The sequence below is a fragment of the Zosterops lateralis genome, assembly GCF_965231275.1.
Source record: "Zosterops lateralis genome assembly, chromosome: 2".
Lineage (NCBI taxonomy): Eukaryota > Metazoa > Chordata > Aves > Passeriformes > Zosteropidae > Zosterops > Zosterops lateralis.
The window spans coordinates 92,263,477-92,386,481 of NC_139763.1; the positions used below are offsets into that span (position 1 = coordinate 92,263,477).

At 46.0% G+C, this 123,005-nt stretch overlaps 4 protein-coding genes across 4 annotated transcripts; 1 reads left to right on the forward strand and 3 right to left on the reverse strand.

Annotated features, from left to right (window-relative positions):
* Positions 1-10,943: 10,943 nt before the first annotated feature.
* On the reverse strand, positions 10,944-53,784 carry VANGL1 (VANGL planar cell polarity protein 1). The gene is made up of 8 exons (XM_083855143.1): positions 53,633-53,784; positions 45,602-45,893; positions 43,732-43,858; positions 39,522-40,129; positions 20,211-20,344; positions 16,771-16,903; positions 14,569-14,803; positions 10,944-13,343 (listed from the first exon to the last, which is right to left on the reverse strand). The coding sequence occupies exons 2-8, from the start codon at positions 45,682-45,684 to the stop codon at positions 13,083-13,085; spliced, it is 1,581 nt and encodes a 526-aa protein (XP_083711269.1). The 5' UTR covers positions 45,685-45,893; positions 53,633-53,784; the 3' UTR covers positions 10,944-13,082.
* Positions 53,785-56,827: 3,043 nt separating this feature from the next.
* CHD1L (chromodomain helicase DNA binding protein 1 like) lies at positions 56,828-83,116 on the reverse strand. The gene is made up of 23 exons (XM_083854291.1): positions 83,050-83,116; positions 81,357-81,469; positions 80,462-80,568; positions 79,099-79,213; positions 78,720-78,751; positions 76,557-76,638; positions 75,149-75,311; positions 74,618-74,773; positions 73,414-73,506; positions 72,878-72,974; positions 71,578-71,651; positions 70,376-70,486; positions 68,686-68,800; positions 68,101-68,254; positions 66,851-67,016; positions 65,389-65,534; positions 64,859-65,022; positions 64,062-64,270; positions 63,014-63,112; positions 62,207-62,277; positions 61,817-61,931; positions 61,468-61,576; positions 56,828-60,764 (listed from the first exon to the last, which is right to left on the reverse strand). The coding sequence occupies exons 2-23, from the start codon at positions 81,378-81,380 to the stop codon at positions 60,686-60,688; spliced, it is 2,481 nt and encodes an 826-aa protein (XP_083710417.1). The 5' UTR covers positions 81,381-81,469; positions 83,050-83,116; the 3' UTR covers positions 56,828-60,685.
* A 232-nt stretch (positions 83,117-83,348) lies between these two features.
* On the forward strand, positions 83,349-98,906 carry LOC310906209 (uncharacterized protein; the record flags this gene model as incomplete). The annotated part of the gene is made up of 20 exons (XM_083855269.1): positions 83,349-83,504; positions 83,602-83,658; positions 85,023-85,060; positions 86,313-86,453; positions 87,372-87,434; positions 88,601-88,721; positions 89,116-89,208; positions 90,217-90,377; positions 91,410-91,495; positions 91,711-91,794; positions 92,620-92,682; positions 92,812-92,889; positions 92,983-93,071; positions 93,771-93,807; positions 95,016-95,164; positions 95,373-95,435; positions 95,748-95,823; positions 96,199-96,283; positions 96,431-96,518; positions 96,922-98,906. The coding sequence occupies 20 exons, from the start codon at positions 83,349-83,351 to the stop codon at positions 97,030-97,032; spliced, it is 1,839 nt and encodes a 612-aa protein (XP_083711395.1). The 3' UTR covers positions 97,033-98,906.
* Positions 98,907-98,999: 93 nt separating this feature from the next.
* On the reverse strand, positions 99,000-117,534 carry TMEM39A (transmembrane protein 39A). Its single transcript, XM_083883363.1, has 9 exons — positions 117,520-117,534; positions 107,165-107,358; positions 105,427-105,649; positions 104,022-104,105; positions 102,469-102,611; positions 101,670-102,012; positions 100,669-100,856; positions 100,051-100,171; positions 99,000-99,547 (listed from the first exon to the last, which is right to left on the reverse strand). Exons 2-9 carry the CDS (start codon positions 107,275-107,277, stop codon positions 99,314-99,316), a joined length of 1,449 nt encoding a protein of 482 aa, XP_083739489.1. The 5' UTR covers positions 107,278-107,358; positions 117,520-117,534; the 3' UTR covers positions 99,000-99,313.
* Positions 117,535-123,005: the final 5,471 nt, after the last annotated feature.

Below are 123,005 nucleotides of genomic sequence, written 5' to 3' on the forward strand. Positions count from 1 at the left end.
AAAAGAACTAGCTCATCTTTACCCTTGGGCTATTCCCAGGAGGAAAACACAGACAGTTTCACCCTGCATAAGGTAAAGCCTGCACGGGCCATGGGCCTCCTCATCAGCCACTCCAAACATGAAGAATAATGAAAAGTTCCTCTATTGCCTTTCCTAACTGGCACAAGCTCCAGACATGCCTGAGTGCTTTCTGTGTGCCCCTCTCCCACTGTGGACGTCCCTCTGCTCTGAAGTGCCCCACTCTAGATGGTCTGAGAGGCACAGAGTGCCCCAGAGGAGCAGGCAGACCCTGCAAACAGCACCAGAGACATGTTCAAGTGCACAGGTGTTTCACAGGCACTTAAACACTTCAAAGCAACACACCTCTAGGGGGAAAAGAAATCATTAATGTAGAAGTGTAGAGGTTGAACTCGTACTGGGGAGTGGTGCCAGTGGTTTACAGAAAGTTTCCCTTGAGTTATGCAAGAAAGAGCTAATCCTACAGCTGCCACTCCATGGTGCCAGGGATGGGGCTGCCCTTTTCTCTCTTCCCTCAGTCCACCGTTGCACTTCTCATCATTGTCTTTGCCCACAAACAGGAACTGTTTATTGCCAGCTCTTGGGACAATCACATAAAAAGTTAGGAAAGCATTGCCACAGAGGAAGGATTGCAGCAATAAGGATGGGTAGGCAGCAAAGCCTTTCCCATTTACCCCTAACACCCCGTCTGCCCCAAGATCCAAATAACCAAACTGCTGAGTGATGCAATGCCCCTTGTGAAGGAGATGGCAGCTTGAATTTGAGTGTTTTGCTTGCAGGGACGGGTAAGACAGTGGTATAGGGATGACACACAGAACTCCAGGCCCAGATGCTCCTGGGTTCCTCTGTCACAAGTAGGAGCATCTGGCATTTGAAAGGCACTGGTGACCCTGAGAAGCAAAGCCAGCCTAACCCTACTCACTATACACTGAGAAGAAAAAGTCAGCACATTTTGATGAGGAACCTGCAAAAAAACCTTTTGTTAAAAAAATATAAATTTGTGTACGTGGGCAGCACCAAGTGCTTAACAAGCAAGTCTCTCTTCACAAGTAGTTTTTTTGCTCCAGCATGTTAACTAGACATAATGGAAATGTCTTTATACAGATAAAGACAGGAATTGTATTTTGTCCTTATCCAACCACGAGTGCTGCAAGCTGATCAGTTTATTCACAGAATAATCCAATAATTTTTGTTGGAAAAGACCCCTAAGATCATTGAGTCTGACTATTAACCCACCACTGTCAAATTAATACCCAAAGTACTCCAAAATCTGGTCTAATCTGTCCGCAGTGACAGTGAGGATCCCCCTAACATGTGATGTTGTGGCAAGAACACCAAGTCATGCAGCACCTTTTCCCAGTCCCTAGACACAGGGCTGGAAGGCACAGCCAAGGGATTTGTCTGGGATGTGTACCACAGCCCATCCTGTCCTGCTCATGGGCATCAATGAAGGGAGAAGGAAACCCATCAGGAGCAACAGCTCTCAGCTCTCATTCTGCAGCACGAGGAGAAAGTTTTTGTCTTTGCAGCAGTTGCTGATGTAGAGGCTCTGTGAACCCAAAGTCCTCTGAGTTTATGTCAACTCTTTGGGAAACAGCTGCAGGAGGAAGGGACAAGGGAGGCACTCTGGAAATCGCAGATTACTCCATGTTTTCAGGGTCAGCAGTTTTTGTGATGTTTCTGAGGAGTGATGAGTCTCCCGTCTCCCCTGGGAAAGGAATGGCCCCACAGTGAAACCAGAGACCTCAGCTGCTTCCCATCCCAGAATGAAGCTGCTCAGCCAGACTCCAACGGGAACACAGAGCCGAGGACACCGGCTGCTTCTCCATGTCTGTCTGCACATCATACCTAAAGAAATGATTGATTCATTACAGAGACCAAACAGAAAACATTGCCTTTTATTCCCAGGAAAATAATTAATTAGACAGGAACATATCACTTCCCAGCTGCCACTGACTTACAGTCTTGTGAAAAGAGGCCAAGATTGCATCTGGATTCCTCTCCATTGCAGCAAAGCTTTGGCTTTGAGGAAGTCCCACACACAGCTGGTTGCACACCAGTGCCTGGACTTGGCGGGATGAAGAGGAGGATGGGCAAACAGGCAAGAAGCACCCCAGCCCTTTGAGGCAAAGCTCACTGCCTCCTGGCTGCTTTCACACCTCAGGTACATCCATGCCACACCGTGCAAGACCAGCTGCCAGAAACTGGAAACAGCAGAGCACAGCAGGACAGATAACTGACCTCGGTAATGAGGCTGTGCCAGCAGGAATGTGTCCTGCCTGAGACCCAAGACTCTCGGTCAACCCACTGCACTGCAGCATCCTCTGCCTTCCCCCTGCTCCCTTGTAACACTGACCTGGAGCAAAGCAGCCCTTGGCTGGTCAGTATCCCTAGGGGACGGCTGTGGGATGACTCTCACACCTCTTTGGCAGAAGATGACATCTGATGACAATGGGGACCACGGGGCGGGGCCCAGGGCAGAATCCTGGCCCAGCTCCCAGAACACTTTGCCAGGTTTAAAAGGTGCTAAGCTATTTAAAGGGGAGGGAAAAAAAAAAAAAAAAAAAAAAAAAAAAAAAAAAAAAAAAAAAAAAAAAAAAAAAAAAAAAGCTACAGAGCTTCCTTGCAGCTTGAAGACCCATTTCAGGAATCAGATTACAAACTGCCTTTGGGATGGAAGCAAAGATCCTTCCGGTGCCTCCCCCCCTTGCACTTTCTCTTGCCAAGGCCCTGTGATAAAGGGGATCAGCAAAGCACTCAAAGGGCATTGTCCCTAATGCTATGGAAAACAAGAAAACAGCTTTTTCACCTTCTTTTCATGCCTCCTGACTCTTCTGACCCTCACTGGCTCCCCGAATTTATTTTCTCTCTCCATTTCTATGCAGCCCATCTTCCTCTTCTTCTCAACCCACCCCACACAGTATATGATACTGAGGGTCTCTGAAGGACAGAGCCCTTCCCTGCCCCTACTGCCCCTTCCCCAGCCCAGGGGGACAGCAGCCTCCCTCACACCACTGCCACAAACTGCCTGTGCTGGCTCCCCACAGCTCTGAACACGAGGAGGGACATTTTCCTTTCTGAGGAGAAAGAAATCCAGACAAGACTGTCACTGGCTTTTATTCTGAGAGGGGACAGGTGGGACATACTCAAGGGAAAAACCATTTCACCAGCCTGGGCAGAAGCATCAGAATATTTTGTTAGACCTCTTTTCCTACTGTCCCAAAATCTAGATGAGGAACCACTGTCCTGCAACCAAGCCCTGACTGCTGTGACTGTGGGAAGAGACCAGGAACACCCAGCACCACCAGCAATCCCACCACCACACCATCCGAGCAGAAGACAAGTGTCATGGCTTCAGATACAAGAAATAAGCCTTGAGGGTTAAACCAGCTTGAGTTTGCTGGAGGGGGTATCCCACATTCAACAGCAGCCAGAGAGCCACCTCCCTGCCAGACTATCAGTGGCTGTCCTGACTGAGCCCTCCCTTGGTCGTGGGTGGTAAATCACTTAAATAGACACGGGCAACCTCGTGTGCTTGTGGATTTGGAGAAAGCCCAGCTTGAATCAGGTCTCTCCCTCCGTAACACAGTTGAAAAATAAAGTTATGTTTGACCAGAGAGCAGCCCTGAAATTTGCCTGGTGTCAGATTTTGATTTTTTGCTTTAAAATTTAATTCAACATTCAAAGTCCTGCTCCTGCTAGTGACCAAGAGAGAGATTATTGAAAAACAAAAGTAGCTAAATGCTTGAGGAACATTTTAGTCCCCACAAAATGAAGCTGCTGAAGGAATTTGCACAGCTTCCCACAGTCTAGTTACTGAATTACTAAACCAGTTTCTCACAACCACTTACAAAGCAAAATTATAATCAGCTGTAGGATCTGGTATTATGAGTACTCAAGAATGAGCTTTTACAAAATAGAAGCTAAAAGGTTTGCAGATCTATTTCACATCTGTGGCCCAGATATAATCAGCTCCTTCTTGATCCCTCTTCTAAAGTATGTCCACAGCTTCTGACTTGTGCTGGAGAGGTCTGAAGAGCCACAACATTCTGAATGTCTCTTAGAACTTTCAAAGAGGCTGAATCAAATGGGTTTTGTCAAACACATCTCCCTTCCCCCCATGCATCCACTTTTCATTTCTGCTACCTTTTAAAATAATAATAATAATAATAATAATAATAATAATAATAATAATAATTTTTTAAAAAAAAGTAAAAAAGAAAGACAACCAAGACTAGGTGTTTAAGCATTTGTAACCCTGATCCTTGCCTTTGGAAGAGACTTAAAACATTTCAATTTACAGAGTAGCTTCATGCCTAGAGCAATTTGTGGTGTCTCAGTTTTTTAAATCTCTGTGCCTTCATGTTCCTAAGGATGCTGGAGGGAAAACCCACACCCTAATCTCTAAGGTCTCTTCCACTGACTTCACATTGCCTTGTGTTACTGTCCCTCTTGAGGCTTTGCTGTTTGCTCCATATTTTTATACAGAAGCAAGGTGGATGCATTGAGCTACCTCAAACGCACATCCACAAGGTATAAAGTCATTTTCCTGCCTCCTCTTTTAAGCTGTACTTAGTGCTGCCCATGCAGAGCCCAAGGACTGATTCTTCCCTCTGTCCTGGCTGTGGTTTCTGCTGCAAACACCTGCTCTCCTCCTGCCAGCAGGACTTGCAGGCTTGGGGAGGCCAACGAGGAGCAGTGCCACTGTGGGAGGGTTCCTGGGGGCCCCAGGTTGTTCACATTAACTGAGCTGGAATCAGAGCAAGCCCCAAGTCCTGTACAGATGTCTTCATTCAGGTCTCCAGATTTTGGGGAAGATCAGCTCAAGGCTTTGGGGTAGGCTGGCAGTTTTGTAGCACACCTCAACCTCAGCACAGACTACGATGTGAGTGGTAATTGGGGAAAAACCTGAACAACCTTTTACAAATTCATTATGGAGAGGGACAGGAAGATGGGGACAGAGGAAAAACAGCTTTCTTCCCGTTTGAGGTACTCCCCACTTTCCTAGCACCATGTCAGACGAGCACACAAGTTCACAGCAGGGCTGTAAAACTTGTTACAACTTTTCAAAGCAACTGGAGTAACCTTGTTCACAGCTAATGATTTATGCATATGCCATCACCCCACTACACCATCCCTGCTTCTGCAGACACGCTGTGCTCAGTGCTCTCCTTTCTCTCAGCACCTCCTGACCCAGCAGTCCATGGATGCTCACATGAAAAAGGAATGGATGCCCTGGCCCCAGTGGATGATCTGTCAGTACCGGAAAGGCCTGTAACCTAAACCCATCCCCTTCCCAATCCAACATAAACTCAGGAGTGCTGTTGAAAGACAAATCAAAGCACTCTGCTTGGCCAACTCCCAATACACTTTCACTTCCTGGACACTGTTGTGAGACACCATGTCCTGCTGAGAGATCACCTTCCCTTGCACCTTCCCCACCTGTCCTGAGCTCCAGAACCCCTTGGAAGTCCTTGAGTTCAACCCCTCCTGTACTTCCTGGGGGTTGAGACCCGGGGCTGAGACAGCAGAACCAGTTCATTGCACCAGATGTTTTGTGGTTTGAAGCCCTGCTGAGCTCCACAGCCAGAGGTCTCACTGAACTATTAATATAGCTAACAGTATCACATGGTGAGGTGTTGCTAGTGCTTTAAGCAAGACTCTGGACCCAGTTGCTGAAGGTGACAAATCCCTTTCTTACCCCATTTATTATGCCCTGGCTACATGTGGTCCCTTTGCCCCACAGATTTTTACTTCATGCCCCACAGCTGATGTTTTCTGTGTCCACAGCTGTGAGGCCTGGTCTCATCACCTACCAGAGCCATTCAATCTTCATATGAATTAAGCCCCAGCCCAGCCACCAAATACCCACAGTTGTGGATGGTGCTCTTAAAACTGTCTCAGTGCAGCCAGTGTCTTATGCCCATATGGTCAACAAGGGCACTGCAGGAGAGGCATCTCCTCCTCAAGTCCAGTATGTCACTCAGGCAAAAGGTACTTACCTCTCATTCAGGATGCCAGGTCCCTCCAAGTGGTTGTTTTTTTTCCAGTAAAAGCCTCCATCCCCTTCCTGTCAGAGGTTTGGGTCTCTAACATGTAACCCAACGTTGCACCTGAGGCTCCATCACACCTCAAAGGTCTGTGCAACTTCAGTGAAAAGACTTGACCAAACCAGATCAGCTCCCTCAGCTCTAATTTCTGCTGAGCTACATACCACAGCCCTTTATGATTCAGATATGTGAGCTCTGGGTGAAGGCCAAGGGAACTAGTCCCTCTAGCAAAGCCTGTTCCTTCCATCAGCTTCCACGGCCCACAGCAGGACAGAAAGCACCACAATTGGCAGCAGTCAGGTGTTGATTTGGTATCAGCACTATCCCAGAAATGAAACAGAGCATGCTGAACTCACATGTAAAGACACAGCTCTCAAGGCTAAGAGCCTGGAACGAGCCTGACAAGCCCAGTATCTTGTTTATGCCAAATTCCTGCTGCTTGCACCTTCCCATGACACACCTGTGGCTGACTCCCACAGAGCCTTTCCCTCCACAGCTCCAGTCCAGCAAGTCAGGTCTTCCTCTGATGGGCAGGAGGGGACCAGCAATGGCTGCACCCCCACTTCAGGCTCTGCAGGGCAGCAGCAGTGCTCTTCCCTTCTCCCTGGCCATCTCTGGGAGCTAACCTGCAAACAGTGCAGGGCTGGGCACTGCCAAAGCACCAGCAGGATGAGAGGGACAGATCAAAAGCAAAGATCAAGGGAGGGCAGGAGGCAGAGCAGAGCACACCCCCATCCCACCCTTCCTGCTTCCTCCCAGGCCTTAGTTCAGCTTTCTCTGGCCCAAATACATCTGTCTCCCCACAAGTAGAGATTTACCCATGTGGCTGTTTCTCTCTACAGGCATTTATGTCTGTGCTGCTTATCTTCACAACTGCTGCACTCTTTTTCACTGAAGAGCAGCATCCCATGGATTTTTCCAGCAGCTGAAGCCACCAAGGAGATCAGCTGGGCTGGGCTTGCCTGAAGAGTGGGCACCAAAGAACACCTAGGAAAAAAAGCTGCTCTCGTATTTCCTTGTGCACAGCTGCTTCATCTTTCTGAGTTCTTGGTGTGCAGGAGATGAAAACTGATGGGGAAAGCGACTCCCAGAAATGCTGTTGAGGTGAGATCCCTGCACCTTTTTTTAGCAGAGCACAGGCTTGCATCCACACAAACAAGGAGCACTGGCTTTCCTGCCTCTCACCACTCCTCCCCACCAGAGCCAAATAAGGAACTCGGCAGTGAATCCTGCACTTCATAATTTGTGTGCAAACTATGAGAACACAGGAGGCAGAAAAACCTGTTCCCACTCCAGTTATGCCCCCCACCCTTCCCCAGCTGCATTTGCTCCCCATCATTTGAGATTTCAGGTGTTCAAAGCAGTCACTTACCAGTCTTCCTTCAGGAGTGATAAATGAGTTTGCATTTTACTGTGGCAGGGCAGACCAGAAAGGCCAATAATGAGGGTGACAAAAAGACAACTTCAAAAAAGGTAAACCACATGTTTTCAGGGCCCCTCCTGTCCACAGCTAAGGACTGCTTGAAGAGCAGAAGAGTTTTTTCGTCTGAAAGGGTAAGAGAAAGGAGTGGGACAATCAAATCTGGTTTCAGTTTATTTCCAGAATTTTACTGTACAAAATATGCAAAGTGTAAAACGGTTTTATGTTTCAGTTTAAAAAACAACAAAACCCCATCCAGCTATAACTTAAGAGAACCCAGCTTGGAACAGAACAATTTACAAGGCTAAACCCACAGTGCATTAATGTCACAGACACCAGGAATTTGCTTACTTAAGTTCACGATTAGAAAAGAATAGAAAGACCATGTACCACTGCAGTTAAAGTCACATGTGCAAAGAAGAGAAAAAAGAAAGAAATGCTGGTTAGTGTCTATTAATTAGAAAACCTTGGCAAAACCCTTCTTACTATACACAGTGTGTGTAGAAAAAGTATTACACAGTGATAAAGGAGGGTGGGGGAAGGGCATTTTGCTCCCACCCCCTTCCCCAAGACACAATAATGCTGAATCAAAGAAACAGGCACAGAAGAGTGTAAGATTCCTTCACAGTCATGCCTGTTCAGGTAGTGGCCACAGCATCTCCCCACTGTGCACACAGGAGATACCCCCAAGCATCGTTAGCGCTGGTGAGAGGTGCCCGGGAAGCAGCCAGAGGGAAGGAAGGATCCCCTCCCCTCCCTGTGCAGGGCACACTCAGGGCAGGGCTGCCTGCCTGCTGCCCACAGGGCTCTGTGTGCACCAGGGATAAAATACACAGTCTGGTGGAGGGATGCAGACGGGCAGGTGATGCCAGCTGTACTCTGGCACGGCGGGGACCCCGCTGGGGACTGGCCCAAAGCGACCACACCGCTCCCGGCTGTCGGAAACGGCAACTTTTGGTCATCATCGATGGGAGGCAGCAGCCTGAAGGCAGGAGGATGCACACTCCTGTAGGAGACATCATGGCCCAAAGCCATCTCTTTCAGAACAGAAATTTGTGGGGGTTTCCTTTTTCTTTTTGTTTGTTTTCTAAAACCAGCTCAATTCCAAGAGCACTTCCTTCTTAAGGACAGCTGAAACACTGAGCCACCAAGTCTGGCTTGAGGCTTTATACACGTATAATGTGCACACTAGAGGGGGAAAGCACACAGACACACACAAGCTGAATGAGAAAACACCTGCACACACACCTCATGAGCAGCTCTCACATGGCTGGGCAGCACTGAGCCCAAGTGAGGAGTCAGCCTGGGACCAGACTACAGCACTGCTGCAGAAGACTGCAAGACTTTTGTTTGTCCTTTGAAAAGGGCAGAATTACAAGTTTTGGTGAGCAAGATGAAATTGGCTTGAATAGGTTTCCATGTTTAGAAAGTTACTGATCTTTTCAGTTTCTTCAGCAGCAAGTGTTGGAAGTGAGCACATCTCAAATGAGACCTTTCAAAGCTACTTATGTGGGGCAGGACCAGCTACAGATATTCCTTCCCTACAGCTTTTGGCTGTACTCAGCAGCAGCAGATTCCCAAGGCGTTGCACAGAGAGACCCATCCTAAAGGAAAGGTTCTGGAGGCTTCATAAGGGTTGGGATTTGTTTAGATCTCCAAACTTGAGCCTCACTGTGCACTGCCTCCAAGCTTTCAAGTGCAGCCTCAGCACCCCCCAGCCCTGCAGATACATTATGGAGGGGAGTGCTACAATGCTTATACTTCCAAGAGTGCTGCCTGCTCAGCTTCCAGGTGTGGGAAAGGACACTGTGACCCAGGGCAGCCTCAGAGTCTGCACCCACAGCTAAAGCCACATGGCAGTGAGAGGCCAACAGATGTGACAACACTTGCCCATGCCCAGTTACAGGACTGGCAAAGTGTTAGAGGAGTATCTGCCCCTACACTCCTGGAAGCTGCAAGAAATTCAAATCTTTCAATTTATAGCCAGGAAAGAAAAAGCCAGACTTCATGGAAACCCACAGCCATTTCCATCTGCTCTAGAACACTTGAAAGTCTCAGCTGCATCTGGTTTTGCAAGATTTCAGCATGGCTTTGGATTTAGGCTGTAACAAATCTGACAGCAAAAACCCCAAAGCCTTTAAAGTATCTGAGCAGCATACTTGAGTTACAGGAAATGTGCCAACCTGGAAGAGAGGAGTGGGGCACCACCACTCCTGTCTGGGCAGCACAGCACCCTATCCAATGGTTCAGCTTCCAGTGAAGGATGTCCAGTGCAAGGATCATCTCCAAGGGGAACACTGACCACTCCATCACCAACAGGGTTGTCTTAAAAAAACCCCACTTGAATTCTAGCAACCCCCCCCCCCCCCACAATTCCCAACCAGGTACAAACATCCAGACTGGAGAGAGGAAGGAAAATATGTGCAAGGAGACAGTGCAGGATAGGAGAGGCATTCAGAGGAAGAGCCTGCACTTGGCTGGCAAACGCTACAAGTTGTATTTATGCTTCAGCTCTTGGCAAGCTCGGCAGAAGTAAGGGCTGCAGGAATTGGATCAGAGCTTCATTCCCTATGACTCCATTCTTACTCATTAGCTGGCTATAAACAGAGTTAAACAAACCAGTCCGCACTCACCGCTCAGTGTTTTTTATAGTTTGAATTCCTACAGATGCCACAGATCCAACTGTGGATCTCAAAGCACTTGAAAGCAAGTTGAGTTTAGCCTCACAACACTCCAGTGAGGTAGGTATGACAGTGGTCCCCTGATATTGCATGGAGAAGGGAAGCAAGAGAGACCCTGAAAAATGCCACTAAAAATACCAGAACAGGGAATATCCAGGAATCATGATTCCCCTTTCAGTCTGTCCTCACCTCTAAGCAGGCCGCAACTCTAAAGAGACCCTTTGAGAGTCCTCTCATAAAGATTTCATCAGGCATAGCATTCATGCTGCTGATATAGGGAAGAGCATTTAATGTAGGAGTTGGCCCCTTTTTGGCAGCAGGCAGAAAAGGCAGTGTTGAACCACAGCACAAAGATGAAGCAGTAGACCCAGACTGAGCACACACTGCTTCCGTCTGGTTCTCCATGTGCTAAAGGATTTAACAAAATTAAGACATGAGTTTCCTGAGCAGATACTGTCAGACAACCCCTCCTGATGAGGCAGGGAAAAGGAAAGGGGTAGGAAATCCTGGGAAAGTAAAAAAGTTTTGCAGACATGCCTGTGACAAGGTGATCTCACGTACATGGCACACCAAGCCCCTGGCAAGGTGGTTCTTGTTCTGGCTTCACAGAAATGAGCCAACTCAGCCACAGGCTGTAGCCTCCACACAGCTATTAAGTGCTCCACAGGCTCCCAAGCTGCTCCCAGTCTCTCCCACCCTGCTAGTTATGCACATCATAAAAGCCAGGTGCAGGCATCTTCAGGAGAGCCAAGTGTAAGATACTGTATGTTCTCCTTCCTTTTTTTTTTTTTTTTTTCTTTTAAAGGAATAAACCAACCTATTTTTTCAAAGTAAAACACTGTGAAGGCCACAGTCAATAAAGAAGTCCCCTATACTGACTACTAGAAAGCCTAATCTGCAAAAAAATCTCAAACACTGAGCTTAGAGAAGGGAAAACACTACCTACTTCCCATCCTTTAAGGGCAAAGGGCATAATCCCATCATGTGCCATGCCATCTAGTTTCTTTACAACCACATCTGGTACATTACATGGACTCCAAAGGATCCAGGAGAGTACCATGTGCTTGTAAGAAAGGCACAGGAAACTGAAGGTGTCATTTGGATGGGGAATCATCACTTTGGACCCTCACTCACCAGGGTGTTCCCTTGATCCCAAGAGGAATATCCACAGGTGCTGTCAGACATGCATCTCCACTGCTGCTGAAGCTGGAAGAGGATGGACCCTCCTGCCCTGTCCCCAGCATCCCTGTTTAAGGTGGCTGCTCCTTGGTGGGCAGCAGCCAACCCACGTCTGCTGTGGGAAGGGCTGGGAAAGGCCAGAAGGGACAGGAGGGGCTGTCACAGCCCTCCTCAGAAGACTGTGCAGGCTGGCAATGAAAGGCACTGACTTACACACTGCTGGAACTAGGGCCTTCTTGTTAAGACATCCATATGGAGGGCAGGCCAGATCCTGCCCGATAAGGAATATTTGCATGGCAAAAGAGTGAGCAGAATGAATTGATCATTTACATTCACATTCAGGTCGATGCCAGCCTTGCAGCTGGCTCCAGTCACTCCATGCTCTGTGCTGGCAATCAGACTTCAGACACTGATTGAAGCTCGCTGTTAAAAACAAACCTTCCAAACTCAAGTGACTAAATTCACACATGAAAGCTGCACTGGTGGGCGAAGGCAGCCTCACAAACAAAACTGCATCTCTCAGAAGCAGATCCCAACGCTGAGCAGAAACTCCCACAGCACAGCAAGGCCAAGAAAGGCAGGCAGATTTTTAACATTCAGGCATTGTTTGGTATTTCTTAGCTACAGCTGAAGGCGTATGGTGGGGAAGGACTCACTGCAGTGTTTCCAGAGCTCAGAGTTCTCCAAAGCAAGTGAATGGGGAAGGGGTCAGCCTTTCCCTGGCTCCTCTCCTGAAGGAGGGAAGTGTTTTTGCCCGTCAAGACGCACTTGAAGCTGGCTAGAGAGGGAGGGGCACATTCCTGCCTGCACCCCCTTCCCCTCAAAGAGGCTGTCAGATGTAGGGAGGGTCTGTAATTTACTGAGGAGGAGCCAGCTACTTACTGACCCCGTCCCAGTGCAAATACACAGCCCTTGCAGGTGCAAAAGGAAGCAGCAGTGCCTGGAGAAACACATTCAGAAAGCCAGACAGAGGAGACAGAAACAGGAAACCTTGGGTGTGCCTGAGAAAGATGCTGACAAGCAGGACAGAGGGACGAAAAAGAGATAACAGGGAGCTCTGACATGAAGAACAACTTCACTAACAAGCACTGATTAAGGAAAAAAAATTGAAAAGCTGCAAATGGGCTGATCTAGTTCAAGACAAGCAATTTCACAGAGGGTGAAACCATCCTATTATGCCCACAGAGGTCCAGCACTGACAGAAGAGGCACACAGAGAGAAGAAGAATAAAGAATAAAAGTCTCCTCACACCCCCATCCTTTGCTATCCCCTCCTCCCCAAGTGAGCAGGGACTGGGGCACCCTGTGCCAGGAGATTTCTGTGGGGGACAGGTGAGCAATGAGCCTTCAGGAGCAGCCACAGGTGGCAAAAAGCAGAGATACAAGGATGCAGGCGTGCACGGTGTAAGGCAGTGCTCCAACAATAACTCTGACACTGCAGCTGTGCAGAGAAAGAGAGCGTGAGATTTACAGGATGCCTGGAAAGAGGGGCAAAGGAAAACCTGTTCTGTCTCCAAGGCTGAGCTAACTGAGCCAAGTTGCCCTGTTGCCTCTTAAGATACTTCTTTCTAGATAAGATATCCCAACTCCCCCCTCCCCTTTCCAAATAAAGTGCAGATGGTCAAATATTACTGGTCCATCATCTGCCAGTTTCAGTCAGCATTGGGGAAATTAAACCCAAAAGCACGATATTGAAGAAAAAAACAACCTCCCAACAACCCACCCTCAAAATCCCTTAGACTGAAGTCTCAGACTGTAAGCGGAGGACAAATTTATGAGATTTAGGGTCTATGAACTCTTCTGAGAGTTTGATGAAGGGGATTTTTTTCACATTAACAACAAGGCTGAAGTCCAAGCACTTGAGGACAAACACGACGCCGTCTTGTAACCCGCTGGTGACCGCCTCCTCGCTGACCAGCGTCCACTGCTTGGAGAACCAGCGATCCCTGTCGTACTGGAGGGTTGGGCCTGGGTTGAGGTAACGCTCCAGGAATGCCTGCCAAGAGCGGGACACACGTTAGCATCAGCCCCACAACTCGTCCTGCTCTCTTCCTGTCCCCAAATGCAGCTCCACGAGCATGGGCTTGCCATGCTGCAAATTGGTTCAGCTTTCATATAAGACATCTTCTCCGCAGTCCCTCTCAGCTTGTCAGACCCAGGAGCAGACACAAACATCAGGAGATCCTCTTTCAGTCCATCCCAGCAAGTCTGCAAAGTTATAGCCCTGACTTCTGCCATCAGCACAGCCATCTGAGAGTAGTTCAGTAGAGCAGAGGTAATTTCTCCCCTACCAGCCCCCAAACCGATCCCAAAACTACAGTCCCAGACAGTCAGACAGGACAGCTGGCTCCTTTCCTTCAGGCTAAGCTAAGGTGGTAAGCAGATGTCTCCATGTTTTTCAGCCTGAGGGTGCAAAACTGAAAACAGAACGCAAAACGCCATTTGACCTTGCTTGTATTTTAAAGTCCCTCTGCATTCTTAATGGCAGCAGAAATCCCCTGCACACCTGAGCAAGGTCCCAGGTGGCTCACAATGAGAGGGTGCTATGCCCCATCTCTTGACAGTGCTCCTCCTCTCAGTGCAGTAAGTCCTGGGTGAATAACCCAAGAATAACCCTTCCTTAGGACTGTGGGGTGTTCTTAGAACGGAAGGTAGAGAGTGGGAGGGGAATTGTGTGACCTGTTTCTCTTATCATTCAGTCCCTCCTTGTGTCTGCAAGTCAACAGTCACAGTCTGGGCATGAAGCAGCAAACTATGTTTGATCAAGCAGCTCATGAATTATTAACGCTGTCAGAGAGACAGAGATTCAGGCAATAATTAGCAGTCCAAACTGCAGCAAGGCAGAGGGGGCAGAAAACCAAAAAAGATCCTTTGCAGGCTGCCACCTGCTTCATCCTGCTACCACAAGCCAGCTGGGAAAACTCCTGTGACTCAAAGCCACCCTTCCAAACATTTATTAAGCATTCCTTTTGCTGCACTGGATTCAAGAACAAATACCTCAGAGGCACTTTCAAATACAGAGAGACAGATGCTGCTGTGGAGGAAATATTACTTCCCTTCAAGACCTGATGCAACCTACACCACACTGGTCAGTTCATAGGGAGCAACTATGAAAGCCTTCACCCATCTCCCTTGACAACTTTCTATTCTGCTTGCGCACACAGATGTGCCATCCCCTTCTCCCTCTTCCCTGCAGCAGCATTAGGGAAAGCATTCATTACCTTTGGTGTCATGTTGTTGGTGATGCAGAAGGACAAGTGTTGCAAGATGCTCTCCATGCTGTGGTACTGCTGCTGGCGGGTGGTGCGAAGGTACTTCTGCAGAGCTCGTGCCATGGAGGGGAAGATGGCCTGGGCTGCTTCTCGGGGGTCCATCATCTCTCCTGGAGCTTTCTGCTGTTCCTCTGCCTGGAGGCGTTTGATGTGAGTGAAAGCCTCTTCTACCGCAACCACGAGCCTGCGGCAAAAAAATCAGGACAGCAAGAGTTATAACAAGAAGTAGGATGGGTCTGTGGTTAAGGCAGAGCCTGGGAGTCAGGATTTACAAGCTTCCTATTCCCACCTGCCATCAAGTCACTGCCTGCCACCAATTTACACAAAATCTTCTCTACTGACAGTCTGAGGGGTAGACAGCAGCTTTTCCCTCCTTGCCCAAGCCATCCAGCAGCTGAGGGCCATAAACCAGGATTAAGATTGTAAAGCCTTGAGCACTGCACTTGGTTCTGCCAGCGCAGCAGAAACATCAGCTACATGACTCAAACAAGACCCAGCTGCCCTTGTGTTTATTGTCTGAGTGCAGTGGTCCCAGCACACAGGACTGCAGCACAAAGCACAGGACAGGAAAATGCTCAGGGGGAGGCTGACCACACCCCAGTTTGCCCCAGGACACAGCCAGCTCTGACACTCCCTGTGCTCACAGGCCGCAGTCTGCTCCCATTTCCACCAGCTGGGTGCAGAGCTCGTGCTGCCCAATGACTGCCCTGCACCCCTCCACTGAACAGCAAGGGTGAAAACACTCCTCCATCTTCACTCTCAACACTGTAGCTAAAGGCATCCTCTGCAAACTATTCCTGTGTTGGCACAGGTGAGCAAACACCAAGACCACACCATAGAAGGGGAACAGATGTCTTATGACACTCAGTACTGGGCTGATTTGCAAGTGAGGGGCTACACTACAGCTAGTGAGGGAAAAATAATAATGGAAGAGCCACCCAACAGAACCCTGTGGCCCCCTGAGACAATTTTTATACTTAATTTCCTCTCAAGTCACCAGTGACTGTCCACAACGATCTCAATATCCAATGCACCTTAAAGCCAGGGGCAGCTGCCTCACCACAAGCAGAGGTATAGCATTCTACATTCAGGCTGTCCATGAGGAACAGCACAAGAAGTCCTGACCCTTGCCCCATTTTGTTTAATTTGACATGGGGGAGGTGGGGGTGGAAATCAGTTTTAAACTCCTGGCCTGAAACATCTGGCCTTATCTAGTGAGTGATGGTTTCCCTCTGACTAAGCAGTTGCTCTAACAAAACACAGCAAGTACAAGAGATGTGCCCAAGTTAGGATTCTACACTTCAGAGACAGGCAAGTTTAAATTCCTATTGCTCTGGGGCTGGAAGAGGGCCTAAAAGACAGAGGCTATAGAGCATAGGTCAGACTGAAGCAGGCAAGGAGGGGATGTAGTGCCAGCACCTTCCCAGTGAAACAAACTGCCAAAAGAGAATTCAAAACAAGCCAGCTCCTTCCAGTTATGACACATTCCTTCCAAACACAGCTCAGTTCAGGGGAGCCTGCCCATAAGCAACTTGCCTCAAACTGTCAGGTATGCTAACTACAGACTGCAATTAGGCTCCTGAGCAAACAGAGGCACTGTTCAGGCCACCTCAACAAAGCATCAACTCCGCAGCTTAAGTATGACCGGCAGAAGACATATCCATGTTCCAAAATAAAATGTAACTGCTTGTGGTCAAGTCTTTACTCCTCAATTCATTGAAAGGCAGTCAAATTGTCCCTTTGACTAGCCTGCAAGCACAAATATTCTTACCCATGAATGGGTGACACCAAGCACTCCACTGATCCTGTCCCAGGATTCCTTCAGCTGACATGCCCAGGCATGAGCAAAAATAATGGGATTTCCTGCAGCAAGTAACTACAGACTCATCAAGCACTGGACTGTTCCCTAATCCACAACACTGCATTAGCTTATCTGCCTTGTATACATGAACTCAGCTGCATGCATGTTCTCCAGATAATTCCAGTTGCAAGCTATCCCCATCCCTTGTGCATCTGGGTTCCATAAGCTTCCTCCCCGTGACAGCTCCACAGCCAGCCCCTCGTGGTGGGCTGGGGGCACCCTCCAAGCTCAGCCAGCCCCACGTGTCCCAGTCTCCCAGCAGCAGCAGCAGGGGGAACAGGGTGTCTCACCTGGCGCGGCGTTTCCTGACGCGGCGCTCGTGGTCGGCCTCCTCATAGTAGAGCTCGTTGTGGCTGGAGTCCCTGCGCCGGGCGGCCGCCGCAATCATGGCCCGGGACTGCCCCGACGCGTTGTTACCTGGGCCTGCGGGACAAGGACAGCCACAGGGGAGACAGAGGAGGTGTCAGTGCCACAGGGCTGGGGCTGGGAGAGGCCAGCACCCCACGGCAGTTGTCACACGTGCTCTGGGGCTCCAGCCTTCCCAGCCAACCCCATAACCCCTTCCCCGGTCCTCAGGAGCTCCAGTAGAAACTCTGCAAGGCAGCACAGGCTTAGAGAGGGAGATCTGGCACGTGGACAAGGAAAGTTAGTTAGGATGGAGGGTCTCACACAATATACACAAAGGCAGAGTGAGGTGAACATGCCAAGGATGCGACTTACCCCCCATTATATATGCTTTCAGTTTGAAGGCAAGGGCAGCTGGAGCATATCACATTTCAGCACCAAGACAGTGTGAGAGCACAAAAAGTGAGAAGTTGGAAAGAGGAGAGAGACAAACACAAGAACACAATGAGACATGGAGATGAACAAATGAAAGCCAAACTCCAGACAGTTATTTGCAGGAAGGAGAAACAGGATGCAGGGGACAGCAAGGTCACCTTTAGACAAAGCACAGGGTTTCTCAGAAGGGCAGATGCTCTCAGAGCAGCGGTCCCACAACGGGGTAAGATGGGGTCTATATATGCAGTAGCTTCTCATGGCACTGAGCAGCACCTGCCATTAGAGCTTCTGCTGCTGTTAACAGATCCTACACAGCCACAGGAACAGGGAAGCTGCAATCTGCTCTATAACACCCAGCCAGTCCATAGAGATGCCTACTACAAGACCTTAACTAGTGACCTTAAAATACAGTACTAAGTTCTGCAACTCTCTTGTGAGGCCCTCAGCTCTGGCTTTTCAGGTAGGGAGAGGAAAAAGATTGCCCCAGAAGAATTTACAAATTCTTCTATCCAGATAGAGGGCAGAAGTGGGTCTACCCAGAGAGAAGTGGTAGCCTAGGACTGCCTCCAAGCCACCAAGAGTTGATTTGTGCCAAACTGCTCTGAATGCCCACACTCTCAGCTGGCGGTGGTTAAGGCAAATCAATTGCACAGACACGCTCAAAATTATTCCGCTCAAGCAAGGGCAACTCTTTTTAATTTTTTTTTCCTAAAAAGCACAAACCAGATTCCAAGACAGAAGCCTGAAACTCAGCAGTGGGAAGAACAAGCACTCACACAAATAGCTTCTTAAGAGTCTAAACATTTAAGACTTTGTTTGACAGCCCTGAAATGGAGGATATGACTCAAGGGAGACACTAGCTCCCAAATTTGGGTTACATCTGTAATTTGCCTCGTTGACTAGGCCTGGCAATGAAAATCCTGGTTTTGAAGGTGAACCTCCCCAATCTGCATAAGAGAGATTACAGCAATATGTTTTTCTTTCCTGGCTGCTGCAGTATCAAATACAAAAGCTGTCAACAAATTAGGCTGCCTTAATAGCATTACTGTCTCTTTACAGAAGGGTATAAGAGACTGTCAGGCTGCCAGGGTAAGCTGCAGCCAGAACTACACTCTGCTTTGTAAGATGGATGGAATCTTCTTAAGGACATGCCTCTAAGCCTGAGATTTCCCTGTCCACAAAAGCAGCAGCATTGCACAGAGAACAGCCCAGGCAACCTGTACTGACCCAGAAGGAAAGGTAGGAGTTTCCAGACCCTAGCAGGCACACAAGCTTGACACTTGGCAAGGTCTGCCAGCCACATCTGCAGCTTGCTTCTGGTTCCTTCTCTTCTCATGAAGCCTCATGAGTTAGCAGCTTCTGAGGCACTCACACTACCAGACTGACAGTCTTTTCCTTGAGCTCGGGAGTCCCACTGTCCCAGCAGGTGCAGCAGGAAAAGGAAGCACACCAACTCCTGAAGGGATACTGCAGTGCAGGAGACAAGCCAGTAATCAGAATGGCTCACCCTGCAGCCAGCCTGGCAGGCTGTGGGGTCTGAATAGTGTGCAGACACCTGTGGCATCAGGAGGCCCTCACCTTCCCTACACCAGACCTCACTGAGAACAAGCAACTGCAATGAATGATTTCACCTCTAGAAAAAGGCCAAGCGTTTCTGTTTGCATGTCTGATTGCTTCCCCTCTCCAACACAACACACCCAAGAGCATCACTCCAGGCAGCAAAGGACACATGATGGGCAACCTGTCCTTCCCCTTCCCTCACTTCCCCCTTCCTCTGTCAGGATGAGGATATCTCACTGTAAGAATCTAGACCTCCAATTAATGTTATGAACTCAGGAGTGCTGCATGAGGTTGGAAAAGCCTTTAGGATAAGGTCTTTGAAACTCACCAAAAATGAAAAAAATCCAAACAAACAAACAAACCAACCAACCAACAAGAAAAATAAAACCAAAATATTCCACACCCATAAGGCACAGAAACTTTGTTGAAAGCAAAACAATCATGGTCTCATGTTTTTCCATATGACAGATATTCTTCATATTTCAGTCTCCACACCACCAGTGGCACACAGAGCCACCTTGCACAGCTAAGTCCCTTCAGTCTCCTCTTCCCAGCTTTCAGAGCCTTTCAATACTAACAAATTCATGGGTAGGACATGCCCTTACCACATTTTGTCACACAGCTTCAGCCATTCTTCACCACAAAAGCTTTGCTACTCAGCTCTGACTCTCCCAAAGGAATGTGCACCTCTATAAAGGCTGCTGGGCACGCCCTGCTTAACAAGCGTGGCTTTCACTGATAGGGTTTAAGAGTGTCAAATGATTAAGTCCAGTTTTCACTGCTTTAAGCATCCACATATCCATCAGTCCATCCATCCATCCGCTTGAAAACTGTTTGTAGAACGGCAAAGCTCAATGGGGATCGTTATCTGTGTTTGAATTTCCATGGCCACGGGTGAGCCAGGCACAGCTCATTTGGTGCTGAGGCTGCAGGCTGATAAGCATCACTTTACTGCTGCTTATACGGAGGCTCCTTCACTTTCCTGAAGGCTGCATGTGAAAGTAGCACAATAAACGACTGGGGAACTCATTTAAGTTAAAAGTTGTGTTTATTGTACTATCACAACTAAAGAGATGACCCAAGGGTGACAAAAAAGCAGAGGCTGCTTTACACGAGCAGTGGCACTGAAAAGTGTCATCCCACATGACAATTAAGCCTGACCCAAAAACGTGGCCATTCCACCTGGCAAAGACAAAAACTTTATTGAGGGCTAAACACATCTGTAAAGTCATCTGGAACTGGCAAACTCAGCACCGCCAGGAAGATTTCCAGCAAGAGACAAGGATTTGGCAAAGCAAAAAGGTGAGAATGTGTGCATAACAAAGCATAAAGCAAACCCAGCCCTTCCCCATCCCACTCAGTCTCAGAGACTACGTTTTACCTCACCTACCATCAACATTGTAGACTTTCAGGCCAGCCATGTGCTTGGCTGCTCGGGATTTGGAGGCTGTTAACAAGGCTGGGTTGTAGACTGTAAAATCTCGGTAGTAATTCTCCAGAACCACCAGTGCAGCTCGTTGGATGCTGGGGAAAGAAGAAAAAACAAAATAAGACAAATCCTCTCATATCGAAACAAGCTCTATTGTTGCCATAAAATATTAAAATATTAAAAAAGAAAGGAAGGAAGAATTGTGATACTCCTCGGAACAGAGCTGTCACGCCTACAGGACCGTGCAATACACAGAATATTAATTACTCTCTCTAGGACCTGAAATTTCTTTTGAGATGCAAGATAAGTATCTCTGCCCTCAGCTGAATAGGAGGATGTCAGGAAATCCCTAAACAAGGGCAGCACATGAAGTGAAGCACTAGGCTGCCTGCAGCACGGGAAATGACAGAACAAGAGCTCAGCCCCCCTCGGCAGCACAATCACTGTGCTGCAGAGACCTCGCTCAGGCTGGAGACCACAACACCCCTCGGGATTTGCTGTAGCTGGCCAGCCTGGATGGAGGGACCGGCTCAGGATGGATGCTTTTCCTCCTGTGTCATTTCCAGCCGGACCTCCTCCATCCCAGCACTGAAAAGAGTGTGATCTCTTCAGCTTTCACAGCAAGATAGGATCGCTGCCTGAGGGGTAGGGCTGCCAGGATTACCTCGGTATTGCTTGTTAAATCCCCGGCTGGGGACAGGACGAGGAGCAGTGGCACTCCCTCCATCCCTTTGAAGGGATGCCTCTACATGAAATGATGACACATGGGAGCAAAACAAACACACGCGCCGGCAGCAGGAAAGGCTCAACCCAGAGGTATCTCCCTTTGCCATCATTTTGACAACTGAGAGAGGGAGATGTCTGTAGGCACTGTTACTAACAAACAGGGCAGCATTTCAAAACAAGCCCGAGCTCTGGTGTTTAGAAATGCGGGCATCCGACTGGCAGCAGCACCCTCAGCAGATCACCAACATCACCCATTCAGCCAAGTGGAGTTTGTGCCAAGGACCCACACTAAAAATAATTTTTGTGCGTTCAAAATTAAAGTGTAATTGCCAACACATTTGTTGCCAGTTAATTGGAAAGGTCACGGTTACCAACAAGGGCCTCTCCGAAGGAAAGCAACAAAGTGTTCTCACACATGTTACAACATAGGAAGAAAACATTACAAGGACTGAAACGTGGGAAAATAAGACATTAACAAATTAAGCTCTAAATTCAGTGCTCAGCGCTACCACAGATTCTGCATGTGTTCCCGGGGGAGCAATTTAAATTTTCCTGTGCTTTGTGCTAATATTAAACTTCTGCATCACACCCAAGTAATTTAAACACACACACACACCCCACCATCCTCACTCTACAGCTGCCACACTCCCACTGATCAGTGAATTAAGCACAGATGCCAGCCCATTCAAGAGATTCTGAGAAAGAAGAACAAACCCAGACTTGTCCACTGAGTAGCTTCATCAGTCAGTACATCACCATTCATTTGCTGTGTACCTTTGAGATGACGAATTGAGCTTTTGAAGCAAATTCCATCCTTAGGATTGTTTGGAGGGGTCTTTTGGATCCAGCTAGAGCATCTTAAAGAAGCTTTACCTTTCAGGTGCCACTCTTTCATAATTCCTCACCTTATATTTCGTAAAAGCAACTCCACTTAGGCACTCAGCTACTGAATATGTGATAAAGAGTCACTAGTTAAGCAAGAAAATAATTTTTCTTCGATAAAATAGTACAGACTGACCCACTGCCAGACACAGAACAGGTGAAAGCCATTTTATTTCTCCCTGCCACACTTCTGATTTCTACTGTGTATTTGCTGCAGCCTATAAACAAAATTTCATAGAAGTGATCATGTGGCAGCAGCACATATTCCCCCTTCTAACTGTAAACATGATTAAGTTTTTCCATCTCTGCTTCCCAGGAAGATAAAACTCCATAGAATTTCATCACAAAACACAATGTTTGGAAAACTAGGACCAACTCAAAACAGGAAGATAAAAATGAACAGAGTTATTCTCTGTTAATATACTGTACTCATTTCAAACTGGAACTTCCATCCCAGCAGTAGGAAATATTTGGGAGCTCCACTGACCAACTAGCTCTATTAGGACAGAACACAATGCATCACAGCAGAGAATAATTTATTTTTATACATACACATTTTCCCTGGACCCCACTGACAGCATTATCATCAGGATGCCAGCTTTCCCCACCTAACATCCCTTCCATCCCCTCATTAAACAACCTTCCCCACCACTTCATCGACATATGCACTCAAAATCCAAACACAACAAAGCTGTTACATTGCGGCAAGCAATGATCATTGCCCTGAAAATTAAAGCCCAGGTATTTGTTGCTGATGCAAATCCAGTACAGGCTTGATCCCACACAGGAGATACCCCAGTCACACACAGGGGTCTGCTCTCTGGAAGAGAAATGCAATAAACATCAGTTTCCTGGATTTTTACCAGCCCATTTCCATCTCCCATCTAGTCCATTCTAAGCATGGAAGATTAAGAAGACAACTACAAATCTTCAAATCCTCTGTTATGGGAAAAAAAAAAAAAATTAGAAGCCGCAGACAAGTAAATTAAAAGGGTCACAATAAATTGCAAGAGCAAGGAAAAGGCTGAATCAGAGCCTCCTGGGCCGTGTTGCTCAACCTCTTCACCCACATCAAGGGGAAGCCTCGCCCTGCCCGGCTCAGGACAGGCAGCCCTGCCCCACACGGGCGCTCAGAGCAACAAGAACCCGCACCCCGAGCAGGCAGAGCTCCCTGAGCTCGGCACCAGGGCAGCCCACGCCCTTGTGCAACACCACACGCCGGGAGGAGGGAGCCAACCCCAGGCATGGGAGCATCCACAGCAGCTAAACAAACACCGAGGAATTCTGCTGTCTCCCGATAGCAACCCAGGCTTTTTAGGCTTCCCACTGCAGGGCAGACCCTGTGCCGCCCTGCTAGCGAGGTGAGGCTGCTGCAGGAAGCCGCCTCTCCACCCACAGAGGGAATGGGGGCTGGCAGCCCTCCTGCAGGCCATGTCTGGAGAGAGGCGGCCGCCTCGCAGAGTTCAGCACCACGTCGGTCACGGCATTCATTCATTCATTCCCCCCGCACCCCAGCCAGCCGCGCCGGGGCTCTCCTTTTGTTCCGCGCTTTGAAAGAATGGGGAGGGGCAGGAAGAGAACGAACACAAAGTTTCGATACTTAATCGCCCGTATGAAAGAGGTCAGAGTGAGGATCATCCCACGGAGAGGGTCTGGCAGCCCAGTGTATTCCAGGCATTGTAGCAAAGCACCAGAACGCAGAAAAAGCGTAGCTCAGAAACACAGAAATCATCACAGAAAGGCTTGGGCTGGAAGGGACCTCAAAGATCATCTCGTTCTAACCCCACCCCCACCGTGGGCAGAGTACGAAAATCAGGACACAAAAAGCATTTCCATGCAACAGTTTAAAGATCCAAAACTTATGGCACAAGTGGAAAACCCCTTGCACAATCCAGCAGCCTACTGAAAACACAGTTTTCCTTGCAGGCAGCGTCAGTCTCTACGCTTTGTTGCTCTGTGTTTTGTGCAGTTGGAGGGTTGATTGTTTCCAGTTATTACTTTTACTCCCCTGAAGAAGGCCGTGTCACAGCACGCTGCCAAGAGGGAAAGCAAACAAGCAGACCCAGCAGAAGCACAGGGTACCTCGGTGGCATTTGGCAGCAGAGAAATGCAGAGCCCTTTACTAACAGTAATGAATTAACTTTTACAGGGCATCCAAGGAAGTGGAGGAGGGGACGGTGTGACACAAAGGTAGCAACTATTTTTTTCTCTCAAAAGGGTAAGTCAGGAGCAGTTTTGCCGGAATAGTTGCTGCTCCAAAAGATTTGAATATTTACAGTCTTGCCATACTCTGCGCCACAGAGGCCATTTTGACTTTGTATTTGCCTTCTGTGACACAGCTACACTAATACTGAAATTGGCTTTCCTTAGTGAATTTCTAGGAAAACAGGCCAGGCCAGTACTCTTCAGAAGCAAAGCACAAGGAAAGAAGCCTGTTTATATCATCAAAATACTGGCTTTGGACACTGGTGGTTTCTAGGAAAAGGGGCTTGAGTTTTATGAAGTGGTGGGGGAGGGCTGGTGAAAATAAAAAATAAGGAGAGGAAAAAAAGATTAAAAGTTAAAGCCACACCTCTATGCACCTGTCACTCACATAGTTTTAGCAGTTTTGTGCTTTCCTGCTAAGCTAGAAATGTAGCCTGTCATGGTACTGTACCAAACATCAGCAGGCACTGGGAATCATCGAGGGCAGAGGAGTGTCCCATACTTTTGCAACAGATCTATGTACACATCCAGAAAGAGCTGAGCTGTTTGCTACCAGAGCATTCTTACTATGGATGCAGATCTTGCAGCATCAGGATTTAGAGTGAGCCACACACACACCTAAAATACACAGGGATAGTCAGAGGTTTGATGACTGCTGTGCTAATTGTGGGCTGAGGAAGCCTGGGGTTATTTAATCAAATGGTTCCCAGCACAGACTCCTCTCCTCCAAACAGCATTTTTTTAATATTCTCCAAAACAGACACAGTATCAAAACAAGCTAAGGTCTCTGGGCACATAAAACACTTGCCACAGCCAATTGGGAAGTTTGGCACCTCCAAGGAAAGCTAAGGAAAGATTCCACAACACAGCCTTCCAAGGAGAGTCAGCTTTGCCTTACCAGATGTCTCCAGTCTAGAACTGCATTGAGCCTGCCTACTGCAAGAGATACTGAGGTCTCCTGGGGCACTGAGCTGCTCATCCACAGCACTTTGTATTCTCTAGCAATGCTGTCAGCTCACACCCAACAGGCTCAGAGGACTGACTGCTCTGTCCTCCCTTGCTGTACAATCACATCTCCCTTCCAGAAAACTCTTTTTTTCCCTTTCTCATACACTTTTGCCAGGGCACAGAGCTAGGGTTCAGGTTCCTGATCCTTCACCATGCTGGCCTGTTTTCCCAGAGCAAAGTCACCAGAACTAGAAATAAAACTGGAAATGGACAATTGAAGTCAAAATGCTTCCCACACCAACATCCCTGCTGAAGATGATTACAGGAGGAATTACACCATCCTCTATGCAGCTCTGCCTGTCATAGCTACAGGTGAGGCCAGCACAGGCTGCCCAGATAGATGACCCTGGGCAGCACTACCACACCAGGGGCCAGGACCCGGCAAGATGCAAGGGATTCGGTATTCTCTGTCCTTCCCAAGCAACACCTCGGAGCAAGGCTCCCGAGAAGACCAAGGTCATGCAGAAGCACAAATGCCTTGGCTACAGTTTTGTCCTCTCCAGTAAACGGAGCCCAAGTCAGATCTCAGCAGAGATGCCAAGACAAGGAACTGCTCCAGCAGCTGTGGCCGAACAAGCAGAGCAGAAAAATGCCTTTTGATCATCATAACTACAAGAGCATTTCAGTTTGGTACAGTCAAGAGAACAGGGCTGCAGTTCCTAGGAAAAGGAAAACCACATTTTCTTGTCAGACAACCACAACTGAGATCTCCACTTGGCGAAGGCAGGCAAGCACAATCCTCGCCCTCCCTGGAACAGGCACCGGGCAACCGGGACACAGCAAGTTTGTTTTAGATACCCAGCTTCTGGCATTTGGTGAGGCAGGGAAAAGAATTTGCAAGGTCAGACCTTTATCTGGGAAGGGAAGAAGACCTTGTCATGGCAGCAGGTTGTCAGCATGATGGCAGCACAGCTGCTGCCCCCGAGGAAGCCAACATCCATCTGTTAATGACGTAATTTATATGGAACCCAAACACACACAAGGTTTGCCCCAGTTTTGCAGTGACCCATCTCCATCTTTTCTCTGCCCTCGCAGCCTTTTTTAACAACATCAAAAGAAAAGGATAGGAATTTAAAGTGTGTCCTATCTATATCCAACATTGGGCATCTGAACATGACTACTATATATTTAAGGAGAGCATCAGCCCAGTTTCTAACTGCAGATCTCCCCTTCTCTGCCCTGTGCCGTCCAAGACACGTTGCTCTCCAACAGACATTGTAAGTCTCATCTTTTGCAAGACAAGAATCAGAACCAACACATCAGCTGAGCAATACAATAGTTCACTGCTGAGGGAGAAGGGATTTCAACATGGGAATTTTCTGAACGAGAGAGCAGAATTTGTTTTCAGGTTGGGTCTTCAGTTTGCCTTCCTCAAACCTCAAAAGCAGCCTAGTCAAAACCCTCCAGTACAGGTGAAAAAGACCCCTGCAAGTCTACTACTAACTTTGCTGTTACATTTGAGTGTTTTCATTTTGAATGGAAGCTGTGAGTATTTTCAAAAAACAGGATTTTACAGGAGGGTATGACCAAACTTGGGGGCTGGGGGAAATCAACTCCTTTACCTCATACAAACCAAACAAGCTACTTACTTAAGCCTTCCTGAGGAATCCTATAAAAGCACTCCCAGGCCAGCACTAAAAAGATGCTGCTACAGAAGTACAGAGCACGAAGTTTTAGCCAGCAGCTATAAAACCCCAGTAAACCAAATGGCATGCTCCCACTGCAGTTCTCCTTCTGAGAAACTTCCAAGCCTGATACCTCAGGAAGTTAACTGGTCTTTAGGGTACCAGCACACAGCCTGAATGTTTTCCCCAGTCACCTTTATTGGTAGAACCTCAAAACTTGATAAATGCTTTCCCAACAGCTGCACTGCCCTTCCTTCCACTTCCAACAGCTAAAGGTGGCAGCCAGCATAACAGACCAGGGAAAAAACCCAGAACACTACTGGCAATCTGTAGTGAGGAGGAAGAGGAGGAGAGCACAGTCCTCTCACTCAAGGAGTGGTCCAACAGATCCAATAATATGATTTTCCAGAAAAGGATAATCACTGTGTTGAGGTCAGATGCTGTGACAGCACCACACTTCTCTTCCTCAGTAACCCAGTGAACATTTCGTTTTACAGTATGTGGTGCCAAGGGACACAAAGATCATAAGGACACTTATTACGTCCAACATCATATTCAACAGACAAAAAACGAAGTAAGTTGTAGAAGTCCAACATGGGTTTTAGAAACAGTGAAAGCTCTGGAGCACCAGAAGAGCTTCCTATGGAAGGCAGAGGACTCTCTTTAAGAAAAACCCCAAGATTTAATCCCTTGCTGAGGCTAAGCTTCTTGTCAGGTTCCCTGTATACAATTCTAGGAGACTTTATTGCAGCAGGTCAGCCTAGGTAACTGGGAAGGTTGCCTTCCAGCCCCTCACAGAATAGCAAAGGGAGTTTAACATGTGGCAAAGCCACTTGGCTCCAGTTGCCTCAACCCATCCATGGGGATGGGTGAGTGTACCACAAGAGCAGCTTCAGGAGCTGCATCTGAAAAAGCCGCTTGTGAAAGCCTGAACACTGTGGGGCAACAACTTCTCCCTCAGCCTGAGGAAGCCAGATGCCAGGAGATCAGGCTCCAAAGCAAACTGCCCACATCCTCTTAAGCCAAGACCACCTCACCAGCGTGTGTGGGAAGGTGTTGTCAAGCACTTACCATCCAGGTACCTAGCAGAACCACTAAATCCAAATGCTATAGCTCATGCATTAGCCAGGGCACAAAAGCAGCTTTCAGGCACTCACAGCTTGGGCTGCATTTCAGCCAGTTCCTCAGACACCAATAACCACATGCAGATGCATCAACAGCTCTCAAACTAGACACCCACTTCCCTTTGATGCCATACAACACATTTAAACAGGGAAAGGCACTGCCTTCCCATCAAACAGAAAGAGAACACTTGTTACCAGCATCTCATTGCTCCAGGGTCTGCTGCAACACAGACAAGAAACATGAGAGGCAAAGGAGCTGCCCATGCCCTGCCATGTCCCAGACATCTGCAGTGAACCAAAGCAACACCTGGCCAGACATCCACACCCCAGGCCAAACCCAGCATCCTCAGCAGCCACTAGTAGTTTAACTGGACCTGGAGAGCAGCAGCTACTGGATCCAGGAGCTAGAGCTCAGAAAGGGGTTTTCCAAGGGCACTGCTAGCATACCAAATGTTTGTCTCCATAATATGGTTTTGCCAAGTGGTGGGGGTAGCCTCAAGGGAGCTAATGAGAATACTATCTTGGTTATTCATGAGAAAAAAAAACCAAAACACAAGCAAACCACCAGCTACTGTCTGCTCAAACTAAAGTAAAGCCAAAGCTGTGAAAGGCTTTCTTCATCTATTGAGCAAATTGGCAGTTTGGGAAGAAAAGCAGTGAGAGAAGAACACAAAGGGGACAAGTGAAAAGGTGATGGGAAGAAGCTGCTGCTGAGCTTTCCCCACAAACCTGCACGGCCTGGTAGACACAGGCACCCCAGAAATACACAGGTGTTGACAAAGCAGGGACAAGTTGGCTTCCTCAGGTACTGTGGGCGTTGCATCCAGCTGCCAGCAGTCCACACCAAATGTGACAAACACCCATGACAAATTTGAGAGTCAGGGACACTGCTGAAGTGAATCTCACAGTTAACATTTGCACAGCTGAGCAGATTACTGAGGCCAATGGGCCCTGTAGAAGGAGACCTGCATAACACAAGATAATAATTTACAAAGTCCAGTCTCACACCTGGGGATATGACTGTAAACCAAATCCAGAAGTATGCTGTCATCCATTTGTGCACCATGTCCAGCTCTGAATCTCCAAGGACATGACCTGAGGTGCTCAAGACCAATCCCTCATGCTTGGGCCAAGGCAGGTCCCCTGTAGGTCAGATGGATTGGGGAGGAGAAGCAAGGACTGGAGGCTCTCCTTTCCCCAAAACTCAGCAGAGGAGCAAACTTTTGCAGATGGAGCCCTATCCCACCAAGGAGGGCTCCCAAAGACTGCAGGAATCTGTGGGGCCTGATGGGATTCATGCGATACTCCTCAAAGAGCTGGCTGATGTCATCCCAAAGCCTCTCTTGAGGATTTTTGACCAGTCATTGGCCTGACTTTCAAGAAGGGCAAGAAGGAGGATCCCAGATATTACAGGCCTGACAGTGTCACTTCAGTGCCAGGTAAAGGTTATTCTGGGAGGTATTGAAAAATCACACCTGAAAGTGTAATGACAACACAGTCATCACTCACAGCCAGCACAGCTTCATGAGAGGAAAGTCCTGCTTATCAAAACTCATTTCCTTTCATGACAAGGTAACCCAGCTAGTTGATCAAGGGAAGCCAGTTGGTGTCATCTTTTTGGATTTCAGTGAAGCTTTTGATACTGTCTCTCACAGGATCCTCCTGGACAAGATGTCCAGCATTTAACTGGATAAACACATCATGTGATGGGTGAGCAACTGGATCAGGAACAAAGGGTTACAGTGAATGGTGTCATATCAGACTGGAGACATGTCACTAGTCGGGTTCCACAGGGCTCTGTCTTCAGCCCTGTGCTCTTCAACACCTTCATAAATGCCTTGGACACAGGATTGGAAGGGATACAACCTTGCAGATGATACAGAACTGGGAGGAACAGCTCATGCCCTTGAAGGCAGATAGGCCCTGCAGAAAGACTCGGACAAATGACAGGGTTTGGCAATTACCAAGCATGTGAAGGGTTTCAACAAGGGAAAGTGACAGATTCTGCACCTGGGATGGGGCAATTCTGGATGTAAAGACAGACTGGGAAATAGATGCTGGAAAGCAGTGCCACAAAAAAAGGACCTGGGGGTTCTGGTCAATGGCAAGTTGACTATCAGTCCATGGCCATGAGAGAATTCTATCCTGCATCTTTCCCTCAGCTCCACCAAACCTTTCCTCTGCCACCACTTTATAACCATTAAACACCACAAGGGTAGTTGTGAAGACTGCAGAAATTAAGCTGAGCAAAATAATTCAAGCAGAAAAAACACACATACAAACTGCAAAGCTACATGGATAATAGAGATATAAATTACCAGTTCCCCAATTCCACCACTGCACTGCTGTGCAACTAGACAATGTTTCTTTGGGAGGGGTGAGGAAGGGATCAGGCTGCTGACAGGATTTTTTTCTGCAGGAGCATTAGCTTAAGAAGTGATGCAGAACTACGATCAAACATTTATGTGATTGAGGGGCGTACCAAGTATTTTCTGAGGGAGGTGTAGCCTCTTTCAAAAGTTTCTACACACTTGAGGTTGTATTTAGGATTTAGGGTGTTTCAAACAAGTCAGGGGGACAGAACAATACCAAGGTGTGCTTTACCTTCTGAACACAGAAGCTTCCCCTGCATGCAAGGGTGAGTTGAGACAGGCACTTAGTGCAGACACAAGGGATGAAATATCCCCAAGCCCTGAGCTATAGGGCACCTGTCAGCTTCCAGCTCAAGCTTGCGTTCTGCTCAAGAACCCAAGAACAACATATGGGACCCTGAATTACCATTTCCTGTTCCTGGGAGCAGTATAATCCATGACAGTGATGCATTTCCTGTTCCCAGCATACATGCATGCTATGCCTCTGATTTGTCTGAGCCTCAAATGAAAAAAAAAAGTATATGCAGGAACTGGCAGGTATAGCAAGAGGTTTGTAAAAGTCTGCCATTTACATGAGAGAATTTAAAGCCCCTTCATGCTTCAGATTAGGTCACTCTTTAGCCAAGGAATTCTCCAAGCTACATTAGTAGTTGTGAAGTAACTATGGGTGAGGCTTTTTGTCAGTAGTTTTTGAGAGTGGGAAAAGAGGATAGTTGCTGATTTAGGGTGTTTCTTTTAAGTCAAAGCTAAGAAATACAGCTTTAATTCCAAGGAAGTAACAAAGAGTTCAAAGCTTCTACTGGCAGCGAAACTCCAGTGCTGTGATAGGACTTTACATTTAGATGCTGGAACCACAAAACATCAGCATTCAGCTCTTGATCCTACAGCTGCCTGATCAGATGCTCTCTCAGGAAAGAGAACCATCTCTTATTTGACTCCCAGGTAAGGATGAGATTAATGTGGCAAGACTTTGAATAAGGTTGTCTTTTGAGTCAATAGAGCAGCTTTAACTTGTTCCAGGATTCCTCTCAAAACACCTGGGAATGTTGTTCTCCTGCAAGCCTACGAAGGCAGGCCTGAAGAGGCAGCAGCACCCCTGTTAGCCACTAGCAGACTTTTCCACACAGAGGGGTATCAGCTCTCACACTCAAACAGCATCCCTCCACCACACAGCATCCCTCACAAAGCTCCACCCCAGCAAGCTCTGCACAAGCAAGAGCCACCTGATCCTACAACCAGCACTCAGCAACTCTACTAACAACACCAGGGCCACCGGGACATGACCTGCAGTTCCGAACTGAGAAAAAATCCAGCCCCAGCAAGGATGTAGATAACCCTCCACCAGGACTAGAGGAATGCAAGCCAGAGTTAGCAGCCTGAAGCTCTCAACTACGGCCAAGGTCCTTAGTGCTGTGCCAGGAATCTGTTTTCCTGTCAGCCAGGGAACAGCTCTCCCTACACTGTCAGCTGATGTCCCCACCTGACCTACACTGAACAAAAGAAATTTAAGCACCGAAGTTCATTTAAGCGTGTAGCATGTACTGGAGGGGCAATCAAGTTATAAGTGAAAATACTGAGCTCAATTTTATAGTCATTAATAAATAAAAAAAAAAAATTAAAATTCTATTACTACCACACAGCTCCCTATTACCTTTTCCTTACTTCTTCAGGGTAGAGTCAGGAATTAACTTCCATATTTATTGGACTTCACTTATTGTGCTATATCAGAACTGTGAATTCACAATTTCTTGTCCTTTTAGCAAAACATGAGCCTCTACTTTTCCCCCCAATGGCACACTGCTCACTTCTTTGCAGAATATTTCTATTTCATCATTCACCACATAAGACAGATGTCAAAGGTTGAGGGAGTAGATTTTTTTTTTTTTTTTTTTTTTCAGCATTCAAAGATAAAAGTACCTTGATGGCCACAAAATTTGTTGGGCAGCTTAGGGAGGCCATCTGTCTCTGTGGGTGGTACACACAGGCACTTCAGAGAGCACGGACAGCAGTGGAACAGAAATTCCAGGACAAAGCCCTAAGTAGAGGGTAGGCTGGAGCACATACCATTCTTGGACTTCTGGGCAGAGCTGGTTTTGAAAGACAAGCCAACAAGAAAGGAAATCCCTGCAGATGAACCCAATGGCATTTCCTCCACACCACTTACTTCTTTCAGAAAGATGAAGCTGAGCAGCTCCTCACCAGGGAGCAAGTAACACTGTACAGGCCCTGTGGGTTAATAATTGACAGCAGGCACTTCACCTGCAAAGTAGGCTTGTAAACTTTTAAAGTATTAAGTATTCCAAAAATGCAAGACTGCTCCAGGGTATAACAATCAGCCTGCACCACTTGCCCTCGCTGCCTGGTGCATCTGCAGGAGCACAAATAATCCTGGTACCTGCCTTGGTGTCTGGTGCACTCAGCTCATGCTCCTCCCGGTGAGGAGGAGAGGAGAAGATGGTGTGTGCACAGAGGGTGCTGGGGGTGATCATGGATCGAGATCAAGGAAGGGAATAGAGAAAGGTAGAAAGATGTGGGCACTTCAGTTCCCCCAGCTCTGTCCCCTATATCAAAAGGAGGAGCAGTTCCATATGAAAAGCCATATGCAAAATCTGGAAACCGTATGCAGAAAGGTAAGAGGCTAGGAAAACATGCTCCTTTCAGAAAAGCACACCCTCCAAGGCTTCAGAGACAGACTTTACCTCATCAGACACTCCCAGACTGTTGTGCATATTGTCAATACTGATGGCCCATCCTAGACTTTCCCCTCATCTCTAATGAGGAGTACCTGGCATTCCTGGAGCTTGCTGTTCACTGTCACAAACAAGCAGCCTGTTAATGAGGTGTTGCTCTGACCCATGTCATAAGTCCCAGCTGAACTTTGCTGGCAACACACCCCTTGCACCACCAAGCAGACCCTCGTAAAACAGAACAAGGCACCATTCCCATAACTCATCTGGAACATCAAAGGAGACTGCTCCCTACTCGGTAGGGAACAGCACTATTTTTTTTTATTTTTTTTTTTTTTTCCAAAGGCTACTGGAAAATTCCCTTCTGTAATTCCACGGGTACCTATCTCTGCAGCACCATCCTCCAGAGGTGAGGCAGCAGACACAGGCAGGGAGGAAAAGTACGGCCTGTGACTAAAAATGGTCAAGAATGTGGCTGAAAATCTCTTCCCATAAAAATCATTATCAGTTCATCCACGAGTCAGAGCTTTCTTTCCTATTCCATGACTACTTCATGGCACGGGGTGTTTGAAAGGTGCTAATGCTCAGCTGCCCACTGTGAACAAGTTCTGCAAGTTTAGGACTAGGAGCACGGAAAAGCAAATCAGATGAGTTGCAAGAAGTTGCAGAGATGAGGAGTTGCAAAGAAGTGGTTATAAACACAGTTTGGTGAAGTGCTGCTGGAGAGACACTGGGCTGGGGGTCACAAGTCTGACACCTCTCAGTGCTAAAGAAGCTGCTCTGGAGGAGACTCCTCAGTTTCCCCAAGAGCTTCACACTTGCAGATGCAATTAACACCCCTTTAGCCGGCTATCCCAGAATTTCTTGGGAGGAGAGTGATCAGCGCTGCTGCTCATCCCGTTTGGTGATGGGCAGGAGAAACTCAGACAAAAGGGCATCAGGACACCTTGTACAGATTTCAGGGCAGGGAAAATGTATTCAAAAACAGGGGTAGTTTCACACAGGCTGAAGGTCTGCCAACAGAGCTGGTCTGCAAAGTCTGTGTAACATGCTGTTCTAGTAAGCTCCTGCAATCAAAGCAGCAGGACAGTTAATAATATGTTTTGCTACAGAACAAGGTAAAAACTCATCAGCTCAATCTGTTTCATCAGTGTGCATCACTAAAAGAAGATGGTGAGGTTGAAGAAAACCCAAGGCGAAAGGAGGGTCAGTGTAATTCCTCAAGTCCCTGGGAACACAGAGCAAACAAACTGCACAGAGGGGAGGAGGAGAAGCCTGGAGTGTCTCCAGCAGGATTTAGCTCGGCAGGTACAGCACTGCTCTGTGGTGCACCAATACCTGTCCTGCAGTCCCTTCTGACTGCCCTGCTGCAAACAGAAATATCCCACAAGTGTATGCGTGGGCTCACTCATGCTATGAAGGAAAGATTCAATAAGACACACATTATGAAGTTCCTTCACCAGAAACCAGCAAGATTTCAGCATTTCTTGCTCAAGATTTCAAGATTTCTTGCTCAGGGAAGATGTCCAACTGCCTAAACCCGTGGTTACAACCATGCTAGAAACAGAAACCAAGTTGTCTATGTTCCATGGAAGCTTTCCTTCTGAGGAGTAGAAAGATTTTAAAACAGCATAAGTGTCCATACAACTCCAGGCAAGAGCAATCCGTACAAATTGTTCAGTTCAAATGCTGACCACATGCTCCCTGGGTGTGAGGGAGGCATATTTGAGCAACAAGATGAGGTGTCAAGGCTTACAAATGCAGACTGGAATATGGAGAAGCCTATTCCCACTCCTTAGCCCCCAACAGTGAACAAAGTGGCACCAAGGGATGCCTGACCAGAGAGCACTCATCAGATTTATCAGTAAATACTGACAACCTAGAAATCAGCTTTACAAGTCCAACAAACACCCAAAGCAGCTGGGAGACAAGGCTGAATGTGCTCCCCTTCCACAGGACATGTCTGCATCTACTTTTTGTTTGTTCTTTTCTTTCTTTTCTTGCACCTGGTGGTGCAAGCCACCCAGTCTCTCAGTAAGGTACTAATAATTCCTGCAGGGATGGTACAGGGTTTTCAGAGACAGGTACTTGTTTTGAGAGAGCAGCTGTTCCCTTCCTGAATTTTTAAACCACAGTCCAACAAACACCCATGCAAATGGAGATGGGTAATAGGAGTACAGGGAATGTTCAAGCACACTTTTATCATACAGAACTGCTACTTCTGAGTACCAAGCTTCTCTTGATTAGATTGACAAAAGAACACTGACCGGCTCACAGCCATCTGCAAAACTTGAACCCTGATTACAAAGATGTACACAGGCTTCCCCACCAGCTTCCTAGCCACTTAGCTCATGAAGGCAAGCCCACACCAGAAAGGACAGTGTCCTGGTTTTCTCTGGGATTGCGCTGCTTTTCTTCCTAGTAAACTGATGTTTGAGTTGTTGCTAAGCACTGCTCACTCTAAGTCAAGGACTTTTCAGTTTCCCATGCTCTGCCTTTCAGTGACGAGTTGCACAAGAAGCTGGGAGGGAGCACAGCCAGGACAGCTGACTCAAACTGGCCAAAGGGATATTCCATACCACAAAACATCATGCTCAGTGTATCAACCGAGGACAACTGGCCAGGAGCCACCAATCACTGCCTGGGAACGGGCTGGGCATCAGTCAGTGGGTGGAGAACAACTGTATTGAGCATTACTTGCCTTCCTTGGGTTTTATTTCTCTCTCTCTCCCCTCTTCATTGCAATTACAAATATCACTGTCATTATAGTTAGTATTATATTTTATATTAATTAAAATATTAAGCTGTTCTTATCTTAACCCAGAGATTTTATCTTTTCTCTGATTCTCATCCCCATCCTACAGAGTGAGGGGGCTATGTGAGACTTACTTGACAGCTGGGGTAAACCACAACTGAAAGAAAAGACTGAAACTCCTACTCCTTTAAACAGCCCAACACAAGATGAACTATCACAGCCCTGCTCCTCATATACCTGCTGCAAGGATGAGCAAAAGGGAGGAGAAGGACCCACTCTCAAACATTTCTAACCTCAGAAACCAAGACTAACTATCCTGCAGCCCAACAGTCAGTCTATGTGAAAGATCAGTAATTATCACACGTACTACAAGACATTAATTTTCTTGAGCTGTCTAGACTAGCAAAGCTCTAGGGTGGGAAAGAGTATTCAGTGGATAGGAAGGCAATATGGTTAGCAAAGGAGGGGTTTCTCCAGCAAGATTCTTCCTACACAGTTTCTGAACCATGAAGACACTACTAAACTCTGGATGACAAGTGTCATCAGCATCCCTATTTATAGAGAAAAACTGAAGCTGCAAATCCAAGCCTCCACTCACCAAAGTATCTGCCTTACAACTGAAAAGTTATCTACTTTTGTGCTCCTCCACCTTTGTTTCCCTTTCAAAATCTCGCTACCATTCCCACCCAACCTCCTGCATTTTCCCAGGCTCGACCTTTCCCACATCTTTGCTGCTCTCTGCTCTTTGCCCACACATACAACCAGAAAGCTTTTGCCCTGCGTGGCCACCCTCCCTACCAGGAGCAGCAGAGCAATCAGTGAGCTGAGACTTGGCACCACACTCATCGAGACTCCTATTTAATTTTTACCTCCCCCCTCCAAGCTCCTGAATCAATGCCAAAGGGAACGTTCGTTTTGGCAGTCAAGTCTCCGCGAAGAAAAGTTACAGCCAAAGTGCTGGGGGTGGGACCAAGCCAGCCTATTAATAGGCTGATTAGAATATGAATTTGGGGAACTACTCCCAAATATGCTTACCCTCCTGGACCTAGGGCTCTCAAGGGTGGAGTGGAATACCTAACTCAGCACTTTCAACTTCTTTACTGCATCTGGAGCCAAGGAGGGTGGAAAATCCTGTCTGTACCCTGCCTTGCAAAAACATGGTTTGCCAGAAGGGCGGCTGAGCTATTGTTTTCTTCCCTTCTCCCCTAGAAAACATGTTGCTCTCATACTTCCACATAGCAGCTCCCTCTGCCTCACCAGAAAAGACCTAGAATTGGAAAGCTTCAATCTTAGATTAAAAAGGGTGATATCAACCATTTCGCTGTCAAGAAAAAAAACCCCAGAACTACTCCAAGTAGCCACAGTGAACAATATAAGATGTCTTGAGTCCCTTCTCACCACCAGCTCCTCCAGAGCACACTAGATTGCTGATGAACACAGACTCCATGCATTGTTGGTGATCAAAACTTTGAAGATATTTGAGAGCATAAAGAGATGAAAGGTTTTGATTTCAGGAGACAGTCAGATTGCTAGACCTGTTAAAGCAAGCTGCTTCCTTCCAGGTGGCAGCTCAGAACCTCTCCAAGACCCCTTCAAAAGTGTTAGGATGAGGCAAGCATGCATGGTGGCAAATAGAGCCCAGAGGGAACAGCAAGTGATACTTGCCTACTCCATCATAGTTGGAACCACCTCTCCAGCACACCCACAAGGCTGCTTCTCCAGCCTTCTTGAAATCCAGACTGTCCTTGCATGTCTTCACACTCTCCAATCAACAGACACAAAGACCTCCCACTCCAGCCCCATGCCTCAGCCAGAGAATCAGGGCCAAAAGGCAGCACCTTGTGATCCTAACCTACATTTCATCAAAAAGCATGACAAAACCTTAATGAAAACTCTGCAAAATTATGTTATGGAGGTGATCAAGTTCTCTTTTTTTTTTTTTTTTTCTAATTTCACAAACATCTCACAATCTTAAGCCCTTAGAAGCTGAAGGAGATACCAACTACATTCAGTTTTCACACAGCTTGTCACATTGGAGCCACACTCTTTATCAAGCTCTTACAACTTACATACAAGTAACACACAGAGAAGACAAACTCTTCCTTAGCTGGAAGACACCCAGCCCCTGATCCAACCCACAGCTTTACCTTTGCAGCAGTAAATATGGAAAGACACACAGGTTTCAAAACACATGTCAATACACATTATGCTCATCTGTCAAACTAAGGAAAAAGCAACACTAATTTAGCATTATCAGACACACTTGATGAGCCTCTTCTGTAACACAAGACACCCATGTGCTGCATGGCTTGCATTCAATGTACCAAATGAAACTGAAATCAGCTTGCCAACAAATGAGAAGTTACAAGTTTTCATACATCTCAGGTTTTACAACTCCTTGCTGCCTCAGCATCACCCGAGACATTTCAAAACCCTGCTGCAAAAACGAATTGGAGAAAACACTGTTTCTAACACATGTGCTATTTAAATATTCAGGCCTTGATTCTCAAGCAAATTCTTTCCTCCAATGGCAAGTTAGACATGCAGACTTTGGCAGGTGTAGAATCTCAATTCCTCTGAACACAAACCCACAATCTACTACCAAGCAAACTCTCTCAAGCCAAATCTGCTCTGTGTATATATATGGGTAAATACAGACACATACCAAACCTTCTCTGCAGAATTCACTTATGACTGAACTGCCTCATCACACCTCAAGGCACAATATTGTGGCACAGGGAAACTCTGGTAGTCATCTTTCCAACTCTCTCATCATATAGATTATGCTGGACCACTGACCACAGAGCAATTAAGCTCAAAAAATTGATTTCACAAGCAAATTAATAGATGTTAGTGCATTTATTGAAACCCTGAAAGAGACAATTAAGCCAATGGGTGCAGTTCCATTACAGAAAAGGTGCTCTCCCCTTCACATTTTACAGAGAAGAAAAACAAAGCAGAGTCCAGACTTATTTTACTTAACAAGTCTCAAGTTCTTCTTTATCCAGGAGAAAACTCACGGACTTCAGCTTCAACCACTAAATCTGCTTCAAAGCAATTCCACTGCTAAGCTAATGGCTGCAGGAGACTATGCCTATATCCACTTAAACCAGCAGATGCTAATCTCTTCATCTGCCACAGATACACATGCCATGGGGGTCTGGACAGGATAAGCTGAACAGATGTTTAAGTGCACATTCAGCCTGGGGAATCACCTCCAGAGCTCAGCTGCTAGCTTCACAGGACACAGGAACTAGGGGATTTCTGGAGAGCTTTGAAGGACACAGGAACTAAGACAATTCAGACACCTGTCCTTTTTTGTACCCTTGCTGAGGGAAGCACTAATGCCAGCAGGAGGGTGGAATCAGCATGCATGTGTCATACCTACAGCTCCCAAATACTCCCAGAGACATCCAACACAGCAAACTGATCCATATCTAATGGCACAAAAGGGCATCATGCCACAAAACCTTCAGCCCCTGCTGTCAGGAGTCTCTGAGCAGTTATGCTCTGCATGGCCTGAAGGGCTGCTCCCAAAGCAGTGCCTGGCCCGTAGAAGCAAAATACACAAGGCAGCCCCAACTACACAAGGAGAGTTCCACATCTTTCTCAAGTAAGGATACAGGGAAAGAAGCCCAGAGAAAGATCTTAAAGATCTCATCAGGCATCACCCACTGACCATCCCAAAGTTACGACATCAGTTTTTTTCATTTACTGAAATGCACAGGACTCCTCTGAGGAGGGTACAGCCTCTTCCACACTCAGAGGGACTCTAGGAAATCTTCTGGGGGCAGATTGAAGAACCAGCAACAACCCATACTCAAATGCAGCTGATGCTTCAAAGCCACACTTATCTACACCACTACAGACTCCAAGGGCTGCACCTACCTGAGGTGTCCCAGGCTGTAGTATCGCGACTCCCCGTCCGTGGAGCGAACCACCTTGACGGTGAACATGGGCTGCAGCTGCCGCAGCTCCAGCAGCACGATGGCCAGGTAGTGGATGAAGAGCAGGGCATCCACCAGGGACACGGCGTACTGCACTATCCCTTGGTAGTTGGTGTCCTTCGAGTCCAGGATGCGAACGCCGTAGAAGAGCCAGTAGGAAAACACAAAGAGGAATATGAGGACCAGCAGAAGGGCCCGAAACACAAACACCCTTGGTAGGTCTGCCTTGGGCTGGCGGAAGAAAAGAGCCCAGGTGCCGATCAGGAGAATGAGGAGTTTGAACGCCACAGAGATGAACAGTCCCTCACAGACAGTACCACACGGCTCCAGATCGTCTCGCCACAGGATCTGGGGTAACAGAATGAAGGCAATGGGGGTAAGGAAGACTAGGAGTCCGAGAACAGCTGCCACTGTTAAGCCCAGGTAACGTTTGCAGTCCAACCCAACGCTGTCTTCCAGATCCTTACTGATCCGGGCAATGTCCTCCTGGGAAATACTGTGCTCTGAGGTGCCTGTGATCGCTGTCGTGGTCTCACCCCAGTTATCATCCTGAAGGAGGAGGAGGAAGAGATAGAAATAACATTGAAACAATCAGGCTATTCCTTCCAGATGTGCTATTTTTCTTGCCTGGAAAGACTTGGTATGACAGCCTTATGTTCCAGAAAAAATACACAGCAAAAGCAACACCTTAAACACAGTGAATAATCAACCCTGACAATTAGTAAAGCTTTGGAACAACAGCAACTTGTCCAAACCAGTGATTATAAACATTAGGTGCTAAAAACCCATAAATGCAGAGCAGGTAGCTCAGCTTGCTGTGCCACTCACTGTACCCCCAGAGGTTCTTCTTCCAGCAACGTTTAACAAGTAACATGACATAAGTCTTGGAAACTGTAGTAATCACCAGTTCCCATGTCCAGGGCAAGGACTAGTATTCTTCCAACCCACAAATTCTGCAGTGCAACTGCACCACAAAAGCACCTGGAAGGGAAATTTTCATTTCAGCGTTTCAAGCCAGTTGTTGTTGTTACACAATCAAAAACATGTTCACACATTATTTTTCCATCCATAACAGAAGCAACCACACCTCCTGCAAGCTCCTCCACTCCATTGTCTTTTATTCTCCCCTACAGTAGCACTGCCCTCAGTAGCTGACAATCTAATAGAAGTCTAGTTAAACACATTATAGGTGATCACAGAGGATATTTTCAGGTATGGGGCTTTTAAGTTTAGAGGATCCTAGACTGCCAAGTAGCTCTGGCATTACAATCCAGGCCATTGTCAGAAGCCACTTACTCACAAAGAGGCTTACCTGAAATACAGTCACCATACAGGCAAGTTTCAGATTACATTACGTGTTCTGAAAGTCTCATTTCTTCCCCAGCTAACATCAGACAATGTCTGCATTGGTTCTCCCATGCCACAATGCCTCCAACTGCTCCTTCCAGGTGCCGGCACAGCCAAAGAGTTACACTGACATGTACGGATTTGACTCACAGCTGCTGCTGGAGTGACTCATGCACATGGAGGCTCCTGATGCTTCCCACAAGTGCATGCCAAGGAGTGGCAACGCATGTGGCTCTGCTGCTTGGCACCTGGCACCTCTGTAGCCGCAACGCTCATTCAGAACCACAGTTTTGCTTTCCTTCCTGAGAATATCTTCCTGCAGCCTGTGTCATTAATAGGATTTACAACTTCCCTCAGACTTCTCCAACTGCACATGCTGACCAAAACAACTTATTTGAACGAGACAGGCATAATTTTAAACCTTTAGTCACTTCTTTTTTAAGAGCTAGAGGAAAATCTTGGAGAAAGGAGTAGACTGAAGCTGCACAACTCCTTTGAACAACTCCCAACTCCAGGGATTTAACTTCTAATGCACTCCAAGACATGAATGCCTCCCATGCCTAGAGCAGTAGGGTTTTGAGACAGACCAACCACAAATAGTCAGCATCTTGAATTAATGAGGGTTTTTTTGAGTCACTTCTCACCAAAGCAGAGGCCCCAGAAGAGATATCTGCATTGTAGTATGTCCTGAAAGGCAGCATATTCTTACCACACTGCCCTTTTTAACAGCGTCTCTGCAATTTAAGCATTTCAACTATTTTATGTTTATATATTAAATAGTCCTGCATAGTTTCCTCCATTTGATGAGCTGCAAAATTGTGCAGAAAAGAGAAGGGATAGGAACACCACAGCAGCTTAAGGCTATGTCCCAGAAGACAACACGCAACCCTAGTCACAGTTTAGCCCTTACAACTCTTTTCACTTGAAAAAGTGGACTACAGCCTAATGCAAAAAAAAAAAAAAAAAAAAAAAAAAAAAAAAAAAAAAAAAAAAAAGCATTTATATGGAACCATAGACTCAGAGAAAGCTTTGGGTTGAAAGGGACTTTAAAGATCTTCCAGTTCTAACCTTCTTGCCATGGACAGGGACACCTTCCACCAGACCAGGTTGTTCAAAGCCCCATCTAACACAGCCTTGGAACATTTCCAGGGATGGGGCATCCACAACTTCTCTGAGCAATCTGTTCCAGTGCCTCACCACCCTCACAGCAAATAATTTCTTCCTAATATCCAATCTACCCCCTTTCAGTTCAAAGCCATTCCCCCTTGTTCTATCACTGCATGCCTTTGTAAAATGTCCCTCTCTGGCTCCTGTAAAATAAGGTCACCTCAGAGTCTTCTCTTTCCAGGCTGAACAACCCCACTTGTCTCAGCCTTTCCTCACAGGAGAGGAGATATGAGGCTAAATTTCTGGTGGTACACAGCTGTTGGACCTAACTGAGGACACTGCTCCCTAGGAGAAAAGTCTGGCTCACACATCAACTTACTTAGCTTCAGCTTTAATTGAGGAGGTCTGCATGAAAACAAGGACTCAGGAATTCACCAGAGCCCTTAGAACTACTTGAAATAATAGCCAGGACTCATGAAAACAAGCATCTGATTACAAAATACCAAATTACAGGACATGAAATGAGCATACCAGTAACTACACAAATACTGGTACAAGTACCACCATGCACAGTGTGGCCAGAAACTGCACACTCTTTCTTTTTTTTTTTTCTGTTTTTGGTAAAGGCAGAAGTGGAGCCCCACAGCCCAGGAGGTACTGAGGCATCCTGCCTTCTATGTCTTGCAGCATCAGCCATTCTTTGAAAATGAAAATGTCCCTTTACATCACCTGCTAGAGCAGAGAGAGCACTAGATCCATCCTAGGTACAATCCAAATGCAGCATTATTCTAGTTTTTACTTAACCCATTGTTATGTACAAGCTTTCTCTGAGTTCACCCTCCTTCAAAGTTATTTCACACTAGTTCTACAGTTCTTGACTCATTCCTATTGGAATCCTGATTCTATTGTACTTTGCATGATTACCTGGAGCAAATCTTGATTAAAAACTGAAATACACATACAGGTGAAAGGGCTGACCTGAATAATGCACAGTGAGATGATGGAAACAGATGTTTCTGATGCCTTGGAAAGGCTGACCTGGAACAGACTAGACAGAGCTAAGATAATAAAGCAGGTATTTATTGAAAAGTCTTAAAGGATACACCTTGGGCAATACAAGAGCCTGGCCAGGGCTACACCCAAGGTGGACTTAAAATGGTCACAAAATGGACAACTGGTCACAAGGTCTCACACTTTATAAGTTTTAGTCCATTTGAATATTGGGGTTAATTGTCCAATTACACCTTCAGATTATGAAGTCCCATCCTTCTTGTTTTCTCTCTTCAATCCACTGCTGTTTATGCTTTTGGGCCTGAAAACTTGTACCTGTTGTCCTTGGTCTCCAGCAGGAAAAGGATTTGTTTACTTACTCTGTGAAGAGAGCTTACTAACACTTAATATGAGGCTCAGAACTACACACCTAGACAGCACAGAATCTGAAAAACATGAAAGCTAAAACTTAAGGCATCATTTCTATAGAGCTAGGCAGATGACACTCTGGAGGGAGAGCCAAATTAGTGCCCAAGGAGTTGTCAGAAATAACACCCTCAGAACAAGACTGAAGCAACTGAGACCTTGGCTGTATGCACAAATAAAGGACACACATGCAAGCAATTCTTTATCCCCACTCATGAGGCAGTAAGCCACATGCTCTGTTCCACAACACACACTCCATTTTGTCTTCATGCCCTCCTTACCTGGCCCTCCTCTGCCCGAGAGGCGTCATTCCCGAGCAGCGGCTCCGCAGGAGGTGTCTGGATAGTGACGGACTTCTCAGAGCGACTGCCATCTTTGCTTCGGGGAGATTTGTGTCTGTCCCGGCTCCTTTTTCAAACAGAGAAGGAGGAGGACAATGTTACCAGTTACTTCTACGGAGCAGGGCCCGAAACGTGCTGCAGCTCTACCTGCAACAGGTGCCCCCAGCATTAGATCAGTCAAGTTCGTCCATCTCCTGATCAACACAGACACAGGCTGCGACAGAACAAGCTCTGGAGGAGGTAGAGAGGGACCTTGGCCAGATGAGCTGAGAGCCTGGAGGCTGGGACAGACCACCCCCTCAGTGATGGCAGAGGGGAGGACAGGGATCCATGCCCAACGACCTCACATTCTCTTAGAACGGCTTCCATCAGTGCTGTGCTTAAAAGGAAAGCCTGCGTTCACCAAACAACTGGCAATTCCATTTGGAATTTACTGGTCTACACAGTTCTCCATCTACAAGTGTCTTTCAGGGACATGCCCAGTTAACACAAGCAATTAATCAATAGAGCTTTAGTTCCTGCAAAGCAGAGCCTTGTCATCTCTGACCTTAACACTTAGGATAATTGGTGAAGTTTACTTCCACTGGTTAATAACCTGAAGGTAACCTCTCACAAAGAAAGCAAGAACATCAAGGGTACAAGGCCAGTCTTTATTTCCAGAGCACCCTTGCAGACCTCACAGCTTCTCGTCTGAGAAAGTTTCAAGATGATTTAAGCCCTACCAATCTGCTCACCAATGTTTTCCTCTCCATTCCCACATGGACAAAAAAACAGCCTTTGCACTGGAAACCCTCACTGTGCTCAGGGACTGGCCCAACCCTCACGAGTATCCCAGCTCTGCCTCTCTCTTGGAATTACCGAAGCCCAAAGGTTTCATGGGATGACATTTTTTCCAGTTTAAGGGCTTTTATGCGTTTTTGGAACTCTGAAGGCATCTTTTCACACGGCATTCTAAGTTTAAAAGGGCAATCTGTACTGGGGGCTGGACGCTAAAGAAGGGAAAAAAGGGCAAACAAGAGAAGTTTTACTCAATAACTGGACTGTGAGCAAAGAGACTTCATGGAAAAAGTCTTTCCAACCACACAGGATAATTGCTTCCGAATTGCAAAATTATTTTGGACCAGCCCAGTAATAAGTTGCAAACATTAAGTAGCACATATTTTACATGCAAAACTAAGGATGCTGTAGAAAAAAAGAAAAGAAAAGAAAATGTTTCCAAATCATCAAATGTTTCAGAGCAGATGGGTTTTCAGGCTGTTGAACTACCACAACAGAACGAACTTGCTATTCAAGTTCAGAAAAGCCTGACTTCTAATCCAATCAACGCTGATAAAGGATTTGTTGCCGACTCAAGTACCACTCAAATTCTATTTAAAAAAACCTCAACAAGCCATTAACAAGGTAGCCTGGAGGAGGGTGGGGAGAGGCAGGAAACCTTATTATTACAGAATAATGAAATGGCATCAGAAGACAACGAGCAATTATCAGTTTAGGAAGTCTAACAGTCTTCTCCTCAGATACTGTACTCATCCTTCACCCTCTAAGAGGGAAGGTAAGTGATTTTCTCTTTCTGCTGGCACCACACACATCTTTTTGGCCACACATAACCCCAGCACGCATCCAACAAATTAAATATCACTGAATTACCAGCTTCAAGTCTCCTCACTGCGTTCCCCATGAGGACTTTCCACATGTATCTCCTCCAGAGAGGTTTGCCCACTGATTTTATCCTGGCTTACATTTTTTTTTTTTTCCATAGGACATGTTCTAACTTAGAACAGTAAGTAATTAAAAACAAACATTTCCTTACCCTTGTCTGTGAGCTTTTTTGGAGTGACCTGAGTAGTGGGAGTATCCCGAATATGTTGATTCTGTATCCATTGCAGCAGACATCGGGTCTGCACAGAAGGGGCACAGGTTTTAATTAGAAGATGACTTCCTGGTGCTCTTGAGGTGAAGTCCGTGGTAAAAGTGCTTTCCTGGGTACTCTTTGCTCCCCAGTCATCGGTGAGATCTGGTCCTCAGAGACTGAGTGAGCTCCATTTAAAAGGAATCTGATCAGAGGGGAGGGGAGGGAGGGTGCTTGGCTTCTCACGATCGACCTAAGAAACAGAAACAGGCATGGAAGTGCACTCTAAGCAAAGCAAGACATCATTCCTACTGCAGGAATTCCCTCACTCTGGCCACATAGCATACTCCTCAAGCCTGTCCAGGTCAATACTTCTCTTTCTGATCTAGTGAAATACATATGTTTGAAGAGCTTTAAACTGACTCAATGCATCGGTTTTGCAGAGTTTAGCCCATTCATCCAAAAATCTGGAAGACAGTCTAGGTCACCTGATAGAGACAGTGACTTGGAGAAGGCACAGCAGCCTCACATACTGAAATTCACCCACAGAAAAAGGACCAGGCTTGGCTTTGACACTACATCTCTTCTCCTTTGTGACACACAGCCCAAATAACCCCAGATTCAGAACAGCAGCATTACAGCCTATTTACAAGGGGAAGGGGTGGGGGTGAGGGCAGCCTCCTTAGGAGAAACGCTGGAGAGAATCAGCCCACGATGCCTGAACCTGTTTCGTTTTCACAACTGCAAGGTGTGCCCATTATAGTGGCATTAGTTACTATACAATCAATGGCACTATGAACACCTCCCTCTCTTTGTAACCTCTGCCTCCAGAAGCTAATTCGGGCCTCAGAGAATTCAATTGTATTAAAAATCATCTCTATATATACACATACTAATAACACTGGGGAGAGTTGATTAGAGATCACATCTAGCTTATTTGGGCCAACACTTCCTACAATGTACTTCTATTTGGAACAGTAGCTGAAGTCACACCTGTAAAGGGCACAAGAGGGTCATGGTTTTTGGAACAGGGCAACATTGGAACAATTCCCAACAGTAATATGTCAAAACCCCTGAGCCCTGTGGGAAGGAAGGGTAGACATCATCCCACTTTCCAAACGCACATCCTTCATTAGGTGAGAAGAGAAATGGGAAGGAGGAGAGTTAAAGAGTTAATCACCGGTTTGGGGAAACACATACAAATAGGGAAGAGGGAAGGGTTGCAGCTATGGAAAGAGGTACCTTGGCACAGCCCAGCACTCCTGCGGCACACAGGAGCACTCTCACATCCTTCTGCCCAGGCAACTGCTGTCTCCAGCCAACACAGGACTAAAGCCATGCCGTGCTTTCAGAATGGGCAAAAGACCACTTTAAAATTAAATTAGATCCCTCCGTAATTTTCTGCTCACAGCAGTTTTCAAAACTGTCAGCAATAAAACAGGCAATCACTGCTTTCAGCCCTCTCCTTTCCCAGAGACAGAGGGACAACAACAGAAACCCTGCTTTGGCCAACTATTCTTGCCAGCCATCAGATTCCTCCACTAACCCCTCCAGGAAAGCTCACAGCATAGCAGAGAGCTCTACCACATGCAAGCTGTGCCAAAGAACGAAGCCTCTTCCCCACAGGGTTCCTTGGCTGGCAGTGCATTCTACACAAAGTAAAGCAGCACCCCCACTGCATCCAGAACTGCAGGTATTTGCACAACACTTGGGCTTTCTAGGGCTGCTGGAAAGCAGAAAGGCGTGGGGACCTTTTGTGTGCAGGAGTCCCGAGCTCTAAGGGCATATTGAGCCTCGAGAAAACTTTAAGGCATCAGTGAATACAGAAAGGACAAATAAGGATGGGACTGTAAGGCCCAATTTCAGGAGGAAAGGAATGAGGATGGATTTAAATACAGTAAAACAAAGCCAAGGCACAGCACAGTTTGGAAAATGGCATCATTACTGTAACAAGAATAAAAATCCCCCAGCCTAGAATGTGCTGTTAACACTCGTTAACTCCCTAGATTTGCACTCAGCCTGTTCCTTACAGCTCCAGCAATAGGCTGCGACTCATTAAAGCTGATTTTTTCCTCTACTGTCCTGCTAGGCAACGACAGAAAAATCCTTTCTCTGTGTTTGTCTTTCCCTGATAAATGGGGGAGAGGCCATGACCCCCCTACGTTCAAAAAGCACCGTGAGGAGATGGCTACACAGGATTTTGCAGTCATTAGGCACCACAGACCAGAAACACCCTCAGTTGAACAAAAGGTGACAAGTTATTGTAGTCTTAAACCACCGTTTGTGATGCTACTGGAGTCTCTTTGAGAACAACCATTGCCTTCACAGATACATACCACTGCATTACAGGAATAGGAAAAGCAAGGAGAGCTTCTGGCATACATCAGTAAGGGTTATGTATTCTTCCTAGCCCTCTAGGAAAACAAACTCCCACCCTTTTCCCCTAACCACATAAAAGATTTTTCCCCCAAATCCCAGGTAGAAGAATCAGAGCTGAGATGGGGACCAGGGATAGAACTCCTCTTTTGACCCTCTCATCCCACCAGCACAGGATCATACTTGTCTGGAGGCCTCTGGGAACATTTCTGCAGGTAGAGGCTGCCGTGGAAATGCACAGGCTGCCTGGGCAGGAGCCATGAACAAGCAGTGCCCATTTGATGGTGAGTGAAGCAAGGCAGTGCTGGGCACCAGGCAGAAAAGACCAGCGCAGGAACATCAGGGCAAGCTGGATCATGCCAACTTTCCCTTTCTGTGTAAGCAAGAGCAACGGTTTTGACACAGCTCTGTGAAAAGTCAACAAGGCGGCCCCCTGAAAACATTAAGTCTCCTGGATCACCATCAAAAGCAGTAATCTTACAGGTATTTTCCAACCTAAACGATTCTATGATTTACTCAGGGACTCTGCACCTCCTCCTCACCCCAACTGCAGGACACATCAGTGGCTAAATAGATCTTCCTGTGAAGGCACTCAAAGGGCAGTTAGGTACAAAACCTATCTGCCCAACCTCAGCCGGAAAAAGCAGAAGACCACTGGCTTTGCCTGGTGCCCAACTGAGACTGATTGTCAGGAAGGCTTCCTAGATTTGTCCAATAGAAGGTAGCCTGGATTGCTAGACAGACATCACTCCCAGTCAAGGAGGGAGAAGCACAGCCCAAACACACACTCCTCACAGCCATGCCAAGCCAGGGACCTGCCTCCTGGTCTGTTTCACAGCACGAAGGCAGGGCAGCCTTACACCTGAAAAGCTTCTGAAACTACTGTGGAAGAGGTAAGGAAGGGACCAAAAGACAATTAACATACTAAACTACATCTCTGGGTTGGAGGTCTTCCAATGGCACAGACAGAAGTCAACCCTGGATTAGCCACCACCCCAAGAGTGCCCACTGCTAGAGCCTGAGGAAACCTAGAGAAGACAAACTGTACGTGTGTCCTTCATAACACAACCATATCCATACTAAGCACAGTCTTCACACATCTCCACCTCTAGATCCTTGTTCATGATGATTCCTACCCTACTCCTCTAGGCAAGAACAACCATTCTGCTTAAAGCAGCAGCCCCGTCACTTGGGGCCTCATCCCTTCACAAAAAAGTGTGAATTCAGAGTCCAACGTAGCCAGTCAAAACGGCTTCACAAAAGATCATTACATCTCGCAGGACTCTGCTGAAGGCATGGTCTGTTTGCAGAGCTTCTGGCCCTGCATGAAACAAAGCTCTGTTGGCCTGAGGGTACAGTTGCACTGTATTTCAGCGTTGACAAGAAAGCTGGTGTAAGTAGCTTCCACCTCCGCACCACGGTTCACCACTCTCGGTTGTGTCAACACAATTCTCAGCAAGCAAACAGCACTGCTGGAAAACAAAACAAAAAATCCCTTTTCTCCCCCCTGCCATGCTTTTGTCTTGGATCCTTTCCGTGACCTAGTTCACAGCACAGCTCAAAACATCAAAACCAACATCAGGGTGAATAGCAGCACAAGCGAACAGCTAGAGGGGAGATGGGAATGCCTCCTCTGCTCCACCACGACAATTGTATAAACTGTACACCCAGAACTTTGCTCCCGTAGGGCCAGCACTCTTACTTTGCCTTTCCCTTACTCACTGATGACAGAAAGAAACCAAGTACTAGATGGAAAACAATGGTAAGGGCACCCCAAAGTACATTTTGGGACCCTGTGCTGGCAAGGAGGACTGCCACAGCCTGTGTGACAGTGAAGAAATGTAGTTACCCCTGAATACCACAGAGATCACTGTAATACAGTTTCTACGCAGCTACACAGCTCATTGTAACTCCCTCTTTTCATAAGCTCATAAATCTCAAAAAGAGTTCTTTTGAATTGCTATTTTCCACACTGGAAGCCCAATCCTATTTCCAATGAAGTTTGCTTTGTGATCGTCTTCAAGGGAGCTCAGTTTGGCTCCCAGCCCAAGAGAAATTTAAAAGAGCAAGTTACATCTTTAAATCAAAGAGGGCAAATGCAAACAACAGCTCTCTTTTACATCCCATGCTTTCCCAATGGATTTTCCCCTGTGAAGTTGAGGCAAATAACTCCGGAGCAGCTCATCTCTGAAATCTTCGCACAGTCTCAATCTTGCTCTGTTCAAAACTTGCAATCAATTAAGAGTTGGTTTACCAGCGAGTTCATGAAGTTATATGTATTTGGAAGTGCCATCTGGAGCGCGAGCAGCCACAAGTGTCCGTGCGGATGTGCGCACAACCCGGCTCCAAGCGCCGCCAGCCCCACTCGTTAAACAGCCCCAGCTGTCTGCGGGGTAATGGATGCCCACGAGCTATTGCACTGAGAAAACTCTTTTTTCCTTCATTTAGTGAAACGAGGAGCTTTGCAAATCAAACACACCGAACCTCAAGCGTGGAGGGTTCAAAAGTAAAAACAATTAAGGCTAAGCAGTGAGGAAGCTTTTCCAACTCTGGCACTGGCTTGGCTGCACAGCACTGCTGCAACACATTCCCATTATTCACTCGAGGAAAACGAGAAGTTGCGTAACTTGCTATGCTCAACTGCAGACATAGTAAGGCCTATGAGCAATGCCACAGGAACCCTCTTGCTTTTGAATTTCCTGAGCAGGCCCCAATCCAGCAACTTGATCTGTAAGCACAGAAGTTCATCCTTGCTAATCTACTCACAGAGCCAAGACTTCCAGTCTTAGCAGGCAATGAGCTTTGGGAAACAAGGTTTTTCTAAAATATGTGTATTTATTTTTGCATGTTATTAAATAAGGTCAATCTTGGCCTTCAATATATATGTAACTAAACCAGGGCTTTTACTCTATGGTGGTGGCTCTTGATTTGCAAGTCCCTCATTCTAAAAACAACCCATTTAGTAGTCAGCAAATTCAAGCCCTCTAACAATAGGTTCTCTTTTCTTTTGCTTCTCAGAGGCTCCTCAGGAAGGTTTCACAGATCTCCCAGAATTTCCAGTCCCAAAGATGAAAACCTATCAGTCCATGATATGAAAGTCAGAAAGAAAAGACACTTGATTTATTGAAGCAATACCCTGTTTAATCAGAACATGCAACAACACAGGTCTGAAAACACAGCAACTGACAAGGGAAATACCCAGGCAAAACCACCACCCAAGTGAGCGGTGTTTCCAGGCAGTGACCCCCAGCTCTTGCCCCCCATTACACAGCTGGAAGCTCTCTGCATGGGGCCCATCTGTGAAGCACTTCCCTGGAGGATGTCCTTTGCCCACTCCAAGAGCCACATCTGTGCTGTCCAAGCTTCTGAAGCACATTTGAGCATGCAAACTACACCTCAGTGCTGTCCTGTCAGACTAGTGGAAGCTTGTGCCTCCTCACTCAGGGGTCTGTTCTGCGCTGCCAGACCTTCCAGTGCTCCTGTTAACCCCAGAGCCATGCAATGTGGTGGTACAAGGTCAACCTCAGGACACCAGAGCACCTGGGACTGTGCACACGAATACAGTTTTGTCCATATTGACATTTAAAACTGTACTGAAACAAAAAGAACTCTCACAAGACGCCGCAGACTCTGCCTATCCCAGCAGGTAGCACCTGTACCTACCTCATTTTCAGTATTTACTTTTAGCCATAGCACTTAAGATACTGAGATAGCATTAAAAGGTATGAACTGTAAAAGGTTTCTCTACTGAAAGAGCACCCCCTCCTTTAAGACACCGCATATCTGCCAGCTTTTTCTATTTAAATTTAGAACAAAAAACGAAGTTTACAGACCCTGAGCAAATCCCCAGTACAGAGCACAGTGGGACTCCACAGTATGTTGTCACTCTCTATCTCCTCATGCTCAAATCTGGACAAATCCAATGCCATTGTGTCCTTGCAAGGAGAGGGCAAAGGTGTCGACCTCTGAGGAAATAACCACTGATTTTTAATTTGACCCAAGTCAGAAAATCCTGACCAACAGGCTAATGGGGAATTAAAAGAAGCACTGAGATAGTTTATACACGGATTCATTTTCTCCTTCTGAGTGATGGTACCAGACATGGAGAAACATGAGCTTACTGTTTCCCACCAGCAGAACTGGACATCACAGTCCTCCACTCAGGTCCCCACACAGCAGCACAAGCCCTGTAGCAGCAAAGCCACATTTCTGATACCATCCCTTGCTTTGGCTGCAAGAGGTGAGGGTGTAAAGAAGGCAGGCTACAACAACACAACATGCGGTTCTACTGGGACAACTGCAGTCGTTTGGTGGTGTATCCCAGTCTTGCAATGACAGTGAGCCCTCTCCAGGTGCACATATCCATAAGGTAACACCACCAGGAACAACTGCCACTACTAACCAAAACCAAAAGGCCAGAAAAAACCAGTGGGAGCTGCTGGTCAGTGGCTGTGAGCAGTCAGGTATTTGCCTGGCTGGTTCCAGTACAGCCTGGGATTATTCCAAAATTCCAGCTATAGGGAACATTTTAAAAGGAGGTTTTCTACAAGTCTCCATTCACGTTTATTTTTCAAAATTAACAACTGTGGTGATCACAGAGCCAACACTGGCCTCGAAGCTGCGGCCAGGTAAAGAGCCAAACACCAGTGGGGGAAAAGAGCCAAGCATGGTGAAAACGAAGCTTTTCAAAGGCGGCAAAGCACTGCCCTTCTCCACAACTCTCCTCCTTGAAGTCAAGCTGAGCTCACAAGCAATGATATCACAGAACACAGTTCATAACATCCTAATTTGCACTTCCAGCCAGCACGACTCCATTTCTTAACTCTTTATAGCCGCGCAGACCTTGTGGGCAGTTCATTACCGACAAACCCAGGGTCAAAAAAACCCCACTGCTCCCAACAGCCACAGAATCGCCCACCTGCCTCGGCAGATGGAAAACCCTGCCATCAAATCACTTATGCTTTCTCTGCAATTCAAAGAGTCCAACCCTTGGCACAAGGGTTGGTGGGTTAGCTCAGCACTTTGACAACATTCTGAATAAAATAAAAACCCAAACGCGGTGTGTTATTTCGCAGAGCTCTCCTCGCCGTCCCTCCTGCCCGCCCTGCAGCGCTGCCCGGCGGGGTGAGCCCAGACACAGAGCACTCTGTTTTGCATGGCGTGGGCAGGCAGGGCACCATGGGCAGAGCGTTCACACCGCCGCGGAGCCTCCCGCACCAACAGGGCTCCTCTCTCGCAGGGCGGGAGCTCCGGCGGCCACAGCGCTGCTCGCCGAGCGGGCCCCTCCCGGCACCGGGGGGCTCATCCCGGGATGCCAGACCCGGCAGCCTCACGGCCCCCGCCCGCCTTGCCTTCCACCTCCGCCCAGGCACGGGGACAGGCGGAAAGCAGGGCAGGGCGGCGGGAGGCGGCGGGGAGCCCGCCGGGGCTGTGGGCCGCACCGCCCGGCCGGGCTCGGGCCTCAGGCTGCCGCACCGCACCGCCCCCCCAGCACCGGGGTCCCGGCGGCGGGAGGGCGTGGTGGGGCAGCGGCATCGCCCCCCCGCTCCGCGGCCAACCCGCACAGGCGGACGGGCAGATAGACGGATGGACAGACAGACGGGCGGGCGGACTCACCTCCCTCCCGCGGCCGTCCCATGCCGCTGCCGGCGCCGACCCGACCCTCCGCCGCCGCGCCGCTCCCCGCCACCTTCCCCGGCGGCGGCCGCTGCTGCCGGGGCCGCTTTCCGCTTCCTGTGCCCGGCGCCGCCCCCCCGCAGCCCGGCCCTCCCCGCCGGAGCCACCGCCCCCGGGAGAGGCCGCCCTGCCCGGGAGAGGCCGCCCTCACGTTCACTGGGACCACGGCCCCTAAATCCCGCCAGGCCGGGCCGGGCCCTGCTGCAGCCGCCGCTGTGGGCCCTGGGCGGGACCCGGTACCGACCCCCCAGGCCTGGCCTGACGCCTGAACCTCTCCCTCAGCCTCCCCCTCACCTCGGGCCGTACACACGCTCCTGCATCGCATCTCCTGCCGCTGCTTTCCCCATCGCCCCTCCGTGCTGCCGGTGCCCACCCCATCAGCCCCAGAGGTCTCCCAAGGCTCTGCAGCTCTCCCCACCCAGCCACACTCCTCCCCTGTCCTGTGCCATCACCCTCTCCTCCAGGAGAAAGATCAGTCCCTTGGAGCTATGGCTCCCATGAAACCCATGTCAGACTACTGTCCTTGGGTTTCCCCCAAGGCACTCTAATGCCTCACTTTTGGGACCCTGCAGCTGCAGCGCCCTTTGCCCCTGGTCACAGCAGTTCTGCCATGAGAAAGGAACTCCTGCTGCCCAGGGAGAAGGGCCTGGTTTGCCTGCCTTGGGCACCAAATTCCTGCACCACTTGCTCTGGGCAGCTGGGAAGGAAACAGGAGAGTCCTATGTTAGCACAAATAATTTTTTTCGACATGTAAATGTTGCTCCTATTTCATTTCACCTATGTGTTGTCTTGCCCTTTAAAAATATTTAAGTTTTCGGGACATATAATGAGCTAGCAACTGGGAATGTATGAAGAAAATCTAGACCTCCTAGATTCCAGTCCTGCACTTTGAACTGCTCAGGAATGACCCAGGCCACAAAAGGAACAAATGCAGAAGAAAATGAAGTTATTCCCATTAGATACTGTATGTTTTGCATTAGTGTGGCTTCTGTAGATGGCATCTTTTATTTTTCCCCTCCATTTTGCCTTCATTCCCTTTTCCAAAATAATGCCACAGTTATATTTGTGGTGCTTGCCCCCTACTCAACACCAATAGCTCACAGAATGGCTTCACAATGAAACAGTCAACCAGGAATGACAAGAAACCTTTCCATATCACTCTGATTTGGTAGTTACATTACCTCCTATTTTGCATGGCATACATGCTTACCCAACCCTGTGACTGACTGGAAGAGTCTGATATCAACTGATAGGCTCCATCTTGTATTATGCATCAACATGTGTCTAAACTTGCCCAAGGCCTGACTACTCTGCTGCATTCCAGGGACTGTCTCTGCCCTGAAAAGTGTCTGACACCCTGCTGAAAGCCTGCCTCAGCCTCACTGCCTCCTAAGGGCTCTCCGCTGCTCATGAGCTTGTGTCCTCCCTGCTCAGAGGTGGGCGAAATGTGACAAAAGAAAACGGGTTTGAGCTGATGCAGGACACACCTCTGGGGCAGGGGAGAAACCGGTACAAGGACCAAAGGCTATGGAACCTCAGGGGAAAATGTTAACAAGGGAAAGAGGCCTTTAGCAAAGATCTTTAACTTGACTTCTTTGAAAGCAAAAATGAAGCTCTGCTAAATCTATTTCTTTTCCTACTCTGCTGCCCCAGGAGCTGCTCAAGAAGAGTTAGAGGATTTACAATAGTAATTTCATGCTTTAGAGAAGCAGGACTCGTTGCAGTACCCCAGGGAAAGGAGATTGCTGAGATCTAAGGGAGGGATGTATACAAACCTCAGTGAGGACCAGCACCCATGCCCTGCCCAGACCTGGTGCAGATACCTGTCAGACCCAGCAGTGAAGCCCCTCACATCTAACTAGGCCAAGGTGTTACACAGAAGACTGGCAGAGGAGGAATACACTGAAGATGGGCTCAGGGGCAGATTCTGAGATATTGTTACATGCTTATCTCTCATCATCTGTTTAAACCTCTAAGACATGAGGAAATGTTTTGTATGAGTCAAGCTACCTGTGTAGTAGGGTCATAGTTCAGAAATTTGTGAAGTGCTCTGCTCCTGTACACTACTGAATAGGTAAAATTAGACTTTATCAGGGTTTTCTTTAAGGTACCTGAATGGATCTCCTAGATTCACAGAATTGTTTCAGTTGGAATGTACCTCTGGAGGTCCAGTCTCCCCATTCAAAGCAGGGTGAGCTAAAGCAGATTGCTCAGGGCTTTGCCAAGCAGGGTTTTGAACATCTCCAAAGACAGTCCACAAGCTCCCTGGGCAACCTGTTCTAGTGTTTAATACATGCATGGTAAAAATGGCGTTTTTCTCAAATTTAAATGTAATTTCATGTATCTCAGTCTGCATCTGTTCCCTCTTTTTTTTTCACTATGTCCCACTGAGAAGAGCCTGGATCCACTTTTTTACTCACTTCCAACTGATATTTATACATATTGATACACATTTACACACATCAACTCCACTCTGAAACCTCTTCTCAAAGGTAAAAATATCCCAGCTCCTGGTTTGTCCATGTCAAACAAAGTTGGTCTCTGGTCTAGAGTGTGCTTGTAATGCAAGACACTTTTCACTGTTCCATTCTCCTCTGCTTTGATCTTTTTCTGTTCTTGCTGAACGGTGGCCAGGAGATGTTTTAGGAAAGATTTGAGAGTGGTCAAGTATATGGTCTGGCACTGCTTTATGGCATGATCTTAGATGCACACACAGACAGGTGAAGAGCTGGGGCACTCATATGAAGCCAGGCCCAAACTGTTTCATGAAATGGCAGACAAGAAAGCAACAGGATTTCAGGTTCTTCATCCCTTTCCACAGCAGACTGGAGCTCATTTTATGAGATTTATGAGATCATAAATAGCTTTGATTTGCTCCAAATTTGTCTCTTTTCTCTGGAAAAGAAAGCAATCCTTATAATGTAAATGTCAATGCTGCAACCTCAAATTCACTGGAAGCAGCAGAGAAAGGCCAGTAGATGCCCTGCACTTATTTCAGCAAGTAAGTTAATAATTCTTTTCTGCTTGAGCCACAAAAACACAAGCCTTTTTCAGATTTTACAAAAAGCAACTATCTGTCTTTCCTTAACTCTCTGTTGATTTTTTTTTTCAACAGCAACATGATTAGCATTCTCATTTCATACAACTCCTTGAGGGGGCTGTTTCTATCCTTAGCTTTGAAGAAATACACAAGAAAATGTTACAAGTGCAAGCAGGAACATTCTCTTCCTGCCTGAAATATGAGGATCCAGACAGTTCCTGTCTTCATCACATCTTCTGAAGGGTCTACGTGCCTCCCCACCAATGCAGTGCCATCTGACCAGATGAGTGGATGGTGTAGTCCAACCTGAAATACACACACCTGCAGGAAATTCAAAATTATACAGAGATCTGTGTTCTAGAGAAGACACTCATATGTAATTCTACTAATCCATCTACTGCATTCCTCAGGCTTGGACTTTTCACTATGAAAAGCACGAATTGGACAGAAAGCCAGGGAGAGATGAGGCACTTTCTGAAATGTGGACATTGTCCTCTGCTATGGCAGATCCATTAGGGTTTTGAATCATTCTGTCTTACACTTTGATTTGCTGATCACAGTGCATGAGCAACACTGCTATTCACTGAAATCATCTGAATAAAGTCTACATTCTCCCTTCCAGGATCATGTATTGTAAAGCAGTGGGAGTTTTCACATACAACTTGACATGTATATTACACTTTCAAGTCATCTCTCAGCTCAAAAGTTTGCTTTTCTTTTTCTTCCAGGACCCTGGCTTCACTTACTTTCAAATGAATCAATCTCCTTATCCTTATATTTTTCTATTGATCATTTTTGTGGGTCAAATTCTGCTCTGTTTGGAGATACACACATACAATATTTTTGTAAAGATACTGAGGTTGAATTTGGTGTAGATTTTCTCCATCACCTTGGAAACCAGTCTTCTTCTTTCCTCAAAAGCCAAGCTCCACCTTCCCCAACACACAGTGAAATATCCCGATAATTTTTATCTCTGAAAAATTCAGTGACAAAATCATGTATCTACATATGTCCATAAAACCTGATTTATTTCTGAGCTTGATAGTTTTTTTACTACTTCCTGAATAGAAGGGAAAGATCATTCTCAAGTTACAGGCCACTAAAGACAAAATTTGTGTGCATAATGCCCTGAGAATCAGAGGCACTTCTTTGTCAAGAAACACAAGCATGAGCTGAGCCAACACAAGGATAAATGTCACTCTGAATTACAGACTGCTTTTATATACCATTGGCTGGAGCCTCCAGCACGGGGTGCAAAGTTTTTTCCTGAGACTGAATGTCACTTCATAGGTCCTGTCTGATGAAACTGCTCATACAGCCAGTCTGAGCTGTGCACCATCGTGCTCTCAGCTGCTGACCTCACTCCAGCAGCTACATCAAATGTTTAAGTAAACATGCAATGACACAAATGCACAAGGTGCCACTTTTCAGTTCTGCTGAAAAAAATCTTATTTGGAATAAGAGAGAGAGGGGCCAGAGGGACATGACTACAAAAGAACTCCTTCCTTCCCTTTTGGGGTGGTTGCTGTTTAGAAAGGGAAAAATGCATAGTATTGCGCAGCTGAAGAAACAGCATGATGCATTTATTTTGCATAGCAACTTGTATAAAAGCTGCTGAGCCCTTTATGGAATTAATTATCTGAAATACATGATTTCTGCCCAAATAAAGAGAAATGGTGGTGGGTAGCAACACTAGAAAAACTTCACTTGGCTGAGATTCTGCAAAACCCAATTCAGAATTCAGTTGAAATCTCACTTCCATTTCAAAGCAGACAGAGGTAGAGCTTTTCTTTGGGTTCTGCAGATTTAAAGGATACTAAAGAATATTGGTTTTAAAAAAAAGGAGAGAGCAAAAAACCCACAACAAATTCCCATGCTCCAGAAGCATTTCCTAAGGATATTTAAAAGCAACAAAATAAGGTAATTTCATCTTGTACAGTTGAAAAGGAGGAGAGAGGAAAAGAACCTGATTTATTTACTTGCCCGAGTTAGAGGTCTAGAATCTGTTACACACCATGACCTTTCCTCTGTGCTCTACAGGTACCTCTCAGCTCCTGTAGACCTTAAGGGGTAAGGGACAGTCAGCCCTCCTCTCCTTTGTAACTCTAGTCAGTCATAGCAAGGTGGGGGGCACAGGACAGAGGCTGAAACAAAGGAAAGCATGAGGCCTCAAAAAGGAGTAGCCATAGTGGCCATAGTGGGACCAGACACACTATTTCAGTCTGTTCTGGGGGACCCAGCCACAGGACAAATCCTCTGTTCATGTGCAACTGGTGGCCAGAGAACCCGTAGGTGTGTGTGAAGCTGAGGAACAAGACTGCATGCACTGGAATACTTGGGAACTAAAGCTTTTAACGAAGGGCAATAAACATGCAGGAAAAAGAAGAGGTGGAGGAACAGAGCCTTGAGTCTGCAGACTGAAATTATGTGTTCAGTCAAGCTGCCAAAGAAAAAAGCGTAATTGGTGTTTTAATTCTGGGAAAGAGGGAGCGTTTTTCCAGGCTGGAGAAGCACTGTGAGCTGCTGCAGCTGATTAACAGTGCCACCAGCCGGCCCGCTGGAAGAGGGCCAGTTTGAGAGGCTGGGGAAAACAAGGTACATCCACTCACCACCCCTCACCCCTCCAAGACCTCACAGTCGGACTCTGATCCTGCAGGCGCTTTGCCAAATGCAGAGGGGGCTGTTCCTGGGAACAGTTGCATGAAAGATCTTACCGATAGAGGTGCTGTGCAGCACTGACTGCCCTCAGCTCCAGCAGGGTCAAAGGAGGTAACAAATCCCATGGGCTTGTCTGCTGCAGCCAAGAGTGGACAACAGAGTGTCCAGCTCAGGAGGGCTTCTCGTGTAGAGCACACCAGTCAGCATGATGAGCCATGGCAGGCCTGGAATTATTAAATAACCAGATGGTGCCACAGGGGCAGTGTAAATGCAGCCAGTGAGATGTATGTTGGCAATGAGATATTTAGGGACATGCTTTCCACCGCTTGTGGGGTGATTTCCTATTGGAAGATGAACTTTAAATTGAATAAAGTTTGGCACCACACACTCTCCCTGGTCACAGCACTTACTAGGAGAGCTACTATTGCTTTGTTGTACAAAAACACCCTAAATACATGTTGGCTTAAAATAGTGTCAACAGTGTGAAAAACAGGAAAGTTCTCTTGCAGTAGAGCAAAACCAACATCAAAACCTCTGCCCTAAAAAGTGAATCAAAGGGTCATGGAACCTTTCACACAGTTTTTTAGACAGCAGTAAGGAACCGGTTCTGCCCTACAGCTGTAACAAAAAATAAGAGTTGTGGGAGAAGGAAAGGTATCATTTATAGTCAGTCTCAAATTTTGGCAGCCTTGCACACCTTTGCCAAGGAGGTCAGCCTTTTGCCAGACTATAGCCACCTGATTAGGTAGTTGGATTTTATATTTGAACAAATGCAAGTTAAATGGATTTCTGAGAAATCAGAAGAGTATGAACAGTTTATCCTGTGTGGTTGTCATACAGCTGACAGGTTCCTTTCTGCTGAGTTACATATGGACATGTAGACTGAATACCAGATAACCACTAAAAAGCTGATTGAAAAGTGGTATAGTGAGATAAGGTATGGAATTTGAGAGGGAGGGAGGGGGCAGGGAAATACAGCTAAAGAATACTCCATTCCAAGGCCTAACAATAACTTAATGTAAGGGATAACAATGGACCATCAGTTAAAAGTTTAATTTTCCATCTCCAAAAGAGATCTGGGATTGAGCCAAGATCCTTCCTCTTTAGACTCTGAAGCCAGAGAGTCTCACTCCACTCCAGAGCCACTGACAACATGCAAATGTTGGGGCCAGTCACAACAGAGAGGTACAGGTGTGAATGATGGCTGTGCAATCCATGTTTCTGACGTGAATATACAACGACTGCCTGAGTGATGGTCAATTTTTGTGCATGTTCTTGGTGAAATTACTGCATCTTCATGGCTTTGAGACTGTTGTTGAAGATGAATATGGCTGTGAAGCAGAGGAAGAACCCTTATTCCTAGAGAAGTAGTATCTAATAAAATGTCAAGGAAATGCTGTCGAGTGTCAACAAATACCAGACATGTCCACTAACAGATTTACCAAGAAAGAGAGCCAGAATGCTCTGAATACTTTTGTCTTTGTTTCAGGTTTTCAGTTTCACAGAATTGCTGATAGTGTCAGTATAGAAAATGTATGCTTTCCATGAGAAGGGACAAAACAGAGCCTCCTTGTAAATCTGCTTCCTTTCCTGGAAGGTGAAAGCCTTCCTAAGCCTGTCCTAACACACCAACTTTCATCATGTTCAGCCAAGGAAGCAGGCTATCACCTGTTTGGAACAATGTAATGTTTTTTTATATTCTCACTTTTGCTGCTTTCTGAGTCACTTTCGTTAATCTGAAATTCCAGTCATGTCTCCCACAGATGTGGCATATACAGGTAAGTCCATGCTGTCAACGGAAGACTAGCACCTGGTTCTAACAAATTCTGACAGGCAGGCTGAATCACACTCATCTGTCAGTATCACCTAGAATGTTAAGTCTTCGGTGTGGAATGAGTACCTGGACGCTGTCAGAAACGCTGGATGCTGACAGCAAAGTGAGAGAAACCAGCTTTTCTCAGCTGGAGTGTGGCATCTGTGCCTTGCCTTACTTCCTTGCTTTGCTTTTACCAAGATCTTTACAGGGTCATTTCAGTACTAGATGGTGAACAGAGTGAGACACACTCCAAAAGGATACATAAGAGTGGGCACACCCCGTGCTGCCAGGTGCTTTCGGATGAGCCGCTCGGTGCCATACCAGTTGAAGCCTTTTGTTGCATACCCGATCCGTGGAAGATGCACTGTTGCTGAGGAGGAGGGAACAGAGAGGGCACACTCTTCAGCAGAAGATACACATACAGAAAGCAATCTAGAAAAAAATTTCAAGCTACCCAACAAAGAACAGAAAAAATACTTTTGAGCAACCTATCTGCTACAGAGATCTCACTTCACTTCAGAAAAAAACAGTAGAGAGGTGGAAATTGGTCATCATCTTTAGGTGCAACCACACATGTATGGATTTGCTGTTCTACTGCACAGACACTTACCATTCCTTTTCTTGGCTGCTAAATAAATCTTCTTCAGGCCCTTTTCCAAAGCTGACAGCTTAATGCCAGACAGGTTGTTGGACCGATCCCGGTGCTGAGCTACAATCAAGGCCAGCTAAGGAGAAAACACAAAAAAAATTAAATATAATCTATATACAGTACTAAGAGACACAGTGACAGTGCTGGAAAACTGCATTACAAACTTTTAGCTTTAATAAGTAAAGGAAATAACTCATTACCTCTAATATTTAACTGCAACTTGTTCAGTAATCAGTGTTCAGTAATGTTCAGTAATCAGTGCCATTATTGTGAAAAAGACAAAACATTCATTTTACACAGCTCCAAAAACATATAGATAGAGCAAAACAGGAAAGAGCTTCTCATTCTCACCAAATCTTGTCCTTTTTTCCTGGATTTTTTATCATCAATAGGGAATAGCAGGGTTCCTCCTAACTCCAGGTCTGTCCAGATAAAAGAACAGGGCAACAATAAAAAAATCAGTTCTGAAGAGTAAACAAGCAGTCAATGAAGCAATGATTTCACTGTCACATTCTGAAATGTTCTCTAAGACTATATCTCTTCATGATGGTTTCAGCAGTCAGATGCTTTGACTAGGGAAATCATTTTCCCCCCTGAACCACACAGTCACACACACACATCCCACTTAAAGATAACAAATGGAAAGAGCGACACTGAAATGAGAAGAAAGCATCTCCCAGGAAATTAGAAAGGTCAACATGTCCATCTTATAGCAAGATGTTCATTCCTAACCAGCTGCAGGTATCTCAAAACTGTTAACATATGCTCAGGAAAAGATCAGTGCTTGGAGGGAAGCAATGGCTCAGCTGAATGGTGCCTGAGGTGGCTTTCATCCTTCTTGAAAGCACTTTGACAGAAGATGCAGTACTCTGTCTTATTTAGTGAAAAACATTCTGTGAATAATGTACAAGTTTGGACTTTTTTCCTCTTTTTATGACTTGCAGGATGGATTGGAATGATTAACCTCTATACAGAGTTCTCACACTCCAAACAGGACAAGTCAAAGCACCTGCTGAAGTACTACTTTCAGAGCTACAGATGGATGTATCCAGAGAAAAACACATGAATATCAAGGTATCCAGGCTTCACTCCTGCAGTGTCAGTGGGGCTTTACCTCTTTCAAGTATCTTGGCCTCAGGTCCTATTTTAATCTCTCACCTTTCATCTTTCCTGCCATCTCATATATTTTTCTTGGCTGATCAGAACGAGCTTCTAGAGCAGTGAATAAACCACCCCTTCCCCAGCGGCCAGAGTCATCTAGAATGGAATAACAAGTTAGATTCTTTTAGAAGTGAGGTTGAGTCCACCTCTGCAGGAAAGGCACCTGCTCTGTACACAGGCAATGAATGATTATCAAAACCAGATATGGGAACTACATACAAACTTAAACCAACCCCTATTCAAGGGACTATCCTAAAGGATAAACCTCAGCCCTGGAGAAAAACAAACTTATCACAGTTCCCTGGAAAACTCCACAGAAAAATTCCTTACTGTTCACCAAGAATGCTGAAACAAGCACTAACCATAGCACTGAGCATACAGATCTGACACTATCCTCACATACATACATACAGGTACACAGAGCACGCATGTAGGATGTCCCCAGATTGGTGCCTTGGGCCTCCCACACCAGGTGTTTGATATTTGCACTCTTTCACTTCTACTTGGCATTTGCACTTCAAACATGAGCCTTTGTGCAGAGTGTAACATAAGCCAAAGCAGATGATGATATTCTGCTGTAGCCCTGGACAGAGAGCAGCTCCAACACTGCTTCAGGAGGAACTCTGTAATGTGATTTTACCTCCCTCAGCTTTCATGTCTTAAAAGAGGGCCTTAAATTAGGAGACTGGCCTAGAGCCTCTGTACTGTCAGTGTTGAGAGACAATCACCAAGAAACTCTGACCTCAGCCTCTGGAATTGTCTTTCTCTGCTGACCAGAAAAAGAAGATGAATTTCAGTATCTCAGTTTGATCCTTACAGCTTCCATAGGATAAACAAAAGGCCCTCCTCTCAGGAAGTGTCATCATTTAGCTACAGATATAAAATTTCAAACCCTACAGGCACCTTTGAAGAGGTTTACTCATAAATCCAGAGCAGGCATGCAAAGACCCTTGCACACCTTGCTAGAAACTATTGAACCATTAGGGACAATTCAGCTCCCTTGTTCATCCCACCCAACAATACTCCTGTTATTCAAAAGTCCCACCTAGGCAATGGACAATAATGGCATCTTCCTCTTCTGCTTGGGGGTGGGTTACATCTCCCATGACGTACTTGATACAGTTCTGGTCTCCATCTTTGTAATCTAAATCCACATTCGTCCCCAAGTCATCCTTCTCAAACTCCTCCTCAGAGCTACTTTCCTCTGAAGGAAGGCAGGTAGATGTGTAATGATTGGCCTCCCACCAGGCCATCCTGAAACCAACAGAAGAGGATGTTCAATGAAAATCAAAGGTGGGAGCACAAAGTTTGTGCAGTGAAACACAGGAGACCTAGACCTGCATTCCCTCTGCTCCCTCCCATTTTAGGCCAGAACAAGTTACCAAATAATATTAGGAGCCACATGCCAATGTGATAAACCAATTGCAGGCATGGGAAAAGTGAGCACATAACAAAGGGAAAGGAGCTACTGGGAGTGGTGAAAAGGAAGAACACCTGGGAAACAAGAAGCAGAAAGTAAATTCGTGCCAGAGAGTCACAGATGTTAGACCAATTTATATGGGCCAATTGTGACATTTCAAAAAGCTTCTCCCAAATGCTCATTGATGGTACAGTCAGACATGGGGCTCTTACTCAGGCCATTCTCTATGAATTAAAGTAGAGGTAAAATCAGGCAGGGCATTCAGGAGAAAAGAACCCTTGCTAGGGAGTCAAGCTATTTTTGCACCTTCACATCCTCATGTTATGCAGTTTGAGTATATTATTTCCATCAATCAGACGCATTCCAAAAGTACAGTGCAACAGACATCAGTTTACAAGTGGTAGATGCAATACAAACCATACTTTTTCTTGTGTTCTGCCTCTGCTTTTGCTGCCTTCTTTTCCTCCATGAGCCTTGCTCTCTTTGCTGCTGCTTCTTGGCGCTTCTTCCTCCGAGCCTCCAGCTCCTCTTCACTCAGCAAGTGCTTCTTCCTGGCAGACTGCTCCCGAAGGCCTGTGAGAAGGGCCTGGAGAAAGAAAGAGGTATCCAGAAACAAACTGCTCATCTTAAAGCCATGCCTGATGCCTTCCTTAGCCTACTTTCCTTTCCCATTTGTTTACTTGTCCACAAATCTTAATCATCAGATCTCAATTGTCACATAATATGTGGTCTTTGACTTGAGTTTATAGAAGTGTCCTGTACGGCGTATCTCAGATCTGTTAGCAGAACTGCTGAATTGTCAAGCCCTGATTCCAGAACCAACTTTAGTACACTGACATCCAAATCTTTTGACATGCCTTCTGCAAGCTGTAGGTAAAGAGAGAAAACTGCCAAGTTTCATTTTCCACAAGCAAATGAAAGACCATCATGTTCCTTGTCGCATCTGCCTTACGTTTGCTTTGTTCCGGAGAGCTCTCCCTTCCTTACTGGTCTCTTCAATCAAGGCTTTCTCAAGATCCAAAAGCTGATCAAATGCTTTTTTGTCTTCTCTGCTGGGTTCTTTTGAATAATCTTTGCCTTCATACACGTACATGTGATCTTTAAAAAATAATTAAAAAGTGTGAAAACGAACTGAAACTTACTAACACCTAAAATGTACAGTGAGATTAAAAAAAAAAAAAAAAGAATCTGGCTTTTCTGTGACATTGTTCTACCCTCAGCAGAGAAAGATCTTCACTCCCGCAATTTTTTGGTATGCCCAGAGTAAGTATCATGTAGAAACAAGAGAATCAAAATTTGCTTCCTCTGACAAAAGCTTTTAATTTAAGATAATTTAAGATGTTTAGACTGGCAAAGACACTTTCTTCCTATTTCAGTTAATTAATTATTTTAAATTGTGGTTCCGTTGCTGTTCTCTTTGGTCATCCCATCTCTGCCAGTGGAAAATTCATTCAGCTGTGCTGTGTAGTTACAGGCAGCTCTTAAAAAGGGACTGAAAATTTTTGCTTTTGACTTCCCAAATGAAATGGAAACACAGAACTCTGGCAGCCCAGGGTTGCTGCTCACCACGTGAGTTATTTTCCCTATACCTATTACACAGTGTGGTACCACTGCCCCTCTTTTGAGGCACCACCAGAAAATACCACTCTTTGCTAACTCTCAGCAAATAATTACTCATTGCTGGCAAATGCTGCTGAATGAACAATAACTGTCCTGCAGAGCCACATTTCAGCTTCAGTCACAAATCTATATTTAAATGCTACTGTGTACCTAGACAAAAATTTAGTCTTTCTCTGGGAAAGAAGGCACTAGAAGAGGAATGTATCCTTAGAATTTACTTTCATATAGTATGGAGCTATGAAAAACTAACCACAATTGGGTGACATTTGGGCTGGAAAGCAGAGTTTTGAAGACAGAGTAGGTTTGTTTTAGTTCTATCGACACCGTGATTCTGCATTTGTTATCTCACCTTTTGGATTTTCATAGCCAATAATCTTTTATTTGGAGATTACAAAAATGAAACACCTGCTACACAGCCTTTTCTTAAGTTACTATTACATCTTCAAAACTGTAGATCTATCTGAATGGTTCTCTGTGGGAAAAGGAGTAGCTACAATATGAATATTTCCCCATTTCTCAGGAATTTCCATTTAAAGTATTACAAAATGAAAAGGAATTCAACTTTCAGCCACCAAAACTGGGCAAGTATTGTTAACATTATCTTACAAATAGGCAATTAAAAAAAAGAACAAGAATACCAAAAAAGACTAGGAAATAGGATAGGCCAAAACAAAATCCAAGTAACTTAATTACAGTTCTGCTTTTCTTCCTCTTCCCTGAAAAATGCCACCCCTACCTGGGAAGCCTTCTTTACCAGCACTCAACTGACACAGCTATTTAGATTCTTAACTTACTCTTTGTGTCTTCCTCTTCATTCTCTTCCTTTTGTGGCAGCACACTGTCCATTATCCACTGTCCTCCTTTTGTCTCTCCAAGGATGTTTTCCAGCTCCACATCCTGTACAGTACTTCCCTCAGAGGAGAGCAATTTATCCAGGCCAAATTTCAAGATTTCACTCAGCTTTAACAAAGAGAAGGGGAAGTTCAGTATTATTATCCTCTAATTCCATGTTAATCCCAATGTCTCAAGATTCTCAGGCTTAAATGCAAAGGATGTATGAGTGGAGGAACCTAAGCTTTAAGGCTGCCTGTCAAAATACTTGTTCTTTAACATGCCCCATTCTCCCAACACCTGACAGGACAAGCCCCGACAATGTATCTCCCTCAATCATATCTCATCCAGACTTGAACAGTCGTTTTTCTTCAGGGCTAAATGACAAAATAGCACTGTACTGACTGCTTTCAAGCAGCTTTCTTCATAACCAGAAAGGCCAGGCTTGCTTTTGCCCTCAACCCCTTTAAAACAAAAGCCTAAATACCATAAAAATCCAGGGGGAGAAAAATATCAGCCTGGAATTTCCTACAGGCTCAGTTCCACTTCTCCCACAGAAACTATAATTGCTGAGATACATACAAATGGGGCAGGGAGGGCAGCCAGAGGGGGAAAGGATACACTAAATCCAAACCTCTCCCACGTTTAGCTGCCCACAGGGGATATATTCCCTTAAATGTCACTTCGCTTGATGTTCTGAAACCAAGTTCTCAACACAAACCTCAGCTTTCAGGTCAGAATTATAAATCATGCCCTGACTCCTGAGACACTGTATTTGCCAAGAGGCCAAAAGAAGGTTGACCGAGTTTCAGACTAACAACCAAAAGCTGACTAGGTTATCACCTGACTTCTTATCAGCTCTGTTTGTGAGAGAAAAGCACCAGAGACAGATCAGTTCAAGAAACAATGAGTCAGCTTCCACTTTTTATAATTTCCACTAATTAAAGAACGAGACAAAGAAAGGTTCTGTCTTCCTCTCTTCTTCAAGACAACACACCCTTTTCCCACAACGAAGGCACTTCAAAATTGCAGAAACTGTCTTCAAATATCAGATGTTGTCTGGACCTGGGATGTCACTTTGGTTCCTACGTACAAAAGCTGTTGCGTCAATGCACAACTGTTTGCAGAGGTTCAAATCTGACGTAAACACAGAAGCATCCTGGGACATTTCTAAGGTTACTGGAGTCAAATTAAGGATATAACTCTGGTTTACCTGTAACTCTGCTGTTCCCTGAGGCTTGGGTGCTCCCAGAGCAAACTGCCCCCCTTCTACAATGGCACTGGTCAGCCGGAGCTTCGAGGCAGCTCTTCGGTAGATTATTTCTTCAACGGTATCTCGCCCAATCAAACGGATAATTTTTACAGGCCTTGAAAAGTTTAAGAAAATTCTTATTACTTACTTTGTTTTGAGGTGCACTAAGGTATTTACTATCCCCTCACCCATTCCTTTGGTAGGTAAAAACAACAAAATGAGCAAAAATAATCAAGAGAAATGTGATGCTGATAGAATTCTGCTTGACACAGGAGAAATGCTCACTGTAAAAGTGTAGGCAAACCTCCATCCTCCTACTCCAAATTTACAAAGTTCCCACCTTGGATACATGACAAGGACCAGACTGTATGAGGCTGCAGCTGGAAAACAAAGGTATAAAATCCTCTCTGCTCCCCTTTGATCTTTAATCTATCCTCATACTTTAACCTTCCATTGAGCTGGTCACAAACTCACTATGGAAGGGGAAAGCAATACTGAGGGACCAAGACAGTCAGCAACCAAACCACGAATAGTGATATTTCTCACTTGTGCTGTCCAATCCTGTGAGCTCTTGCTATTGCTTGCAAGTCATTTTGCGGGTTAAAATCACTATCAGTAAAAATAACTGTATCTGCTGCCGTCAGATTCATGCCAACTCCACCTACAAACAAAAGAAGAAGGTCATAAAATATGTCACCGATAGAAAATAAAGGAGAAGCTGGAGAATTTATGCTGTGCAAAGTTCTGTCAGATCTGATCAACTGTATCTAATCCAATCCATCTCTCAAACCCAAATCTAGGTCTCATAAGGATCTAAACAGATGGGTAAGCCTTCCATTCCCAGCTTCCAGCTTTCTGCAACAATCCAAAAAAGAAGCTGTACAATGCAATGTAATCAAAAAACACAGGGTGTGAGTGAACCGGTGCAGAAGGGACTGATTGTCAAGACTGATGAACATAGACATAATTCTTCTGCTGGCAGACAGATTATCCCTGCAAGGACTGGCTGCCCTGAAGCCACAAGGGACTGCCCAAGTCATCACTTGGCTGCAGCACAGAACCAGCTGTAAATACACCACTGAAACAGTGGAAAACACCAAGCCAAACTATACAATAACCAGAGCCCAGGTGTTCATGTGACTTAAAGATTCTGATGCTAGAACTTGGGCTCTCATGAAAGAAAAAGATAAACCCAGTTAATTTTACATTTTAGAATACCTCTACTGCGACCACATACTGTAGTTAAAGAGGGGACAGCCTGCTGCCTTACATTTTCCCCAGCTCATGACAAGACATCTTCTTGTAATCACAATATTCTGCAAGTGGAGACAGCCATGCACCTGAAAATCTCTGTCCATAATACAACAGCAATGGCAATACTGTAAGCACACCTGCTCCCAGCTGAATACAAGATGTTTTGGCCAGACATAGCAGTGTGCAGTAGAAAACAACCCTAAGTCTGGCTGGCATGGAAGGGAGAGCTCAGGCACTGTGGTGAGAGACACACATCCAGCATTAGGGTCTTCCCTTCACTAGCCCTGTGTGCTCCCCTCTGTGTGCTGTGCTGCAGGCTCGTCAAGACAAGTCTAACCAGAAGCCCAAAGGAAGACCTGGTTCCAGTTTGATGTCTGAGACCAAGCAGTGTGGATTCTTCCTCCGGAGACAAGCAGAAGCCTGGCTCTGTGCTTGTTTGAACAGAGAGACAGGGAGGTTTGAAACTGTCTAGAAGACACAGATCTGCCCAGGGAGCAAAGAGGGGAAGCAGCACAGATGTCAGTCCCATGGAGTTCTCTGCAGCCTCAGGATGGCAAAAGGCTCTCATTTCAGTCTGTCTGCCAGCTGAAGACATGTCCATGTTCAGCAAACTTGAGAAGCAATTCCACCAACTTACTTAAAGGAGGTCTGTTCCTGCCTGAAGTCTGATGCTTGCAGAAATAAAATGGTAGTGAGATTCCTTAAGCTCAAACTGGCACAGAGACAGGCATTATGGAACTTGGAATAAAATAAACTCAAGAGGCTGCAATATGAAAAGGATCTTGGCATCAGCTGCCAAAAGGAAAGCACAGAAACCAGATGTCCTAGATGAGAGACCCAAGTTCAGGATGTGTCCTGTCTCCCTCAAAAATCCCCCACACGAGCAGGCTTGGCAGGATTCAGAATTCTCTGAAACCTTGCCAGGGAGAATAAAATAAAAGAGTGCAGAAGCAAGATGGGTTGTTTGTCTCTCCTTACTCACCTGCTCTGGTGCTCAACAGGAAGATAAAGATGGGCTGTTGACCAAAGTTCTTGATGGCAAGGTGTCTCTCCTCACCCCTAACGGAGCCGTCCAGCCGCTCGTAGCTGTAGCCTTTCCAAACAAACAATGTGAATGTTTCTGAAATTTTGCCTTTGCTCTTACACTGTTACCTCATTCTCAATGTTGTCTCACTGCTGAATCCTTTTGTGCCAAATCCTCCTGACTTGGTTCTCATTTTATTGCCTTCAACTCCTTCATTTTTTCCCAGTTAAACCTCATATAAACTGAGGTAATGACCCTGACTTCCAGATTGACTGTTGGTAAAGAGTAATTTAGCTGAGTCTGAAGCAGAGACTCTTAGCATTTAATTTACTGCTTGGAAACACAACAGGAAAATTCAGAGCCCAAGTAAAAGAACATTAGCACACACTCCCATTTCAGACTATGCTGTGCTGGCTGTTGGCCCCACAAAGCAAGCCAACAACCATCAGATCCTCCTTATCCAAACTCTCACGGCCTTCAGTGTGTGCTTTGCTGTGAGCAAGCAGTATGGGATATGGCACTACATTTGGCTTTATCCTACATTATTAGTCGTCCAAAACCATAAACACCAAACAAAAGCCTCTTTCATGGGAAATCCTGAGCAGGCATGGAGCCATGTGGATTGAAACAAAAGAAAATGTCCCAAGAACACATTGCTAACCTTGCCAAAAATGGTTTGATCCAACCTGCCCTCACAGACACGTTGGGGCCTCACTGTCAACAACTGTTTTAATCAAAAATAATTTCCTGGTATAACTGTGGCTCAGTTTGTGTTTTGTCCTGGACAAAGTGAATCTAGAGCAAGCCTATTGCAATTACTTCAGGACACAGGTACACAACTGAACATAAGTATATAATGAAACATTGCTACCCTGCCATCTGTTAGCTCCATTTTATCAAGGCACAAAAGATAAAGCTACTCTGAAGAAAAACACTTAACTGCCACTCATTTCAGGAAGCTGGTAACAGCAAAGAGCTGAACTCAAAACCCTCCAAGTCACAGAGCTGCTGCAGGAATATGGGTCCCTATCTACTAAGATACAAAAAAACTTCATTGTATTCCTTTCTCAATCCCAGGCAGATCAACCAAAATTGCAGGAACAATATCTGGCGGAGATCAACAGGATAAGCCCTCTCCTGTCACAGTGTGCAGAACATACCTCTGTAGTCCATGTAGTCCTGCAGGATATCGAGCAGTTGAGTCATCTGAGAAAAGAGCAACACACGGTGGCCACTGCAAGAAGCACAAGAAACCCTGTGATCCTTGGCACACTGTGACAGCATTTCACAGCCTGCTGGGGGTCACAGTAGCTTAACCAGTCATTAATAGTCCCTGTTACACAGCAAGGCCTTCCAGAATCACGGCCTGTTCCATCACCACATTTTCAGCTCCACATCTAAATGCAATCAGTTAAGCTTTATCTGCCATCATCATTTGCCCTCTCCAGGGTGTGGAGTCACAGAGAACTAACAGGGCTCTGGCAGAGATCTGCTGCTGGCTGGATACAGGCTGGTGAGGAGCCTGTCTAAAAGGATTCCCAGCTTCAGCCTAGCATGATGAGGTCTTCTTCACCACGTGATTGCTCTCAAATCACACACTACAATGCATCTGAAATATTGGGAAACTGTAAGATCAGCATCTCTGTGACAGCAGAACATTTCCTTCTCCAGCAAATGACCCTCAAAGTTCAAGCTCCACCTACAAAGGTGTATTAGAAATGAACTCTCCTCTCACCAAGCCCTAGGCCCCAGATAGTGCTCTGTTTAAATCAGACTTTGCCCCAGAGCAGAAAATGGACATTTTTGAGTCCAAAATTTGCACAGGGCTGGTCCTGCAGCAAGGATATTCAGTGGAGAGGTAGCCACTCACAAGGTGCTACACAGCAGGACAAAGACAATAAAATCACATCAGAACTTCACAACGGCTGTCCTGTGGTCTTTGGATTCCAGGTTCTGAACTCACCAGAGCACAGGACAAGGGGTTCTGAACATCAAGCCCAAAACTTTTGAAGTTTCAGAAGAAAAACTTCTAGGGTTTTTCTTTTTCACATTTATCGTGGATTGTGCCTCCCAGGCTAACACAGGCACACTAGCACAAAGGAACTCAACTGAGGCATTAGAAACCACTCTCAAGAGACTCACAATCCAAGCAGATATGCTGAATACCAAGTCACATGGTTATTGTCCCAGGTTCTCAAATATGGCAAATGGGAGAGGCATGTGAAAGAGTTAGTCAAGTGCTTTGAGAAATGCTTAAAGGGAAGCTACAAAAATCTTCAAGGTTCCTCTGTCATCTCCAATGCAGGTTTCTTTACTTCTTTCAGATAGTGAGTAATGTGCAATAAATAGGTCAGTGCTTGTGTTTTGATGAATAACTGCACAATCTATGGCTAAATAAAGTAGTTTGCTTTTCCACTTTACTTTTTCTCCCTATGTCAACCCCATCCCAACATAACATACCCAGCATACAAGAATGAAAGGAGTTTATCCAACAAACACATCTTGCCACTGGCTTCAACAATGTGGTCTCCAATCTCAAAGGGTTCTGGCTCAACACCTGGAACAGAAAGGAGTTCCAAAAGCAAAATTAATACCACAAATAACAATTCTGTGGTCAATCTCAGTGTGTCTGCACTGTCACTTTTGCTGAGCAGAGCCACTTGATGCTTGTTTGCAAAGTTATGGTCCTTCTCTATCTCTAAATGACACCCTCAGTAGTTCACAAAGCATTGTGATTTCTTTGTTTAGATGAGAGAAGACATAGAAATAGAAAGCTCCAGTCAGAAACTCAGACTTCACACAGTCTCCTACTTTATTTGTCATTATTGATGAACTGTCATGTTTTGGAGCTGGTCACAAACTCACAGCTGCTACTGATTCAAGTACAAGAGTGTTTATTACTTGCTTGTTCTAAGCATTGGACTAATAATAGAAAACCACTGTGTAAATCAAGAAAGTTATTTTTCCTGTTTCAAAAGAGAACAGTGCTTTCCTACCATTGAAGAGGTATGGGTGGACAACACACTTCCGAAGCTGAATTAAGACATTCTGGAGTGTAACCTTCCTTCCCATTTCATTTTCAAATGCATCTGGAACAAAGAGCAGAGAAAAGAACAGAGCAGAGAAGCCCATGCTCCATTATGGCTGTAACTGGGAATGTCTTGGTACTAAGCACTGCTCTGAAGTGCCTCAGCACTGGAGTATTTCTCTCTGTGTATCACATCTGGATTTAAATTTCCTATCTCAAGACTAATACATCTATTTTCATGAACCAAAAAGAAATTTCCCTCACACTTTTTGGACAAGCTTTTAGAAATAAGACCCTCATAATCACCATTTTGCCTTGACAGACTAACTGAACTTCCTGGACTCCATGGAAAAGGTCACTGTAATTTTTCTGAGAGTGAATCATCAAAATAAGTGAAAGAAATTTGGTGCAGTTCATTTACATTTTCAAAAAAAAAAAAAAATACACAGCACAGTCAAGATCTCCTGGGCAACCAGGACATTAAGAAGAGCTGCATTTTTGTGAGGAACAAAAAAAAAAAATAATTCATGCACATATGCTGACTACAGTAGAGGAGGAAGTTTTGGATTTCCGGGTGACGTTTATGCAAAGTGCTGGAGAGTCCTAGAAGAACAAAGGATCTCCAACTCCCCAGCTTTAACTTCCCTACAACAAAGAAGCTCTCACAAACCACGTGATGGTAGTGGTTGCATTGTCTACATAATCCTGCAGTTTCCCAAAAAACTCCTATCTGGATCCAGTAGGTTGAAATTTGCTTTATGGCATCTGTGCTACTGTTAGAAAATTTGTAGAGAACGACAGATCCAAAATTTCTTGTACCACTCTTTTGCTTGAATACAAATACATGCAATAGGAGCTGCCTTACCTTGTGATAAGTATTTTAAATTACTTTAATTACTTTGAGACTGGCCCAAAGCAGATCCTCAAGCTGACCCTTTCTAGCTCGCAATACCTGAGCAATAGATCAATACATACATCTTTCATTTTGCCACAAGCTAAAACCGAAAACTAGGCAGCCCAAATTTGGCATATTTATTCTGTAAATATTCTGCAGACCAACTTCTGCTTCTTTACAACAGAGCATGCATGTACAACAGGAATTAGTTTGCATGTATAACAGGAATTAGTTTTGCTTTTTAAAATAATTTTTAGACTTCAAAATGCTCAGTTACCTAGATCTTTTGTCAAAATGGCCTTGTAGTACTTCTTTTGCAGAGCTGACATTCCATGGTACAGAACTACTTCCACCTTCTTTGGCAGCTCTGCAGCCACCTCAGATTTGACTCTCCGAAGCAGAAATGGCTGCAGAAGACTGTGCAATTCTTTGGCTACGCAGAAGCAGGCAGAAATTAAAACAAACAAACAAACACAGAGGAAAATACTGTGTTTAAAGGTAAGGAGTTTACCCAATACCTTCAGAAGTACACTTTCAAAATAAAGGTAAAAGGAAATCTCACATCTATTTTTGAAATCATTCAAGCCACATTTTACAAACAGAGAAACCAAAACATAGCTGCATACCTGCAACACTTAGGAGCTACATTAAGATAGCTCTTGTATTAAAAGTAATCATTAGTTTTTGTGGCTTTGTTTTAAAGCTTGTCATCATTAAAAGAAAGCAAATAGAGAGTACACAACATGATTGTTTCCTTGTCAAGATAAAAGCTGGTTCTGACTGAAGCACAATGTTGCTTATTACTGACCTGGCTCACTCTCCTTTTCAATAACTTGGTAATACTCAACAAACTCTTTCACTTTTTCCTGGGGAAAGATGTCAGGCTCAACAAGGCTGAGTAAGGAGTACAGTTCCTGGAGGCTGTTTTGGACTGGAGTGCCTGTGAGTAAGAGGCTGAAGCCTACTGAGAACTGAAAAAAAAAAAACAGCAATAAAACAAAATTATTAGGAAAAATCATCTGTAATGAAAAGTTAGTTAATACACAAGTCCACCCACATCACTTTTAATATTAACCTAAAAGATGAGAGGCAGCACAGAACTGCTCACAGAATGTGCAGATTTGCCAAAACCATCCAAACATGAGGTATGGTGTGACAGTCAAACAGCTCCAAACTGACTAGGCTGGCACCAGTGCAAGGAATTCAGTGTAAACAAAATAAGAACAAAGTGCAAAACTGACTCTATTAAAATGCAGTCTACAGTCTAATACTGCATACCAGATGTTAGATAAAGAGGGATAACTGGAAAATGCAACTGGAATAGGACAGTGAAATGAAATTGCATCAGATTGAGTTCCATTTCTGTTTGTTGGGTAACTCTGACAAACACAGCAACAGCAATTATCTGGTTCAGGTTGCTTATAGTAATCTCCATAAAGAGACTTGGGAAATATGTTTACCTTGGGAAAGATACAAATTTATCTCAAGTTTGGTAATAGAAAATGGGTTGGGAGGAAAGATGAGGTGAATTCCATCTATAATTTTGAGATTATAACCAAAGCTCCTGAATTATAGACATCATGGACAATATGTTCAGAATATGTAAGACTTTCAGGAATTCAGTAAAAACCTCTACTTTCCAAGGTGTATTGTAGTACATTGCTGCTTATGCCAGCACACACCAAATGCCAATGTTTCTCTGCCATGAGAAGAACTGCAGCTTTCACTCAGGCATTTGTGTTGCTCTGGCAGGGTGCTTTGGAAGCTGGAGCAATTCTCCTAGTTTCTGTAAACAAGGGTGGCTCCATTGAATGGGACAGTGGAAGTCAGTAGTTCAAGACTTGAGGTCTCATGAGCTAGGCAAGGGTTCCTTCACTCTGCCAGAGCTGAAGTGGCCTCTTGTTGCTTAGGTCAGTCAGACTTCTGCACAGCTGTGGTTCAGCACCATGTCAGGCTGTTTCACTTTTTCAAGTCTTTCAAACTGCTCCAACATGGCAAACCCAAACATGAAGCAGACTGAGAGGGAGGCTCCAAATACTACCCACTGTCATGCAAAGCCAACAAAGCCTTTATCTCTCTGCCACTAAATATGGGAATCTGTTCACCAGCTCTGATGGAAAACGAGTGATGGTTCAGAGCTTAGTGCTCTGGGAACAAACAGAGAATCTGAAAAGGGAGAAGCCTTAAGACACTAGAAGACAAATGTGTTACTTTACCTCAGAAAGTGTCTTGTAAAGGAGAGAATTTTGATTTTTCAGTCTGTGAGCTTCATCTACAACCAAGGCAGCCCAGTTAAAGCTGAACAAGTAAAAAACAGCATCTTCAGTTAGGGGCTGACAATTCATTCTTGTAAGTACAAAAAAAACCCTAAGTAAGTGGTGATTCTGCTTGGCTCAACTTGAGGTGGGGTCCCGCCCCATGAACAACAAGCAAGCACCAAAAGTGGGGTGGAATTCCCAAGTACTGTTTTTGAAGATCCAACACAGGTTTTTAACTATAGTCTGGGTGAGTTTTTTTCTGAAATCAAGACTAACAAAATTCACTTGAATTTCTTGCTTCTCTCTCCACCCCCATTACTATCAGGAAAATGACATAAACACAAGCTCATTGTATTTCAACAACACATTCAAGGAGGTCTCTGATTTGGAGAAAGAGACATGAAACTAGGCCCTGTACCTATGCAAAAACCCAGCAACTACCATGAGGCAGTGACAGAAGAGTGATCCCAAGGCTTTTGCAAATCACCCAAGACAGGAGCTTCAGCTTATTCTGTGTTCACACAGCTCTTTGCAGAGTGTCCTCAAGCAGGCTGCAGAATCACTGGTGATCCAGTAGATCCACTAGACTTAATTGAAACTCCACATCTTCTCAACCCTCAGTGTTTGTGCCTCCTTATCACTAGGGTTTCAACTTCCATATCAGAGTCTTTTCCAGGGGAGGGAAAGCATGAACCTCCATCTTTTCTCACCCACACACTTCTCTTCCCAGTGGAATACAACATCAGACATCACAGTGACCTACATTCTTCCCAAAAACCTTTTTGTTTGCTTCCATTTCCCTCTCTGCTGTATCAGAGGGGTTCTCCATTGCCAAAACAATTAATGTCATTACTCTTATTCTACGAGCTCAGGAGCTGAATTGCAGAAGGACTCAGCACTGTGAAGCATTGCAGAAGCTCATGTGCACAGCAGAGTCTGATCCCTCACCTATTCCATTAGAGCATGGCTCTAACTTGTGCTGTTACACTGCTTGTAAGGAGTAGTGGTGGGGAGACATCTGATAACTCTGACCCACCTTTACAAAGTGCTCCAAATGCTCTCACACAGGACAAGGTACAAATGATTAGCAATTTTTTTTTTTTTCCAGAAGGAAGACTAAAGGGCAAAACCCTAAATTTGAGTGACATGGCTTTGAGGTTATTTGTTAGTTTTAAAAGTAGGAAATTACTCTGGAGCTGTTTCTGTGATACCAGAGCTGGCTACTTGCTCTCCCTGGGTGCTGCACACCTGGGCTACACTTTAAAATAAACAGAATAATATACAGCAATGCAGAACATGATATGAAACTGTAAGGACAATACAGTCATGGCTAGCTCTCATCTGACCTTTCTACCTTGATGTGCAGCACAGTCTGCTACTTCCAGCAGTGGCCAAGGACAGGTGATTTGCTGAAAGACAGGAGGGTGCCCACTGTGGGCCTGACTAGTCCTGACAGACACAAAATTGAGCCAGTGGGGGCCACTGGATATCTGCTTCTCACAAAGATACTGAGCCATTCATTACATATAGCTGCTCCCAGTATTTGTCACAACACCACTGCAAGGCACTGGTACTACTGCTAAGAAAAAAGAAAAATTCCTCCCCATTTCAAGTGCAGATCCTGTGAAATTCTATGTGACCATGACAGTACCTCCTACAGGTTGAATTTCAGCTGAATAATCAGTCTTTGTAGAGGGCATAATGCTTCATAAACCCTCCACAGTTCTGACTGGAGGCAATAAACTTTAGGACATGCTATTAGCACATTATCACTCTTATATAATGCAGGTCAGTTTCAGTGAATTTTGCAGCTAATACCTTTATAACCTGAAGTTCTTGAGGATGTCCTCTGCTGGACTGATACTTAATGTACTGCTGTAAGTCACTAAGTGTCATATTGTTTTGAGTTAATTGGCTTGAAAACTCTCCTTGGGGAAATTTCACATATATTTTAGCTGACATTAAAGACTGAAAGTTGAAATAGGCAAAGTTCTAATCACAAGCCAAGAACATCCCTGTCTCTTGTGAAACAACACAGAATCTTACACATACAAACATCCACTTAAGAAGGTGTTGACAGATATGCACACTTAAATTGGAAGAAATTAAAACTGGACTCACGACTTTAGAAATGCTTCATCTTTCAGGCAAATCTGCAATGGAAGAAAATGAACTGTGATTTATGATTTAAGTAAATACATCAGTTAAGAAACAGAGCATTTTTCTGTCTGTTTGCAAACTATGGTGAAATGGAGCAGAGTGGAATGAAGGGACTTACTACCTGAGGGAAAAAAACATGACAGCCACATGACACCTTCAGCATGTCATGGTTTAACTCCACACACCCTCTCCCTCACACTCCACCCACGGAGAGTGGGGAAGAGAATTGGAAGGGTAAAAGTGAGAAAACTTGTGGGCTGACAAGGAATGAACTGCGTGGCACAGAGGGATCAAAAAGAAAAGTTGAGCCCCCCTTTCCAGTGACAAAGACATCACGTACCTCATATGTTGTCAGGAGTGCATGGAAGTGAGAGTCCTCCTTCAGATTCTCCTGCAGTTTGGGTCGCTCTTCCTTGCTGCCTACATATGTTACGAAAGAAAGACCTGGAGCAAACCTGTTGTTAAGAGAAAGAGCAAAAACAGTGAGCCAAGCTAAGTCTTTTCATGTGTTTATGACCTTGGAGCCCATTATCAAACACAGACACTGCACAGATAATGAGAATTTCTATCCAAACACCCTACACTCCTACGAGATGCATCTGGATTTCAACTTTTGAATCTCCCTCCTTCATAATTATCACCTCAGGCTGGCACTTCAGCCACTGGCTCTGGTTTGGACAAGTCCTAAATAAACCTGCATTCTTCTAGGTGTAAGAGTCCAAGACAGATGACTGAAAACCAGTCTCATGACCTAACTGCTATTCTGAACTGAAAAAAGTTCATAATAAGCAGGTGAATGAATACAGTTGGCCCAGATGAAGCCAAAGAATTGCCCTGAATCATACTAACATAAAGACAAAAAATGTCTGCAGCAAAGAGGTCCAAGTCAGGGCCTCAAAAATATGTTCTCTCAGTCAAAAAGCAGATAAAACCATTTCCAATTGTTGGGACCATAAAACTCTTCCTCATTTAATCGTACCACTGTTATTTACCTAATATTCCTTCTGGAAAGCTGCACTGCTGATCTATGAAGGAATGCACTTTCTCCCAACTATTCCAACCCAAAGTCTATCCAGGCCAGCTCACTTCAGAATGTAACCTTCTCTGAGAGACAGCTTTAGCTGACAGCCACACAGACAGACTTCTGTTCTAACCTTTAACTTCTAGCCCTTCCTCTTAAAAGGAGTCTGTGGGCTACAGACCACAAATGCTCATATTTCAGGCACAGCAGATACACCATTGGCACAGTCACCCCAGTGAGGATGGGCTGCATGCACAGGTGTGATGTATTTTGTGTGCATATGTGAGCATGCCCCACAACTTGGGTCTTACCTTCCATTATGAAGATTCCTGGCTGTCTTCAGCAGATTTTGCCTAAGAGAGGCTGAGCAGGGAGGGTTACAAATCAATAAAAAGCAAGCAGCTAGTGGAGGCATTTGGACTGAAAGCCAGCCAATAATATAGGATGGATGGATTCATATATACCACAGCATTGTAAAGACTATGCATTAACTGCATAGTCTGCATTGATTTGTTGGTTTAGTAGCAGCTTCCCTTTTTATTTTTTATCCTTTTGAAAGGATAAAAAGAAAATGTTGTAGTGAGCACATTTGAAAACAATCTTTGCAATCTTGCAACTTGCAAACTTTGCAATTGCAAGCCTGAGCAGTAACATAGTAAGCCAGACAACTGTTGAAACTTACCTCTCCAGTTCTTCCTTCCAGTTGCTCAGAACTGACAGAGGACAAAGTATCAGAAATCTCTCTTTGCTGGGTAACTTTTTTGTCAAATAAAGAAGTAGAGCAATGGTCTAAAAGGCAAGGAAAATACGTTTTTTATAACAAGCGAAAGGTTCAACCCAGCAGCCTGATCCTATATAAGCTGTCTCCTTGTTGAGCTTTGCAGCTTGTTTCCATAGGTTCATTATCACAAAACAGAGTTAATAGAATATCAAGTGGGATACAGACAAAAAGGCTTAGATCCTAAAACATGACCTCAATATACGAAGCCCCTTTCCAAAGGGACTTCTTGCACAGTCACAAACCAGGTCTACCATGTATCACTTTCTAAAACGATTTGTAATTTAAAACCTATTGAATAAAATCAGCCGATCCAAAAGCACAAACAGTCATTTTCACACAAAACTTAAACCCACTGAAAAACTAAAAAAAAAAATAAAAATCCAACAAACCTCTTAAAAAATCAGACCTATAAATTTTAATCCATGTGTTGGCAAAGACAAAAATTCCCTGGGTGCAGGTGCATCAAAAGGACATTATTTTCCTGTACTGGCTGTGTACTGTGTTTTCAACTGCACACTATGAATTATGCATTAAGGATAAAACATTTGGATAAAATGGCCACTCATCTTTTCACAAAACCCTGAAACCTATTTTGAGTTATTCAAGACTTAACTCAGGACTTGTTTTAAGTGGTAAAGGACTGAAAGAGACAATGAGCTCTCACATGAGTATGGAATTCTGAAGAGGTGTGGGGGGGATCATTAGGGTGCTTTTTCTTTTTCGTTCTGCAGAAACACTGGGCTAAAAACCCAAAAAATTAAACAAAGATCATTTCCAGAAAAAGAAGAAGACACACCTGACAAGTCTTCCCAAGGCCCATCTCATCACCCAGGATACAGCCATGCTGGACTTCATAGCATTGCACCAGCCAGTTTACACCTTCTAATTGATAGGGACGAAGTTTAATGCCTGGGAATGAAAGTGATTTGTTACATGTTACACTTACAGTCACCCAATGCACTCTATACACACACTAGAAACAGGTCCTGCCCAGAGCAGCCTTCCCAAACATCTGCCTTGCAGGAAAAGCACAGCAGCCTTCAGCAGAAGCTGCTTTACCCTCCTGGACAGCAACGACCCCAATGTTATAGCAATTCCATTAAATTAAAGCATATTCTGAAACTTACATGCACAAAAACACCCTGAGCCATTTGCAACAGATTGTACAAGGAACCTGATCTAATAATTAGGCTGGTACTTTGAATTCCTAAAAGACAGCTTGATTTTCAGTCAGAGTCACTTTTTAAAATATGTAAGTACCAGGGACACACTTTAGGCTACCAGAAAAGTTTATCACAATCTACTATTATATAATAATAATTTCTCAAGAAGATGTTTTCCACTTTTTCTGTACTTAAAGCTAAGGCAGACCTCCAGAATAGGCCACCATGACTACTATGACCATTGCAATCCTTATTATGGGGGACTATATGTCAAAATGAATAAACAAGTCACAGAGGTGTTGGCAAGACCTTTCCTTGTACTTGGACTCAAGCGCTGTGTGTTGTGCCACTGCCACCCTCTCCTCCCTGGGAAAATGTGCACACTGAGTGCCTGAAGTAACTCACCAGCCCACAGGATTCACAAACCCAAACCAGCCCCAGGACTGAGTTGAGGACTGCCAGCAGCTAAGAGAAATGTGCAGGCAGGATGGATCGCCCAGGTGTCCCCCTTTGATATCACCCTCCAGGCAGTGGAAAGCACTTTAATTCACACCCAACATCAGCCCATTTTGAGGCCACTAGACAGGCCGAGTCTTGTTCACGTTGTCCCAAAGCACAGAGCTGTCTGAGGCTGAGCTGAGGCATTAGGGGGGTTAAAGCTGAGCTCAGCCCTGGCCCAAACACCCACCAAACCACAAAGGCCAGGGCAGGAAAGGCTCACTCAGACTGGGGAGCAGGGCAGCAGTCCCATCTCTGCAGCAGCTGCAGCTCACTGACAGGCCCGGGAGCCACTTTATTTACACTTCTATTTATTTCCGGCCTGAGGGCTGTTAGAACAGAGCCCAGACAGCTACAGCTGAGAGAACTGGGGTTGTCCAGGCTGGAAAAGAGGCGGCTTTGGGGTGACCTAATTGAGGCCTTTCAGTACCTGAAGGGAACTTAGAGGAAAGATGGGGCAAGACTATTTACAGGAGCCTGCAGCGACAGGATGAGAGAGAATGTGTTCAAATTGAAAGAGAGTATATTTAAACTAGATGTTAGGGAAAAAACATCTTTACTCTGAGGATGGTGAGCCACAGGAAGAGGTTGCCCAGGAAGTTGTGGATGTTCAAGGCCAAGTGAGATGGGGCTTTGGACAACCTGGTCTGGAGGGAGGCGTCCCTGCCCATGGCAGGGGGGTGGAACTGTATAATCCTCAAGGTCCCGTTCCAAGCCCAGCCATTCCATGAGCCGGGCAGCCCCGGGGCCCCTCCGGGCCTCCCGCCATCTCCGGCACCCCGCACCCCTCATGGTCCCCGCCGCCCCTTCCCCGGGCTCCCCGCTGACCTGCCAGCCCCCACCGCTGCACCTCCGCCTCCTGCAGGCCCGGAGCCCCGGCCCCAGCGCGGCAAGCGCGGCGGAGCGCCTGGAAAAAGCGGGACATGGCGGGATGTCAGCCACCCCCACGGCCTCGCCTTTCCCGCCGCCGCCTGAGGGCGGGGCCGGCCCCAGCACCGCCCCGGCCCGGGCGCCGCCCCGGCCCCACAGCACCGCCCCGGCCCCACAGCACCGCCCCGGCCCCGGCACCGCCCCGGCCCCGGCACCGCCCCGGCAGCGGGAGGGCCGGCCGGGAGAGCAGCTCCGCGATGGCGCTGCTGCTGCTGCTGCTGCTCCTGTGGGTGCTGTCCGCGGCCGCCGGCGCCTACCTGTGCTGCGTGCGGCGGCACACGGGCAGCGCCACGGCCGTGCTGCTCCGCCGGGGGCCGCGCCAGGCCGGGCCCTCGGGGCCGCCCCGGGACACGGTGAGCGCCGGGCCGGGCCGGGCCGGGCTGGGCTGGGCGGGGGGCGGCGGGAACGGAGCTCACCTCACCTCACCTGCTTGTCGCCTTCTCTCCGCAGTGGGCTCCCAGGCTGTGCGGCGCCGGGCTGCGCCTCTTCGTCCATGTGGCCAACACGGTGAGTGCGGGCCGGGGCGGCGAGACCCGGGGCTGAGAGGGGAAAACAGGGCGGGGAGGCTGTGGAGCTCTCGGGTTCATCCGGCCCCAGGTGCGGTGCCGCGGGCACTGGCTGGGGTGTGCTGTGTGCCTTCGGGTGTGGAGAGCCCGGAGCTGTCATTAAACTGGAAATACTGCCAGCTGCTTTCCCTGGACGTCAAAAGATTGGGTGTCCCGGCCTGTGAGGGTGTCCCCGCAGGGTGCTGGGGGCTCCCTCAGGCGGGCTCAGGCCCTGGGATCAGCGGGGCAAAAGGCAGCAGCCCCCGGGCACTGCCAGCCTCACACAAGCCTCTGCTGGGTCTGATTGCTGCTGCTGTTGTTTGGCTTTTCATTTTGAGCGAGGTAGGCACGGAAGTTTGTTTTCAGCCGTGTCACCTGTTACAAAGCTTGGTGTCCGGCTGGGCCTGGAGTGAAACAGCTCGATGTGTTTATGTCAAGATGCAGTAACGAGAATACTTTGTTACCTTTTGCTTTGTGGCTGCTTCTGGTACCACGGAAAAGGGCTTGTTTCCTTTCCCGGTATCCGCCTCGGAAGGGGGGTGTGGGATTCTCAGTCTCCCACGGGATGGTGCCGTGTTTAGATCATTTAGATCAGATGTAGATTAGGAGCCGTGTGTTTTCGAAAGGGCGCTGCGATTCTTAGCCAATGCGTGAGGTAACGTGCCGCTTCGTGGGACTGGCATGTGAGCCTTGCCTCAGACTTGTGCTGGATTTGTACACCTCACAGTGTGTTCTGAAGTCCATTGTTAAGATATTAAGACAGGCCAGAACAAAGCTGGTCTCTTTGGGGCTGCTGATGCTGCCACACTGGGAGCCAGGGTATTGAAAGAGTATTTTCAGCTGTCTGCTACCATGAGGTCTCTAAATTTCTCACACTTTTCTAACTTGACTCATTTTAGTGTGGGAGCTGGTTGAGAGACAGGAAAGGTCTTAATAGTAAATAAAATAATAAGCTCCTACCTTATCCAGTGTTTGCATAATCTGGGGAACATGAAGAAAATAACAGATGGGACCTATTTATTTAGATGCTTCTTAACAGTGTTGCAGCTGCAGGATTTCTCTGTGAGTCAGGGAAAGACAAAGGCAGACAAATCAGAAGAATACTCTTTTTATAATTTATAAATATGAGAGGTGGGAGGAAAGCATTTTTGTGGCGTAAAATACAAATGTTTGTGCTGTTTCTTTACTGCATAGCATTGCATGCTCTCTAGGGTGCTCTGAGTCTGCAGCAATCATGAGCATATTCAGCATTCCTTGTCTAGTGAAAAAAGGTGTTCAGGTCAAAGCTGTTGCAAACCAACATTTTTGCTTCTTTTTTTTCCCTAGGCTTTTGGGCAGATCTGCTTACTGCCATTCTTAATGAGGTAAGCATGGGGATTTTTCTCCCACTCCAAGCTTCTTTTTTTTTCTTTTTTAAGTTTAAGGTACTTGCATTGCACACTGCTTGTAGGTTATCTGAAATTATATTTTTAAAAGGGAGAAGCTGCATAATTTGATTGGAGAGTGAGTAATATTATTTCATAGGTGTTTGCTAGATTATTTTTTTAACTACTGTAATTTGAGTGGGTCTCTATGAGAAGAAATTAATCTTTTTTCACACTCATGCAGGTGCATAGAAACTGTATTTGCCAGCTTTTCTTTTTGCCCTTTGTTTGCCTTTATTTCTCTTTGCCTTTGGTCTTTTGTTAAATCTTTTTTTCAAAGCTGGTGAATGTGCAAATATGCTGTGCTTATCACTGATAGGGTTCAAAGAATAATAGTAGTGGGGAAATGAGGGCAGACATAAAGTTCAGAGGTTTTGGTATGTTCTTTTTAACTATGTTCTCTATTTTAGATCAGCCTTTCTGCTCTCTCTCACATGTGCTTTTGTTCAGAAACTGATTTCAAGTATACATTGCAGTAGGAGACACTTGGGTAAGAGGTTCAGGAACCTCTTCATACATTTTTCATATAGTTTGCCCATCATTTGAAGGGTCGTCTGTGCAGATCCCAGGACACTGAGAACTGTGTCACCTCTGAATTTGACTTGGGTTATGGGCCTTTTGAGCAAATCAAGCCCAGGCAAGTGTCACTGCTGTTATACTGCAGATCATTCCTGGGTATCTGTGACAGGGGTTTGATTTCCTTGCTTTATGTGGTCCAAGCTATGGATTTATGCTGCAGTCCCCAATGTATTTGATTGCAAACAAACTCTGTTGAAGCAGGTCGTGGAAAAGTCTGAAGAGGGGCTTGTTTTAACAGGATTAGTGATTGAATGTATGGCTTACACTGCACTACATTCTCCTTTTATTTTCCTCTCCATTCCTGTCTTGTTTGGTCTGTGTATGAGAGGCCTAATTAAAGTGAATCAAAAACTTCCACCATTTCTTTCCCAGCTCGGGTTTACAGAGGCTGGCCTTATGTCAAGAGGTAGGAGGCTTTGTTAAGCAGGCAGAATAGATTTGGTGCTGCCTTTAGGAAATACATGAGAGAGATTATCTTGTAACTGTTGCGACTCCCTGCTGTGCAAGTAGACTGCTAAGACAAAATGTTCTTGGGTAAAGTTCCTTCTGAACTGTCTGAAAAATTCGTCATCACCGAGGTTGAAAACTCCAGCAGTGACTCTCTCTTATTCAGAATGAACAACTTCTCGCTCATGCGTTCCCTTGACATTCATGAAGATCCCACGTTTATCCCGGAGGTTGCTGCAGGGGTTACAGAAGACAAGTTGGAAGCTAAAAGCCCTTCAGATGTTATCAAGCAGCTGACAGATGCAAGGTCAGTATGTGATGTGGAAGAGAGAAGTGGGAGAACACACGTGCTGGCACTGTTAGGTTAGTGGGAAGCTGTCATAGTCAGCAGTTTAGATTGAATTCTTGTTTCCATGCCCAGCCACTTCACAAAACAAATAGTGCTGTCAGTCATCTTGCCTTTTCTAACTTATAAATCACCAGTAATTACAAGCAATGTGAAAGGGGAAAGCTTAAGGGAGTCTGGCTATTGGGAAAAGACCAAATTCTGCCCTTACCAGGGCACTGGTTGCACTATCAAAGCAGGTACACTTAGTGTTTGGCTACTCAGTATATAAATTCCTCTAAGTGACTTTACAGGAGTGCTATTTCTAGCCTCAAGGGAATCTCAAAGAGAACACCAGGTTTGCAAGAAAATAATGCCAAGAAATTATCTTTGTTAGTGATGAGAAATGGTCTACTGCTTATGTGCTAGAGCCCTTGACTTGATGTGTTGAAGCAGTTTGCTCATGTGTATCCTTGTGTGTGCTGCATGGTGCCTTTTCCACTCCTGCACTACACACCCAGAAGTGCTGCTAGCTGTCTCTGGATTGAACTTTTGACAGAGGTTGTGGAAAGTAGGGTCAAAAGTATATTCCAGCTAGGCTGTAATGTTGCAATGGTGCAAATGTAAATCTGGATTACATTTTGAAGAGTTTAATGACTGCTGTATTTCAGTAGGAGTAGGAAGAAACTAGAACATACTGGCAGAACTGATGCCTTACTTCTGTGGCATCCGTAGTGTACCTGTTGCCTGGCTTGTGTGCAGGAGCCTGGCAGAGTGTGAGCTGCAGTGCAGGGGCTGGCAATCCACGTGGTTTGCTGTGAGTGATGCTGAACTCTACAGGTCTAAACAAACCTGGCTTTGGTGGCTCACAGTTGCACCTTTTATTCCTTTCTTTTGCAGGTCTGATTCTGCTAGGAGCGGGTTTAGCTTCAAAGGGATCAAAGACTATCTGGAATGCTACCGGTAGGTGAAATTATGGTCTGGGAACAACCTGTCCCGCATGTACCTCTGCTGTGGGCTGCCACTGTTCCACAGGCTCTCAGGCATCTCTTTGTTAGCATTGTCCTTGAAGTGCCATTGTTTATCATCACTTCCTGCTGTTCTTTCCCTTTAGTAGAATAACAAAGGAGATTCAGCTGGGAGAGCTAGCACAACTTTACAAGCCCTGCAAGGATTTTTAAATGCCATTTTCTTTGGCTTTTTGTCAGTCTTGGCTGAGAGAGATTTCTACATATCTTGTTTGCTCAAACACAAGTGAGAAGTAGATGAAGTTTGATCTGGATTATACAAGTTGTGCATACTGTGGGTCTCTGATGAATCCCTTGGTTCCCCAGCTCCTTGTGCTTCTCTGAGTATGACACCTGCTTTCACACAGTAAAGGTGTCCAGCTTGGAAAGAACTGATAACACCCCCCTGACTCTGGGGTTCCATGAGCTGTTGGCTGCCTGGTAATCCTGGTTGCCTCTGGGATGTGTGCCAGATGTGGAGTCCTTGGATTCATATTTTTGCACTTCTAGAACTTGTTCCTCTAGGGCCATCTCTGCCTGCAGGCTGTGGCATTGGAGCAAAGGGCTGACACTGCAGTCAGGTGTTAGAGGTGTATCTTGGCCGTGAGCCTTTTGTGTCAGCCAGAGATGGTGTGCTCATGGTGTAACACAGCCTTTGCCAGGAGGGAGGGAAGGTTTGTTAAAGGTGGGTTATGACAGTACTGCTGGGAGCCCCTTCTCTGTAAAGGGAGGCCTGCATAAAGGGGTCTGACTTCTTGGTCTTGGCCCATTATGTTGGGTGTTTCATAGCTTCCAACCTTGCAGGAGCTTGAGAACTCTCACTATAGCTGTCAGCTGATTGTCTCTGTTTATCTGTCTGGTGGTTGAGGAATATTTGGGTAACTCTCCTAGCTTTTGGCCCTCCTCTAAGGAGCATTCTGCATAGAGAAATTCTCTCCTTAAGGAAGAGAATCTCCTGTCTTGATGGTACCAGCAATGTTCAGATCATCACCACACAGAGATTCTTATCTAATTCTTGCTTGAAGCTGTGACAGCTGCCATCTTGCTGCATGGGAGACAAACCCTGTGAGTGGATGTGGTGAGGGGAGGTCTTGTAACAAACTCCCAACTTCTGTCCTGTAGGAGTGGGAAGCTGACGCCATCCCAGGTAGCCAAGAACATCATTGCCATGTTGGAGGACTGCGACAAATCCACGCCGCCACTCAGAGCCATAGTGCAGTGGGACCAGGAGCAAATAATGCTGGTAATGCCTGCCTCTGCTAGGAAAGGGGCCTCTGCCACCCCAAGAGCAGTAACATCCATTAGAAGGGCCAATATGCACAGAAAAATAAGTACATTTTTCCTTCTTCTGTGTTTAGAGGACTACAAACAAGTTTGCTCTCCTTCCTGCAAAGAGAGATAGCATTAAAGCAATCTGTTTTCTGCTGGGGGATTGTTTGCAATAGAACTTCTGTGGCATTCACTAGGGTAGAGGGTTCCAAGTTGTAGTTTGCCACCAGCATATGGTGGAAGAAGGAAACTTCTAGACTGGCCAAGAAAGTAATTTTTTTTATATCCATCCCAATACTGATGATGACCTTCATCTCAGCTAAATATATGTAACATATGCTTTATGCTTTTCCTTTTTCTCTGTGCAGATGGCTGAGGCCTCCACTACTCGTTACAGGAATAAGTGTACTCTGTCTTGTCTGGATGGCATCCCAGTGTGCCTGAAAGAAGAGTTCAAAGTGGTGAGTTTCCTTGTCTAGCTGCCAGTTCCTGCTGCAGGTGGTTAACCTGGACAACTCACTGTGACAAGGTTTTAAGACCAGCCTCTCAGCAGAAGCCTGGGAAAATGTTTGTAATGAGGGGTTGTATGTAGGCTTGTAGTGAGTCGGATTAACGAGTTCTGCAGGGTGAAGACAGATCTTGCATACAGCAGACGTGTTCCATATCTTGTTCTGATCTCTTTAATCCACGGGGAGGAGAGGGTGGGTGTGGGAAACAGTCTCTTTATGATGAAATGAGAATGTATAAAAGCATCTGTACTGTGGGTGTAACTGTCTGTATTTCTCAGGCACTGACTTGGCTCCACTGGCAAAGCATCCCTCTCTCCTTACCTTAAAATGCACGTGCCAGAAACACACAAGTTACTTTGAAAATCTCTACTGACAAAGATTTTTACCTGTGGCCTAGCAACAGCTAACAGTAAATACTTGTGGCAGTGCTGTCAGGCTGTTGTAGGCTCTGCAGATACCAACCCCTGTTGGAGAGTCCTGTTTATGTACAGATTCTTCTGTTGCTGCCTTGAATTAAGGCGTACTTAGCATACTCTGAAAATAAGTCCATCTGTTATTTTGGCATTCAGCTAATCTTGATGCCAGGCTTCAGTCTGAAATCCTGTAGCTCTGTCCATGGAAAGATGGAACACAGAGCTGTGTGCTATGAGGTCAAGGTCATCTTCAGCCTCTGGGCATAGCAACTGCATTGCTGCAAGGGAGGCAGGTTTGACCATCTATATGTTTCTGCTCTTCTGTATCATGGTGTGAAAAGACTTCTCTGCACAGGAGAAGGACCAAATATTGAAGGATTAAGTGTCCCCTGACAGACACCAACACAGGACAAGTTGAAGAGTGGTGCTCCCTAGCCCTTGGTTACCTCCATGAGTCCTAATATCTGGGATCTGTTGTAATGTTGAAGTGTGAATGTACTCCATTGCCAGGGTTTTAGAATGAATAATTGGGTGTCTTCTTGCTAAGGTACCTTACCATCACCGAGTGGGAACAGTGTATCTTGGGACACAGCCAGAAACTGAAGATGCAACTGTGGCCAAGAAGCTGCGGGAGGCTGGGGCTATCATTATTGGGGTCTCAAACATGCATGAACTAGGGACTGGAACAACTGGATGCAACCCTAATAGGTAAAAATCCCTTTCCTCTCTCTTCTCCCAGTCTAGAAATACCTGTGACTGTCCAAAACTCACAGGGAAGGGTACAAAAATAAGGGGAAGCATGACAGAACCCTGGGGGTATGAAAACCCAGTACTGTAGATTTGAGGGTTAGAGTAGCTGTGGAAACCTGAAGGCTCCTGAAACCAAAGGAAGGAGAGGCTCCAAGTGTTTGCTAAATAAGGAACTTTGTTTGTCAGGCCTTACAGGCCTGGGGGTGTGAATGTTTATAGGATGAGTGGTAGACAAAAGCTGTGACAGAAAACAAATAAATAGTCATGTAATGCTCAGCCTCAGTGATGGCTGAAGGCCTAGAACATTGAAAAAAAGGTACAGTCATCTCAGGAGAACATAGTGGTTTTACTTCGTAGCTAGAACAGGTTCACTAAATTTGCTTTACTGTGGTGAATTCTCCAGCTATAGCCAAGCTGAGAACTCAGTTCCAGGGCAGTGGTGCTCACAGCCTGGATAAAGCTTTGTGTAGAGCCACACTTGGTGCATGTGCAGCTGGATGGAACTAGGGCTCCCCCTTGGCTGCAATAAGGTGCCAGCATTTCCAGCATTTCCTCACCAGGGGAGGGCAGATACCCCATGGCTTGGCAGGCGCTGTGGTCAGGCTGGAGACGTGGGAAGCTGCTCCTTGGGGATAAAGGGCAGAGCTGTCTTGCTGTCTGTAAGGATTGCTGGCCACCAACTGCTCCACCTTTTGGAATTGCATCATGGACTGTGGCAAGCAGTAATGGCACAGTGCCATTGCCAACAGAAGAGCTGAAGCAGCATCTTTTCTATTACTTTGAGCCTCTCTTGGATGGGCTGCTTATGCTCACAGGAGATTGGACTCTAAGGCAGAAGTCTCTTTTGCATCCTGTTTTCTAGGGACATGGCACTTTCTGAGATCCTTACCAAGAGATCAGAATCCCTGAGCTGTGTTTCTGGATCTTTTTCTGCCCTGTAGTGCACACAGTCCTCCTAAGAAAAGGCTAAACAATCTTTGTCTGCTTCAGGTACCACAAGATCCCTAGGAATCCCTACAATCCTAACCACTTTACAGGTGGGAGCTCCAGTGGGTCAGCAGCAGCTGTAGCAGCAGGTAGGTGGTCCTAAATGGAGTTGGTGGGAGGAAGGTCCCGAGCCAGAGGACCTCAGGCATTTAGGTTTTTTATGGGGGGTTTGGATTTAGTAGCTGGGGGGAACTTCTAGCTAAACAGAGAGCTCTGTGTGCTGTCTTGGATACAGCTGCTGGTAGAATGGACAGGGCAACATGATGTGTCTCTGATCACAGGCCAATGTGTGGGTTTTTTGTAGGTCTCTGCCCCGTGGCTATTGGCACAGATGGAGGAGGCTCTGTGAGGATTCCTGCTTCGTTCTGTGGTGTGGTGGGGCTGAAAGGTAGAGCCCTTTAATCATAGAGGGGCGTGTGTTTGTCTTGTTTGCTTTCCAGGTAGAATGCCACAAACAAATCAGACACTTATTAATCCCTGTGAGGTAAAATTTGACCAGAGAAACTCTGAAATATAGCACCCTGAGAGTCATGAGGGTTAGACTGGGAGCATGGAAGTTTTCTCTACTCTCTGTTGAACAGATGTTAAAAAAACCTAACTAACTTAGGTCAAATACTAAACAAAATATGTGTGCTGCTTTTCCTTTCTACCCTTTCCTTTCTACCTTTCATCTGAGACCAGATACTCAGCCACTCTTCTCTTTCCACCCTTAATGTGTGGTCAACTCAACAAATCTTGATTCATCTGAGGAAGATGATGATAAAATGCAACTGGTCAGAAAGGTAATAGGAGCACTTGCAGAAGACAGCTGGTGTTAGGCATGAAGTCTCACCAGTGAAGTGGGTGAGACCTCCCATGTTGTGCTGTCTCCTGCTCTTGATAATCCTGCTCCTGCCACATCATCCTCCACACCACCAATGCTGCTTCTGCATATTTAAATACAAACATTCCAAAATGTCCTTGCACTTATTTCTCCTCAACTAAATAATTTCTAAGGGGGAGAACCAATTTCAGTATTGACATGTTCCATTGATGAGACAGACTGGGGTCAGCAGAACAGGGTACTGAAGGATGAGAGACTGGGCTCTGAAACAGCAGAAATAAAAGTGACTGGCAGGGGTTTGTTGTTCACCCTGGGTGCACCAGAGCCATCTAGGTGGCCCTTTCCAGTGACTGCTGATACCCAGCCTAAGTCCCATTTCTTGTTCTCCAGGTACATTTGGGCGCATCAGTGGTCATGGCTGCTTGCCACTCTCCTACTCCACAGTCAGCGTAGGTAAGGGGACAAGTGCACCACTTCAGGGACCTTGCTTCTCACAGGGGAGGCAATCTCTGCCTAAAAAAGACCTGGGGAGGAAGGTTCTATTTACCTCTTGTCACTTTTTTTAACTGGTCTCTTTTACAGGCCCTATCTGTACATCGGTGGCAGATGCAGCCATTGTTTACAGTATCCTTGCTGAGCCAGATCCACTCTATCCATATGGTAGGTGAGCCCTCTCCCTCCCTGAGCCCAGATGCTCTTCCTTCCTAGAGGCATCCTAGAATAAAAGGAAGAACTCTTCTTTGTTCCCTGCAGGACTAAAACAGCCCAAAGCAACCCTACCAGATATGTGTGCTCCTGACCTGAAAGGCTTAAAACTGGGAGTGGACTGGACATTTTTTAAGGTGCCTGGTTTATCTCTATCTTTCTGCTGCTTTGCAAAGTAAGATTTTAAAGGAGCCTAATACATTCATTGTTCTCTTGTCCTGTCATCATTAGAGCTTCTCATATTTAGTCCTGTAGTTGGAAGATAATACAGCCTGTGTAAAAACATCAACATGGAGATATTTTTTCTAAGGCAGCCTTTTGAGTAAGAGTCTGTTGGAGGCATGAGGAAAGGCAATGACTACTGCTGATTCTATTAGAAGCAATGCTTCTGAACTGATTACAAAAGGCAGTTAGTTTAAAATCAAATGAGGAAAAGGAGTGTACCCACTTGGTGACAGTGCTGTAGCTGCTGAGTGTTGTTTCATGATTCCAATGTAGAAATTGGGCTTGCAAGCTAGTACTGGTTGAATATTGTAATGCAGCCTCACAACTGTGCACAGGATTTCTTCCTGGGGGTACAAAAAAGACTCTTACTGGCTCTGGCACAGCACAGATGAGGAATATTCTCTGCTCTGGAAAAAGTGACCTTTCATTTCCACTAGGGGTGTGACCTGCAAGCTGTTCACTTGCAGCATGTGACCTAAATCCTGTAGAACTGTGTTTCACTGCTGTTAGGGACAGGAACAAGGAAAGCACCATGAGGACTGAAGTCCTGGTGAGTGTGCTCACCAAGAGCAGGAGAGCAGTTACTAAAGTTCTTTCCTCTTATTCTTTAGGCATGTGATGCTGAAGTCCTGTCTGCCTGTGAGAAAGGTAAAGAGGGAAAGTCTGTAAGTCTCTTATTGTGCCTGATGTTATGGTGTCACTTGGTGCTCCTCTTATGCATGCATTAAAGAGCTCTTGCCTGAAGTCCTTAAAGGCAGTTGCTTAAAGGGGTCTGGCTGGATAAACAGCAGTAACTTTGTATTAGGGAAGCCCCCCTGACTGCTGAGGGTTAAAAAGCTCAGCAGTTGTAGGCTTGTCAGATTACAATGGAAGAATGCAGTCCAGTGTGCTCAGCCTCTGTGTGTATAAAGACAGATCTGTGCTTGGTAATACTTACTCTGCAAGCTTTAATGGTAAAAGAGTTTTAAGGGAAGGCCTTGTTTCACAACATAATGCTCAGTAGTAGTACAGTGCTAGCTCTTTGTGATATATCCAATCCTCTGGTATTTCCTTGAAATCAGCCAAGTGGTGCTTTGTTGGAGTTTAGACTAAGCAAAATTGACCCTGGTGAGTACTTGGGGGCAGGGGAGAAAGCTGCTACAATGCCTGGTATGATAGTTGCATTGGAGCTGAGATAGTTCACAGTATTCAGGCTTTGCCTGGATTTTCGTCACCCTTCTTATTTCCATAGATATGCTTCTAGATTTATAGAGTTTTCTTAGGAGAGATGGACCATAGGCAAGCTTGAGTATTTATGAAGAAGCTGGGGTCACAAAGGAAGAGGATTCTTTTCAGACTGCAAAAGATTCACTTTTCCCAATGTCTTGATGTTCAGCCTTGTTAAAGTGCATCAAGTGGCCCTGTATAGTTTACCTGGTCTCTTGAGTATTCCCTGGTTCCTTTACCACTATGGTCCAGAAAAGGCTTTGAATGGGAATCTTTTGATGCTAAATAATCACTTCATGCTGATGGAACACTGGTCATGTGAAGAGCTCAGGGAAACATTGTCAATCCTTTTACTCTTTGGCTTAAATGAGAGGCTGGAGGAGTGAGGTGAATTTGCCTGAAATACAGCAGGTAAGTTAGGAACCTGTCTGCAAGCCCCTGCCCTGCTGGAATACTGAGATGTAGTTAGGTCGAAAGCATTTCCCCAGGGGAAGCAGCTGCAGCTATGCATGTCATGCAGGCACTGAAGATGCTTGCCCTGCAGTGGCCTATGGGGTCTGTCACTCTGCAGGGATTGGGAATTTGCAGCCTTTCTGTGAAGTCTGGTGAACTCAGGGATGCTCTCTGTGCTTTACTTGTCCTGTACACAGCGGTGAAGCACCTGCAGAGTTTGGGAGCCAGTGTGGTTGAAGTCTCTCTTCCAGAGATGGAGGAAGCACGAGTGGCACATGTAATTTGCATTCTCAGTGAGATGAGGGATTTCCTGCAACCTGACTTCAATAAACATTTCCATGAAATGGTAAGTAGCAGCAGCATCAGTAGTTGTTTTGGCTGATACAGAACATATGTCATGTCAGTGAGAAACCTGAGGTCCTCCTGCTTCTTCTGTGACAAGCATCCTCTTGGATGACTACTGGTACAGAAGAGCACACCTGGAAGAGAACTCCTGGGCTGTCACAGTTCAGTTCCCTGCAAGCAGAGCCTTGATCAGTTGTTTTTTATTTCAGAATTTGGAAACTCGGGCTAGCCTGGCCTTGGGTTCTCAGTTCACAGCTCTGGATTATATTAAGGTAAGGAACACACTGGGGTGAAGGCTGAAGGGGAAGCACTTAGTGAAACTGTGAAGATGGGGTAGGGGCTTCTCTTAGCCTCCCCATACCCGTGGGAAGATGTCACCCAGCTTTAGCTGTCCTCTGCTGTGAAAGCATGCTGGATGGTAGGGCACCACAGCGGACATGCCACCTGTCCTGTACCCTGATTCCAAATTGCAGGAATGGTGTCTTTTGCAAAGGCAGAGATGCTGATGAGCAGAGTCTGCCAACATTGAACATGAATTTTGTGAGCCAGGAGGGCCCGTCAGACAGGATTCTCTCTGCTTGCAGGCAAATCGACAGAGAACTCGGACCATGAGGTTTTTGCAAGAGATCTTCAGCACAGTGAACTGTATCCTGACACCAGGTATTGGCACTCCTGGCTAAAGAGCTGGTCCTCAACAGCTGTGTGGTGCCTTTTAAGAACAATCACTTCATTAACTTTCCTTCCTCAATTTTGAGAGTATGACTTTTGTGCACTTTGCTGTGCCTTGCACCCTTAGAGGATAATGCAGCCTGATTAGATAGACTACTGTGTATTTCTGACTTGCTGGTTGTGTCCATGGCACTGCACCAGGCTGCCCAGAGAGCCTGTGGGATCTTCATGCCTGGGAATATTCAAAAGCTATTTGGACATGGTCACGGGCACCCTGCACTAGCTGACCATTCCTGAGCCAGAAGGTTAGACAAGATGACTTCCTGAAGTCCCTTTAAGCTCAGTTATTTCATGATTCCTCTACAGCTATTCCCTGCACTGCCCCAAGAATTCATGAATCTGACCTCTTGACTGGGAGAAGCGATATGTCCTTCACAGTCCGGTCCATGAGGTAAGGAAAGTGCCACTTGCGCTACAGAAACAAAAGTTAGAAAAGAACCTCAGGCTGTAAGGTGGGAGAGATTAATCATAGCTCTACCAAAAAAGGATGACTTTGCTGCTGTCTCCAGGAATACTGATGACAGCTTTTTCCCCCTAGGTTCATGCAGCTGGGTAACTTCACTGGGATTCCAGGCCTTGTGGTCCCTGTTGGATATTCTACTGTTGGGCTTCCAATTAGCCTCCAGGTGAGTATTTGCTCTTTGTGAATACTGGGGCACAAAATCCCCAGCTGGCTTTGTCCTGAACCATCACAACCGGGTCCCTGCTGTTCCATACAACTCACTTGAGGAGCTGGAAATAAAAGCTTTAATTTGGGGGTGATTTGCCTCACTCCTAAACGACAGAGGTCTCTTTGGGTATCTTTGAGAAAGATTTCTCTGCCTCCCTGTCTACTTGCATCAATACCTAGTATTGGTCACTACTCTTTCCTCTCTGATTTCTCATTTCTGTAACTTTTTAAAATCCTTTCCCCTTAAAACAGGTCTCATGGAAGGATGTATGTCTTGCACTTCAAAGTCACACAGCTGCCACTGTATGATGCCACTTCTTATCATTCATCTTTTTTTTCTGCCTCTTACCTTCTCCCAGGTCATGGCAAAATGGTGGGATGAAGCTGTTCTTCTGAGGATCGGCCTGAAGCTAGAGCAGTTCCGTGACCAAACCAGAAAACCATCCATTTATTATGACATCCTTGCATGATGGAGCAACCAAGATGGGGAATGAGTCTGTTTTTTTCCCTAGTCTGACCTAAGTATTAGAGTGAACTTGCTTTCAGTGATCATGAGAATAAGGCTTAGTAGCAGGCCCATCTGAGGAATGGGGACAAACCACTCATTTAATCAGGCACTGAGGCTGAGCAGACATAATTTTTGCTCCCTGCTTGGTGGATGGTCCAGTTTATACTGGGGGACTAACTCTGCTAGCTAGTTGGGTTTTTGCCAACAGGGTAAGCTGCAACTATCTTCTACAACTTCTTGCCATGTAGGGGTCCTGTGTATGGGTGGAAGGCAGTTGCAGCTGCAGGGCTGCATGCAGGCAGTTCATACTGCTATACAGGGCAAGGTACAACCCTAACCTTCTCATGGAACTCCTCCTCCTCCAGGACAGAACAAAGGTACAGTTTCTGAAGGGGAAAGGCAACAAACACAAAGGCTAGCACCCTTGGAATGAGGAGGATCTTAACCCCCCTGCACTTAGGCAGCGTTTGTTTTGGCCCTGTACTCAGGCACTGGGAGCAAACCATAAAGGCTGTAGCTAAGGAGCACAGTTGTGCCTCTGTCCCTTGTGCTGCCAACAGTGCAAGGTCAGCCCAAGGGCTGCACGTGTCTGGGTGTGCTCACTGCCCCACAGTCCTGCCTCCCTTCAGCCTGGCATGCAAGGGGAGGAAAAGCTGCATCATGAACCCTCTGTCCCAAAGCCAGCTGCAGTTCCAGCTTTCTTTTGCACATCTCCATTTCCCAAGCTAAGCCTTGGAGACCCTCTTTTTTCCTGCTGGTTGCTAGCCTACTAGTATCTAGGTATTCAAATGGAAGAAACCACTGGATAACACTAAGAAATACTGCTCAAGTGGTGCTGAGCCAGCTATTAGAAACAGGTGGGTTTTGTAGGAAATGTTACTGCAAAAATTGAAGCTGGATGCAAGGAAGGTGTTGCACAAAGCCATATTGCAGTAAAGAGCCTAGATAAGAAGCCAACTTTCTCTTATCTTTAAATTACTTTCTAAAGTAATTAAGGTAGACATGGATTACTACATAAAGCATGACATGGCTGTAAGCCATTGTGTTGTTTTATTGAAGGGCTCTATACTGTGAATTCCCTAGTACCTTTGTCCTGCCAGCAATATTAGGGCCACGTGAAGGGAAAGGCTTAGGAGTAACTAAACCAAGCATTTAATTTCATTTTGGGGTGAGTGCTCAGAGGCATCTCCTGTTGCCTACCTTATCAGGCACCCTGGACTTGTGATCAGGCTGCTGGAGCAGCTATCCTACAGACTGCAGAGATTACTGTATTCTTACTTAGCTTGGAAGGAAAGAAGAAACAAAGTAGTTGCAGTTTCTCCCAAACCCAGTAGTTTTGGGATTTTTTTCCCCATACCTACATACTCCTTAATCAAAGCTTGCACTTTACTAATGGCTGAAGTTGTCAGATGGCATCTGAATGCAAGAACATTGTATTGCTGTCCCCCTGCTTAATTACCTGAGTTAAAACATCAACTCCTACCATCAGCTGTCACCAGCATGCACAGTTAATTGTACAGTTGATAATGCTTTTTATCTTGACTTCTATGGGATACTGCTACAACTGTTTTTTCACTGGAGTCTAGTATAGTGAGTGAGGAGGCTGCTAGGAGGAGAGAGGCTAAAGAAAACAGTAATTATTTAAAAATACCGGCATCCTCCTAACAGTGGGAAGAAGAACAAACTGAGTTTTTACTGACCGACAGTAACTCAGCCTCTCTTTTCATACTCTGCTTCCTCCCTTTGCCTAAACGTATCTCATCAATCCATATTTCCAGTGCAAGACTCTTCCTAGTACTGAGGTCACTAAAATAAACTTTACTCATCCTGGTGAAAGGCCCCTGTGTTTCCATTTTTCCCCTGGCTGTTAGTTTATCCAAATTCTACAGCAGACCAGTTCCTAATTACCAGTAGTTCTGTGAGCAAAGCAGACACAGTGACCACACACACAATCCTGTTGCTTCACATAGATATATGTATGGGTATAGATATACGGTATATACACACAGATTTTTTTTTTAATATATATATATAAAATAACACCTTGTTTATAAAGCGACATTTAATTGCCACTGGTTCCCTTCCCGCCCCACAAAAACAATAGTATACAAAATATAAAATATTTTAAATATTTATAAACGTCGCAAGAAAAAAATAGAACTGTACGAAAATATTTTTTTTTTTCTGAGGTTCCCTCCCTGCCCTGTGGGAAGAGGAAGGGAAGGGGTACACGTCTGGCCTGCCTAGTGTGCCTTGAGTCCATAGTTGTTAAGTGGGTAGGAGTATGCCCTGCCTAATACTATCCGGTCCCGGAGGAGCTTAAATAAGACATAATAATTGCAGAAAAGGATGAGGGCCATGGAGAGGGTGTGGTTCCACTTCTCTGAGCGCAGCAGGGAGTAGAGCTGGTAGCAGACCACACTGCCTTCAATGAGGATCAGCAGGTTGAGCAGCCGTAAGGGACGGTGAAAGAGGAACTGCAGGGAAAGAGTTAAAAAGGAGAGATTTCTGTCATTTGTTGCTCAGTTGAGGGGAGGAGGAATATGGACATAATGCTGTCAGGGACCACTGTGGGGCAGAAGCAATGCTTGTGCTCCTGCCACCACTAGCTGCTACTTAGGAAAAACAGTAAGATACAAGACATGTAAAAGTACCATTTTACTCAAGAAGGGGAAGAGGGTGAAATAAACCTAGGTGTTAACTAGAACCCTCTCAGGGGAATGCCACACTGCCTGATGGGAGAGCTGTGTCACCTCGCTGAGAAAGCACTGGCAAGACAGCTGTGGTCCCCATCTTTCCCAGAGGTCGCTAAGACAGAATGGGAAAGCCCCACTGCTTCCAACACATATTTTCCTCAGCAGCACCAGCCTGTCTTGTAACACCGAACTCTGTCCTGCACGGTCTGCTCTGCTGCAGCTGGGTTTGAGCCTCTCCTCCCCCCTACAGTCATAAGGCACCAAGCAAGAGATGAGATACTTGCATAAAAGCGGGCATGGGACACGTCTGAAGGCACTGCTACGTTGTAAGGCCCAACTGCTTTATACAGGCACCGGCTCCGTCGCACCAGAACTCCCTGAGGCCATATTGTGTTTTCTGACCAGCTGTGGGGAAACAATGGCAGAGTGTTACCATCTGTGCTCCCAACGCCCTGAATGAGGGTTCACGGGAACAGACTGCATCTTGAAAAATACCAAAGCCTCTGCCACAATGACATGTCCTAGCTCCCACTGGAAAAGGCACAGAGGAGTGATCACAAAGCCCATTCAATGGACTCTTGAGTAATATGAACACGTGGCTCCCAGTGCAAGAACCTTGTCCACTGCAGTGGAGGGGGCCACCCCCTGCCTCTGCTCAAGATACTCTCGAGTGGCCAAGATGAATCTCAGCATTTCTTTCTGGGAAGGAACCAGCAGTGACTGGAGGAGCTCAGACAGCTTTCTACAGCAACCATTTCTGGTTTCAGTGAATGAGGCCAGTAGAGTTGCATGGGGAGTGGAGACATATCCCCAGCAGATAAACACTGCTGGTATTTGCTCATCCACTAGAACATCTCAGCCCCTTGCTAGGCATGCCAAGCCCTGCCCCTGCCCACACTTACATGTGCTGTGGAGCATTGCTGTAGGAGCCATGTTCTAGTTTCTGCCACTTGCCGAGGTGGGCGGCAGACCTGTGGAGCAGGTCACAGTACTTGGGAGGCAGCAGCTGCGTGGTGAGCATGACAAAGGCATTGATCCACACCATGATGAGGTGCTCGCAGGACCAGCGCATGTCATAGTACTGCGTGCTCTGCGGAGAGACCAGACAAGATCTTGGCACCACTGTCACAGAACAAAAGAAGGAATGACAAGGGACATACTGCATGTGCATCCAGCAGACCCACACCACACGTTACAGGCATGCGCTTTTGGACCGGTGATTTCGGAGGGTTACAGCTTAGGAGACACTCAAGGCTCCCTTCTCCTTGAGCTGAAGGAGAAAGGGCAGGGGATGATGCTGTAGTTGGTGCATCTCCTCCTCCAGCAGCAGGTAACAAGGCAGTTTGCTTGCCACAGAACTGCCCCAGGAGCACCAATTGCACCAAGATTGCTACATGGATTGTGGAGCCCCTGCCCATTTCTCAGCACCAACTGGAGCTTGTTCAAGTTAGAGAAATGACAGATGAAAAAATACAACCCCCACGCTGACAAGAGGTTCTTGGATTTAGTTTGCCAAGCATCCTAGTTGGCTCTAACAGGCTGACCACCAAAGCCTCTGATCCAAGCACTCAAAAGTCACGATGTTGGATCTGAGACGGGTAACAACAGGTTCTCTTTTCTAGGAAGAGCACAGCTATCCATCTGCCTAGGACAGAGGGTGGGAGAAGGGGAGTTAGTAAGTGGGGTGATGGGACTAGAGGTGCATCACATTTATGGCAATACCTATCTGCCAACCAGGAGCAGTACTAGTGCACTCCGGATGCAGCCATGCTCCGCTATCCGGGCTGCCAAAGGGGAGACAGAGAAAAGGGGAATTAACCAGGAATCTGGCCTGGCAGCAGTTCACACAACATTCAGAAGGAGACAGCAGGATGGGGCACAGAGAGAGCCAGACAACAGCTACCTTCACAAAGCACAGTGGCAGGAATGCCACGTAGTAGGCACTGAAGAGAGAGTTGAAGAGAACTTCCTTGATCCTGCGGTTGAAGTCTGCTTTTAGGCACTCCACCTCATTGCGGATGAGATCTGGGGAAAGGGGGCAGCTGTGGGTGGGGATAGACGTAGGATTATTGAACTGTTCTCTCAGGGATTCCCACAGAAGCGAGAAGAAGTCTTTGACCAGGCTGCTGACAGCTGAAGCCCCATCATCTGCCGCCTGGTCCTGTACCAAGTAACCACAGTCTGCAGGTAGAGGCTGTGCTCTGCTGTCCTGGTGGAAGCAGCACAGAGGGACGTAGACACCAAACCTGCCATGAAAGAAAGAAAACAATGACTGAAATAGCAGTTATCCCAACAGGGGGCACCTCTCCTCAACATATACTGGCCCTGATGAGAGTGACAGCACACAGGAGCCCTCATTCAGAAGCTAACAGCCAACTCCTCTCCCCACTAAAAGGCCAAAGGCTGCAACTTTGACACCTGTGCAGAGAAGCTTTTTAAAATCCCATTTGTAGAACCAACAATCCCAAAGGCTCAGTTTTCAAGTGGCAGTAAAGGCCCCTCACACAAACAAGCAGCTGAGGCAATTCACTTCATCAGCTCAGTGCCACCTCCTTGTACCATCCCCCAGCCACTCCTGCTTCCTTTTTAATCCTAAATCGAGGAGACATTACAGCCAACAGCTCTGCTTCCCACGGTGGCTCATGACACTCCCAAGCAGCTGTGCCCCCCGTGCCCAGAAGGTTCAAAGTGGAGTCACTCACGGGTAGCCCAGGAAGAGAAGGTTGAGAACAGAATGGCTGCGGAAGAGGTTGACCAGAGTCCAGCAGAGCACCCATCCACATAGGGTGAGCAGCACCAGGCGCACCATGTAGCGCATCAGAGATGTTGCACCCACCTGAGAGGCCTGCAAATGGAGAGGAAACACTCAGCACTCCTAAAACAACCAGGGCTGGAAGATGAGCACAAGGGACGCCTGTGGAGGAGGAGCAGGGAGAGGGGTGCCAGGAGGTATCAGGAGAGGGATAGCTGCCCTCTTCCTAATCAGCAGGAAACTGATTGTCCTACAAACATAAATGCCTTGATTTTATTAATGATTGACAGGATCCAAAATAGTCAAATAATCACAAATTGTAGGGCATGACTAAAATAGAGCCTTTGAAGAAAAAATCAGAGCTGCAACGTAGAAAAATATTTTTGCTCAAGTCTCTTATTGCTCTGATGATAGTCCAGGATGGCCTGAAATCCATTTCCCCTCTCTCTTTTCTTTAGAAGGATCAGGTCTCAGCATTGTGAAAGGTCACAGTTTGCAGCTGAGGGAAGAGAAGATGTGCACCTTGCCAATCTCAAACCCAGATTTCCATAATTTAGCTCTATTGGATGTGCAGGCTGCCGTGTAGTGAGGAGGCACCACAGCAAGAAAGCCTGATCCAATCTCCAGAGCAGAGAATGGAACTGAACTATAAAAAGTGTGGTGAAAACTATAAAAGATTCTTAAGGGTTAGAGCCAATACATGGGATGCCCAAGAACCTGCATGGAAGATTTCAATGCAGAAATTTCAGTCTATGGGAAGTTTAATGGAGGATATGAACATAAATGAAAATGGAAGGAATCAGATGAAAAGAGACTTCGGAGTTCCCACCTTCTCCATTCATCTATTCAACAGGACATAACTGTTCCTTTATTTAATTTACTTATTTTAAACACTGCTTATGCTAGAGTTGTATTAACAATTTCAGTAGACAAAACTTCTATTTTCCTAAAAATAACCTTTCAGAGAGACCTGGCTCTGCCCCCACAAACACAGAGAAGGTCTCAAAATCTGCGGTGACATGAGCAGAGTCTGAGTTAGTGAGTAACCAGGAGTGGAAAAGCACTTCTAGCAGTATTCCTATTTCACTTCTGTGTAGTCAGACAGCCTCCTCCTGACCTTTCCCCCTCTGATCTGTTAATTCTTCTTGTCTTGGCCAACCTCCCTCTTTGCCTTTTTGCTACCTGACTTGCAATTCTCTTGGCCACTTCTCTAGCATGAGACAGTGGGTTACAGTATTGTACCTGCAGAGATAAATAAACAAGTGGGACCATTTAATCTCCTCCTAGATGCAGAGCCAACAGAGCTCCCCAATACTACAGGACACCATGACTTGTGTCAAGGAGAAAACTCCAAGGCAGAAGGGCATCCTCAAAATCTTAGTCCTTCACACTCAGACTCTTCTGCAGAAGAAACCCTCCAACCTGCAGAATTTTCTAAGGCCATGGATGACCATGTCCTGCAGCTCGTTCTACAGGCAGGAGAGGGAACAGTGGGAATGTTACCTCAGAGATAATGGCCCACACCAGCCTCCGTGCCAGCATCACTGTGATGAACGCCGCCAGGTGGTAGTCAATGAGGTGAAAATTCTAAGGAGGAAAGAAAAAAGGTATTCACCAGGAAAAGGGACTCTGAAACCACCCAGATGGGTTGAGACTAGGAGGCTGGCTGCTGGAGAGTACATTAGGACCATTAGGACCTCATGTAAGCATTCCCCAAATCTCTCTATTAGGGATAAGGGAAAAGCAATAAATATTTGTGACACAGGAATGTCTCCAGACACAAGACCTTCTCCACAGGGATATTCCTTCCCATGGAGAGGTTTCCACAGAAAACAAAACAAACCCACTCTTCAGGCAGGTATTTTTGGGGTCAAAGGGTCATCTAGAACCAGACTCCTACCATGGAGAACAGCTTGCAGGTTCTCCACAGAAAAGCCCCTGAGCAACCAGATGAAGGGCAGCCAAACCAGAGTCCAGAGTGAGCACACCAGCTCATTTTCTCTCTTGGCCTCAAAAATGGTCTGTAGCGACCCATGCTTCCTGATGAAACCAAGATGACCTGAGAAATCTCATCTTCATTAGCCATGAAGTTCTCTAGCTGCATCAAGTTAGATACAGCTCTTGCAGCTTTTCGGTGAAACCATCCAATATATTCTGGCCAGAAGCTGTTTGGTACCTCAAGGACATTTTGTGTAAAAAAGAATGCTTGGGTTGTGATGGGAACAAACAAATGACCATTAAATCCTGCTGGATAGGGAGTCCCAAACAGGATGCTTTTACTTCTAAGCCATCTGTGTCCAGCACAGCAGAACTGAGCAGGAGGCTGGCGACTGGAACACCAGCACCACCTGTCGGTACAGGTAACTGAGGGACCACCTCGTGCTTCCAAAGAGCCTTCAGGACACGGTTCCAGCTGCACAGGCTGGCTTTGCTCACAGGCAGCTTACTGGGACAGCAACAACACTGAAACCGAGGAGGTTGAGAGCTTTATGTAAGCTGAGGATCTGACCCTCTCCCCAGCTGTGCTGCTGACCTGCTGTGGGATCCTAACAAAAATCTGCACATCTTCCTTCTCTCAGGCTCTGTTGTTTCAACTGGCAAGGGGCACTCACAGCAGGAGACAGCTCCTGGAGCCTCAACTCTGTCAGACCCTAGAGGCTAGCTGGACCATGCAAACATGTGCAAAGTATTTCCCCTCAAGAAGTCCTGCTGACTCCTCTCTCTCACCTGCCATGTATTTTCTCCCCTGTAAAATGGGGGATGACATGGCCCTGACTGATGGGGGTGCATGTGAACTCTCACTCACTCCCTTAATGTCAAATGCTTGGTGATTTCTGGACTGAAGAAGCATGAAAAGCAGCTGTGTAATGAAAAAAGCCCAAGTGATGGCACTTGCAGGGGAACTCACCAGTGAGGTGCAGGAAGCAGGGTGATTGTAGGGGTACCACCAGACAGTCTTGTAGATGTTGATGTACTGAATGAAGAGGGCTACCAGAAGGTAGATGAAGAAGAGGAATTCAAAGAGAAGGCTCCCATCCAGCGGCAGCTCAGGGATCCGGCAGTGACGCACAGGCTCTGGAGTAATCAGCGCTGTGATGGGAGGTGCCGAGAGGCTGATGGCACTACCATTCCTGAAGCAGATGGATATCACTTACTTGGTAAACATTCTACATCATTTTCCAGGATAGAGTGCGTGAGGTTGTGAATTTGAGACTGGCCATTACTAGGGGAGAGGTGACAGCAGTCTTGCATTCATATTTCTGACATGAGGCTGGTGGTGAACTCCATCATCTTGGCTCAGACAAAACCCTTATCCAAAATTTTCTCTGGACAACAGCTTGATCTCTCAGAAGTTCTGTGACATGCCCAGCAATATTTCAGTAAACTTGCAGATTGAGGAGCAGAGATACAGAGCAAAAATCATTAGGGACTCTGTGATACACCCAACACAATATTGGCTCTTTCCACCCCTCACCAGGACATTACAGTAGCACCCAGCCTCCTTCTCCAGCACAGCAAAGTGCCCACTGTCTTTCATAGCTCCTCTTTTTAAAAGAGGAGTAACTAAAAATGGAATGGAGTAGTTCAGCCACTTCCTAGAGGCTAACCTCTCAAGTGTTCTTACACTTCCTTCTTTTCTAGCTTCCAGAGCAGGCTAGGACAACTAAAAGCTCTGGCATACTCAACTGGTGGAGGAACTATGCTGTGTCTGACTGAAACCAGATAAGCAACGCTCTCTCAAGACCCCGGGGCCCTGACTTCAGTCTCGACAGTCACTTGCTTCTCAAGAACCTCAAACTGTGCTATCTGTCCCTCTGCCCCAGACAGAGAAGTCTGTAAAGGCCAAAGCTAAATGGCTTGGATTGCTCTACTCTGTAAGAATGAACCTATAGCAGGGCCCCAGCACGCAGCAAATAGCTTCTCTAGTCTGCCAGCTCTTCTATGGAAAGAAGTAATGCTGGGCCCCTTTCAGTTTTTATACCAAATGTGGTAATCTCAATGTCACTCTGTGTGTGTTCCTGTTTCAGCTCCCAACTTCCCCAGAAAATGCAGCTCATCTTTATCAACTCTGAGAATTAGTTTCATCTGCAACCAGCAGGTCTATAACAGAATATGGGCATCCTCCTGCCCTGCCTTTCTATTATGTAGGAGGAGGAGTCACAGCTGTGTTCTGATGTGTCACACTAATTCCCCAGGGCAGTGAAGGCAAGCAAGCGAGACAAGGACTCATCATTTGCTAAGACTCACTGCTCTGGGAACTGCTGCAGGAAAGACAAATGGAGCATTGTGTGATTTCCACCCCTGGCTGTTGTGACCACAGTGAGTGGTGAAGGGGGGCTGAGACCACTTCCACAATCCCCTCCATGGGGCTGGTTTTAATGCATGAAGTCTAAAGAGGGGCTGCAGAGGGAAGCATGTACCACAGCAGAGCTGAGAAGAGAAGCTGGAAAAGGTTTGTCACGCAGGACTTGTTCCCTCTTGGTTGAGCCATCTCATAATGCCACAGTGGAGGGCTCAAGATTCTCGTCTCCCCTCACTTTCACCACAAAGCCATGCCCCTGCACAGGGTTCAGGGTGCATCAAGGCTCCTTGCTTTTACTGCTGTCCCAGCCACAGATGTCTCAGGAACCCAGCCCTGTCCTCACCTGTTTCTCAGAGCGGTACCGTTTCCACAGCTCCCGCCAACCAGAGTCTGCAGAGAAGGCAAAGCTGAACGGCTTAGCTGCTGCCGGCTGGGTCCCCTCCTTCCACCGGGCATGACCAGGAACCAGTCCACTTCCAGTGCCTCCAGCAGGCTGTGCCCTGACACCCAGACAACGATCCCAAAGCCTTCCCAAATCTGCAAAGGAGGCAGAAACATCACAAGCTTAAACTGCTGGTCACACTCCCTCAGTTCGCACTCCAGCCAAGCAAATCCTTGCAGAAGGAAGTCACTCTCATACACTCAGAGCCCTGTGGGACAGCCATCACCACTCTAAAACACTGTGCCACTTCAGTGGCAGCGGGTCAGTGTCTGCTTGCACACCCAGAATGAACACCACTGACACCATGTCTCTAAAAAGGGGCTACTTACATTAGCCATTAATGACTGACAGAATTTATTGCTGGCTGGAAAGCACCACTGAGCATCTCCAGAGCTGGAGATGACACAAACGTGTGCTTTATTTCAAAAGCAAGTCTGGGAGAGAGCCCTCTCCATGTTGTGGTTGAGCTACCAGAGCTTCACAGCTCTCTTTAGGCACCCAGCATGTTACCTGCCAGGCTCTGATGCTGGTAGGTAATTTGGGCACCCTCTGGCAGAGCTCTGAACAGACAGACTGGTGTCCTTGAAGGAAACTGCATAGTTCAGCTCCCTTCTGTGCTAAGAATGCCCAAGTGACACCAAGGTAATACATCCATTTAAAAGTAGGTTTAGTTAGCAGAGAAGTGCAGCAAAACACACATGTATGCATGTACTTCAAATGCACATATGGGCAATCGCATAACCCACCCCTGAAAAGAAAAATAATTCAGAAGTAGACTTGTATATATTTATTTATCTATTTATTTTTAATGACACACTTAAATCTATCAATGCCTTAAAATGAACCAGTATGAGAGAGGCTGGGCAACTCAGAATATCAGAAACAATGGTGTAGTTTCTGGCACAGACTTTATCACTTCCCATTCAATTGTTCTTTAATTTCACTGGTCTCCCACGTGACATTGAAAGGATTTTGGCAATCAGAAAAATTTCCAATGGAAACACATAGCGGACATAAGGGAGTGAAGGACTGAACTGGAGTGCATGTGTGCTGCACAGGAACAAGACACTGAGTGAGCATCTCACTCCAAGGACTTTGCTGTGTCTGTGTGCCTGGAGTCTAAATCAGCTGCCCTTTTGGAAAAATACCATAGCCAGAACCAACCCAGAGGCCAAAAAAGCACACTCACCTCCTGGGAAACTCTGGATGTAGCTTTGAAATGTACAGATGGAACCTATGGTCTATTTATAATTCAGTCATCACCTCCTTTAAAATCCTGAGAAATCACAGCTGGCAGAAATGCCAGAAGTTTTCTCAGTGAGTCACAGGACTGTCACCATGAACACAGTGTGCAGGAGTACTTCTCTAAAAAATTCCCTCAAAGAATTGCCCTTTGTATTAAAATTTCCCGTCCTTCAGCTCTACTCCAATAAACAATTGTCATGATTGAAAGCAGGATACCAATTCTCAAACTTTCAACAAAAATCAAAATGTTTCAAAGGATGAATGCTTTCTGCACACCCACATGAAAGTGACTTGGCAAAAATCAAAACAAACCAAACCCAAAAAAATCACGCCAAAAACCAGACATCCAGGAGAGAGGAGAGAAAAAAAAAAAAAAAAAAAAAAAAGGAGATGTGAAAATGCATGAAAGATGAGCAAACATTGGAGAATTTTGGCTTTGAGGTAAATAGTGTGTTTTGGCAGACTTTAAAACTCTCATATCTCCAGTAACAACAGAGATTGAAGCCTTCCTTACCTTTTAGTCAAGCAAGACTTCAAAGCCTGCAGACAGTTTGCCCTAGGATGTTCTAGAGTTTTATTTGGGAATATTTACATTTCAGGAATTAAATATAAGCAAGAAGATTCTCCTGCATGTGTAAGATGAGCAGGGGCAGCAACAAACAATGCAGAATTCACTTAGGGCATTCAGACACTTTTGATAAGCAGCTAAAGTGAAGGGAAAAAAATGAAGAATCTCTCCCCCCCAAAAGCACAAACTTGAAAAGCATTTTAAGCCAAATTTAGCTACCACAGGGCCTGTGGTAGCTGAAACAATTGGTCCGATTCGACCTACAGGATATTTATGATAATGGATGCAATATGTTGGTGGTCTAATTAGTGCTATTAACAGTGGAAGGTATTTTATACCACGTCCAATAATTCATGTAAATAATTTAACAGGTCTCATTAGTATCACCCCATTAGTATGCCTCACACGCTCGCCAATACAGACACTTGGACACGAAGCAATCGCAATTCCAGCCCCTGGCTTTGCACACCAGTAAAATGCAGGTTTCTACCAGTAAAAACAACTGCCCATGGAAAGAAGCCATCCTTAACGTCAGTGCACATATTTTAAATGCACTTGAATAAGCCCTTTCACAGTGATTCATGAACATATAGACTGGGCAGCTCCTCAAGCCAAGCTTTAAATAACTTTACTTTACTGGAGTTAGATCGAATTAGGTAGGCATTTTTTGGAGCAAAATCTGCCTAAGAACCATTCCTTTTTTGTTTGTTTTTATTTTGTAGAACTAGCCACACAAAACTGAAGCTCCACAGATAAAGCTAAACAAAGCAGTGAGATTACAGATCAGATTGACTCTAAGTCTGCTTTTTTTAGCCTTGAACCAATCAACAGGCCTCCTTTTTGAGGGGAAAGACATGGGGAAAAGCCTTTTTATAGCTTTCAATTAATAAACAAAGGCATGATTCTACTTTGAAAAATATGTGAACAAGAAAAAAAGGTTTCCATAAACCCCTTATTCCAACAGATAATATTCCAAGTCATATTAAGTATTAATGAAGAGTCCACCCTGCTCCCTTCTCTGTTTGCATTCCCCACCCTATCAGTGATATTATTTTATAGAGTCATGCAGAAAAAGTGACTAATGAAAGATAAAAGCTTTTCCTGACAAGACTCTTCAGTCCATTAATGTGATCCCACACTGTTCTTTCCAGCTCACCTACAATTTCCCTCAAAAAATAAGTCACATGCCTGCAGTCCCTTCATCCTCAAATCCTCACAATCAATACTACCTAACCTCCAAGATCTCCTCTCTGAGGCAGATGGGGCATCATGAAAACACACAGGCAGGATCTGGAGAGCAACTACAGAACATCAGACATGCACAAGGAATGCCCATGTATAGGGAATGGATGTGGGCACAGACGGCTCTTGGGTCCTAGGGCAGACCATACCTCAGGACAGAGGCAAAACCTTCATTTGTGACACAGTTACAGGAAAATCCAGAAACAGAAGGCACCAGATGCTCTGATTTCCAGTTCCTGCTTTTAGGACTACACAAAGCACTTGGTCTTTTTTTTGTTGTTTTCTGTGCCACAATACCCCTCCTGTCCATCAGATCCCCAGCTATCCTGAGGCAGGATCAAGACAGGCAAGAACCACAGCTGTGTGCAAGACTTTACTGATAACAAGCAGACCAATTATTCACCAATTCAGAGGTGAAGCACTGTGCAGCCCTGTCCTGCTCCCCAAGGACCATCACTCAGAATCATGTTCCTGCATCAGCAGCAGCTGCCCAAACAGCTCTTTCAAGAGGCAAATCAGGAGAAAGTCAGTGACTCATCAGAATGGAAAGTGTGCCTGGTTCCCCACCTCTTTGCTGGAAATGCTACCAAGCTCAATCAGCTATTTTGATGGCATTAACATTTTTTAATTGGAGAAAACTTCAAGCCTCTCCAGTCCTCTTGGGAAGCTCACTGCACAGAGGCATGAGAACTCTCAGAGGCTGAAAAACATTCAAGTGGCTCGCCTTGGCTCCACAAGTCCTACAGCCAGTTACTTGCAAGAGCAGAAAGGGAAATGTGACCATCCTCACTGGGTGCAGTGAGGCTCAAGAAGACCACAGGTGTCTGACTGCAACTCACCATCTCAATTAAAGCAACCTCCTTCCTGCTGAGGAAGCATGTGACAGCTGGGGGTGAAGCAACACACGGCTTCTGTGGTGAGGGACTCTGCCTCCTCCACAGCAACACAGACACTCCCAGCAAGACTTTCCATTCAGGGTGCCCGTGCTTTATGGAAATACACCTGCCACGTGTGCAGGGCTCCCCCGCAGGGAAGTGCAGCCAGCCACCCCCACCACACGGCTGCAGAGCGCTGACACAAAGCTCCATTCCTTCCTGAAACTGAAAATGCACTCCTGGTTGCTAATGTCCTCGATTCAACTCACTGCAGCTGGTCAGCCTAACCTTAAACTTCTAGTTGTCCAGCAATCCTAATATCTTTGCAAATTATCACACGAGTGTTCCTTTGAACTTTGACAGTCCTAGTTACTATGGGTAATTTTTACTTCCCTTTAGTGTGAACCTCTTAATTTTTTTTATTTAAATAAAAAACAACCAAAACGAAAACCCCATTGTGACAGCTGGAAAAACAGACACAAAGCTAGTGATCGACTCATCCAACGTAACAAAAAAAGAAGAAAAATCACCAGAGAGCCAAGGCAGCAGCAATGGCTGCACCCAAGCCTTGGTCACAAGGCCACCTTGTCAGCACCCTCACATCTGCCACACCGGAAGCCAAAAAGACGCAGAACTTCTGTGAAATCCCCAACTGGTCTGGGAGTAAAACAAGCATTTGGTTGTTGCGAGGGAGGAAACAACCGACAGGTTATCAGATGGAAAGCTAAATATTTGGCTTGCACAGAGCTGCCCCAGTGCTAAGTCAACACAACCTTTCAACTCTGGCTGGATCCAAAGGCACACACCCGCCACCTGGCCCAGGGCTGGGAGGCAAAACCGGTTAGGAGGGAGGTCTCCAAGTCAGCACATTTTCCAAGTCCTCATGCCATACAGAGCGATGGATTAAGAGGGGGATTTGGCACAGAGGGACAGAAACCCCCCTGAAGTGCAGCCCAAACACCATCAAACAGGAGAGCTGCTGGTGCACCAGCAAGACTAATTTTTGCTCCATCACCAAGAAGCAAGAACCTGCTCTGTAAAAACAAAACCAACGAATCAAGACTCTGTCAGTGCAGACTTTTCTGACGCAGCACAACTCTGGCTGAGGAGGCTCCATCTATCAGTCCTCTATACAGATGCCAAAACCAAAGGGTCAAAGTAGCAAGATTAAGGCAAGAATAAATAAATAAATTACAGATATACTCTATGACTCATTTCAAGTCATGTTATTTCTAGCCTGATTTCAGTGAGGAAGACTAGAGCTAAGCAGAAAGTTAAGTGGGAAAAATAAAAGTTTTAGCTAAAAGCAAAGGAAAGGCAGCACCTGCTATTTGTAGCTGCCACAGTAACTCAAACTCCCACATACAAAAATGGGAACAGGAAAGGAAAGTTTTTTAAGAAAAGCCTCTCAAAGTTAAAGTGCAGTAAGCTCAATCAGCTCATTCTGCAGACATACTTAAGGATATGACATAGATTTAAGTTTTTAGTACTCTAGATAAACAAAATTATCCAAGATACTGAAAAAGACATTTTTAAAAACAGAGACATCTTATACATTCCCTAAAAATCCCTTCAAAGACCTTACTTTAGGGGGTGCAAGGAAGAAATTTCCAGAGGTATGCAGGCAATAGTGTCCTCTTCAGAATACAGGCAAGTTCAAGTTTTTGTGAACTGGAGGAAGGTTGAGACACACACTAAGTGCTCTGAACAAACCTCTGCGAGTACAAGAACAAAGCCACAATTCCTGGTGTAATAAAACAGTATTACCTTACATTATCATATAATTACCTTGTGCAACTAACTGCTACAACAGTCAAAGCAAACAGCTTAGGAAGACGTTAATGAATGATTGTAATAATTTTATGAATGAAGACAAGAGAATTTATATTCCAAAAGGAAATGAAAAAAACCCAAGACCCCACAATGCAAGATGCTCAAGGCTCAGCAGCTCAGAGTGGCCAAAAACACTCCTCTCCAAGCCAACAAGTATTACACAGCTAGCAAGACATTAACATTTTCTTTGGCTTCTTCTGATGTATACAGCAACACTCACAGCCAAACACTGAATCTGGGAATAAAGAAAGCATTGCCTTGTTCTCGTGTGAGAACAAGGCAGAATTGCAAAGCTGAGCTTTTCCAGCAGCAGAGGGAAATGCAGGCCTGACCAGTTGGGTCACAGTCTATTTTGGTCCTAGAGTTCCCATGCTTCTGAATTGTGTGGGGAAGGGGACAGCAAGCCCAGCCTCATCCAGAGTGAGAGGCCCAAACTAAAGAGCTGGAGGGAATTACTGAGCCAGACAGTTCTCTGAGTATGTAACAACACAAGTTTTAATTCCAACTCCACATTCCTGATAGAAACTGAAGTTGTGTTTAGAAGGGGATGCTGGTTGGGAAGTGAATCACAAGGGCAGTGTTTCAGCAGACACAACACAGGCAAAGCTATCAAAGCTGGCCGTTAATACAATTTATCAAGACACACTCACTCCTAAGTACATCTTGCACCAGAGCTCTTCAGTAAACATTACACACAGCCACAGCTCTGCTAAAACACAGCTACAGATCACTCTCCATTATCCCATGCCGTGTGTACTCACTGGGAAAGGCAGGGAATTTTAGGTACGGCCTCTGAAATATTTTTTCCCAAGAGATCAAGGCAAATGCACAACAAAACAGACCACTACTGAGGAGGAAAAAAAAGAGGAAAAAAAAATACAACGCTCATGCTTTTAGAGCCTATCTTAGAATTTTCCATCCAGCAAGCCACCAAAATATGCATTCTCCTCCCAACCTTGAACACAAACCTGCAATCTAATGGCCTGAGCACAGGCCGGGACATCTTTTGCTTTTTCATCTTTCCTCTTCAACTGACTTTCAGGGAACTTGTTTAAGCAATACAGACCTCAGTTTCCTTATCCAAAACAGGATAAACTGCTCAGCAAGTACTTCTCCTCCCAAGGGTCTCTGTATGTAGTAGTGGATATTTTTTACAGTATTATTTTAGCACTTTAGACAAGCTTTTTTAAAAACAAACAGAAGCAGCTTTCCTGCTGGTTTTGTTCCTCTGCCAATCCCTATGTTTAATTTAATGGAGATCAGCCATGATGACAAATCATGGGGAGTCACCAGGATTTTTCTATTTTGTCCTCAAATAGCTAAAAATAAGGCAGGCAGCTGCCATCTGTAGCAATGAGCTTGAAGGCATGAAGAAGAACCCAAGTTAAAAACCACTTCCTTGAGCCTTACACCAAGTCATCACACTGGCATTGACAGCAGAAAGTATCAGTGAGAGAACACTTTGCACATCCCTGACACTGCAGAAAAGCAACAATATTGCAGGGAATTTAAAACAAATTGTAATTTGTATAAATCATAAATTTGCACTAAAATATAAACCACATTTGAGAATGCATCAATTCTCCTCTATTTGCCTCTTAAACAACAGGTTCAGGTGATATAAATATTCCCCACAAAACAGTAAGTCTTCAATTCAACCTCCATGGCTTTGGTAGGCAGGACTCAGAACTTTGTATGACTGTTTACAGAGCAACTAATCCAGCAGATTGAGAAAATGCATTAGAATACATTAATCTCTTGTATAATTAATTATACTGAGACTAATCCAGCTGTCTGAATCTGCATCCATGCTCCCTTATCTGTATTTCTGGGCTGCAGATGCCTACTGATAGTTTTGGTTTAAACCATCAATTCCAAACCCCTCAGTACACATGGATGTCACTGCACCCTGTCTCCCAGGACAGCTCTCCTGACCTGGTTGCACAATACCCACTTCTCACCAGAAGTCTTGTTTTCACTTACAATACCCAAAAAAAAAGTCAAGAAAAGGTTGGAAATAACTCACAAACCACAACAGCCACCAAAGAATGGCACAAAATCTTCCAGGAGAGTTTGTGAAAGCTAATGAGTTATTTTCCCAAGTCACACAGCTACTACAGGTTTAAAAATCCACCTGCTAACAGCTATGCCACTTACCTAACTGTGGTAGGGTTAGAAATAAATGGATTAAAGTTCCAGTTTTAACTGCCAGAAGAAAACTTCTTCCAGGATTTAATGATTCTGAGGCACAGGGAAGGCTGTGGAGCTGGAAGACTAAGGAGCAGGACAGTCTCAGAATTACTGCTACCTTGTTGCTTTCCACCACATCCATCTTCAGGAACTGTAACTCTACTTAGGACTACTGAGTGGCCCAACTGGTTTCTGAACTGAATGCTCATGGAAACTAGAAGCCACCTTACAAATATTTCTAGTACATCTGCTCTTGGCTGTATTCTCAAACATCCAGAATTGGTGCCTACAGAAAGAAAAAGTGTTAAGTATTATGACAACCAGGTTTGAGTCTATCTGCACCACATATCCTTGCAGAGAAGATTTGTGTTCAATGCTACTCAGTTTCAAAACCAGCAGAAAGGTGTGGGGCTCTTCCTCTTCAAACACTACATACACAATTTTATTTTTTTTAATCTAAAATTTCAGAACAAAGAGGAATGTCTGAAGAATATACAGACAAAAAAAAAGTGATTAGGCCTGTCCGCTTTTGAGTACTACATAACAGTACACCTATATTGGCAATGTCAGATCAGCACAAATGTTGCTTATACAGGCAGGCCAGTAAGATGAGAATTGCTTAATTTCCTTAGCTACCACAAAATGTACTGTGGTAAATGCCAGTAGTGTCTCTGAAAGACAAGTAACTCAGCAGGGTGCTAATCTGTATAATCAAAAAAGTTTCAATAAGAATTTATCATCTTACAAGCAGAATAGAAACACGCTCTGTAAAGAAGAAGCAAAACGTTTTATCCCCATTTTACAACAAGAAAGACTAAACCTAAAAGTAAGAAATAAAGGCCTGCATTTCTGAAATTATTAATAATTTTGAACACTCTGGTTGAGGCAGTATAGACACCTCTGTTAGTAGGAATTGTGGGCACCCAGAGCTTCTGAAAGTCAGGTCTCAAATGCCTGGAAGTCTGCAAAGAGACAGCCAGGAATGAGTTGTACAGGAGGCACGCAGGTGTTCTGTGGTCTTGAGATCAGGAGTACACGCTGAGCACACGTCCTGTGCCAGTGATATCATCTGAGCTTCTCTGTTGTTCCAAATAAATCAAACCTGGAAAACATTACCAGCCGATGTGCCGGTTTGTACAGCAAAACCTGAGGCAAAGAAGCTCAAGAACAGAAAGGAGCAGCTGCATCTACACCTGACGAACTTCCAGTCAGATAAGAGACAGCAAGGAGCAGGTGACGTTTCAGCTCAACCCCCAGGAGAGTCAGCATTGCCTGGCTACACACCAGTGAGCCCAGATTTTACCAGCAGAGTATCATCCAGGCACCTTGGCTGAGGGAGCCTGCACTCCAAGAGGTGCAGCTGGATAGAGAAATGAGTGTCAGAAACAGTCCAACATCAGGAGTGCCAGGAGGTGAGCCATGGAGCAGACTGTGGGTTAAAAAGGGGCTCTTCAGTATCCTGTGAAACTGAGCTGAGCCATTCCAGTCCCACCCCTGGACTGCTGAATCCCTCTCCTAGAAAATCTCTTCTGGCTACAGTGAGTTAACAGACAGAAGGGATGGTTACAGAAGGGATGCCTTGTCTCCAAAAATTCCGTAACTCACCCCTTTGTAACACAGACATCTCATTTCTTCGCTTAAAGTTGTAGCAGACGACAGGGACACGAGGGGCCCCCTACTCACAATGGAAAGCATGCATGAGAGCAACCAGAGATTGCAAACAAAGCTGCCTCTGTTTCTGCTCTATGTTCACATGTTAAAATGATGCTGGAGTAGCGAAGGAGCTGCCTCATGTAACAGGGAAAATCATGTGCACAACTGCTAACCTGTATAAGGGAGGATGATTGTTGTCTCTGTGGTACAAAAAAGAACAGCAACAGAAAGGTGCACCCACATCCATTCTGGAAACGCTACCTTATGGCGGGTTGGCTTTGCCTGGACTTACAGAACATTACCTCAGCTCTTCACCTTCCCCAGGAGAGTGCCCGTGCAGGACTGGTCACGTAGGGACAGCGCTTTAAAAGCCCACAGCACACACACTCCCGTGACCCCAGCCCAACCTCCTCGCCTTCCATCCTCACCTCTCCCCCCGCACAGCACCCGGCTCCCCGCACCTCCTGCTTTAACCCAGACACGGCAGGAAAACTCTCGAAGGAGGAGCCCGGGAGCAAACGCCGTAACCTACCAGCAGGACGGGGCAAAGGCGGCAGAAGCCTCCCCACACTCCCTCCCACACAGACACACACCAGGTTTGGGAGGGGGCCCGGCGGTGCCATGGCCGCGGCTGTGGGCCCGGTACTCACACATCCAAGCGCGGGCGGCGGCGCGGCTCGGACATCAGCCGGCAGCGGGGTCCCCTCCGGCGGCAGCGGCCCGGCCCCCGCGACCCCCGGGGGGAACGAGCCTGCGGCGGCAGCGGGAGCCCCGCGGAGCGTCCCTCCTCCCGCCGGGCAGACCCACCTCGCCGCTGCCCCCGCGGCGGGGCAGGAGAAGGGGAAGGGAAGGGAAGAGGAACAGGCGGGCGGGTTCGGCCTCGGCGCTGCCCCGGCGCGGCCCTGCAGAGCGCCGGCTGCCCGGGAGACGTGGCAGTGAGGGCTGATGCTCTCATCACACGGCGACAGCGGCGGCGGGCCCGGCCGGCCCAGGGAGGGCGGGAGCCGCGGGGCGGGGCCGTGTCCGCGCCGCGCCGCCATCTTGGGGGTGGCAGCCGGAGCCACCGCCGGCCCGGCCGCGCTGCTGGGGCTCCTCAGGCGGGTGCTCCGCCTCCTTGTTAGCTCCGAATCACGGGGTAAAATAGATACAGAAAGCTCTACACCGAATCGCACAATCCATCAGGTTGGAAAAGAGATCTGGAGACCAACCTATGACTGATCACCGCCTTGTCAACCAGACCATGGCGCTGAGGGCCAAGTCCAGTCTCTTCCTTAAACACCTCCAGGGACTGTGACACCACCACCCCTCTGGACAGCCCATTCCAATGTCTAATCATCGTTTTAGTGGAAGAAATTCCTCCTAAAGTCCAATCCAAACCTCCTGTGGTACAGCTTAAGACTGTGTGCTCTTGTCCTGTCGCTGGCTGCCTGGGAGAAGGTACTGAGAGAGTGATATAAGGTCCCACCAAGCTTTCTCTTATCCAGGCTAAACCCCAGCTCCCTCAACTGCTCCTCATCAGACCTGTGCTCAAGACCCTTCACCAGCTCTGTTGACCTTCTCTGGACTTGCTCCAGCATCTCAAAGCCTTTCTTGTGGTGAGGAGCCCAGGGCTGGACACAGCACTCGAGGGGTAGTTGTGTTTTGCATCATGAGATGCCATTTAAAACAAAATCATAAAATCATAGTTAACTGCTTCATTACAGCCAGCACATCTATTTATCTCATACATCAGCAGTTGAACATCAGTTGACCATCAGCAGCTGAAAAGCCCTGCTGCCATTGCACCCTCAGCTAACGTGGAGAAGGCCCATATAACCATTTGAAACCAGTGCAATATCCACCCCTTACTCTACACTGTTTACATCGTGCCAGCTGCCACACTTTCAAATATTCCATCATCCTTCCTGCCCTTTGGTGTATACACACAGATATCATTCCCTAAGTCCGTCTCTATAAAATGTCAATTGAGTTCATTTTGTCCGTGACCTTGAGCTTCATTTCCCATTACAGTCTTTCAGGGCAGAGAAGATGGTGCGTGTTGTGGGACTGTGGCATGGTGAAGCCAGTTCTGATTACATCACCATTACACTTGTCCATATTTATCAAAGTTCATTCTCTATTAATGTGGTAATCAAAAGGAAGTTGGGTTCAAATCCCCAAATCAGGAGCTGGTGGAGACAGGTGCTGCAAAGTGCTCAATGCACTGATGAGTGTATCACCACCATATAAGTGATAACACACAGTAATATAGCGATTACATAAAACAGTTTAATGAATTGTAATTCTCACCCATGATCAAATCCTCTTGAGGCACACACCAGATTTCCACATCCTTCTGCATTAGTCATCAAGTCTACCCAAGTCATTGAACAAAAGCAATCCCATAGACTGTTTTTGCCTTTGCCTGAGGCAGGAATAACCCAGGCTTTTTTCCCCAGCATATTTTTTGTGTGCACTACTGGAAATTTATCCCATTTTCCAGTTATGTAAGAGTTTTGGTTGAGCAGTGCCACTCTGACTGACAGATTCCCTAGTGCTAACTAACCAGGTGGCTTTTGCTAAATGTTTGAAGATTCCACCACCCATTGCTCTCAGTGCAATCTTTAGTAGTTCATTGTACTGCTGGATTTTTCCTGAAGGCTGGTGTGCAATAGGGTGTGTTACATCCACTCAATACTATGTTTTTGGCCCAGTTGTCTACAAGGTTGTTTTGGAAAAGAGTCCCTGTGTGTGATTCAGTTGTTTCTGGCCTACCAGGTCCCCACAAGACTTGCTTTTCAAGGCCCAGGATAGTTTTCTGGTGGTGATATGGGGCCCAGAATATGTTTCCAGCCCTCCAGTAAGCCCCTGGTGGATTTGTGGGAGTTTGATACATTCACTCTGCCAGGCCTCCTTGTATTTATATTTCAGCCACTGTCCTTCATACTAGAGAGTCTTTAATCACTTGACTTGCTTAATTGCAGCATGCTTCCCATTCATGGGTAAGCCATGTGACAGTGTCCATCATGACATCTACACCTCACTCACAATCCTTTCCATGGTTGTATCGCTTTCTTGATGGCCTGAGGTGTCATGGGCTCAATGAGCTATAAATAATTCACCTTTATGTTACCAATCCAGATCCACTTGAGCCACCTATTGGTTGTTTTGATGTTCTGCAGTGGCCCAGCTCTGGCACATGAGCATTTATGTGATGGTCCTTCTCAGCCAGGTTCTCCACCCAGGCAGCAATATCCTGCCACAATGGAGCAGCCCAGGTGGGTTTACCTGTGTATTGACAGTTACTCTGCTTCCATCACTGCAACCACCTCCACAGGGCATTTGTCATCAGCCCTGAGTCAGCAGAGAGGTAAAGTATTGGCCATTTTCCCCATTCAACAATATCTAAAGCCAGCTGGATGGCTTTCACCTCTGCAAACTGACTGGACTCACCTTCTGCTTCAGCAATTTCTGCAACTTGTCATAGGGCACCCCATACATCTGCCCTCCACCTCCAATGCTTTCCTACCATACATTAGGACCCATCAATAAACAGGGCATATTTCTTCTCACTTCTGATAATTTGTCATAGAGTGCAGCCTCTTTGGCACATCACCTCCTCCTCTGACCGTATTCTGAAATCTTTACCTTCTGGCCAGTTCAGGATCACATTCAAGATTCCTGGATGTCTGCCTGGGTTTTCCTATTCGAGCTCATTGTGTGATCAGTGGTATCCCACTTATTCCATGCAGCATCAGTTGTCTGAAGTGCAGAGGAGACCCTCCTTTTGAACATCCAGTCCAGCAGAGCTAACCAGGGTGCCGGGAGCAGCTCTGCTCCAGTACCAATTGTAGGAGCATCCGTGGACGGCAGGGAGAGGGAACTCTGCAGACCTGAGACACTCTAGGAACATATGGTTTTATTGCAAGGGTCGTGGGTAAAAGGGCCTTGCCTTCAGCCACCAGCCTCGGCTGAAGGGAAGCCCCAAAGAGAGCAAGAGAGTAAGAGGTAAAAGCAAGAGAGCTAGCTCCTTGTTACAATACAATATAATGTATCTCCTTTTGTGTTGAATATTCTAATTCACAGTAACCAACCAGCGCGAGATACAAATCCTACAGACTTTGCATACAGCCTATGAGAACTGCTACATTACCATATCATTCTGTATTCTAAACTCTAAAGGCTACTTTCTAATCTACCTTTTCCCAAATGCCTTGGTGGGGCTCCTCCCTTGGGTCCCTTGGTGTCCCTTTGTTTGCTATCACTCAACCCATCTCCAAATAATCATCGTGTTCCTGCCTGCCATGCCTACATCTCAAAGCTTTCATTTCTATTTCACTCACATGTTTTATATTTTTAGAATCTCTTGCCAAGCGATCATATCTGTAAGCTTTTCCTGTCTCATCTTTCCCAACACCAATCCCTTCCAAAGCAGCTCAAAGCCCTTCATAAGCTGCAATTATCTATTTTTCAGCTGGAATGTAGCAAGCCTTAGGTCCTCTGTATCCCTGGCTCCAAAAGCCATGGGGTTAACATCAAGTCTCCCATGGTGCTCTCTGCCAGAGGTTCCACACTGGGTCAATCTCCCTGGCTGCAGCACAGAGCACATTTCTAACATCTTGCCCTGCCCAGACTGGCCCAAGGGCTATCGCATTAACTATCTCCTATTTAATTTGTTCAAAGACTTGTTGCTGCTCCAGATCCCATTTGGTACTACTCTTCTGCTGCGTCATTTAATAGAGAGGACTGTAATTTGGAAAGTGCATTCTCCAAAAACCCATAACACTTAAGAAATCTTGTGTTGTTTCTTGCTAGATGCTGGACATCTAGTGGCTGTTGTTTTGCTGATCACACCTGCTGGGTTCTAATGATGTCCATCTTGCCTGGGTGATGTATAAAATCTTCATTGAAGGGATACTTTTCTTTCACACTTGACAGGAGTCACCTCCTAAGGCTGAGGAGTTGTATCCCTTTTCCAATAAGCTTGGCAATGCCCCTTTCCCTAGAGAGCGATCCCAAATGCTTGGCTTCCCTACCTTCTAATTCCAGGCTGCTAGTCCCATTATCCCAATATTTTAGCAGCCAAGTGATGATGTGTTCACCTGGACAATAGATGAAATCTTTTCCCATAATCCATAACTCAGTGATAGGTATATTGAGTAGTCGTTACCTTTTGTTCTGCTTCTTCCTCCTTTTCTTGTGATGGCCCCACTTTATCCCCCTTTACTAAATTAGCAGACTTTCGTGTCCATTTCTTGTCTGTGGGGTGACTGACACTGGCATGGGTTGGGTCTCTGGTCCCTGTCACTGGGGTTGGAGTAGCTGCAATGCCTAACACTTTGCCATCAGATCCAGACTGTCATCCCCTTGAAGTACTGAAGAATGTTGAACAGGGATCACTAGGCATGGGCCAGCACATCTCAGTGACTTGTGCCTGTCTGGAATTTACAGAGTAACAGCATACTTTCCCCAAATATTTATTCTGCACTTGTTCAGAGAGGAGGTTCCAAAACATTGGAGGTGCCCACTGTCCTAGGTACTTGCCACATGCTATCCCACACATCTTGCTACTTGTAACTATCCAAACTCAGGGAATTCTCTTGGTCATATTCTTAAATAGTTGTTTAAACATAAACAAGACCTAGAATACTTTCAATGTTCCTGGAAATAGGACTGTGCTGGTTTCAACAACCCAAGGACATACGCAATTTTCAAAATCCTCAAACACTACTGTAATTAGCCTCACAGGGAAAGGGAAAGTGTGGAAGAATGTCTTCTCCATAGGTTGTCTCTCAGAGGATGAAAGACAAAAGGTGTGATTATTGGTAGCTCCCAACAGATGGCTCTCGAAGAACAGAGGTGAGCAATGCTGAGTACACACACCAGATTAGTCTTGCAACCAGTAATTCTATCATATCACAAGCCAGCATTACAAAGTACAATAAAATGATAACCTTAGCCCAGACCTCAAAGGCGATAAAGCCAAAACAGGGAACACATGCTGCAAGTAAAGTGCTGCATAATGCATCCCTGAAAACAAGTGCAATGACTCTGAGAGCAAATAAATCAATGTTGTGACCAGTGTTTGTTAAACCAATGCAACGAATGCTTATAACAAATTTGTTTTAACATGCTCTGGTCAGATCTGTCCTTATCT

What these genes read in the sequence shown, in the direction of transcription:
- CHD1L (XM_083854291.1), bottom strand. Translation starts at nt 81,380, where the DNA reads ATGGGCCTTGGGAAGACTTGTCAG. An exon ending in GCCTTGGGAAGACTTGTCAG is followed by an intron (nt 80,569 to 81,356) that starts GTGTGTCTTCTT and finishes CTTGCCTTTTAG; the next exon opens with ACCATTGCTCTACTTCTTTA. An exon ending in CATTTTGACAAAAGATCTAG is followed by an intron (nt 73,507 to 74,617) that starts GTAACTGAGCAT and finishes TCTTTGTTCCAG; the next exon opens with ATGCATTTGAAAATGAAATG.
- VANGL1 (XM_083855143.1), bottom strand. Translation starts at nt 45,684, where the DNA reads ATGTCTGCTGCAATGGATACAGAATCAACATATTCGGGATACTCCCAC. An exon ending in AAAAAAGCTCACAGACAAGG is followed by an intron (nt 43,859 to 45,601) that starts GTAAGGAAATGT and finishes TGTTTGAAAAAG; the next exon opens with GAGCCGGGACAGACACAAAT. An exon ending in GAAAGTCTACAATGTTGATG is followed by an intron (nt 16,904 to 20,210) that starts GTAGGTGAGGTA and finishes CTTGTCCCGCAG; the next exon opens with GCCCAGGTAACAACGCGTCG.
- TMEM39A (XM_083883363.1), bottom strand. Translation starts at nt 107,277, where the DNA reads ATGCCCGGTGGAAGGAGGGGACCCAGCCGGCAGCAGCTAAGCCGTTCA. An exon ending in CTGCTTCCTGCACCTCACTG is followed by an intron (nt 104,106 to 105,426) that starts GTGAGTTCCCCT and finishes TTTCCTCCTTAG; the next exon opens with AATTTTCACCTCATTGACTA. An exon ending in TGCCACTGTGCTTTGTGAAG is followed by an intron (nt 100,857 to 101,669) that starts GTAGCTGTTGTC and finishes GTCTCTCCGCAG; the next exon opens with AGCACGCAGTACTATGACAT.